This window comes from Thamnophis elegans, chromosome 5 (assembly GCF_009769535.1).
Source record: "Thamnophis elegans isolate rThaEle1 chromosome 5, rThaEle1.pri, whole genome shotgun sequence".
NCBI classification, from domain to species: domain Eukaryota; kingdom Metazoa; phylum Chordata; class Lepidosauria; order Squamata; family Colubridae; genus Thamnophis; species Thamnophis elegans.
The window spans coordinates 15,492,751-15,636,929 of NC_045545.1; the positions used below are offsets into that span (position 1 = coordinate 15,492,751).

At 39.4% G+C, this 144,179-nt stretch overlaps 2 protein-coding genes across 10 annotated transcripts; one reads left to right on the top strand and one right to left on the bottom strand.

Annotated features, from left to right (window-relative positions):
* Positions 1-208: 208 nt before the first annotated feature.
* Positions 209-39,433, bottom strand: LOC116509025 (calcium-activated chloride channel regulator 1-like). Of its 4 annotated transcripts, XM_032217905.1 has the most exons (17): positions 39,329-39,415; positions 28,481-28,662; positions 28,121-28,270; positions 24,425-24,602; positions 22,550-22,690; positions 19,823-19,973; positions 18,484-18,592; positions 16,417-16,585; positions 16,110-16,331; positions 14,335-14,559; positions 13,155-13,332; positions 9,186-9,292; positions 6,715-6,945; positions 5,576-5,843; positions 4,214-4,378; positions 1,317-1,556; positions 209-1,020 (listed from the first exon to the last, which is right to left on the bottom strand). In XM_032217905.1, exons 4-17 carry the CDS (start codon positions 24,575-24,577, stop codon positions 392-394), a joined length of 2,988 nt encoding a protein of 995 aa, XP_032073796.1. In that variant the 5' UTR covers positions 24,578-24,602; positions 28,121-28,270; positions 28,481-28,662; positions 39,329-39,415; the 3' UTR covers positions 209-391. The 4 variants fall into 4 exon arrangements, with proteins under 4 accessions (XP_032073796.1, XP_032073794.1, XP_032073795.1 ...); XM_032217903.1 differs by lacking the exons at positions 28,121-28,270; positions 28,481-28,662; positions 39,329-39,415 and adding exons at positions 25,890-26,110; positions 27,779-27,896; XM_032217904.1 differs by lacking the exons at positions 28,121-28,270; positions 28,481-28,662 and having other exon boundaries at positions 39,329-39,433.
* A 2,026-nt stretch (positions 39,434-41,459) lies between these two features.
* On the top strand, positions 41,460-82,506 carry ODF2L (outer dense fiber of sperm tails 2 like). Of its 6 annotated transcripts, none has more exons than XR_004255478.1 (19): positions 41,460-41,814; positions 47,178-47,342; positions 51,659-51,822; positions 54,722-54,848; positions 55,613-55,744; positions 57,083-57,145; positions 58,624-58,695; positions 61,688-61,804; positions 63,958-64,143; positions 66,883-66,992; positions 68,582-68,717; positions 69,103-69,213; positions 71,229-71,333; positions 71,462-71,620; positions 76,036-76,121; positions 76,861-77,023; positions 78,978-79,103; positions 79,787-79,904; positions 82,320-82,403. XR_004255478.1 is itself a non-coding variant. In XM_032218183.1 (18 exons), the coding sequence occupies exons 1-18, from the start codon at positions 41,728-41,730 to the stop codon at positions 82,446-82,448; spliced, it is 2,238 nt and encodes a 745-aa protein (XP_032074074.1). In that variant the 5' UTR covers positions 41,460-41,727; the 3' UTR covers positions 82,449-82,506. The 6 variants fall into 6 exon arrangements, 4 of the variants coding, with proteins under 4 accessions (XP_032074074.1, XP_032074076.1, XP_032074075.1 ...); XR_004255479.1 differs by lacking the exon at positions 79,787-79,904 and adding an exon at positions 81,181-81,277 and having other exon boundaries at positions 82,320-82,394; XM_032218183.1 differs by lacking the exon at positions 79,787-79,904 and having other exon boundaries at positions 82,320-82,506.
* Positions 82,507-144,179: the final 61,673 nt, after the last annotated feature.

Here is a 144,179-nt window from a genome sequence, read left to right on the forward strand (position 1 = left end):
TAATTCAGATTGGCTTTATGTTAAATTTACACTAAAGGTAAAAGGAGGATAAATGGAGTATTTGCATTGGAAGTTCAACTTTGCTTGATGAAAGCTGGAGAAAAACTATTTCTATATTTATTTATTTATTAAACAAATTTATATATCCACTCAACTCACACATAGATGATTCCGGGTGTCTTGTAAAATTTAAAATATTACCCTATAGCTGTGGATAGTGATTCAATTTCCTTTCAACTTTTAGAATCAACGATACTGCAAAAATCTATATCTATGACTGATAATATTAACTGGTTGTCTAAATACATAAACACAGGTTGTTAAGTTCATGTAACCGTCATAGATTGTATTTATTTGTCCTTCCATTCTATAGTTTTGATCTTATTTCTTCCTACATTACAGTTTGTGGATTTACCTTTTTTTGCTTATGTAAAACACATATAGTTATACATATGCAAGCACAAATGATAATTAGAGCAATACACACTATTATAACAATTAAAGTCACCATATTTATCACACCAGGAGATTCATTATTGGGAACTTCCAAACTAGAATTGCCTTTTGAGGTATAAGGATTGGTTGGTGTAGGCGGAGCAGAGCTAGGAGGATTGGTTGGTTTGGGATGAGCAGAGCTAGGAGGATTGGTTGGTGTGGGATGAGTAGAGCTAGGAGGATTGGTTGGTGTGGGATGAGTAGAGCTAGGAGGATTGGTTGGTGTGGGATGAGTAGAGCTAGGATCGGTGGGTGTGAGAGGAGTAGTGAGCAATGGAGGAAGAAGTACAACTGCTCTTGCTATATTAGACACTTCCCCAACATTGTTGCTGCCATCGCTGGCACGAATGGCAAAGTAAATTGCAGTGCCATTTTCTTTTGTGAAGTTTTCCATCTTATACTGAAATGACTGTTTGATCCCAGTAGCATCTGGTTTCAGATCAGATGTGTTCACGGAAGCAGCATTTTGAAAAGTATCTCTTAATTCGTCAGGATTTTCACTCATTTTTATTTCATATTTTTCAGCTGGAAAAAATAAAAATATTCAAGGACACATTAAGACAAATTCTCCACAATACTTGGGAACTGATATCTTTTAAATCTTTGCAACAAGCACACAGATGGTTCTGGGGTATATTTTAAGGCAAATGCATCTCATTTAAACCGAAATCACCCTATGTGCTAAATTAGATTGTATTCACCCAATTTTATCCCATAAGGAAAATCCTATAAAGATTTAAATTTGGGAGCTAGTAACAAGTAGCATTTTGTTCCTCCTTTAGCATGATTTCTTCTGCCTAACATAGGAAAGAAAATATTACCTGTTCCTATATCATAGTCATTTCCAGGAGCAGTCCATGACAAAAGGAATTCATCCTCATCATTGAGTTCTGCTTCAAGATCAGTAATTCGAGAGGGTGGAAAGACATCTGAAGGATTTCCAGGAGTCACTCCTGACATTACAAAACTACCTCCTGAAGCAATTCTGCTGAATTTTCCAAGGTTTGCTTGGGTATCATTATCACTAGCTTCTGGTCTTGGTGCATTCATTTTTATTTCACCTATTATAAAAGAAAAGAAAATCATTCAGCAAAAACTCCAAATTTTCTCATTATTCTGATGCTTATTTGAGTTGTCTTCAAAGAAGAATGTGAAATCATTTCCATATTGTTGAAAATATAAATAGATATACATAAATAATGTCTATTTACTCATCAGGGACTGTGAAATACATTATTTATTAGAAGTTGAGATATATAGATATAGATATACAGATAGCTATAGTTATTTATTATATTGATTTCTATAGTGAAGATCAGTGTGGGTTTTTAACCCAAGGATAATATTTTTTAAAATAACTTTAATATTAATAAAGATAATTTTATCCAAAAGAAATGTATTGGATATTTTGGAATACTTAAAACAAAATACTGAAAAAAAGTCTTCTTTGATCTTTTCAAATGCAGAAAAGGCCTTTGATAACTGGGCTTTCCTGTTTAACTTTTGGAAGATATGGAGTTTGGCGAGAATTTTGTTAAATGAATAAAATTGATTTATACTTTGCAACAGGCACAAATAATTTTAAGTAGAAAATTAGCAAAACCTTGCGAAATACAGAAAAGGAGAGAGAAGTCAAGGATACCCCTTGTCACATTTTAGCTTTTGAAGTAGTGAATGGAGACATAAAGCAAGATGAAATAATTGCTGGAATGATGATTAAAAGGGAAACATAAATTATGAGTGTTGTCTGATGATATAGTGATAATATTTGAAAATTCTTTCAAAGGAGTAGAAATATTAATGGAAAATTAAAGGATTGTAGTGCATTAGTCGAATTTAAAATTAATAATTAGATAATGAAAATATAAACAAAAACAGGAATCTGGAAGAGCAAAAAGAATGAGAACAATGGATTTAAGACTGACAAAATTGAAATGCTTGGATGTTACTGTGACTAATATAAATTGCATGTTATTTCAGAATAATTACAGTATGTTAAGACAGGAAATTAAATTAAAATGGACATGAAAGATGGGAGAAATTACAAGATAAAAATGAATTTACTGCCTAAAATGATGTTTTTGTTTCAGAGAATACCTATTGAGACAGCTGCTGTACCATTTCAACAATGGCAGAAAAATATATCTAGGTTTGCATGATAAAAGAAAAAGTCCAGGTTTTTATTATTAAACATCTATGCTAGCCACCTTGCCAAGGCTTAAATGTAAGATCATCCAAGCTACAAAGGAAGGAGGAAGCTTGGGATTGCATGAAATTGTACTTGAAGCCCACTCTTTGATTTGGATGACGGAGTGGTTACTGCTAAGAAATAAGATATTCAAACTAGAATGGCATTCTTTGAGCTTTGAATAGCATAGCTTTCTCTGGTGTTATAAAATTAAGGTTAATATAGCTTTTAAAATCAATATATTAGAAATGGAAGCCTGCTCTTGATGTTGGCTAATACTGAGAGTTACAAAATGTTATAATATTAAAAATATGAAAGGAGATCTTAGGAGAACGGAGCCAGAATTTGTAACTACAACAGGATTTATGCTTCTGCGAATAGACAATGTCCAAAAGATGTTAATGAAGGAATGACAGACATGGAACAATATTAGCTGACAAGACAGAGAAAGTGCAAAAGAAACTGGTTGAAGTTTTAAAATTAAAAGGAAAATACAAGTGATAAACCAAGAGAATGACCGAGAAAATATTTTCTTATAAAAGAGATTTGTTAAAGTCTTGAAGAAAAACTGTGCAATGGAATTAAGAAGAATTGAAGACAAATAAAATCTTATGACAATATTTGATTGAATTAAGACTGTTAGAAATAAAAGAAAGGAGTATAGAATAAGTTTATTTCATCACAATGAAATACTTTTTTTGTGTGCAAAATATGGCAACTCTTTGTGCAATTTTTACCAACACCAAGAGTGAAAAATTGATGTTTTATGGATTTGCTTACAAATAAGGTAAAGAATATGAAATGAAGGATTAGCATTTTGTAAAATTATTTAGTGAAGAATTGCTAAATTTATTTATGTTTATTGTGATGAAGTTTGAAATTCATTTCTTTATATATTTCTTTATTACATTCTTTCTTCTCTTTCTTTTTTCTTCTTTCCTGCACTTTTTCTTCTTTCTATTCTTTTTTTTCTCTAAGTTTAGTCTGTATTAGTTTGTATTATTAAGTATCATAATACTTAATAATACTTTATAAGTATTTTACTAATATTATAATACTTTATAAATAATTAATAATTAAGAATAAAATTATATTTTAAAAAAGAATCATGTAAGTCATGATATTCCCTGTAATACTCTACAGAAGTGAAAGTTGGACTTCAAGATAGGAAGAGTATTTGAACTTTCATGTTGGAGAATACTATGGACAAACAAATGGATCAAACATCAACTCAGAGGTTTAAAATGATTACACTCAAATTATCCTACTTCAGACTCATTATGCAATGACCTGGCTTTCTAGAGGAGCCTATAATACTGGGAAAGGTAGAAGTAAAGAGAAGAAGAGGACCAGTACCAAGGTTGATGGACTCAGTTATTGTGGTGATGGAAAAATTGAAAGATCAGGTTAGGTCTTCATGATAGATCATGATTGAGAAAATATATGTGGCTTCTAGGACCCCAAAACAACTTGAAGTTATGTAATTAATAATACAGTTATACTACATTATTGTTTTTTCATAGTTTTTACCATTCTCTATATAGCCTGGGACATATAAAGCATGATTTCTTTGGCGAGTTTGTCGGCTGGTCCCATCTCTCCCTTGGACATGCACCTTTATGCTGTATCTACCATTTTCTTTGAATGATGTGAAGTATCTTGAGTAGATCCCATCGTTCTTGATAATATCTGCACCTTGAAACAAAAATATTAAAAATTAACATCCAGGATAATGTAGAAAAGACACCAAAACTAAGTTGTATCTATCCCTGTTTTCATCAAAGTAAATGTTTAAATCTATGATTGTTTACATTCAGAACCAAAGAATAGCTGTTTATGGTTTGAAGTTTGTCAAAATGACTTCTAATTCTATAATTCTTGGGTGTTAGATTCTATGCAACAATGGTATTGGCATAGTTTTCCTGAGGCAGTTTAGGAATCCATAGTTTATAGATTCCTAAATCTAGGATGATGAGCTAATTTTGAATATTGTTGTAAACCATTCAGAGTTGTTTAAGATGAATGTCCATAAATTTTAGTTAAAAATACTCAGAATATCTTATAAGTGTTCATGGAAAATGGTTGTTGCATAAAGAATGTATCCAATGATCTAATGACTAAAGATTTATCAGACTGTAATTTCTCTAAGCGAGATATCACACAGATGGTATATGCCATGCATGATTTTTTTTGTATGTAACATGTATATATTCACTCATCATGAGAGATATATTCCAAACTTCAAACTAACAGGCATGTATAATTATATTTTTAAGTGTAGATACCTAAGATAATATACAAACACTGAAAAGCAATGTTATGTCAATTGAATTGTAGTAATTGTATGGTAAAAAAACAAACATTATCTTAAGTTTCAGTAGCGTAAATTTTTGTACCTTGGTTTGCCCAAATCTCTGTGCTTTTCTACTGAAATCAATGACTAATGAAGGAGTTCACAAGACTTGGAATACCGTAAGTACCAAAATACTCCTCATTTTCTGGTCTGGTTTTTCTGTGCTGAGTGTTGAGTGAGAAGTATTTCTAATAATTATGTGCTAATCTTTATATCAAACAAAATAATGACAGAATCTCACAATGTTATAAATAGAATTGTTTCATTTTCTCCTTCATTTTCTCTCAGACTTCTGCCTACAGTCCCCCCACCCAAAGAATAAAGCCCCGTGTTGACATTTTTTGCCTTTGTGAAGCCGGATGGGCATGGTCTGTGCAGGCCGTATCCAGCCCACGGGCCACCAGTTTGACAGGCCTGTTAGAGTAACAGTAGTAGGACAATTATCTGAGTCCATGTGAGTAAATTCCTACTTCTGGAATATTACACAGACAGATCACCTGAAAAATATACAATACAAACATTTTTCCAAGTATACTTACCAGAACCTTTGTCCCAAAGCTCTAGTTTCTCGCTTGCAGAATTTGATTCAATTGTGGCTGTAACAATTGCACCAAGCACTGGAAAAAATTCTTGACTGACTTCTGCATAAATAATTATTGGATTGGGAAAAGTATTTGTATCACTGCTTAAGTAGGACTTTACAATTACTGGAGGCTCCGTTAGAGATGCCGCTCGAGACGTTACTGTGATTGATAGCACCTGAGGCACTGAGTGTGTATTATAAAGTGTATAAGTCCAATCACCTGTCTGCAGATAAAGATTTGGAAGTAACATATTATTAAATATTCATTCATCATGGTCTGTGAGATATCAATGCAGTTTTGATTTCTCTGCATACTATATTTCTTAAGAATAAATAGCCATTTATGGGAATTTGTAGGAATTTTAAAGAGTTGGGCAGCAGCAGCCAATTTATGATCATTTGTGAAGTCTCCAATTTTAGTTCTGCGGTTTGCAAATATCATTCCCTGGCATTTCATATGAACTAAGTTCCCATAACTTCATGATTGTGGCTCACATGGAAGAAAACTGTATGTGTGAAAGATTTAATTATGATGCATCTGTTTGCAATTAACAACATCATTAATATCGGTTGACTGTATTATTGAATGATGTCCATAGAAGACCTGACTTTTGCCAGAACACTATACTTAATTAAATGTCATCATGTGGCTACACAAGAGAGTCCATATGCTGACTCCCTTTAAGAAAATCTTCACCAATCCAATGTCTTCCATGTACTGCAATTGCAGTATCTCAAAATTCCAATGAACATAGTTAAATACAATTTCAGTTTTATGCTATAGTGGAAATATGCTGCTAGTCCAGTATGACTTCCCCCACCTGCCAAAATGGAATGAATGGGCAAATTAATGGCACCAGCTAACTGTTGCAGCAAAGAAAAAATTGAAACATCAGGCCACACCTTTTAGAGACTTGGTTATTTCTGTGTCTCATCTAGCCATCCTCAGCAGACAAAGTAATTGTACTAATTTAGCTTATCGCTTGCACCTGTGAAGTAGACCTGTTTGTCTATGGGCTAAAAAAAACAACATTAAAATTATAACTTTAATGATAATACCACTTCCTTGGTTGAAAAAAAGCTGAGATATTTTACCTCGGCAGTCCCATCAATCTTAAGTCGAGCAGTTTTGTGATTGGTGGTGTCAACTGTAAAATTGTTATGATTATATGTTTTCATTTTTGGATCCGTCAGAAGAATTCCAGGTTTAGAATTGGCTTCACTCCATGTAAGTACAAAAAAAGTGTCATTTCCTATAGTGTGATCGATGGATACAATACCATTAAGAAAATTGCCAGCATCAATTTTCTGACTTTTACTTTCAATCTATAGGTAAAAAGAAGAGGAAATTATAAAATAGCAAAAAAAAAAAAATTGTGATTGTAATCAAATGTATTTAGTTTGGGAGTATCTCATCTGAAGTAAACTTCATAGTTAAGAACATGGAGTACAAAGCTATATAAGGTTAAAGAATAAATGCTGATATTGTTTTGTGTTTCTAGTGCAATAACCACTTGACATAGCACTATCTCTACCAGATATTACAATAAATTGTATCTATCTAGATTTCAGTAATCTATCTTTGTGATTTTTATAGGTAATTAAATATTTTTATTACGATAATAAATAATGGTCTAAAGATGGATCTTGACTTACAATACTTGATTTAGTAACTGTTTGAAGTTACAACAGCATTGAAAAAAGTGACCCATGACCATTTTTCACCCTTATAACTGTTGCAGAATCCCCATGGTCATGTGATCAAAATTCAGATGCTCGCAACAAGTTCATATTTATGACGATTGCCGTGTCCCGGGGTGATACACTTAGTTTTTGTGACCTTCTAACAAATATAGTTAATAGGGAAGCAAGATTCACTTGACAAACATGTTACTTGCTTAAACTGCAGTGATACATAACAACTATGGCAAGAAAGGTCATAAAATGAGATACAATTCAATTTACAGCTGTCTTGCTTAGCAACATAAATTTTGAGCTCAATTATGGTCATGTCGAGAACTACCTGTAGAAACATCTGACATACAGTGGTACACAAATACCTGCATTCATATAGATAGAGTGATCAGCATGCCGCAGCTAAGCATACATAAACATGTTTAATCAGATGATCAAGAGTAATAAAAAGTGCAATGCAAAATTAATGGTAATGCAAGCAGTGATAATCAAACAATAACAGTGACAACAGTTGCAGTAAGGTATACAATGAGATATGAGAATGTTAAACAACTTTCTAAATAAATCTATCTAATCAAATGAAATTCAATGGTGAAAAGAGTAAGGTTCTACATTTAGGCAACAAAAACTAAATGCACAGGTACAGTATAGGTGGTACCTTGCTCAACAGTAGAAACTGTGAAAGGGATCTTGGAGTCCTAGTGGACAATCACTTAAATATGAGCCAGCAGTGTGCATCAGCTGCCAAAAAAGCCAACACAGTTCTAGGCTGCATAAACATAGGGATAGAATCAAGATCACATGAAGTGTTAATACCCCTTTATAATGCCTTGGTAAGGCCACACTTGGAATACTGCATTCAGTTTTGGTCACCTTGATGTAGAAAAGATGTGGAGAAGAGCAACAAAGATGATTAGGGGACTGGAGACTAAAACATATGAAGACTGGTTGTAGGAACTGGGTATGTCTAGTTTAATAGAAAGAAGGACTAGGGGAGACATGATAGCAGTGTTCCAATATCTCAGGGGTTGCCACAAAGAAGAGAGAGTCAAACTATTTTCCAAGGAACCTGAGGGTAGAACAAGAAGCAATGGGTGGAAACTAATCAAGGAGAGAAGCAACTTAGAACTGAGGAGAAATTTCCTGACAGTTAGAACAATTAATCAGTGGAACAGCTTGCCTCCAGAAGTTGTGAATGTCCCAACACTGAAAGTCTTTAAGAAGATGTTGGATAGCCATTTGTCTGAATCGGTATAGGGTTTCCTGCCTAGGCAGGGGGTTGCACTAGAAGACTTCCAAGGTCCCTTCCAACTCTGCTATTGTATTGTATTGTAAATGTGGTAATATACTGGGAAATATAAGAAATATATTAACATTTCCAAGAATATACTAAATATCATTGGTTTTATTAGCCTAAAAACTAACAAAATAACCCAAAATCATCCCAGACAAATCCAACAATCAGTAGCCAAACATGGAAAGCAGGAGTTATTTACAGCATACAATATAAAGACTATGAAATCACTTTGAAGAACAGACAGACAGAAGATTGGCAGAATGCATTCATGAATGTTAATTTGCAGTCAGAAGAAATAATAAGATGTCTTTAATTTTACCAGACACAGAGATGTTCAATCACAGTTTCAGCTGTGAATGTGTAAATATTTTAGAAACATGGCACATTTGACAAATTAGCTATCAACAGACTGATAGAAATAGCTTCCATTTGCAAACCATTTAAAATGAATGGTCAAAGGAAGGGCTAAATAGATTTGAGAAAGTATAAACCCTACTAGCTACTGATCATCCAGTGTTGTTGAGAGACAGGTAATATATCCATTTAGAAAAATAAATAAGTAGCTTTCAAATACCTGAATTGACTGTTGATAAATATCTCCATTGTCTGATGAAATTCCACTGAAAACATCTATGAGGCCATTGGCATCCAAACTATCAAAAGCAGCATATTTCAATCCCCCTAAATTAAGATTGAGACAATTGAGATAATCTATGAGATTCACTAAAATATTTGCATTGTGCCTAATGCTGGATCAATATTTACATTAGGGATCAGCAATGCAGGACCAGCAACAATCCAAATGGCATTTACAGATCATCTCATTTTTGTTAAACAAAATTATTTTATTAATAGTTACAGTTAAAAAGATAAAATTAACACAAATTTAAAAAATAAAAAGAAAAGAATGAAAAGAAAAAAATAGTGCAAAAATGAAAAAATAGAAAACAAAAAATACGAGTGTGTGTGTGTGTGTGTTTTCGTAGATTTTCACCAGTGTAGGTATGCTGGTCTTGTATTCGGGTCTTTTCACGGATAAGATTGAGATTGTCTTGGCAACATTTCAGCGAGGTCTCACTCGCCATCTTCAGTATATATATATATATATATACTGAAACAACGCCAGCACTCCACACCCACCCACCAAGATTTATAGAAAGACGGCATCTCCGACCACGCTTTAAGCCCAAATCCCAGCTTGAAGATGGCGAGTGAGAGCTCGCCGAAACGTTGCCAAGACAATCTCAATCTTACATGGGAAAAGACCCAAATACAACAAGACCAGCATATCTACACCCATGAAAATCTACGAATATATATGTTTGTGTGTGTGTGTGTGTACACATATATACATACATACATACCAGTGACGTGCGGTGAGGTTTATGGCTGGTGAGGCAGATGTCACACAAGGGCCCTTCAAAGACTAAACTTTTTTTTTACTGGTGGGGAATTAAAACTCCCCTTTTCCTCAATGGGAAATCATATTCAGACAAAGAAAATTATTAAAAATATCCTTTCCTTTCTGAAGCCCGGCTCTTTCTCTGCACCTATATTGGGAAGGGAGGATAGGGGAAATGCAAGTGGCGAGGCCAGCCTGCCCCCTTCTTGTCTCCCACCCCCCTTCCCAATGGGACAAGAAGGCGGAGGGCTGGTCTTGCAAATGGGGATCAGCGCACTCGCTGCCTCCTCCTCCCCCGGGAGGAGCTCTACAGTGGGACAGATGGACGGAGGGGGAGATCGCCCCTTCCTCCTCCGCGCCTCCAAACCCCATCTTCCCTGGCCTGCACCCCTGCACTGGAAAGGCGAGCAAAACGTGCAACTCGATGCTATGCCGTGCGATGCTATGCCGTGCAATGCAAGCGATGCAATGCAATGCAACGCAACCCGCCCAGGCTCCTTTGGGTTCAGAGATGACCAAATGGGGGGAGCGGGGGATCCCCGGGGCGGAGGCCTCCCGGTGCAACGGTCTTCCGCAGCTCCGGAGCGAACCTTTGCCTTCCCCGCCCAGGATTGCAAGGCTGGAGGCCTTGGCAGCAGCCACCCCCACCTCCAACCGGCCAACCCTCAGCCCGTACTATCAGCGGTGTGAGCGCTGGGTACAAACACTGAATGGCCAGCCTGGAAGGCATGCCAGCACTTTAAAGTGCATGCTGGCTCGGCTGCCATTCAGTGAAACATGTCCTGGTTTGTGGCCGGGCGGCACGCTGGCACTTTAAAGTGCATGCCGCCCAGCCACAAACCAGCACATATTTCGCTCTATGGCGTGCCAAGGTGGCATGGCTTTAAAAAATAAAAAATAAATAAAAAAATAAAAAAAAATGAAAAATGAAAATAGATGTGCCAGCCCGCACACCAGCAGAGGCAAGTAAAAAAAAAAAAAAAAAAAAAAAACACCCCCCCCCCCCACACACAAACAATAAAAACAAATTACAATTACTTACATTACAAATAAATGGAATTTCTCCCCCCTGCCTCCTCCCTCTGACCCATATACCTTCCAGCTGCATCAAAAATGCAAGATTTGGTCTAGCAGGGCCAGGCAGGCTAGGCTAGTTGCTGCTAGAGTCACCACGTGGATGACTCTGCTTAAATGTTTTAAAAAAGCCTCTAAACAAAGTGCCCTCTGCAGGAGGAGGCGGGAGAATCACATGCCTCATTTGCATAAGGAATTTTTCGCTTTTTAACCCTTGGTTAACTCTTAAAAGGCGAAAAATTCCTTATACAAAGGAGGCCCATAGTTCTCTCGCCTCCTCCTACAGTTAGCACTAAGCAGACTGAGAGTCACTGTGACTTGAAGTCTGGCAGCAACTACCTTCACCTTTTTAATTATTTTAAAAATTGTTTCCTTTTCCTCAGGAGACTGTTGAGGCCCCGCCTCCCCTGCCTCCAGTGACTGCACGTCACTGATACATATATACATACATACGTACATACATACATACATACATACATACATCCTTTTTCAGTTCAGTCTCAATCTTGTCAGTTAAAATTTGTTCTTCTTTCATAATATCTTTGAAACAGAGTCTATACATAGGAGCAAACAAAAATATTGTTCAATATGTCCATTAAAAAAAATCATTCTTAATTAATAAGTCAAATTTTCTCCTCTTTTAAGTGTAATAATGGTTCCTTCTAGTATCCAACCGTCAAAATCTCATCCTATCATAGTTTTTTTTTCAAAATAGAATTCAAAACAAAAGCATTTCCCCATGGAAGTTGCTAAGTCCTCGACTTACCACCAGCACAAAGTCCTCAACCTACAACCAGGCACCAGGTCCTCGACTTACGACCTGACAGCCTGGTAACCAGAGGACAGCTCCCATTGGCTAAGATGCACCTGGCTGAAGTGGGACGTTTACAGCTATCTGATTGGTTGTTCTGCTCGACAGCTCTAGTATAAATAGCTGTCAAGCAGAGTGTGGTGCTGAAGTTGTTGAGATATAGTTCTGTTGCTGTTAGAAGTTCATAAACAGGTTCTGTGTTACCTCAGCGTTGCTTCTTTCAATTGTCAGCTAATATTTAGCAGAAGTATTCTTGTCACTAATTTCAAAATCTTACTTCAAAATTATATGGACTCTTAGTCTGTTTGTAACTTTTACTGTTTATTCCAAAAGAAAAAAAAACCTTGAAATTTTAATTAAATCTTCTTACACTGAGGATTGAAGGAAACTCACACAGTGCTATAAAACCTATCAGTCGAAAGGTTCCCAATAGCAGAAAAGCAGTCAACAAGCAATTTCCCCCCAGAAAGTATGTGAACTGAGTGTCCTTTAGAAGGCACCGATCATGGTTTGAGTAAGATGATTATTTCCTTGTCTCCCAGAGCTCTAAATGTGCCAAAGACTACAGTTTTGCAGTCTCCTTGCAAGGAGTAATTGTTTGGAGCACTTTTGGGTGATCTCAAGTCCTTGTCTGGGAAGAAATTATGAAGAGCTGGTTTACTACCTGGCTTTTCATTCTACTGCAGTTTTGGTCAATTTACCATTTCTTCTCTGGAGGTTCAGACTCTCCTTTATTTAAACAAACAAGAATGAATTAGATGATATGGCCAACAAGACTGAAGAATAAGATTACTCAAAATTTGGTGATCTCAGAATATTTGGGATGATATTTTGCATTGATAATTGGGAGGCAAAAGTCTGTTTTCGGACAAGTTTGATTGACCTTGTGCTATACAAATAAATTATTTATTTAAACTTAAGATTATTATGTTTAAGAAGACTTAGGTCCTTATTCCTTTCTTCACTGCTTTCTTCATAATCAAGTGAGACTGTTGTGTTGTATGTGTAGTCAGGACAACATATTTTAGAAATTATCTAAAGCACAAGGGAGAGCAATGAGAATGGGACAAGGAAGTAGAACTAATAAAGTTTGGGTATTGACACTGTGGGTATTATTGTAATATCATTTTAGAATACCTGACAGTAGAATACATGACACACAGTATCATGACTATGAGGATAAGTTCACATTTTCTGAATCACCATTTGTTATTGCATAACTCTGGAAGCCGTTCAAAGTATATAGCTTTCTTTACCTGTCATCTCTGCCAGTTTATCTAACTCTTTTGCAGCACTTGGCCCCAAAGCAATGGTGTGAATTATTGATCCACTACTTTTAACTTCATCAAAGCAAGATCCTATTGTTGAGTCTTCTCCATCTGTCAAGAGCACAATTTCACACCCTTCAGTAGTTCCTTCTCTTAATCTAATCACCTGTATTAAAAAATAAATAAAATAAAATATTAGCAGAACAAGGAATGCAGTACAAAATTCACGGAATGCTCTTTTAAAATTAAGAAGTTGGATAAAATCCATAGAATAATTATATAAATAATTTGTAATAAAAAATACAGCACATTTTCCCAACTGCCATAAAACAGTGCTGCATTCCTTAGGAATCTTTACCTATGTAATAAAAGCAAGACTAGCTACTTCCTGTGTTTCTTATAAAGTCAGAAAGAGAAAGAGGAGAGAGAGAGAGAAGAAAAGAAAGAGAAATGATATTATAAATTTCAGTGGGATAATGTGCTATTAATTCTTTATCTTTCCCTGTTTTTCCTCTGTTTAATTGGCCTTAGAACCAAGACAACATACAATATGTGTAATATTGCTTTAGTTTATTCAAAATCTCTATTCAGATGTGAATCTTTCATTTTTCTTTTTTGCAGTACATCACTGCAATTCCATTTCAGTAGTTGCCAGATCTGCCGTGTAAAATGGACAAAATACATAAGATCTTATAAAGTGTGTCGCATTGATGAGAGTAGCGTTGTGGTGTCATGTTGTAATGTTATGTTTTCTTCTCTGTGAGTGAGTGTTTAATTTGCAACAAATGTAGAAAAGGGTGGTTGTTAAGTTGTATGCTAAAAAATGTATGTTTAAAAAAATGATCAAAATGCCATCAGATCTCCATAAAAGAACAGTGGTAATGAGATTTGTCATTTTAAAAATGTGTCTGTGTGCAGACACAGTAAGCATCTATTAAAGTAGGCATCTATTAAAGTAGGCATCTTTAGACATAAGTAGGCATCTATAAAAGCTGTGGTACCTGTGAATATTGCCGACCCAGCTTTATCAGGCTGAAAAAAAAATTACAATGATGGGATGATATAATTGCTTCATATTTCTCTTAAAAAATCTGCACGAGCTCACTAAACAACATATGTCTAGGGGTAAAAAAAGAAATAAAAGTAATAGGAATATGTTTTCTTTCACCTCAAATCCTTTGCGCGCTCCAGCACAAATATTAGTCCCTCCACTAGCTCTGGTAGGCAAATAATTCACAAGATTTTTTCGTATGTTGTCACTGACGATCTGTTGCAATTGAGTCTGAACGGTGGCAGAGCTATGAAATGTTACAATTCCAGCCCAGGAACCAAGTTCAATAATTTGTAGGAGGAACACTTCTGCAGCTTGCCGGAGACGACCAATGCGGTCATACTGTATAGAAAGAAAAAGGTATGCAAGATGAGGAAGAAGGACAAAGTTGTCAGTTGTCAATACTGCCTGAACAATCATTTCAAATGCCTTTCTTTTGACCAAATCAATTTAAAAGCAGAAATAGTTGGCCTTCATCCAACCCTGATTTCAAAAGTTCCAACAACTTGTTCAAAATCTGTAACTAAACATTTATGCTATTTGGGAGAAACTGCCTTCTCTAGCTTCCCAGTGGTTTTTTCTTTTTCTATTTTAAAATGAATTGGTCAACTGATGATTAGCTGGATGAGAAAGTATGAAACTCTGAAATTAAGTATTGCTTTCCTAGTTTAAGGCAAAGAAGGACTTGGACTTTCTATAGGTAGTCCTCGACTAACAACATTTCCTTCAATGACTGTTCAAAGTTACAACGGCATTGAAAAATGGGACTTATGACCATTTTTCAGAGTTACAACCTTTGCAGCATCCCCTTGATCATGTGATCTTCTTTTGCGACCTTCTAACAAGCAAAGTCAATGGGGAAGCCAGATTACTTAACAGTTGGGTTACTAACTTTTCTCCTGGCAGTGATTCACTTAACAAGAAAGTGGCAAGAAAGGTCGTAAAATGGGACAAAACTCAACAAATGTCTCATTTAGCAACAGAGATTTTGGGCTCAATTTTAATCGTAAGTCAAGGACTTCCTGTACTTCTCTGACCTATATCACAGGGAATTCCCTTTTCAGTCATTGTTGTTTCTAGGGAAGCCTGGCTCTTCACTTTCTTTCCTCAAATAATCTTCTTAAGGTAGTTTCCAGTGTCCACATTGATTCCCGACATCTAAACGTCTTTCTTAAACCATCACTCCAAAAATCTTTATCCAGCAGCAAAAAATGGTGCCAAAAGTTTTAAAAACTTAATGTATTGCTGCCTTAATGATCGAGTGGTCAAACTGTTGATGGCTGACCCAGAGTTACCTTTGAATATGTAGTTGGACAATAGTACAATAAGAAAGAAGAAGAAGAAAATGCAGCGATAGAGTAATCCCAGAGAACTGCATGTGCCAGTTGAAGGAGGCTTTTCAAACAGTGAATGATGTTTGTGAAGATGAACTTTCACTTGGGGAATGACCAATCATTGAAATGTTGCAAAGTTCCATGTTCCATACTGTTTTATGGACAGCAACACATCACAAACCCTTTCCAACTGGACACTAAGTGGATGCTGTGGGGCTTTTAGGGTAGCCAGTTCAGGACAGAAAGAGGGCACGACAAATCAGATGTGTGGATACAGCATGAACATCTTCCCCGCTCTCCAACTGTCTTACAAAACCCTGTATAACATCTTGGATCATATCTATCCTCTTGGATTACTTTCCCTTTTTTCACAACAATTAAGCAACTATAATTTACTACAGTTTCATAAACACTAATGTTTATGAAAAGAAGCGTATATGAATTAGAATTAAATGATATGAATTAAATATCAGTAATTAATTAACAGCTAACCCAGCATTCCTATAAAAAATCATTTTGAAGTTTTTTGTTAAAAGAATTTTCTAACACAACACTTACATCTGCCATACTTCCAGAGACATCAAGCACTAAACAGACAACTCTATCACGTGTTTGCATCAAGGTGAAAATGGGGTCAGGTGGAGGAGTATTTATTATAGATGAGGAGGCGAAGTCAGTGGAATTCATAATTACTTCCCACGTACTTTTGTAGTTGCAGAATTTGTTTTGCAGATTTGGTGCTTCAATATTATGATTGCTTTTATCACAGAACATAGCCACCTAAAAATATAAAAATAAGAATTCATCAGGACAATTCAGGACAAATATAGGATCAACTTAAATGCTTTACATTAGTTGTTCTTACAGAAGGTAAACTTTGCATATACATTATAGACACTGGAGTGCTTTGGGATATATCTGCTACAAATTGACATCCCGGTTCATACATCTGAGTGTCTTCCAGGAATATGCAATCTCTGTGATTTCCTGGTCCAGTTGGAAATATGTAAATACCAGTGACACCAGCTGAACATCTAAATGACATAATAAAAATATACGTAATTTACAAATGAAAAATGATAACATCAATATAAAAAGAGAAATTTTGTTTCAAGTTGAGCTTGACTTCTGATAACTTTTGGGGTACATTCAATTCATTTTATTTGCAAGAATACTCAAGTGGTTTTCGGTTGCTTTGTTCCAGAAAGTTTTTCAATTTCCCAGCTTAGCCTAAAGCTCGAGTGATTCTTGGTCTCCCTTCCAAGTCAGGAGATATTTTGCAAGGTTGAACTTTGAAAAAGAGTATTAACAATACTCTTGAACGTTGATATTGGAGGGACTTCTAGAGACTTCTAGGGAAGAAATGGGGAACTGAAGATGGACTCAAGAAAAATAGAGCTGGCCACCATAGCGGAATAAAGATCTGTGAATAGACTAACTCTGAGAGAGTTCACCCACCAATGGTCTTCCCAAGATGAGGATCCTTGGAGGAGTTCTGGGAGAAGAGGGGTTAGCCATCTTGCTCAAATGACAGTGGACTAAGTTTGCATCCTTCCTTTTCTAATCTCGTTTGGAAATTACTTGTTAACAGCATTTCAGCTATTAGGAAGCTTGGGATTCACTTGTTTTACAGCACCAGGTAAATTTCCTTCAATCCTTAGTGACTGAAAATCTTTAAACTACAAGTTTAAGAACGAAAAAAAAAGGGCTTTTTTTTGAAGAAACAGCAAAACAAATGGACTAAGAGCCCAGATAATTTTGAAATATGTTTTTTGAATTAATTATAAACAAAACTTCCCATGATATGGAAAAAGATGTCACACTGGATATACAAAAGAAACCATTGGCTTGATAGCTTAATAATTGAAAGGGATATACAATTAACAAACCAAGAGAGTGACAATAATTATTATTTGGATAATAATTGTATCCTTGATCAAGAGGCAAGTAGATAGAAAATTTTCTGTGCTCAACCCAGAAAAGACCGAGTGGCTGTTGTGTTTTCCTCCCAAAAATTCGGCCACTAATCCAACACTCAGGCTGGGGGGTCAAATTCTACACCCCTCAGAGAGGGTTCGCAACTTGGGAGTCCTCCTGGATTCACAGCTGTCATTCGACCATCATATAGCGGCTGTGACCAGGGGGGCATTCGCCCAGGTACGCCTGGTGCGCCAGTTGCGACCCTACCTGAACCGGGAGGCCCTCACAACAGTCACTCGGGCCCTCGTGATTTCTAGGCTGGAATACTGCAATGTGCTCTACATGGGGCTGCCCTTGAAGAGCATCCGGCGACTTCAGCTAGTGCAGAACGCAGCCGCGCGAGTGATTGCGGGTGCACCCCGATTCACCCGCATTACACCTATCCTCCGCGAGCTGCGCTGGCTACCTGTCGATCTCCGGATGCGCTTCAAGGTGCTATTGACCACCCATAAAGCCCTACATGGCAGTGGATCTGGATACTTGAGAGACCGCCTTCTGCCAATTACCTCCCTACGGCCTATAAGATCTCATAGGTTAGGCCTCCTCCGCATCCCATCGGCCAGCCAATGTCGGCTGGCAACCACAAGGAGGAGGGCCTTCTCAGTAGCGGCCCCGACCCTTTGGAACGAGCTCCCCGTAGAGATTCGTACCCTCTCCACCGTCCAGGCCTTCCGCACAGCCTTGAAGAACTGGCTCGCCCGTCAGGCCTGGGGATAAGGACCATTACCCCGCCCGAATGTTGTATGCATGTTGCGTATTATTTTTATTATGTGTTGTTGTCTTAGTATTGTATTGTATTGTATTCCCCTCTCCCTGGTTTCTGTGAGCCGCCCTGAGTCCCCTCAGGGAAAAGGGCGGCCTACAAATAAAATCAATTCCAATTCCAATTCCAATGAAGTACTAAAGTCTAGTCACTGTAGCATATTAGGTTAATTTAAGTCTAGGAAGATACCTTGTTGCCTCAACTTTCTTTTCCTTAGTAACGTAAAACGGAGCATCATAATTATATTCATCAAAGACACCCCATCTGAGATGAGCCCACTCATGGACAAAGACCCTACCTGTAAGGAAAAGGTAAAACAACTGAATTGTAACACAATAATTTAAGTTTGCAATAGTCAGTAAAAAGTTGTTGTTATGTCTGTGTGTTTCAATGCTGTTGGAACTGTGGACATGTCATTATTAGTGGGTATTTAATTGTGATCCCACGAAGAAAGTTTTTGGAAGGGAAGCTGAACTTAAGTCTATGTGCAACTCCAAATTCATTAAGTATAGCATAGATGACGCTGCACAAAATTGCAAGTGCCTTTTCTATCCTATTGCTAAACACGCAAGTACCCAGCCATGTTTTGAATCTGGCCATCTGAATAGACCAGAGGTGGTATTCAGCCAATTCTGACCTGTTCTGGAGAACCAGTAGCGGAAATTTTGAGTAGTTCGGAGAACCGGCAAATAGCTGGCCCCACCCCTGCTGCCTCCTAGCCTCCCAGCTGATTTTCTTTGACCTGAGTGACGTTGAGTTGGCCATGCCCACCCTGTCACATGACCACTGAGCCATGTCTACCCAGATGGTCACTAGGGAATTTGAAAACCATCACTGATCAAGACCCTAATGGCATTCTTTCTTATTATAGACCACCTTGTAGGCTGGCATTGAGTTGCAAACTTTCTATAAATATAGAGTTTAGATTCATAACCTCTGTGAATGCCACAGTTGCAGTATCTTAAAATCGTACATTTGGAAGAGTCTTTTTAGGCTATGAACCCATTTGCTCAGCATAGGTAAAGTGTTATTACATTTTTTTTTAATAATTAGTCCAAATCTATCTTTCTATAACTTAAATCTTTTGTTGCCCTGAACAGGAGAACGGAGCTGGAAAGCAGGTTAGTGGGGTGGGGAGGGAATGAGATTTTGCAGTAACCTTCCCCCAGGAGTGGGGAAGGAATGGGGAGTTTGCAGTATCCTTCCCCTGCCATACCCACAAAGCCACGCCCACAAAGTCACACCCACAAAGCCTTGCCCACAGAACTGGTAGTAATTTTTTTTGAATCCCACCACTCAAATAGACCCAGAGTATGATAGTTTCAAGCTGGAGACTGTATTGTTCATTCTAAAATGCAGACTTTGTTAAACTTTTGCCTGAGTTTTGACCCTTTAAAAATAAGCAACCAAGGGAGATTAGACATTTATATTTTCATGAACTTTCTTATTTTGTTGGTTATTGTTCAGTCCCTGCCTATTGAAGGTTTCATTAGTGAGAACGAAAAAAAACCCCAATTAATTATATTACCTCGAGAGCCATAAACATCATGCAAATTATCATTTGTCAGAAATGTTGGTGTGAAATGAATGTATCTTCCTGGTATCCCACAACCTCCAAACTGCAGGGTGTAAGGATCATCTCCAGACTTCAAATGAGGATCAGCTACTATGATGTCGGCCTAAAAATAATAATAGGCATATTTTAAAGATCAATGAATAAAAAGTAGCTAATCGTTTGCTAATACAAAATTATCCCTGGTTGGAAACTGCCTCTTAGAAATTCATTATATATTTTATTTATTTATTGCATTACATTATTCAGTATTCTTTAACCCTGAAATTCCCTATAATGAATATATCCTTTTTGTACTTAATTGACAAGATATTGCACATAGGCATGGAAGCAGTCAAACTTAGCTCTCTCTGAAATTTGAATCACCATAATAATGAAAGGTTTGGCTGTTATTCATATGATTTACTCAGATTAAGTGTGTGTATATAATTCATTTAAATACATAGCAGAGATGTACTAATGGAGGAACTAGTGTCCTCCATAATTCCTTTCAGCCACAATTAGCAGGAGAAATATTTAGGGATGTCAACAGTTATTCTTCAACAATATCAGCAACACCTTTATAATACCAAGTCATTTTGTTAGACTGTAGAAAAGACTCTTCACATTAAAAGAAGAAACTAATTATTGTAAAACAGTAAATTAGTGGAGTATTATTTAGCAGACTTGAAAAAGATGGAGTAAAATTTTCACCTAGATATCATCCCCTCCTGAAAATAATAGGCAAAATCTGTTGCAGCCGAAATGGTTCAGTTAAATCAGATACATTTATGTTAATTTCACCTTAATAATGTCATTGTAGAAGTAAAACAAATTATATTATCTGTGTTGGTTTCTATAATGTTGTCAGTACATAAAGGGTGAAAATTACATCATTGCCTTAATTACATTGTTATATAAGTGATATAGACTCAAAGACTTGGATTTTGCAGATCTCTGGGAATAATGTATATATCTTCCCCCCAATAGTGTGTTAAATTAAGTTTTAGTGTATAAAGGTTAGGAATTATTTGTTCTCACCAATGGGCATAAAGCTCACAAGCAGGCACTTGAAGTTAATAACTTTGCTGTCATTGTTTCCCTGCAAAGATTATAGGACACATCAGGGGTGGGTTCCGGCAGCCATTACTGCCGGTTCGTCAGAGGTGTGCCGCCTGTGCACATGCATGCACAGTACCGCTAAAATTGCTCTGCGCATATGCAAAAGCAAAAAACAAGATGGTGGCTCCTACAGCGCCACCGGGAGAACTGGTTCAGGGGCGTGGCAGACCTGGGTCTCTGCCAGTTCCAGCAACCCAGGCCGCCAAGTTCCGAGCTGGTAGGAACCCATCTCTGGGACACATGTGTCCAAACTTTGGTTTGTCTGGGCCACATTGAGTGAAGAGGAATTGTCTTAGGATGCATATAAAATATAGCTAATATCCTTAAAGTATATAAGTAACGAACCTCCTTTATTTGAAGGGGATGTCTTGTGGAGCTGCATTACTACCTTCCCAGGGCTGGGCATGATTCGGAAAGTGCAGGCTGTGGGTTGGACACAGAGCCTGGCATACAGGAAAGCCTTGAAGGAGAGGGATAAGAGCTTCTGGCAAGGCAACAGTCAGATAAGTGCCACTTGAGCCCAATCCAGGCCAAGAAAATAATTTGAAAAAAATGTATCAGACACACCCTTTCCTAGTTCACATGAAAATAATGTGAGGGTAGCAGAAAGTGCATTCAGACTTGCAAGATTCTGTTACTGTAGGTGTTAGAATAAAACTAGTCAAGACCAGTGGTGGGATTCAGTCAGTTCGCACCTATTCGGGAGAACTAGTTCTTAACTTTCTAAGCAGTTCGGAGAACCGGTTGTTGGAAGAAATCTCATTTTGTTTTTTTCCACTTTTCAGGACTAATCCTGTAAGAAAGGCAGGAAGGAAACATTCTGGTGTTGTTTCTAGCCTAATCTTTATTTCCTTGCTTACAGAAACTGCCTCTCTGGTTAACCCCTTATTACACTGTAACAGCTAAGGCAAAGCACCCATTGACCTGAGCGACGTTGAGTTGGCCATGCCCACCCTGTCATATGACCACTGAGCCATGCCTACCCAGATGGTCACTAGGGAAGAGAACCGATCGTTAAATTATTTGAAACCCACCACTGATCAAGACCAAATGGCATTCTTTCTTATTATAGACCACCTTGTAGGTTGGCATTGAGTTGCAAACTTTCTGTAAATATAGAATTTAGATTCATAACCTCTGTGAATGCCACAGTTGCAGTATCTTAAAATCGTACATTTGGAAGAGTCTTTTTAGGCTATGAACCCATTTGCTCAGCATAGGTAAAGTGTTATTACATTTTTTTTAAATAATTAGTCCAAATCTATCTTTCTATAACTTAAATCTATTATTCTCTCTGGAATAAGAGAGTGAGTGAAAAGCTCTTTACCTTCTAAATCTGTCAACTTTTTAGTATTTGTTTTAATATTAAAACAAAAAAATTTTTTTTGCTGGAGATTAAACATATTCACCTCTTTCAGACTCCCTTAGTAGGATTCTTAAAAGGCAAATGCTCTTCCAAAGCGACTGCAATTGGAGAAGGCAATTGAGTTATAAGGACAAAATCAGAGACCTGTGGTTATATTATATGTAGTTTCTGTCTCTTAAAATATCACATATTTTTGAAGAATATTCTCCACTTACTTTTTCGTAGGATTCTCTTATTACTCTTTCATATTCTGTTTTTTTTTGCCATGTCAATGGAATTATAATTTTTACAGACTTAAAGTAAAATCTTCGTTCCGTAGCATTGATGAGATAATTGGATGCTTCTTTAACCATATTCTAATAGGAACACAAAATACAAATATATTTACTTTGTTGTGGAGCTGTCAATAGTTACTGCCTAGGGTTCTGTACATTGCATTTATTTCATTCTACTTAGAACTCTCATGTGACCTGATATTTATTTTGGGGTTTCACAGGCAGTCTCAAAAAATCTGAAAGATCAGATGATTCTACTTATACCTCGACTTCCCACAATCTGAAAATCACAAATTATGTTCTTGCATTTTTTTTCTGTCCTTTCTTGACATTCAGGAAATAATCTCATCCGCTATATAGTGTAGTATAGTCTTTATTGTCATTGTACAAAATAAATACAACAAATGTGGTTATTGAGAAATTATAAAAAAAAATTAAATGTTTTACCTTTAAATGTCAATAAGTTCCATTAAAAATAAAACCATGAAATAATTATGTATTCCTAAACTGTGAAATCATCTTGCTAAAGCTCACAATCTTAATATATCACTATTCTTCCATCTTTATTTGTATGAATTTTCCTCACTTTTTATCTCTTTCTGATGTAGTGAATTTTAATTCCCACAATCTCAGTGAACAGGTTCATTGGCTATCTATATATGTAAAAATGTCTCTCTGTGTGTGTTTTCCAGCATAACTCTGGAACGCCTCGAGCAATTTCAACCAAACTTGATACACAGATTACTTACTCTCTGGAAACAAATACTGGGGGAGGGGGGTAAGATACCCCTAACACCTCTCAGGGTGTCTGTTCTGTTAAGATACAGCCTGTTGTACCTTAAAATGGCTTCTACTGTACAGCGCTGTGGAATTGCCATGGTAATGGCTTCATAGTACTCCACAGGGGCTCCCTCTGGTAAGGGGGAAAATCCAACATAAGAAATTACGTTTGGCCCAGACATAATCAACAAGGGCATGTATTGCGGACAAGAAGCCACTTCTAAATCAAGATCAGAAAAAAGCATACCAAATGATCATGGATCAGCTAGTGAAACAACAAGGTGGTATCATTTTTCTTGACCCTTCTGGGTGCACAGGGAAAACATTTTTAACTAATGTAATTGTCGCTGAAATCAGGGCTCAGGGAGAAATTGCTCTTGGCATCGCCTCTTCAGGAATTGCAGCGACATTAATGGAAGGAGGTTTGGGATAAATAAATACCTGGACAGCACTGGATTATCAACTAGTATTAATTAAAAATGGTAGGACTTGTAAATTCAAAAACATCAGGCTGGGGAAAGCCAACACTAATATGATACATTGTGCCAGAGATCAAATTATTACAATTATATGAAATGAAGGAGGATTGCTTCATCTCTCCTTCAAAGAGGTAAAGGAGGGTGAGTAGTTAACAATTAGCCTCCTCTGAACGTGGAATGCTTTTAAAATGGAACACAAAGTCCATATGATAAAGGGAGCAGTTTAGGGCTGAGCAATCGAGTTGGTTCAAACGTTTATGAATTTCTTTGGAGTTTCATATGCATGAATGAACACTCAGTCGGCTGACTGTCAGAAAAGGATCTTTTCTTATCAAATTGGTCTTGAATTGCCCAGCCTCTTGACACAGGGAGCTGTCAGCTGTAAAACACACACACACACACACACACACACACACACACACACACACACACACACATATATACTGGAACGTACCTCATTATTTACAAAACACAAATAGATTTTAGCACTATATATCTAACAGAATTCTTAATGTATTACAAAGTTAATATGTTCAGAAATGTCTAATTATCATACCTGTATGTTGGTAATAATTTTGGCATCTTCCGGTATCGTTGGATTAATAGCAATAACAATGTTTTCAAAGCCATTATTGTTGAGGTTGATCATGGTACCCATTACTCCATGTAGTAGCATCATTATCACCAAAATGTCCTGACTGAGTGCCATCTTTGCTGGCACTTCTTTCCTCACCCTGGTTGACGGAAAGGATGGCGCAGAAGTATTGCACACACACATATTTATACATGCAGTCAACTCCTGAATATTTTATTGCGGGACTTTGTTCTGATGAAGTGATTCAGCTTTGGATTATTCTTTGTATTCTCTTAGTTACATATCAACAATTTAATAAGAATTGAAGTTCCTCATTCTGATCCTAATTCATTGTGAACATGCCTAATGAACTTATAGAATATACTTTTGTTCTATAAACATTGCAAACTAAATAAACCTTACATAATATTAATCTTATACGGAAGATGTTTTAAAATGAATTACTTAATTTTTTCCCTGAAGTCAGTATTTGGATAAATCATATGATGTTCTATTATTTACATTTCTATAAAAATTTATTGGGAATGGCTTACTTAAAGTTGTCCTGTGACAATGTAAAGATTATATTAAAAGTGAAAACTGAAAAAAGAGTAGAAGGTTCAGGGGGGAAAGGAAAAAGAGAAATAGAAATAGAAAAGAAAGTAAGAAAATAATAAATAAATATATTAAAAAGTGACTGTCCTCCTCAAAACAATTATAAACCTTTCATTTTCTCTTATATACAAGTGATTTATTGTTGTCATATTGCATCTATTGTCCATAAACCTTTTAGGCTTAATATTTAGTCCAGATCAGAAAAGTGCATTAAGAGTTACAAAGATAACAACATATCTATTTTAACTTTGATCAATTGAACCATCTTTATATTCCTTCCTTTTATGGTTAACAATTTGATCTTTAGACCCTTCAAATAAAGTCCCAGAAAACATTTTTTTTCTGTCCCTTTTCATACAATTCTTCAAACGTTTAACAAGTTTTTTTTGTAAATCCAATTTAGGAAAATTATCCAGGTCACACTCTTGATTTACTATTTGTATATTCCTTTAAATTACTAACACATTGCCCATTTCCTTTGTATCCAACAAAGCATATTTTTACGTATTATTCCTGTAACCTGTTATTTTTAAATTACTTCAAGATCAGTCTCAATCTTGACAGGTAATACTTATTTCTCTTTCATAACACCTTTAAAACATTACTTATAGAAATAGGCACCCTTAAAATTAACTTTCAAGTCCATTGTTCAAAAATATATTTCAATATACCCAATGTTAAAAATATTTTAATTCATTCTGTATTAGTATCATCCAATTAAGTCAAAATTTTAAAAATAGAAGTAAAAAAAAACATTTTCCCATGAGAAGGGTTTTTATAATTAATTCCAAAATCTTAGATCTTAGTAGAAGAATGTGAGTTCAAGTCTTACCTTAGCCATGAAAGCTAGCTGGATAACTTTGGGCAAGTCATTTTGTCTCATGTGCTGCAAGAAATAGGCACATTTTTGCTTTCCTAACTGTTATCGCCTAATCTGTTGTACTGTTGCCTAATCGGTGCTGCTTCCAAGACAAATTTGCCTTTTGTCCTCTATCAATACTCACATCATTTACTTTACACAGCCATATTTCAGCCTTGTTGATTCCATGTGAGCTAGTAAGAAATGTAAATGTGTGTGACTTTTTTATCCTTTACCTGTGTTTTACCTTTAAAAAAAAAATCCTAAATAGGTCATGTGAACACATTTACTGGGTTTCAAAGTTATTGTGTTTCATCTTTGTCCGTTAACATGGCATTTGGTAATGGTGAAAAGGGAGGAGAAAAAACAATATTTGATTAATCCTCCATGGACAGGAATAGTCTATCTGAAACATAGAAAATGTTTCCAGCCCTTGGCATTGAACTCATCAAATTTGCAGGCAACACAAAGCTGGAGGGAATAACACTAACACTTTAGAGGATAGACTCTAGATTTAGGAGGACCTTGACAGGCTCGAACACTGGGCCCTATCCAACAAAATGCAATTCAGTGATGAGAAAACGGGTAAGAAAAAACAAAAGCACAGATATACAATAGGTGGTACATGGCTCAATAGTAGAAATTGTGAGAGAGATCTAGGGGTCCTAGTAGACCACCACTTAAGTATGAGCCAGCAATGTGGTGCAGCTGCCAAAAAGGCCAATGTAGTCCTAGATTGCATGAACAGAGAGATAGTTTCAAGAATAAATGAAGTGATAGTACCGCTTTATACTGCATTGGTGAGACAACAATTAAAATACTGAATCCAATTCTGGTCACTACAATACAAAAAAAAGAGGGAGAGAGCACAACAGAGAAGAGCTACAAAGATGATAAGGGGTCTTAAGGCTAAACCATATAATGAATGATTGAAGGAACTAGGTATGCCTAATCTAACAAAGAGAAGAACTGAAGTTTGAAGTTTTATTTTATTTATATGCCGCCCTATTCCCTATAGGGACTCAGGGCGGCGAACAACTCAAACGGGAAAGGGAACATACAAATACAAAACAGGCATTTAAAATAAATGTCGAGAGGGGAAGGGAGCTCATCAACCCCAGGCCTGCCGACACAGCCAGGTTTTAACAGCTTTTCGGAAGGCCAGGAGAGAGGTGAGGGTCTGAATCTCCGCGGGGAGTTCGTTCCAAAGGGCCGGAGCTGCAACAGAGAAGGCCCTCCCCCGGGCGATCTAATGGGTCTTTGGGAGGTAATTGGCAGCAGGGGTGAGATGATAATTGTCTTCCAGTACTTGGGGAGCTGTCACAGAGAAGAGAGTTAATTTATTTTCCAAATAACCTGAGGGCAGGACAAGAAGTAACAGGTAGAAGAACATTAAAAAGAGATCCAACTAAAACTAAGGGGAAATTTCCTGAAAGTGAGAACTTTATTTTCCAAAGCACCTGAGGGCAGGTGGAAGAACATTAAAAAGAGATCCAACTAGAACTAAGGGGAAATTTCCTGAAAGTGAGAACAATTAATCAGTGGAACGGCTTGCCTCTGGAAGTTGTGGATGCTCCATAACTGGAAGTTTTCAAGAAGAGGTTGGACAGCCATTTATCCAGAATTGTATTAGATCTCCTGCCATGGGAAGGAAGGTGGGCAAAAGACCGCCAAGGTTCTTTACAACCATATTATTCTATATTTTAAGAACAGCTGCCTGCAAATCTGATTTAAGAGATAGTCCTGACCCAAGTTTAACTGTTGGGAGTAACCATCTGATTTCCTATCCTGAAATACTATTCCTGTGTTTTCTTCTTGTGTAGAAAACCTGAGCTTTCTTTTTTAATGGGTTGATGGATTACCTAATAAAGCTTGATTGGGCTCTCTGAACTCCAGACTGAATCTTGACTTCTCTTCCACGTGTCCCGTGCTAAATGAAACTTATCTTCAGAGACTCTAGTTCATGCTACTTTGCTTTTCTGCTTAGCTTAGTTTTGCTTATCTTCATGTGTCTGTTTGACATCTGAAACAATGCCCTGAAGTTACTGAAATAGGAAGCACTCCCATTTGGGACTTTGAAATTTGAGCTGTTATATGTAGTTCTGTGCATGGGTTCTTGCTTGTTTTGAGTACTTTATTACTCAATATTACTTTATTACTAGCATTACTGAACTTGTGATATCATGAAACGACTGTTGACTTACCTGAACGGTCCTTCTGTGTCACTCGGTCAGGGCATGGGCTCCCCATCCGAAAAGACTTGTGTCTGTTGTTACTACCACGTGGTCCGGCTCTTTGAAAAGGCACCCCTTGAGGATCTTTGAAGAAGCCCACCAGCAGAGCGAACGCAGTACCTTGGGAGTCAAACGGACCTTGGTTTGTGAGTGGCTGGTGTGAGCCCTCTGAAAGGGGGTGCAAAAACCACTGGAGAGGGCATGTGTGGAACCTGGACCATGGAACAATGTCTATGCACGAGACCATCTTCCCCAGCAGTTGGGATCCTATCCCAGCAGTTGGGATAGGACCGCGAAGGGAAGAGAATGCTGCAATTGCACTTGACTCACCAGGGTTTGAAGGCTTTAGTGCCTTTCCTGAGCTAGCAATACCATGCACCATTGGGAGTCGATGACGGTCCCAAGATGGAGGAGGAACGTGGTTGGGTGCAAATGGCTCTTCAGAAAATTCAGGATGAAGCCATGGAGCTGCAATGCTTCGATCATGGTCTGCACATCCTGCCTTGCCATATCTGGGGAAGATGATAGGATCAAGATATTGTCTAGGTTACAGTTGACTCTTATCGGGATTGACCGGGAGAGATGCCACTATCACCGCCAACAACTTTGTGAAGGTCCGCGGGGCCGATGAAAGGCCGAATGGGAGGGCACGGTATTGGAAATGGCACCCTGCAAATTGGAATTGCAAGAACCTTCGATGAGATGGGTATATCGGCACATGAAGGTATGCCTACTTGATGTCTACAGAAGTCAGTAGGTCACCTTGTCTGATGCAGGCCAAAATGCTCTTGAGCGACTGCATTTTGGACCTCTGGTATTTCAGGCAAAGATTGAGCCGTTTCAAATCTAGGATGGCCCGCCATCCGCCCAAGCTTTTGGGGACCAAGAAAAGGATAGAATAGAAACCTAGTTTCTCCTGTCCCTGAAGTACCCTTTCTATAGCATGTATAGAAATCAGTTATTCGATTTCGGAATCCATTAGGCACCTCTTTACCTGACACCTTGGTATGGGACACCTGATGAAATGTCTCGGGAGGATAGCGAGAAATTTCAGAGTGAGGCCCATCCTCACTTTCTGAAGGGCCCAAACGTCCGAGGTGGTTTCTGCCCATTGAGGGGCGAACAAAGTGAGACGCCTGCCAATAGGTCCCACCTCGTTTGAGTCACCAGTACCTGTGAAAGGACCGGCCCCACAAAATGGCCACTGGGCTTGCTGTTGCTGACCCTGTTGGAAGCCCCTGTCCCTAGGCCCGGAGCAATCCTGACCTCTGTCCAGAGTCTGAGGGAACGGCCTGGAATAGGGAGGGACATAGGGGGCAGTGGTGTACCTGGAGTCTCCAGCCCGAAAGGACTGACTTCTGTGATATGGTTGTTGCCTCCTGTCATCGAACCTAGCGGTTGTTGGAAGTACCTTGCATTTGTCCCTATTTTCGATCAAAATAGGATCCAACGCTGCTCCAAACAGAAGGTCCCCTTTGAAAGGGGTAGAGGCCAGGTACCATTTGGAACATAAATCAGCTTGCCAATGGCGAAGCCAGAGGAGTCTGTGGGGTGCCACGTTGAAAGCTACCACATGAGACACGAACTTGGTCGCATTGAGCGTAGCATCTGAAGAGAACTCCAGCGCTGCCACCAGCTTATTTACATCCTGGTGTAGGCGTAGGTCTTCGGGAGGAAGCCTAGACTGCAGCTGTTGCAACCAAACTAGTGAAGTTCTGTTAAGGAGCCCAGGCCGCCACCTGGTGTGTTTTGTAGATTACCAGTTCAGCCTTGCTGTCCTCGGCCTTAAGGCCTTCCGAAATCTCAGAAGGAATCAATGCCGGGGACGCCAATGCCGCTACTGGGGGATCCACAGTAGGGAACTGAAGGAGCTCATCCAGTTCAGGCATGGAAGCGTAAAGTTTCCTGTCCCCATTACTAGGAAGGGGAACAGCCGTAGGTTGGGACCACTGTTTCTGAATAATGTCCAGAAATAGTTTCGGGACAGGAATGGCATCCTGCTCCTGTACTTGCTCTGCGAAAAAATGGTCAGTGGAATCAAGTCCCACAGTCATACCATCTTGGTAGATGCCTTAGCCTTGTACAAAAGTGATTTGAATAAGGCGGGCCAAAATAGGCCGGAAAAGGCTGGTGTATCTTGCACTGGTCCATTATCATCCGACAATTCTAGGGCAGCAACGTCCTCCTCCTCCTCACCCAGGATAGAGCCTTCGCTGTAGGCCGAAGGTGGAGGCGAAGAAGGATCAGCCTGAGAGATGGAAGGGTCTCTGGCAAAGAAAGAGGGCGCTGGGCTCAGCACTGCAATTCCGCGTCCACCCTCTAGGAGATGCCTACAGAAATCGTATTATGCAGTTTTGGGGGCAGATCAAATTCGGGCCCATCCCTGGCCCAGAGGCCTGCTGCCGTGGGCATAAATGTGGCCACAGGCTCTGAGGGTGGGGGCATCTGGCACGTGGTCGGCCCCCGATAGATAAATCAGGGATAGACCAGGGCCCCAAATCCATTTCGTCTGCATCCCTCCCAGTGGTGTGGGGGGATCGTGGGACCAGCCCTGGATTCCCGCTGGAGGAATCAAGGGAGAGTGGCGCTCGGCCACTAAGGTAGGAGGTAACTTGGTGGTAGGCCCAGGGGCTACGGCCAAGAACTTGGCTTTCTCCTTGCGCCTGGCAGCACTATCCAAGGCTGCAGAGGGCATACGCGATTTATGCTTAGAGGCCCTAGTGGTGGTCCTACCCACCCTAGTGCTGGGCTCAGCAGCCTCAGAGTGCAGTGGAAGGGAGCTAGGAGATCCATTGCTGCCTCCAGATGATGATTGACCGGCCATAATAATCACGGGGGGGGGGAATGGGAGTGATTTGTAAAGGCTCAAGCACAATTGAAACCAGGGCAAACCTCTGCAAATTGGCGAGCAGACAGTGCTAAGCGATGGCGGCAAACCGACCTCTGTAGCAAGATGACTCACTCTGTCCTGAATTGGAAGTGAAAGCACAAGGCAAACTCCACTCCCTCTTGCTGTTGTTTCGGAGCGAAGCGCCAACGACTGAATTGGGCTGTTTGCAAATTTGCATTCAAAGATGCCACCGTCTTTCCCCACCCGGTGGAGGAGGTGGACGGGACGCCCGTTTCCCAATGGCGCAGTTAATTCATCCCAAACCGCGGCAAGTGTTTTAAGCACTGAGAAATGGTGTTCCCTGGCAAAGGATTGCGTCCGCGCCTGCTGGAGGCAGGACCACGCTGCCGCCTCAGCATAAGCAGAGGAAACAGAATGCAGTAACAGCAGGCTGCCGGGCCCCACGCCGACACGAGAGCCGCGAACTGACTCTCACCACAGCCACTGATCAGGACAGACAGTGGAGAACCGACTCTCTACTGATTTTCCCCGTCAAAGCTCTGGTGCGTAAAAAACTTAGGGGCGACTTTCCTGCGGCCGCTAGAGTCACAAGGAAAGGGCAATCTTATTATCAGGCAACACAAATGCTACAAACCTTAGTCAAACGAATCAAAAGGCAGAAATCCAAGTCAAATGAGCTAATTTGTCTATTATCCTAGAGGAGAGCATTTTTTTACGTCTCTTTAAGGCTGGACTGAGTTAAAAAACTGAACTAGCCCAGTCAGAGGAGGCGTGGTCAACAATTACGTAACTCAGTCTCAGTCTCTAGGTTAATGGACAAAGTTAACCCATGGTTGGATTCCCCAAGCAGTGCACAGGAGAAAGAATAATTTTGGAAAAATTGGGCAACTCGGAAATTACTATGCTGGATTGAAAATATGTTTTCATTTTCTGTCTGTAAACTAGCCCTTTACTGGCCTAATAAAAAATCTAATCATTTTCTGTACGGTTATAATTTAACAATGTGGGTTTTTTCCTATGTTATAAAAATAGGTTTCTATTTTGTTGTTGTGTTTGTGTTTTTTAGTTCTTTGTTGTCTTATTCTCTTTGTATATTAAAACAATAAGAAAATTAAAAATGAGGAAATAACGGGTTACAAATCAAATGAGGGAAGATGGATTGTGATTGTTTTTGAAATATGCAAAACAATTCTGAGCAAGCCCCATTTCTCAATTTGTGCCTCTGGTAAAATTTGTTTTTCTTTTCTTTAGTAGTCACACCCAAACCAAAAATAAACCATGGTATTTTGTCCAGAAATACAATAAGCTTTTAGTATGAAATATCAAATCCGCAATAATATAAGCTTCTTCATAGCATTAACTTCCAAATAATGTGGACTACTACAGAATCTCTCAACTAGCATGGACAAGTAGTTCTCTCAAATTCTGTCTCAGAGGTGGGTTCCTATCGGTTCAACCCGGTTCAGCCGAACCAGTAAAAATCGGGGCTGGCTCTCTGAACCGGTAGAATCAGCAGACTGGCTATGCCCCCGAATCGGTCCCCCGGTCACTGCTTGCTTACCCACCCACATCTGTTGGATGGCAAGCTGACCAGCTGGGCTTTCACAGCGCCACTGCAACCTGGGCAGGGATGCTCCCCTCCCAAAGCCCGTCCAGGTAGCTGGCCTGGAAGCGGTGCCGAAGGTGGGACGGGGAGGAGGCGGATGTTATGAGTTGCCCACTGGACAGCAGGCATAAATAGCTGGCCCAGGATGACTTGGCCTGCCCAGACAGCCTGTCCTGACCTCAAGTACTGCCACCGCTGTTGCCGCCACCACTGGGCCTCCAACCTTGTGCCACGGTACACTTTAGCTATTCTATGGAGCCAGGCAACTTTTACGAGGCAGACGCACGCCCCATGATGACCAGTGCCTTCCACTCGCACCCATAGCAGCAGTGCCTGTCGCTCCCTGCTTCTATGCACCTGCCCTCTGCCTTCGGAGGCAACGGAGACAAGTGCTCCTCTTGGTGGGGCGGCTGTGATCGCCCATTCTGGGCCCAAAGCTTCATGACCCCCCCACCCAGCCAAGTGCATTTGGCCCAGCAGGGTGGTGGTGGTGTCACAAGGCTTTGGGCCAGGAACGGGCAAGCATGAGGAGCACTTGCCTCTTCTAGTCCAACCCCCTGCTTAGGCAGGAAACTCTACACCACTTTAGACAAGTGGTTATCCAATCTCTTCTTAAAAACTTCCACTGTTGGAGCATTCACAACTTCTGGAGGCAAGTTGTTCCACTGATTAACCGTTCTAACTGTCAGGAAATTTCTCCTCAGTTCTAAGTTGCTTCTCTCCTTGATTAGTTTCCACCCATTGCTTCTTGTTCTACCCTCAGGTGCCTTGGAGAATAGTTTGACTCCCTCTTTTTTTGTGGCAGCCCCTGAGATATTGGAACACTGCTATCATGTCTCCCGTAGTCCTTCTTTCTATTAAACTAGACATACCCAGTTCCTGCAGCTGTTCTTCATATGTTTTAGTCTCCAGTCCCCTAATCATCTTTGTTGCTCTTCTCTTCACTCTTTCTAGAGTTTCAACATCTTTTTTTTACATCATAGTGACCAAACTGGATGCAGTATTCCAAGTGTGGCCTTACCCAGACATTATAAAGTGGTATTAAAACTTCATGTGATCTTGATTCAGATCCCTTTGGCCAATATCCTGAATCTCACGTAAGGCGTCTTGTTCAATTATCTAACATTGACTAACTTTTACTAGTGTAAAATTGGGCCAGCCTCAATAATAGTAACTTAGTAAATGCATACAACTCTAAATTTAGGTGTGCCATAAAGGAGGTTCAAGGCAAGAAAGATTTAAAAAAAAAAAAGGTTAATTGCAGGGTATAGGAGATTGAATCTTAGATTTGGGGAAGAGATAAAAAAGCTCTTAGTGTTTATGAAATCTATAGACTCCAGATTAAAGTTTAACTAAGTCAGTGCTAAAGGTTATGTAATGGGACAGGGCAAAGTATGGAGGAAAAAGAAAAAGAATCTTGGTGACAAGGAAGAAAGTTACCTCACAAATGAATATAAAATCCCCTCTTTGGGTGTGGTAGGGAGAGTGAGAAGGAAAGGATGTTTGAAACTATCAGGGCATGATGCTCTGCCTTCTATTGACAGAAAGACTATTCATGAGAAAGAAATGGAAAAGAGAAGGCAAGACGTTTCATCTGAAGAATATCAGAGCAATCCTGTCAAATGAGTCAATGTGGTGCATCATAGGGCCGAGGTGGCGCAGTGGTTAGGGTGCAGTACTGAAGGCCACTACAGCTGACTGTTATCTGCAGTCCAGCGGTTCTAATCTCACCGGCTCAAGGTTGACTCAGCCTTCCATCCTTCCGAGGTGGGTGAAATGAGGACCCAGACTATGGGGGCGATATGCTGACTCTGTAAACCGCTTAGAGAGGGCTGAAAGCCCTATGAAGCGGTATATAAGTCGAACTGCTATTGCTATTGCTATGAAGAACTGGGAGTTTCATTTCTGAGACAAGCTGAGAAGCAATTTGGAAAGCTAAATCGAGAGAACTGAAGATACTACATCGAGCAAGATTGAAGTGGATTGAAGACATGGCTCTAGAAGACAGAAGGGAACAGTCAACCAGAGGAAACATGGTGGAAACAATGACTGCATATTGAGGAGGTGGGGTGGGAGAGTAGGTTTAGTTTAGTTTAGTTTAGTTGAGGTTTAGGCCCAGGGCACCTGCGAGACCACCTACTGCCATCGGTAGCCTCCCATCGTCCAGTGCGATCCCACAGAGTTGGCCTCCTCAGGGTGCCGTTGGCCAGACAGTGTCGGCTAGTGACCCCCAGGGGGAGAGCCTTCTCTGTGGGAGCGCCTTCCCTCTGGAATGAACTGCCCCCGGAGCTTCGTATAATCCCCAACCTCCGATCCTTCCGACGCGCCCTAAAAAGTTGGCTTTTCCAGCAAGCCAGCCTGGCCTGAACAAAACAAAACAAATTATTGGTCATTGTTAATTTTAATTTTTTTTTTAAAAAATGCTATTGTTAATTCTTATTGGGTTTGTTCGGGTTATTCTATTTAATTTTTTTTTAACTTTTGTATTATGTGTTTCTTTTAACGTTGTACGCCGCCCTGAGTCCTTGGGAGAAGGGCGGCATATAAATCTAATAAACCTAAACCTAACCTAAACCTAGTCGGTTCCACCACAAAACTGCAGTAGACTAAAGCGCGCTCGACGAAAGCGCGTATGTGACGTCATCACAGCGCGATGAAAACATTGCGCTGTGAGCGGTAAATTTAAAATTAAAGCGAAAACCTTACCCTAACCCCCCCAAACCTAACCCTAAACCTAACCCTAAGCCTAACCCTTAACCTAACCCTAAACCTAACCCTTAACCTAACGCTAACCCTTAACCTAACCCTAAACCTAACCCTAACGCTTAACGTAACCCTAACCCTAACCCTAACCCTAACCCTAACCCTTACCTTTATGTGAATAGGCTTGCTTTAATTTAATTTTAATTTTAATTTAATTTATTTTTAATTTTATTTGTCGCGCTGCTGATGTCACGTACGTGCTTTAGTCGGGCGCGCTTTAGTCGACCGCGGTTTTGACGGGTCACGACCTAGTCAATAGCTTAGATTATTTCTATACTTGATTTGTATGCCACCTTTATTAGCCGTCTTTCATGCCTGCAGCAGAACTACAGGTAATCCTCAACTTATGACCACAGTTGAGCCAACATCTATGTTACCAAGTGAGAAATTTGTTATGTGAGTTTTGCCCCATTTTACGACTTTTCTTGCCACATTTGTTGAGTGAATCACTGCAGTTGTTAAATTAGTAACATGGTTAAGTTAATCTGATTTGCCCATTAACTTTGCTTGTCAGGTTGGAAAAGGTGATCACATGACCCCAGGACACTGCAATTATCATAAATGTGAGTAGTTGTCAAGCATCCAAATGTAAATCACATGACCATGGAGATGCTCATTTCAGTGCCATTGTAACTTTAAACCGTCACTAAGCGAGCTGTTGTAAGTCCAGGACTACCTGTAGAACTCACTGTTGTGTAGTTTCTAGACCAGCACCTTAACCACTACGCCAGACTGGCTTTCTATGATATGAGTTCATATTATATTTAAGTGCTTGTATTTTATTTATTTACATTTATTAAATAAATATGTAAAATGCCCATTTACCATAGGAACTCTGGGTATTGAATGACTATAAGTTGCTCACAACAATTCTAAGCCATAGACTGAAAATAATTTTGCAAGAATAATTGGAAGGGGTTCAGGTTGGGGAAGGCATATGGTGGTGGGGGGCCAACACAAGCTGGGGGAAGTGTGTGAGAGGGTGGAAATAGCCAGGAAGAGTGTGCAGTGGTTCCTTCTTCCCCCTTCCCCTCTATTCTCTTTCCTTTCCAGGAAGCAATAAGTACTGACTGCGAGAGGAAGGATTGTGAGATAACCCAAAGAAAGCAATATATACCCTTCAGTTCCTCAACACTGTCAAACCATTCACTAAGTCTGCACTACTATTACTATTAATCTTCTCATTGTTCCTATCACCCATCTTCTCCCACTTATTGTCTGTCTGACTATAACTTCGTTGCTTGTATCCTTACGATTTATATTGATTGTTTCCTGGTATGATTTGATTGCTTATTTGCGCACCCTATGACTATCATTGACTGTCGTACCTTATGATCCGTGACAAATGTATCTTTTCTTTTATGTACACCAGTAGTAGTCAATCTGGTTCGTACCGCCCACTAGTGGGCGTTCCAGCTTTCATGGTGGGCGGTAGGGGTTTGCTGTAACTCTGCTTTATAAATGTTATAAAGTAAAGTTACTTCCCTACTTTATAAATCACCATTACTGTGGAACCGGTGGGCGGTTAGAAAATTTTACTACTAACAGAGATACAAAAGTGGGCGGTAGGTATAAAAAGGTTGACTACCCTTGATGTACACTGAGAGAATATGCATCAAAGACAAATTCCTTGTGCTAAGTCCTCACAGTTACGGTGCCTGTCAAAGCCAGCTGGCCCGGAGGATGTGCTGGTTGGCTAAGACGCGCTAGCCTCCAGGCGGGAGATTGCAGCATTCTTATTGGTTGTCCTGTCTGACAGTTACTATATAAAGGGCTTTCAGACGGAGAGGTCTCTGTTGCCCGTTTCTAGAGTTCTCTTACGGGTTAGCTATTCTGTTGTTAAATAAATGGTTGTTGTTTCACAACCTGGGCTGTCTCAGTTCTTACCAGCCTAATTCTCCCTACAGAGCACCTTGTGTGACCAATCACACTTGGCCAATAAAGAATTCTATTCTATTCTATTCTATTCTATTCTATTCTACTTTATTTGATTCTTCATTTTACCACCAGCCTCCAAGTAAAAGCTGGAGGCTGAGAAAAGGAGGGGGGTGGTGACTCTTTAATCCCTTTCCACTCTGCAGCCTATTCTGACCGTTTGCAACTGCTAAGCATTTTCCCCCTCTAAATCAGGGTCTCCAACCCCCGGGCCACGCAATGTGCAACTGGGCCACATGAGTGGCGGGCTGGCGTGCACACACAGGTTTGCACAGCTCAACGTGAAGTCAAGCTATGTGTGCATGCTCGCTGACCCACTGCTTGTGGGAGTCGAACTGTGCGTGTATATATTTGCTGGTCCGCCACTCACAGGAATCGAGTTGTGCGCGCATGTATGTGCGCCGTCCTGCAGTTCACACGGCCTAGTTCCCCTCTCCCTTCCCACCAGCCAGGCCATCAAGCCGCAAAGTTGGGGACCGTTGCTTTAAATCTCTTTAATAAAACTAAGCTATAACTATAAGGAATATTTTTTCTACTTTGGCTTGCCTGACCAATGTGGAGACAAACCTCTTTTTCTCTTTCCCTTTTCTCATCCCTTCCCCCAAGAAATAGGACAAGACTTCTGTTTTGAAAATCATATATGAGTGGCTTGGTCAAATATGTTTTCCTGTCTGTAATTTGTTTGTCGGCAATAAAAGGACAGTCGGGGAATCATTTAATCAGTCCTAACTTTAGTCAGCTGGTTTCTTCAATTCTTGGTTAACTTACTGTTTTATTTATCACATGTGCTAATTAAGAGGAAGAAATTGCAAACCCACAATCCAGCAGAAGCTTGGGTCCCAAATGCCAGTGCAAAGTATATTGAAAGTAATGCTAGCCCCTTTCTGCCTTTCTATTTGTAAACTGCATTATTAGAGATGAATGGAATGCATGGATAAGTATTGCTGCCATGTTTACAGCTTTGATTTTCATAAATGTACTGTATATAGTTTACTTGTATGACAGTTAATGACTGGTAACTATATATTGAAAAGAAAATTTGAGAAAGGAATGCCATGTTTTAAAAAGGAGTCAAAGGAATAATCTAGATCAGGGCTCTCCGCGGGCCAGATATGTCACGCGTTGGCCATACCCACGCCTGATTTAGTGAAGTTATGACATGTCGCATGACACCGCCGTGATGAAGCGAGTTTGACACCCCTGGTCTAGATGACAAAGCAATGGAAAGCTTATACTGTGGATGGTCAGTAATTTAAGAAACGTGATTCCGAAGATCTGAAGCTAGCATATGTTGTGTAGCAAAATCTAAGTGATTTAATGGATGTACCCTTAATAATGCATTTTAAACTATAAACTATGAGACTAGTTCTGTAATGGCGAACCTATGCCATAGGTGGCACGCAGAACCATCTCTGCTGGCACACGAGACATCAGCTCCAGCACACATGCGCGTGCCAGCCAACTGATTTTTGGCCTTCTGGAGGGCTGGGGGAGGCTGTTTTCACCCTACCCAGACCTCAGGAAAGCCTCCAGAGCCTGGGGAGGTGAAAATGGCCTCCCCTGGCGCTTCCAGAGGCCCTCCAGAAGCCAGAAACGGATCATTTCCGAACTTCCAGTAGGCCCGTTGGGCCCGTTTTCGCCCTACACTTTCCTGGAGCTTGGGGAGGGCAAAACGGCATCTCCCAGCCCCTGGAGGAAATACCAAGCTCAGCTTGGAGGCGAGAAGTGCAGCGTGCATGGGGGAGAGTGGGGTGGGTATGTGCGTGCGCGTGCATGCACATGTGGGTGTGTTTGCTTTGTATTATGGTTGCCGGCACACACACACACGATCGCACACCTATGCTTGCATTTTGGCACCCAACAACAAAAAAGTTAGCCATCACTGGATTAGTTGATGCTAAATATGTGCTAATCTTGTTTTCTTTTCTCTTAAAGCCAAATAAAATAAACAAATTTGTAATGAGAGCCAATTTGATCTAAGGAACCAAGCTAGAACCTAGAAGAATGTGAGTTCAAGTCTTACCTTAGCCATGAAAGCTAGCTGGATGACTTTGGGCAAGTCATTTTCTCTCATGTGCCGCAGGAAAAAGGCACATTTTTACTTTCCCAACTGTTATCGCCTAATCTGTTGTACTGTTGCCTAATTTGTGCTGCCTCCAAGACCAATTTGCCTTTTGTCCTCTATCAATAATCACATCATTTACTTTACACAGAAATATTTCAGCATTGTTGATGCCAAGTGACGCAGTAAGAAATAAAATGTAAAGGTGTGTGACTTTTTAAAAATCTTTTACCTGTGTTTTACCTTTAAAAAAAAATCCTAAATGGGTCATGAAAACATGTTTACTGGGTTTCAAGTTTATTGTGTTTCATCTTTGTCCCTTAACATGGCATTTGGTAATGGTGAAAAGGGAAGAGAAAAAACAATATTTGATTAATCCTCCATAGATAGGAATAGTCTATGTCTGGGATGACGAATCTATGGCACGCGTGCCACAGGTGGCACACAGAGCCATTTGTCAGGGCCCGTGAGGCATTGCCCTGTCAGCTTTTAAAGACATTTTTCGCCCTCCCCAGGCTCCAGAGACTTTATAGGAGCCTGGGGAGGGGGAAAAGAGCCTCCCTCCCCCCCCGGTTCTCCGGAGGCTTTAGGAGCTTCCCTGAAGCCCCCGGAATGCAAAAAAACGGCCCTATGGGCAAACCAGACATTCAGGAACGGATTTCAGGTTTGCTCGGAGGGTGGGTTTAAGCCCTCCAGAGGCTTCAGGGACCTTCAGGAGGCTTTCCTGAAGCCTCCGGAGGACTAAAAACCACCCTATGAACAAACCGGATGTGACTTCCGGTTTGCTTGGACGGTCATTTTTTTGCACTTCGGAGGCTTCAGAGAAGTCTCCTGAAGGTCCCTGAAGCCTCTAGGGGGTCTCCCCTGCTTTCGCCCTCCCCAGGCTCCTATAAAGCTCCTGGAGCCTGGGGAAGGCGAAAAAAGCATGGAAAAATGGGGGGGGGCGTGCCTCTCATGCACACTGGGGGGCGCACGTTGCATTATGGGTGCGGCACACCTGCACATGAACCCCCCCTGCGCTCCCCCCCTTATGGCACGCGAACCAAAAAAGGTTCGCCATCGCTGGTCTATCTGAAACATAAAAGAAAATGATTCCAACAGCAATACAAATGACCAAGCTTTCTATTCCACAAAGGGTCCCTATGCATGAGGTTGGGCCATAGCAACAAGTTTATTTATTTGTGTCCTGCCTTTGTTAATTTTGGATATGTTCGCTGCCTTTGTTGATTTTACAAAGGCAGCAAATACATTCAATTTACTCTCCTGCTCCTATTTTCCCCAGGAATTGAATAGGTTAATGAAAAGAAGGACTGGGAGTGATATGATTCCATTATTTAAGGGACTGCCACAAAGAAAAGGGAGTCAGGTTAACCTACTGTAGTCTCCAAAGCACCTGATGCAGAGGTGGTATTCAGCAGGTTCTGACCAGTTCTGGAGAACCGGTAGCAGAAATTTTGAGTAGTCTGGGGAACCAGCTGATCAGGAGGGAATGGGGATTTTGCAATAAACTTCCACTTGAGTGGGGAGGGAATGGAGATTTTACAGTATCCTTCCCCTGCCATGCCCACCAAGCCATGTCCACAGAACCTGTAATAAATTTTTTTTGAATCCCACCAGTGATCTGAAGGCAGGACAAGAACAATGGATGGACATTAATCAAGGAGAGAACCAACCTGGAATTAAGGACAAATTCCTGACAGAACAATTAATCAGTGGAACAACTTACCTCCAAAAATTGTGGGGTGCTCCAACACTGGGTATTTTAAAGAAGAGATTGGACAATCATTTGTCTGAAATGGTATAGACTAGAGTTTCTTGCTTGAGCAGGGGATTGGAGTGGACTAGAAGACCTCCAATGTCCCCTTTCAACTCTGTTAATCTGTTAAATAACACAAATTGTGAACAGGTTGATGAGAATTGTTTCCGATAATGAATGGGAATGGAATCTAGGGCTTAATTTGAGAAGGGCTCCTTCTGTGTTCTATAGAAAGATGTCGGTTCTGTTATTCAAAGCATTTTGACGTGCGTAAAGCATCTCTCCTCCAAGCGGAAAAGAGCGGGAATGACCCGTTTCAAACAATTCAGTCTCCCCTTAGTGAACTATGCTCCGGCGTCACTCGCTCTCCTCCCCTACCTGGAGCAGCTCAAGGAGCCGGAGGGCATCGGGCTTTTACTAATCAGCCACACTAAGGAGTGAGGCGGAAAGTTACCATAACTGGGCTCCTTCAGCCCGAAAAACCTGCTCAATCTCGGCTGGAGACCTGTTTGGGCAGGAAAAAGAGCAGGCGACCCGAAAGGTGCACTTTGATAGATTGGAAAAATGGAGCGGATCGTCTCTGATTTATTAAAGGAATGTATGAATGGGCTTCTTCGTCACCTCCCGCTCTTTCCCCGGGGAAGCGACACTTGCAAGGTTCCCTGGCGGCTGCCCAGCCACGCACTTGACGGTGAGTTAGTATGTTTCAAGCCTTTATTATTTCATTGCCCCTTCATTGCTTACGGGTAACAAAAAAGAGGCTTACAGTTACAAATAGAAGCAGATCGCGGGGCTGTTTTATTTATTTACAGCTGTTATTTCCCGCGCCTAATTTGGGATTAAAATCCACTCCACGCGGGATTTGGTGTGTCCGGATTAGCTTTTCCTGGCGGCAATCCTAGCATGTTTATTGCACTGGACTGAACTGAATCGGGTTTATTTCCGAATAAATGTCCGTACATAAATAAAAGCGTTTGTTTATGACTGAAATTTCAAAAAAAAAACCAACCCAGAATGGTATGTTATTAGCCAAGGATCTTGTCAACCGTTCCAAACTTGATTGCAGAAAATACGACTTCAGCAGCAGAATATTCAATACCTGACTCTGTTGTTACATCTTCAAATCTCCAAAACTTTAACCTTAAACTGTCCACTATTGACCTCATTCCATTCCTAAGAGGTTTGTAAGGGACGTGCATAAGCCTACCGTCCCTGTCCTACTGTCTCCATTTATTCGTACCCATTTCATTCATACTCATGTTTATTCTTATACCTATTATCTTGTAAACTATTGACAGATCAAATAAATAGATTAGCTGCGCTTTACAGCTACTGCAGAAACCGCAGTTACGTTTCACGTTGCTCTCTGATGCAGGCTTCAGCGCCAAGCAGGCTTCTGCGTCGCCAAACTCTCATTTAATACATAAAGCTGATTCGCTTTTGCTTCGTAGAGCCTTACATGCTTTCCGCTGGGATAGAAAATCGAGCCCCGTTTCTTACTGACATTGAGTCCCAGCCGGGGAATAGCATCGGCTTTGCAGGAAGCCACTGCGCATGCAATAACCCTATTGATGTTAGGCTAGCTGCTTGTTTCACTGAGATAATTCCTGAATTTTCAAAATCAAAATGATGTTCTTTCCTCCTCCTCCTCCTCCTCCTCCTACTACTACTACTACTACTACTACTACTACTACTACTACTACCACCACCACCACCACCACCACCACCACCACCATTACATTTTAACGAAAGAAAAGTGGTACACTTTTACGGGGTAGGCAGAAACAGAACCCATTGCTAAGAGAGCGCCCAAGTAAGGGCAAAGCAAGGCGTCAATCACCCCTCCTGAGCATGCCCGGATTTTGAGCCGAGCATGCTCGGACGATTCCCGGCGGCCCTCCTAAGGTTGTTGCCTGGGAGAGAAGGAAGCGGAGCTCGGTTTTCCCGCCCGAGACCGCGGCGGCGGCGGCGGCAATGGAGAGCAATGGGGTAATGTCGCTAACTGGGTCTGGGCCCTGGGGAGAAGGCTGGGTCAAGTTCCAAGGTTGAAGATTCATGATCTGTGATATCTCAGGGTTGATTTGGGGGCTTAGAAAGATCCTGGGGCTCAATCATTCCCCGCATTATATTGCCCCCCCCCCCGGGCTCCGAAACAGCTTGCACTTTTTTCTATATGGTAGCTACATGATTGCTCAGGATTGACGGCGATGAAGGAAGAAGGCTAATTTGCAGTCTGAAAAGCAGAATGCCCCTAAGCATGTCTAGAGTGCTTCTTCCTTTGCCGCTGAACGTGCCTCTGTCTACGAACGGAATCTCTTTATTTCTGCTAATAATGATTGCTTATTAATATAAGGCCCTGTTTAAAAGATGGGATTCAACTAAAGAAAATTTTAGCTGATTCGGTTTTGGGTACCTTAGGAATATTTGTTTGCTTATAACCCGTTGTGAGAAGACTGTGATAGGTTTTTTTTTTTAGTAGCAAGAGCTGTTTTTAGATTATAATTTGAACTGGGGGCCACCGATCTGTAAACTGGGAGTGTAGAAAGGTTTAGATTTCCAATAGATAAAATATTTCGTTGAGTATGTATAGTGTATATTTCCCTAAATACAGATGCTAATTTCAATTTTCCTTGAGGTCAGAAACAGAAAACAAAGCTTTCAAATTACTTTTTTCATATATATATATATATATATATATATATATATATATATATATATATATATATATATATATATATATATATATATATATATATATATATATATATATATATATGAAATGTTATATTTATGCTGATAAATAAATTTGTTTGCCTCTAAACATCTGCCTTAGAGGCAATAGAGCACAGGTTCGATTCCCAGCAAGGGTATGGCTAGCTGATGAGAGCTAAATAGCTTGAAATAGATCTATACTAGTCTCCCTTTATTTATTTATCAGCATAAATATAACAAATGTAACAAAAAGGCAACAGTAAAAAATATTGTGTTTCTGTCTGGATCGTCTCTTGTGATGAGCCGAAGGACAGAGAATGGAAGTGTGACCTTCCTCCCATATTTGGGCATACCAGGGGTTGTGACTTTATATATATATATATATATATATATATATATATATATATATATATATATATATATATATATTTCATATATATATACATACATACACACACACAAACACATATATACAATTTTATATCATTTTTACATCCTTGACTTTATAGCATGTCTTTGAGAAGAATTGCAATGTAAAAATAATAATTCTGAGCCCTACCAATAATTACCAATTACCAAAGGAGTGTGGAAGCTGTGTGGTGCACTTTTCATTAAGATTATTGTCATACTTTAGGATCAATTTCCAAATTCAATATTGGAACTGAAAAAAAAAATACTCAGAATTGCCATAGAATTCAAATATAAGCGGCATGCTTATAATGTAGGATCCAGAAACATCCAGAAGGATGTTGGATTAGGGCAGGCCGAAGACACTTAGCTGCTAAAGTTAAAGGAGAAGATGATGCCATCTTCAATTCATCATCCAGCTTTTGAATCTTGTCATGAAATCAGCAGCGTCTTGAATAACACTACAGCAGTGGTAGTCAACCTGGTCCCTACCGCCCACTAGTGGGCGTTCCAGTTTTCATGGTGGGCGGTATGGGTTTTGTCGGATATTGAAGCACTTTCCTTTTTAAAATTAAATTGATTTCTCTAATTTATAAATCACCATTACTGTGGAACCGGTGGGCGGTTAAAATTTTTTACTCTTACTACTACTCTTAGTAGTAAGTTCTTGCTACTAACAGAGATACAGAAGTTGGTGGTAAGTATAAAAAGGTTGACTACCCCTGCACTACAACATCTATTGCTATATGTGAAGTCTATGGACTAATTCAAATGGCGCTAGCATTTTTCACCTTCTGACATCTATTACCAGTAATCCTTGGTTTACCACTATTTATTTAGCAACCATTCAAAATTTACAGTGGCAGTGAAAAAAGTGACTTAAAACCAGTCCCCGCACTTACAACCATTGCAGCATACCACAGTTGCATGATCAAAGTTCAGGCACTTGGCAACGGGCCATGTATTTATAATAATCGCAATATCCTGGGATGTGATCGCCATTTGTGACCTTCCCAGATCTTCCAATCAGCAAAATCAATGGGAGAAGCCAGATTTGCTTAGTGATTGTGAACTGCCCTTAACAAGTGCTGCACTTATCAACAAAATGATAAGCAAATCACTTCACTTAACAAGTGCAGTGATTTGCTTATCATATTGTAAGTCGTCCAAAGTTGCTATATCAGTGTGATGGGACCATAAAAAATTAATTAATAAATAACCCAGAAGAAAAAGATTGTAAAATAGGTCATGATTCATTTAAAAATCACCTTGCTTAGCTATGGAATTTCTGTCCCTAATTGTGGTCATAAATCAAGGATTTATCTGAGATGCTCATCCCATCGTGACTAGCCATATCTTGTATACCTTCACGCTGTACAACCTTACAACCTTTTTGAAGTGTAAGTTCTTGCTCATCATCTAAATTTTAGGGATATGTAATTGCATCTAGTAGGAAAGAAAACTCTTTGGTGTGAGACAGTTCTCATAATTCTAATCTATGGAATCTACTCTTTGTATCCGCTTTGAAAGGAAAAATACTATCTGCTAAGAAGTTACTTTCTCTAGAGTTATGTTTATGACTACTTTATTTGTTGTTATTCTTTTTTACTTTCCGTTAATTGTAATTTGGTCTTTAATTTTATTTATAAGATAGAATCATGATGTTTATTTATCTTTGTAAATCATTGAAAAACATTTTAAATTGTAGGATATCAATCCAATAAATAAATAAATAAATAAATATAAATAAATAATTTATACAGTAATTCTATACATAATAATCTGAACTAGATACCCTTAATATCACTCTCCATTTATTTTTCTGCATTTTAGTTTTGTAATGATTAATCATCTAATGCAGTTGGTGATGAAGTTAAGGCCTACAGTTTCAAATATAATCTAGAAAAATTGTAAATTAAAGAGTGCTGCTGATTGGGCAGTGGAATTGTGAAAATACTGAAATAGCTTTATCAGACAATACATTAATCGAAATTATAGCACCTGGCTAAAAGAGCAACATACCTTTATAGCCTTAGATTAAGAAAACTAAAGAGGGTTGTTTTTCTCTTCTTAAAACATTGAATCAGCATAGAGTATATTATTTATTTATTTATTTATTTATTTATTTATTTATTTATTTATTTATTTATTTATTTATTTGTAAAATGCGTTTGCCTCCTATCATTGTGGGACTACTCTAAATGGCTTACAATAATAAGAAAAACTGAAAAGGCATGTAAACAGAAGTAAAATAATAGAACAATAAAGTAAACAATGACAATGGCACACAATGAGAATAAATTAACAGCAAATAGCAATTTTAGCATTCATATGTCATTCATGACTAGGCAGAGTTCTTCTTAATATGATTAAGATTGAAATAGATATCTATTTTTTAGAAAGATGATGAAATGTGTCTGTATAACTTGAATGGCCAGGAGAGCGATCTGTTTACAATGTCCAAAGGAAACTCTTCTAGCACTTATGAAGTAAAGCTATTGAAAAATATATGAGTTTTCCTTTCCAAGTGTTCTCTACAACTTTGTACCACAATGTACCACAAACTCACAATGTATTTTTTTCAAATATGATACAATGCAACAGGTTGCTATTTCTCGCTTAAATAATTTTACAATACTTGAACAGTTGATCTTCATGCCATATCACAGCTATCTTGTGAAATGGCCCTTGTTTCAGAAGCATTCTGCTATCCAGCTAGAAAAACACGAGATAAAGGCAACACATGAATTTCAACTTTCTCTGGATCTTTTCCACAATTCCGTAAAATGTGTCAGGATACGTCTAACTTTGATGCATTTTTCAGAGTGTCTGATTTTGCAGGATTTTATTTAAAACTCTACTGTATTGTTATAGTTATATATTATTGTATATTGCTAACAAACAAGAAACTTTATCTTATGTGATTTATTTTAGGAAATGAACTGTATGTCCTATCTTGCTTCTGGGGAAGCAGAAAATTTTTGTTGCATTATTCAGTCATGTGATTCAAGTTTTGTAAAAGATCATCTTGGAACAGAATCATCCAGCCAACTTGGAAAGGATTTATTACATGAATCAGTAGACAAATCAGATATGCATGTAAGTAATGTTATTATTATAGCAATAGTGTAGCAGCAGATTGAGGTTTTGTTTAGCAATCTACTTACGAAAGACCAGGACTCGAGACCACGAAGGTGCGAGAGAAACAGCTTTAATGATGCATCAAGTTCAGCGTTCACACACCAAAATCTGAATTGCCTCGGCTCTGCCCAGGATGCTACTTTTATGTCGTGTTCCACACTGTGCATTCTCAAGGCGTTTCCATACACGAGATAAACATGACATTTCGAAAAGGAGAAGTTCATTTTGAAATTTTACAGAGAAGTACATAGGAAAAATACAAAAAGAGAAGTTCTTATAATGTCTTAAGCTATCGGCCGTTTCACCTCTGTTCTACCTTACACCCATGCCTGGCTTCCTGTGCCCGTCCTTTATTCCTTCGAAATATTTGTAAGACTTATGAGGAAGTTTTAGAAGTCAGAAAGTCAGAAGTTAGAAGTCAAGGCCAGAGCACTAGAATGAAATGTCAAGCTAATATAAATTTATAAGGTCCATCCTATTAAGACCACCTAACCTGCCCAGCCACTGGTGGGTTTACCTGTGCACCCCCTCCTGCCTCAATAGCAATAGCAGTTAGACTTATATTCCGCTTCATAGGGCTTTCAGCCCTCTCTAAGCTGTTTACAGTCAGCACATTGCCCCCACAGTCTGGGTCCTCATTTCACCCACCTCGGAAGGATGGAAGGCTGAGTCAACCTTGAGCAGGTGAGATTTGAACAGCCGAACTGCAGAACTGCAGTCAGCTGAAGTAGCCTGCAGTGCTGCATTTAACCACTGCGCCACCTTGGCTCTTTTGCAGTGTTCACTTGGAAACTAGCTGTTTCAAATAGTATTTCTAGTTGTTACAAATAGTATTTCTTTATATTGGTATTGATTAAAGCTTTTACATAGCTGTTGTTAGATGTATAATTGTATATAATTGTATATTTCGCTGTTCCGGCAGGCCTGGGGCTGTTGATCAATGTCCAGCCCCACTTAGACTGAATGGATGTTGTGTAATTTTAACAATTGTATTTTTTTACTTTTAAATTTTTAAATGCTTTTTTATCTGTCTGTAAGCCGCCCAGAGTCCCAAGGGAGTGGGTGACATGCAAATTTTATTAAATTGAAATTGAAATATTTATCTAGTGATAAATAACTTATCAGTGAGACTTAGAAACTTATCTAAGTTCATACATACACTATATTGCCAAAAGTATTCGTTCACCTGCTTTTACTCCCATATGAACTTACTTTAAGTGACATCCCATATGTCGGTCCACCCCATAATCCATAGGGTTCAATATGACGTCGGTCCACCCTTTGCAGCTATAACAGCTTTAACTCTTCTGGGAAGGCTGTCCACCATGTTTAGGAGTGTGTTTATGGGAATTTTTGACCATTCTTCCAGAAGCGCATTTGTGAGGTCACACACTGATGTTGGACGAGAAGGCCTGGCTCTCAGTCTCCGCTCTAATTCATCCCAAAGGTGTTCTGTCGGGTTGAGGTCAGGACTCTGTGCAGGCCAGTCAAGTTCATCCACATCAGACTCTGCCATCCATGTCTTTATGGACCTAGCTTTGTGCACTGGTGCACAGTCATGTTGGAAGAGGAAGGGGCCAGCTCCAAACTGTTCCCACAAATTTGAGACCATGGAATTATCCAAAATGTCTTAGTATGTTGAAGCACTCAGAGTTCCTTTCACTGGAACTAAGGGGCCAAGCCCTGTCTTGAAAACCAACCCCACACCATAATCCCCCCTCCACCAAACTTTACACTTGGCACAATGCAGTCAGACAAGTACCATTCTCCTGGCAACCGCCAAACCCAGACTCGTCCATCAGATTGCCAGATGGAGAAGCGCGATTCATCACTCCAGAGAACGCATCTCCACTGTTCTAGAGTCCAGTGGTGGCGTGCTTTACACCGCTGCATCTGACACTTTGCATTGCACTTGGTGATGTATGGCTTGGATGCAGCTGCTCGGCCATGGAAACCCATTCCATGAAGCTCTCTGCGCACTGTTCTTGCGCTAATCTGAAGGCCACAAGACGTTTGGAGGTCTGCAGCGATTGACTCTGCAGAAAGTTGGCTCCCTCTTCGCACTACATGCCTCAGCATCCGCTGATCGCGCTCCGTCAGTTTATGTGGCTTACCACTTCATGGCTGAGTTGCTGTCGTTCCCAAACACTTCCACATTCTTATAATACAGCTGACAGTTGACTGTGGAATATTTAGGAGCAAGGAAATTTCACGACTGGATTTGTTGCACAGGTGGCATCCTATCAGAGTTCCACGCTGGAATCACTGAGCCCCTGAGAGTGACCCCTTCTTTCACAAATGTTTGGAAAAGTAATCTGCATGCCTAGGTACTTGATTTTATACAACTGTGGCCATGGAAGTGATTGGAACACCTGATTCTGATTATCTGGATGGGTGAGCGAATACTTTTGGCAATATAGCATATATTCAAGTGTAATGTTGCACTAATTGATGTGATATTATCACCTCTAACCGAGCTAATAATACCAAATTGTTATAATTGAGTGGGATGAACATCATTGGCAATTGCCTAAGCTTAACACATTAATTAAATTTTCGAATGATTCGAGTGATTAAAACCGAATGCATATACAACTAATCAAATGGTTTTACTATATTTAAGAGGACCCGAAGACTATTGTGTGACTATATAGTTTACCCTGCCCCATTGTTTGTCACTTGATTTTTCACAGATATATGTTCACGTATATTTTTAAAAAGACAAGAAAAGCAATTGGAAATATTGTCAGGAGTTAAGATCCCTTCCTTCTAGAAATGGAAAATATGTCATAAGAAAGGAAAAAAGGGAGGAAAGAAAAATAATGTCATAATAAAAAACTCCAAAACTGTCAGCTAATTGTAGGACAATATGGGCAAAAGAAAAACTAAAAAGGTATAATGAAGATTTTTTAAAAGATGTATTTGAAGCAATAAATCAGCTGGTGCCATTGGATTACAAAAAAGTAAAAACAACAAAGAGGATATGGCAATTACAGAAAACTGAATTAATTTACTGTCAAAGATAAGGCCAGACGTATGTAAAGTAATCTGTGGATGATGTTGGGGGGCAAGAAAAAGAAATGCCACCTATAGGATGATCAGACAAGAGGGAGGAGCCCCTAGTCACTTAATGAACAGAAAAAGTAACTTAGAAAGAGCCTGACCTAACTGATCAGACAGCTAAAAGTGGTTCCCCTGAGGTTTGTACCTTCAGGTTTGTAAATTTTGCTAATTTAGTCTTATATTAAAGTAGATTTAGCTCGTCTGGTTGTGTTTCCTATCTGGCTTACCTGGAAGGGCTGAAGATTATTTCTTTTATTAAAAGCCAAGTAGGATATAGAAGATAAGTATTTCCTTCCTTTTATCCTATCAGTACAGAAATTATAGAAAATATACCAGTTTTCTTCTGTTGGTATCTTGAATCTTGATATAATAACAACTGATTGTAGTTATAGCAATTTTACAATTAGCCACCTATTATGACTTGATAAAAGGTTCAGTAAATCTATATGTCTTTAGTGGTTTGCTGTTCTTGGCTAAATATTCTTATTAAATATTGGTCTTGGTTAAACATTATTTCTTAATAATAAGTTGCGTCATGAGGAAGAGAGGGAAGCATCATGTTCTGACCCCCTCCTCCGTCCAGTAACGAATGCTGAGACAAGCTTAACTAGAATATACTTTAATAGCAAGAAACCAACCTCTCGGTGGCTGAAAGCTAAGCAAACAAACAGATAAGGTCCTTGGCAGCAACTCAGACAAACCTTGGCAGCAATCTAGCCTGCCATGTTAGTTACAACAGTTCTCTTTAGTCAATGCGTTGACTTCTGCAAAAAGGGCGTGTGCACAAGCAGTCTTTTTTATAGTCTGGAGAGGAGCCTAATGGCCACCAGCTGAGCGCAATTACCTCCTGTACTTGCGTAACTGTTCCTGATGCCTATTAGCCCTTCGATTCCAGGCATCCAGAAACAACTCACTGCTGGCTTCTGGATCACTCTCCCTTGTCTCCTCCCCACTGGTCCAAGGCTCAGGCGCCAGATGGTGGCCAACCAGTCTCTCTGCGCCCTGCTCTGAGTCAGAACCCTGTCCAGGGTCCTCCAGAGCCGACTCATAGGGCCCCTCGCTGTCTGGTGGCAGCTCCAACAACTCCTGCTGGGCACAACGCATCAGCATCTCAGACTCTCATAATTTTGATGTAAAGTTTGCTTTAGGAAATCGGGTGTGGGGATGGAGGAAGAAAAATAGTGAGGGAAGTAAAATCAATATTTTATAAGCCCGCAGAAAGTGAAGAGGTTGAATCGCTGAAGGAAAACTGGATCTCGTACAACAGATTTATGAATAAACATCGAAGCAGGATGAGAGAACCCTTGCCATCCCTTGAGGATAAACCCCAGGAGAGCACCTTGGAAGAAAGCCTGAACACAAGTGAAACAAAACGGTATGCTTTGAGCTTGGTGTTAAAAGGGGTTTTAGGGCATATCGTATAACTCAGATATTTTTTCTTTAGAATGTATTTGTTTTTTATCATTATTATTATATCTATCACGCCAAGAATATCCTGCCTATATATAGATTGTGGAAAGCTAGATTAAAAGTTGAGACCAAAGCTTTAGAAAACCTTGTAGATAATTTTTTTCTCCAGAGTCGTCTTGAAAACAACAAAGTATACATATAAATACTTTTGGATTTTAAAACAAACTGTTGTTGAATACTTTAGCTCTTAAAACTCAGTTTTACAAAATCTTTTTCATTCCCTTTCTCTTAAAATACCAAAAGAAATGTTGGATAGATTATCATTGACCATGTCATATTTGTGAGAGAAGAGCTTGAAGATTCAGTATCTATTGCAAGCACAATATGTGGTTGGTTAGTTGTAGGTGTACAGATTCAGGATTTCCTTTTTTTAATACCATCGCAATGTACTTTTAAAATCATATTGATCCGTGAGAAAAAAATTCATAAATATGTAAATCTCTGTGTCATTTATTGGTAGCAAACACAATCAATTTACAAATTCCGGTATGAATCTCGTTTGATGACATAAATGACAATTTAGGATTTTCTTTCTTTTGTTTATCCCATTCCTTATTTGAAACACTGAGCTTTACAGAGCTTGAAAATGTGTGTTTTTGTGTGTTTCTTTTCCTAAATAGAAGATTACCATCTACAGATTTAGTTTTCCTAGGCTGACTAAATGTTTAGATGACTCTTAAAAAGAACTTTATGTCCAGAATTTCATTGGATCCTAGTTTATTAAAATTAAATTCATTCAATTTATATGGCTATCTATCTTATATTTGTGATTTGGTGGCTCACAATTAAAAGATACTACCAAAAAACCAAAACATAAAATAGCTGTATAAGTAAGACAAAACATTGAGAGACCGCCTCCTGCCAATTACCTCCCTACGACCTATTAGATCACACAGATTAGGCCTCCTCCGAGTTCCATCCGCCAGTCAGTGTCGACTGGCAACTACGCGGAGGAGAGCCTTTTCAGTAGTAGCTCCGACCCTTTGGAACGATCTCCCCGTGGAGATTCGCACCCTCACCACCGTCCAGACCTTCCGCACAGCCCTCAAGGCCTGGCTATCCCGTCAGGCCTGGGGATAAAGATTCTAATTCGTCCCCACCCGAATGATGAATGAATGTTGTGTTCTATTTTTACTTATGTATTGTCTCATGTCTTGTCTTGTATTCCCCTCCCCACAAATTGTAAGCCGCCCTGAGTCCCCTCAGGGAAAAGGGCGGCCTATAAATAATAAACAAATCAAATCAAATCAGTTGGAACAATTAAAACATAGGCACAATCACTTGGAGAGCACAATTGATTTAAGAACAATGCAGTTGTTTTATGAGCTCCAGATTGCTATTTGATTCCCAGACCAGATGGAATAGCCCAAGGCTGTCAAACCTGCAGGCCGGATGCATCACACGAGGCCATGCCCATGCCCGGATTAGCAAAGGGGGAAAAGGTCACATGATGCCGTGACGATACAAGTTTGACACCCCTGGAATAGCTGTATTTTTAGACCCTTCCAGCGGGCTCTCGGGGCTGGGTGGTAAGGGAATTCTGTTCCATAGGACAGGTGCAGCATTACAAAAGACCCTCCTCCTGGATTCTATCAGGTGACATGATCTAGTGGACAGAATCTGTAATATGCCCCTTCTGATGGACCTGTTGGGATGTGTGAAAGTGACTGCAAAGAAGCATTCCTTCAGATAACCTCAAATAACTATTATTGTAAAACATTAAAAAAACAGCTTGGTGTAGTAGTTAAAATGCCAGGCTAGAAGTCAGGAGCCTGTGAATTTTAGTCCCTGCCTTATGTTGCCTTAGGCATGAAAGCCAGCTCAATGACTTCAGGCCAGCTCCCCTTTTTCAGCCCAACTCACCTCACAGGATTGTTGTTGTAAAAATAGAAAATAAGAGGAGGAAGAAATATTAAGCATGTCTGTCACCTTGAGTTATTTATACAAATATTAAAGGCAGGATACAAATAAATAAACAAATGCTTTTATTTCAAAAAGTACAGGCAGCCTAAGAGGACTGCTCTACTTAGAATATACCACATCATCCTATATGACATCATAGAAAATCACAAAATGAAAGTTTTATTCATGTTATTGAAGCTCACATCCCTATGTCAGTATTAGTGATACTATCTAATCTCATAATAAAAAATCTTCATGAAGAACATTAATTCAGAGAGAATCAAGAACTCCATATTTCTTCCTATTTTCTAGATATCCATCATAGTTGGAAGATTTGTAAAAGATTGCATAGTGAAATTACATAATTAAAATATTTAGTGCTTGGAATTAAAATGCTTGGAATAACTTAAACAGTATCTTTATATTTTTAAATGAAAAGATTATGTGACAGTCCAAAGAATGGATTCAGACATCACCGCAATTTGCTTTTGGCTTTGTGTTTTGTATGAATCCAGTCACAGGTCTTATAAACAGAGATTTATTTCAAGACTGCAAAGTGTTTATACATTCATGGAGTCAAGGAGAGTATCAGGAGAAGAATAAAGTAATGCTCCCCATCCATTTCCTGACCTGCTTCTTCTTATAGTTTGTTCAGTCTTTACTCTGTAATGTGAGCGCTTTTAGCTCTTCCTCAGTGCTTTGCAACATATTTTGCAACATATATATTGCAACATATATATTGCAACATATTAAATTACCATTTAATATGTTGCAATATATTCAATAAACAATGATTAAGCATGTATTACCAATGTTTTAATATATATAAAGGGTTGGACAAACAGTTTTTGTATATATTATAATACAGAATGCATTTCTGTTTGCATTGTTTTTATAATTAGGTCGTGGGAAGATGCTATGAAAGATAAAGTTGCTTTTCAGGAAATGCTTCACGAGGCAGAGTTGGCAGTTAACTCGGCAGAAATGTTTTTGCCATCGTTTAAAGAAAGTCTTGTTAGAATTACAAAAGTAAGTTCAGTTAGTTATCTATAAAGGTAAGGTAAAGGTTCCCTTGCACATGCGTGCTAGTCATTTCCAGCTCTAGGGGGCGGTGCTCATCTCTGTTTTAAAGCGGAAGAGCCAGTGTTGTCCAAAGACATATCCGTGGTCATGTGGCTGGCATGACTAAACGTTGAAGGCACACGCTGTTCCCACCAAAGGTGTTTTCTAATTTTTCTACTTGCGTTTTTCTACTTGCGCTAGGGATTCAAACCGCTGAACTGCCGACCTTCTGATCAACAAGCTCAGCATCTTAGCCACTGAGCCACCGCATCCTCTAGTTATCTATAAACATTGCTAGATCAGGTGAACTGCAGATCATAAGAATTACGAGCAGAATTGTGATCATGGGAATTGATTGTTTTCGCTTTGTCTACTATCCTCTGACTAAATTTAGAAAGGCAACAGATCTTTCAGTGTTCAGTTCAGCACAAGAGACTGCAAAAAAAATATGAAGCTTGGGCTGGGTTTAAAAAAATATTTGGATATATTGAACATTATTGACATTGCTTCAGATTATCAGTTCATATCTGATTTGAAGTTTAATTTTGCTAAAGTTTTTTTAATGCTCCAGTAGTCATATGCATTGTAGCAAGCTGTTCTTCTATTTGAATAATATTACCTGTAAATTATCTGTATTTCAAGATGCCTCATTTTAAAATAATAATGTTAATGATAAAACTGACCTTAAAAACTTAAGAGTTTTTGGAGATTCATTTAACCATTTTTTTTAGGCCTGTTGTATTTCTGCTTCTGATGAAATAACAATTTCTATGCAAGAGAACTTACTGATAAAGGAGCTAGAAGCTATTCAAAAAATGAAGGAATTATTAAGCTGGCTATTAAAGTCAAGCAAGGAAAAAGAAGTAAGAAGCATGTAAATTATTGTGACCAAGTATAGCATGAATTAAAAGGGAAATAAATATTTGTAACTGTTTTGATGTAGGATTTCAAAGGGAAGTTGTGGTAATGGTAATGGTAATGGTAAATTTATTTATAGGCCGCCCTTTTCCCTGGGGGGACTCAGGGCGGCTTACAACAGATAGGGCGGGAAGACACACAATGACATATATAAATAACATATAATTAAAATAAAAGCAACATTCATTCATCATTCGGGTGGGGACAGACTATAATCTTTAACCCCAGGCCTGACGGGATAGCCAGATCTTGAGGGCTGTGCGGAAGGTCTGGAGGGTGGTGAGGGTACGAATCTCCACGGGGAGATCGTTCCAAAGGGTTGGAGCTACTACTGAAAAGTAGTGTGCATTCACAGAAAAATGTAACATAGATGCCAAATTTTCTGTACCTGTCTATTACCTATCAGAGTAATGATGTTTTCAGGTTTAGTAATCTGTCCCTAAAAATATGTTGCTTTACATATCTGAAGAAGCCACTCAATGACAGAGTAATTTAAGAATGGCTTATTAGATCAATTTGTAAATAAGCATTCCATCCATTCCATCCTAGAATGTTGTATAAACATTAAGCAGAAGTATTTACTTTCTCGAAATAAATCTACTTATATTATGCCCCTCACCAAAGGGGAAAGAAATCCTGGGTATTCCTCTTGTAGCAAAATAGCTGTTTGTAGACAAAATAGGTAGTTTACTGTGTCATGCCATTAGATTTTTCTTTTTAAATATTGTGTGCTTCTCCAATCCCTCAAGGGAAAAAAGCAAATGCAGAATTCATAAATAAGTTACCCTTTATTGCCTGAATAAGCAAAAATGAATGCAAAAGAAGTCATTAACAGAAGATAGATTTGTGGTAGTTGTCCCAAAGGTGCTTTTTCAAAAGGCACCTAGACTTTGCTTTTCCTTGAAAAAGCACCCTTGGGACAACCATGATCTGGATGATGGAGACATTTTGGGTAGTTCTGTTTTTATGAGTTATGTAGTTAGCATTTGGTAATGGGAGTAAGTTTTGCTTTGTTCTTTGTTCTCTAAATCATGTATAAATATAGCACATACTTATATATTTAATAGAAATGGGTGATCATTCACTTTCCAGATGTAGCAAACCTGCGTTCTTTGTTACTGGCTATGCTGGAATTGTAACGTTCAGAGCATCTGAAGGATTGCATGTTTCCTACTCTTTTAGGAAGATGAAGAATTTGATACTTCAGGAACTATATCAAACTATTATGTTGTATGTTTTTAAATGACAATGAAGCAATTTGACTCAGTTTCTCTTATTTTTAGATTATCGGTAATGAGACAAAAGATTTGGATCAGACTTTATCAGAAAGTAAAGTCTATGTTGAAGTAAGTTCTTTTTGCAACCTGTTCTGACCCAGCCTTTGCAGAAGCAAGAAACAGACACCTCGCAAAGAAAAACCCCTCTTAATTTACACATTGGGAATTAACACATTCACCAACAGTCATGCGATATATCACAACAGGCAACAGTCCTGCAAGAAGTTAACTGAAACAATAGTCCTTATCAGGTCATTGTGATAAATGCAAGGCTGTGAGCTCCCAGGTGGGAGGCTGCAAATTAAGTCAGTTCGAACAGAGAAATAGACAAATCTCAGTTCTGGCAAGACATTCTTTGTCGCATGAAATGCACAAGGAGCAAAGTTTCCAGAAATGCAAACAGTTATCTGCAACAAACCACTCCCCTTTCCTCCTATTTATTCCCCAGCCAGGGAGGGGCTACTCAGCATCCCCATTTGTTTTGCTTCCCAAGCCAACTCATTGTCCTTAGTTGTTCACCTCTCCTATCTGCTCTGTGCATACATGCATCTGGAATAGGCCCTAGCTGTTCCTCCTCCTCACTCATCTCTGACTCCGAAGGCAGCTGCCTCTCTCCTTCAGAAAGGCCCGACGGGCCTGGCTCTATCTCTGTATCCGATGCTGAGCATCCATCAGAGACTTCCCCAGGCCCCAGGCTCAAATTCTTCCCCAAACTCATTGTCTGAGTCTGGTGTGTCACATCACAACCGGGTTATCCTAGAGACTGCTTGCTTACTTAGGTACCAACGGTATAAGGAAATTGCTGAAGGCAGGTTGAAATATTGGCCTCAGGCTGGGTGCAAAGCCTGAGACCCCAAGGCAATATGCATTTCTGACAAAACCTTGTCATACTTGTTACTAAATTATTATTCAGAGTTATACATGGAGAAAATGATTAAATATGTGAAGAATCATATTGATTATTTTTAATAGTTTTGAAAGTCCTATGCAACAATTCCAGATCTTTTGTTTTTTGACTGCCATTGGTAGAGTTCTCTTGATATCTGTTACGTTTTCAGTAGCAGTCTCTCTCTCTTCCTCCTTCCCTCAGTCTGTCTGTGGGTAGGTGGGTGCATGCATGCAGTGGCCCATGCGTGCTTGTTGGTATGTGCCCATGTTTTTGAGTCAGTTTTGACTATTAGCAACTACCTGGGCAAATAACTGCTGGGGTTTTTTGCAAGGGTTTTGTAGAAGTGGCTTGCCATTGCCTCACTTCTAGGACTGAGAAAGTTTGGCTGGCCCAAGGACACTCAGCTAACTTTATGCCTTATGCGGGCTAGAACTCCTGGTCTCTAGTCTGGTGCCTAAACCACTACACTAAAGTGGTTCATTTTCAGTATTTGGGAGGGGAGGGGGGAATTAAGCACACTTAAGTAATAAATGTTGGCTATTTGATATGCGAATGACCCCTAGACGTTATACCTACTAGTAAGGATATAATTCATCTAAAAATAACAATCTCACAAACTTTTCCTGACAATGAGTCTTTTTTCTCCTTGTGTCTGAAGAGCCTCAGAAATGAAGTGATTCAACAAGAGAAGCATATTTTAGAGCTTTCAGATCAGCTTCAGCAAGAAAAAGTAAGTTATCGTGTTTGTTCAAGGAATATTTTTTTTTAAAAAATGTTTTATTTACATAATAAGAAGCTGTGCCTGGCTATAAGGTTATATGATAATCTCATTGCTTTTGGGATCTTTTGTCTTCAGGGTGTATTTGCTGTTTTAAACTTCAATCCCATATCTGGAAATATACTATACTGAACTGAATTTCCAGCTATATGGGAATGTAAGAATTATATTTGAATATATATACTGCTGTATTTTATCTATCCATTATTTATCTAAAATTTATTACGTAAGAATTTATGCTGATTGAATGTTTGAAGTAATTTTTTTTCTTGTACTCTACATTTTTACTAACATTTCTTGTGATTTTTCATTAAAGTATCAAACAGCCTTTATTTCTCGGCTCCTGCATTTATTTTCATAAATAAATTAGCTGCTTTGAGAATTAATTTGGAAGTAAAAATGGAGTAAAATCATAAAAATAAAAATTCGTAAATTTTTTTTATCATAAATGCTACAATTGCTAACCGATATGACTACTGTCTTGCAAATAAAAGGCTCAAGATGAGGTTTCTTTTCTTTTTAATTACTATTTTTCTTTTCCTGAGCTTCGTACTTTTCCCTGTGCTGAAAGAAAAATTCCAGCAATGCACCATGGAAGATGAGGGTTGAAACCTTTCAACCACAAGTGACTAGGAAAAGTATGAAGCCATTTATTGCTGTAAAAAGTAGGGCATTTAGAGAAGATAAAATAGTAATTTAGAAAAGACTTAACCCTGTTTCCCTATTTTTAGATATGGTGGCAACAAGGTAAAGCTCAACAATACTAAAAAATCATCACAGAAAGAAACACATTTTGAAACTCATCATCCTGTTTCATTCTGAGATATTTTATTATATTTCATTAACCCACAGATTCATTCAGAATATACAGATTGCACATTGTATGTGTTAATGGCTACAAGGGTTTTCTATGTTTTTTGTTGAAAAAGATCTTTCATATGCTCTGTGGAAGAAGGTCTAACTAAATTGTCTGGAAAAACTTCATGTTAAATTAGTAAATCTGATGTTGAATTCAATTATATTAGGAAACCATTTTTAGACTATAGTTTTATACATAAAATTTAGGGGTTTGGTTTTAAATACCCTATATTGCCAAAAGTATTCGCTCACCTGCCTTTATTCGCATATGAACTTACTGTAAGTGACATCCCATTCCTAATCCATAGTGTTCAATATGATGTCGGTCCACCCTTTACAGCTATAACAGCTTTAACTCTTCTGGGAAGGCTGTCCATAAGGTTTAGGAGTGTGTTTATGGGAATTTTTGACCATTCTTCCAGAAGCGCATTTGTGAGGTCACACACCGATGTTGGACGAGAAGGCCTGGCTCTCAGTCTCCGCTTTAATTCAACCCAAAGGTGTTCTGTCGGGTTGAGGTCAGGACTCTGTGCAGGCCAGTCAAGTTCATCCACACCAGACTCTGTCATCCATGTCTTTATGGACCTAGCTTTGTGCACTGGTGCACAGTCATGTTGGAAGAGGAAGGGGCCAGCTCCAAACTGTTCCCACAAAGTTGGGAGCATGGAATTGTCCAAAATGTCTTGGTATGCTGAAGCATTCAGAGTTCCTTTCACTGGAACTCAGAGTTCCTTTCACTGGAACTCAGAGTTCCTTTCACTGGAACTAAGGGGCCAAGCCCAGCTCTTGAAAAACAACCCCACACCATAATCCCCCCCCCTCCACCAAACTTTACACTTGTAACAATGCAGTCAGACAAATACCGTTCTGGCAACTGCCAAACCCAGACTCGTCCATCAGATTGCCAGATGGAGATGCGCAATTCTTTACTCCAGAGAACGCGTCTCCACTGCTCTAGAGTCCAGTGGCGGCGTGCTTTACACCACTGCATCCGACACTTTGCATTGCACTTGGTGATGTATGGCTTGGATGCAGCTGCTCAGCCATGGAAACCCATTCCATGAAGCTCTCTGCACACTGTTCTTGAGCTAATCTGAAGGCCACATGGCGTTTGGAGGTCTGTAGCGATTGACTCTGCAGAAAGTTGGCGACCGCTTCGCACTATGTGCCTCAGCATCCGCTGATCCCGTTCCGTCAGTTTACGTGGTCTACCACTTCGTGGCTGAGTTGCTGTCGTTCCCAAACATTTCCACATTCTTATAATACAGCCGACAGTTGACTGTGGAACATTTAGGAGCAAGGAAATTTCACGACTGGATTTGTTGCACAGGTGGCATCTTATCACAGTTCCACGCTGGAATCACTGAGCCCCTGAGAGTGACCCCTTCTTTCACAAATGTTTGTAAAAGCAGTCTGCATGCCTAGGTACTTGATTTTATACAACTGTGGCCATGGAAGTGATTGGAACACCTGATTCTGATTATCTGGATGGGTGAGCGAATACTTTTGGCAATATAGTGTATATTGATTGGTCATACTGTATAATCTACATATAATTTACAGGATTCTCTTAAAGCATTGTTTATCATCCATAATCACTCACTCTTTAAGAATTCAATTTCTGTTAACCAAATACCTTTAAACACAAATATGCTTGAATTGATACGAACTCTCTCACATTATAAGATATCAATGATGTATTAAAATATATTAATCATATGATATTTTAATTTGTTATATATTTGCCTATATTCAACTGTTTTGTATTTGGTTTTAGTCTGCATTATCTATTTCTATATTTTTAAAAACTATTTTTTGTCTTTTAAAAAGTCTATATTAGTTTGTAAATTAAATTATCTCTGGTTTCAACACTTGCTTCCTTATTCATATCGATCTGTATGCAATATAAGCATTTAAACTGGATTAGTAGAAGGATGGGGAGCACATATACACTGAATTAAAACTTCAGCATATCTCGCAGTGATCATGCCATATGCAGCTGTTATTAATTCAGTACTTAAAAACAAACAATTTGTTTTTTATGCAGCTTTTTGGAATTTATTTGGGCGTTTCTTTTATATTTTAGGCTAAGATACAAAAAACATACCGCCATTCTGAAGCAATACAAACAGTACAAACTCATCTACAGTCTCAGGTAGAAAAAAAAGAAGAAGAAAATAATCAGCTAAGAGCAAAATTTCAGGTTAGTTTTTTATAATTTTTGTTTCCTTAATAAACAGGTGGACATCTCTGAGTTGAGAAAGTAGTTATGTAAACTTTTATGCAAAATACAATTGAATGGGCTGCTTTCTTTAAAAAAAACCTTGCCTATTTGGCAGTCACAAATACATCTGCCAATAGATCTTTTTAATTCCATCAAAGCATGTTTTTCTTGGAGATAGAAAATAGCTAAATGTCATAGCTTGTGAAGGCCAGTAACCCAAGTTCAGATTCCAAACCAGGGATTTAAACAAATTTTCTGGTGAAAAAAATAGTTAGAATCTTTACCATGGCTAAATGGAAAAAATTCTGAAAACTTTATGTCTTTGTAATCTCTGACATATTTCATTTAAAAATTGCATTGAAATTTGAATTTTTTTCTTTGTATTTTTTTAAAAAATAGAAAATAACCCCATTGTTTATTTTTAATTTACATTCTAAAATATTATATTATTAAGTGTAACCACAATTGACAGATGTTGTAAATAATGTGAACATTCTGTCCATAAAGTTGTTTTATGTCAAGATTGTCATATTTTTGTCAAAATTACAGAACTGTGATGGTGACATCTAGTGGTAGCAGGAAATAAAACAGTAATATAGATTGTTACTGACATTTGTCCTTAAACTGGGCAAATGGCATATCCATTTATGCCGAACTAACCTGCTTGTATTTTAACATATGAATTATTCACAATTTCCTTCCATGTATTTCCAAGCAGATGCAAAAACATTTTTTTTTGCATTTTTGGAAGATTATCATACATTGCGTGGGCTACATTTGACTTGGCAGGCTTCAACTTACACAGGCCTGCTCTAACCTGGCTTGGTGGCTACAGAAATGGAAGTGTAGGACTGGAAAGTTTATATTGGAATAGTAGCTTAAAATATTTCCTCTTTAGATTGTCTGATCCAATTAAAGCATTATAAGGCAAACATTTTTGCACTCCTCAGCTTGATTTGTTACTTGATGCTGTTGTATAAAATGATTGTACTTGTACAGTGCCTTTTTAAAGACAGTGTTGTTCTCCTCTGCATGTAGACACTACTTTAATTGAAATATATGACTACTGGTTACCTAGGGGATTCCATACTAGAGAAACTTGTAAAAAGCCTTCTAGACTAGGATGGAGGTAGTTTGAGCCTGAAATAAGCATAAGCATTAGGCCTTGGTTCAGCAGAAATGAAATTTGCAGCCTCTCCCCTCCCCTCCTGTCCCTTTCTTTCCCCTCCTCTGTCATCTTACTAGTGCTGTCTCTTCCTTTGGTCCCCCGCTTCCTTTCCATTGTCACCACAACTGTGCCCGTGTGGCATATTACACTGGACCTACTCACGTTTTTCCAATCTTTTTCTTCCGTTCCCAATTTCATTTCGTAATCTGGATCAAATATCCATTTTTTGCTTCAAACAGTTTTCAGTACTTTTGTGCTTCCTTTATGTTCCACAAAAAAACATAAACCAGACTGATTTGATCTGATCAGAATGACTTCCTTTTAGTACTGGATTCAAAAGCCTGTTATCCTTGTTTATAGGGTTATCAATAAATTAAAGATTAGGGTATAGATCCATTTAACAATACTTGGAAGTAATCCCTTTGAATGCAAAAAAGAGTTTATTTCTGAGTAGATGTGCATAGGATTTACACTACTAATAAAATGGCATGACTTTTGATTGTGTAATAAATAATATTTTTCCAGAGAGCAGTAGCAGAATATTTCCCTCCCTTTCTCAGGCTTTCTGTTTATCCTTGAATATAGAGTTGATGTATGCTTGAGTCAGGTAGCCTCCATTAGTGTTCATATTTTCAGTACTTATTATGTCAGCTAGATATTCAAAATACTTTATCACACTGGTACATTTTAAATAGCCTTGATCCAGTAATGGAACTTATTCACATTTAGCCACTCTCAGCCCAACTCATCTCACAGGGTTCTTGTAGGAAAAATAGAAGGAAAGAGTGTTAGATATGCTCATCATCTTGAGTTATTTATAAAGATAATAAAGGTAGGATATTTTTTTAAAAATATAAAGACAAATATCTTTAGGGTCTCGTTAAGGTAGATTATATGTCAATTCTAGTCATCATTCACATTAATTTTCCTGTACTCAGAACACATTTAAAAATTTCTGTTGCAGACAATGGAGAAGAATATTGCTGAATGGAAGAGACAGGTTGGTGAATATAAGCAGAAAATTTTGGCTGAAAAGAAAAGGAAAGTGGAACGGAAGAACGCCCTGAAAAGAGCAGCTGTTGTTCAGAAACAAAGAGCTGAACAGATGAAAATAGTTGTCGAAAACTTATTTTCAAAAGTGAAAGAGAAGGTTAGTAACTGTAGAAGCCGAGGTGAGCGGATAGAAGAGTGATAGGTAGGCTGCCGATAGCTCCATAGTCGCTACTTTATGAGACCGCCCTCAACACGCCTTCAGAATTCCAGACATGCCTGCTGGTTTAAAAATGTTGCCGACACCTTCCTGAAAGGAAACTAATCATTGGCTAGTGATTTAATAGATAGAAATTCCAAGAGCCAAGGTGGCGCAGTGGTTAAATGCAGCACTGCAGGCTACTGCTAGATCAGCAGGTCAGCGGTTCAAATCTCACCGGCTCAGGGTTGACTCAGCCTTCCATCCTTCCGAGGTGGGTAAAATGAGGACCCAGATTGTTGGGGGCAATATGCTGACTCTCTGTAAACCGCTTAGAGATGCCTGAAAGGCCTATGAAGCGGTATATAAGTCTACTGCTATTGCTATTGCTACAAATTCATCTTCATATACGCACGTGCATGTTTACATTATTTTATGATGAAATACATATAAGGGTACTGGGATGACTTACAGGTAATCTTTGACTTTTGACTGCAACTGAGCCCAAAATTTCTGTTAAGCAAAACATTTGTTAAGAGAGTTCTGCCCCATTTTACGACCTTTCTTGTCACAGTTGTTAAGTGAACCTACCTCTGCAGCTGATAAGTTAGTAACCCGGTTGTTAAGTGAGTCTGGCTTCCCCATTGACTTTGATTGTGAGAAGGTCGCAAAAGGTTATCACATGACCTTGGGACACCGCAATAGTCATCATATGAACCAGCAGCCAAGCATCTGAATTAGAGATGCTGCAAATGTAACTATGAAAAATTGTCATAAGTCACTTTTTTCAGTGCCATTGTAACTTTGGACAGTCACTAAACAAACTGTTGTAAGTCAAGGACTATCTACTTATATCATGCACATACGTTGTTGGGAAATGTCTGGAAAAATTAACTGTTTTTATTCAAAGAAATCCATAAATGCATTCAGGTAATATTCAGCTAAATGATTAGAAAAAAATAGATTGGGTCTAATTTTGAGTAAGGTGTTGGACTATGGGCATTACATGCCACAATGCTGCTTGGTCCACAGGATTGCCTTCTCATGTATGCTATGTTTGGCTTCCCTACTTTATAAGATTTGCACATTTCGAAAAAGATTGGAAAATTTTCATATTTTGTAGGCAAATTAATTTTGTCGGGCTTCCATGGGAGGCAAAAAGAAAACGGCTGCTGCTTTAATGAGCTATGTAATTAAAACATCTTTAATGCAACTCATATATTAATTCAGTGGTGGGTTCCTACCGGTTCAGACCGGCTCAGCTGAACCGGTAGTGGTTTGGCAGCCTGGGTCGCTGGAACCGGCAGCGACCCAGGCCTGCCATCCCCCCAAACAGGTTCTCTGGACGGCACCATAGGTGCAACCATCTTGTTTTTTGCTTCTGCGCTTGCGCAGAGCAATTTTTATTGCAATGTGCGCGCAGCACGCATCAAGTGTGCAGCATGCCCACGAGCAAACCGGCAGTAGTGGCTGCCGGAACCCCTGTATTAATTGCACCTTTTTCAGGCACTGAAAGAAGGCTTGTTTAATGAATAGCAAAAAGGTGTTATAGCGGTACAAGATTCAAAGTACTTGTGTTTGTTTCTTTCATCTACGGCTTGGAAAAGTTGCTTTGTTTTTGATTTAGCTGACCTAGTTGAATGTTGTGCAGCGGTTATAAAGCCATCCAGTTGAATGCTGTGGCACAGACAAAAGGAGAATATTTGTAGTTCAGCGTTGAAATGAGGGGTCCTTGGTGCTCTCTGAACTTGGTTGTTTTACCAAACTAGGCAACATCATCAGTGCTAGATAAATATTGTAGCTGTAGTGTGTGTGTGTGTGTGTTTGTGTTTGTGTGTTTAACAATAAGCTTTCCTTAACTAGAACAGGTGTGTTTGTGAGTGTTTGTTGTAAGCAGTATTCTACTGCAGACTTGTAAATAAGCATACAAAGATTTCTAGCCTGGAAGATAAGGATCTAGGAGCTTTGTCCTACTAGCAATCCCTGGATTTCTGCCCTTTGCTCAGAGCGGAGGATTTTTCCAATAATCTTCTCAATTTGATTCTAAACAAGGAGAATGAGGGGAATCAATCATTGTTTCTCGTTCAGCATATTTGTTCCTCTAAACAGAACTTTCAGTTACCTGTGGCAACTGGTGAAGTGCAGTTCTACTGCAAAATGCTTTCCAGGTTCCAGTCGTTTTTTTTTAAAAAAGCGTATAATTCCAATAAGGATCTCATTGGGTTTGTTGATAGCAATCTCATTAGCATTTGCCAATCAGGCATTCCAGGCAGTTAAAACAGAAATGTTTCTGAGCAACCGTCTCTTATTCTTGCCTATAAACCTTTGGTGGATAATGAAGAAGAATTTACCAGGGATAACAATTAAAGGTTGTGGTCATTTCTTTGTCTTTTCTTAAAAAATGTTTCTGAACAAAACATTAATATTGTTCATTGAGGAAAAACATTCCTAGTGTTTTGGAAAATTCCACTGTGATATTGTTAGGTTATTTTACAGTTTACACTTTGAAGTGTTTTACAGGCATGGTTTTTTTTGTTTTTACTTTTTAAGTGATGTATTTATGGTGAGGTTTCAAATGTTACTCTGTGTTCTACTGCCATACCTTCAAAAACTGCTTTGAAGAAAAAATTCTCCTGAGCTTATGGAATTTGAAAGTGGGGTCCTTGTAAATACAAAGTCTAAATTTTGTATTATCTCCAGGAAATCCAGTTGTCGGAGGCATTTTCGGCTTCTAATATCTGGAAAAGTCATCACAAGATCATAATAGAGGAAAAAATCAAGTTAGAGGTCCAGGTTGAAACTTTAAAAAAGTAAGTAAATGCCTGTGGCTAAATAATTCTCTTTTTTAAAGGATACAACATAGCCTGTTTTCATTTGTCATGTAATGTATGTCATGTTTATAATTTCCATTCTCCTAGGATATTTTACTTGGACGTTTGATTGGAATCAACAAAATAAAAAGAACTAAATAAATAACAAGCTCCAACTTGACAATAGAGAAGTTTTTGGATTTCAGTCATTTTCCTGTGGCTTCAGTGGTTTTTAGAAATAAAACAGACTTACTGTGGGTCATTGAGTTGTGGTCATTTTTCCTAAGCAGTGAACTAGTTTGGAAAATATCTATGTTAAGTCTTTTTAGTGGGGCAACAATTACACTGCCTATCCATTATATTTTTTTAAAGACACAGAAGAAGATACAAAAGCATTATCATTAGTTAGTTCCTACCCTGCTTCTGTTATGGTAGATTTGTACCTACTGTGGTTCATTTGCAAGAAATTCATTTGGGATATAAATACTCACTTGGTCACCATTGGTGACTGTGGGTGAATAAACAGTCCTTTAGAGGAAGAATAGGTTGAATGTCTCTTCTGTTAGATGACTTGGTTTCCATAGTGGCTGTTGAAAGAAGGGGTTTCTCTTTGACCATGGCCAATGTTGAAAGAAGGCTGGTGAAGAGAGGCAGAATAATTTTCTTCTTCTCAAAGAAGCTGCTTCTTTGCAGCATTTTTTCTATAGCCAGTATAATAGGGTGTTTGCCACACCATTCCATCATTAGACTGCTTCACAGAAAGTAACTTACATGCATTTCAATGCCGGTAGTAGAGAAGAGCATTTCCACTTCATTGTAATTGCAGAGAGGAAAGTTAATTCTTCTGTTAGGGATTAGATATTTTCCCATCAATCTGCAAACACTGATGAAGTCAGCTGTGGGTCAAACCTTATTAAACTTGTTAGTATAAAAGATATTGCCGGGCACCTTTTTTCTTCCACCATAGTCAAACAAGGTTCTGCTCTAATGTCTATAACAGGGGTGTCAAACTCACGTCGTCACGGAGGCGTCACGTGACGTATGGGGACGTTTTCCCCCTTCGCTAAACTGGGTGTGGCCAACACGTGACGCATCCGGCTCATGGGGCGGGAGTTTGACAGCCCTGGTCTATAACAAGGAGCATTTGAGTTTCTGGGGTCTATAAAAATTTCCAGCTGTTGCAGTAACAGGACTGTGCCATGTATAGAACTTATTGAGTGTGATAAACGGTGAAATATATCATAATTAATCTGATTAGTTACTAGGAATAGCATAGATAAAATCATACACCTCTTTTCTAGTGCAGTTGTATAATGTAGTGTTTTGGAGCCATACAAACTGGGTGTCACTGCAGTTTTTATTAAGGTGACTGCTGGAAAAATACAGCACAACATACCACAAAGTAGAGGGACATAAGACGTTGCTATTCTTGAATAAATCTTAAATTCCCAATCAATCAATTTAATTAAGTCTTTCTTTTTCATGTCATCCGTTAGAATAAGTAAATTTTATTTATTGAAACACAGTTTTCTATATTAATTGCTAAAGACATATTAATGGCTAAAGATGTTGTATTTTAAACTTGAAAGGCAGACCACAGACCTTGTAATGGATCTAAACAGAATAGAAGAGGATGAAAGAAAGTCAACAAACAAGATTATCCAAAAGATTAATTTTGTTGCTTCTGAAAATAAAAAGATTTCTACAGAAAATTCAAGGCTAAAGGCAAGTTATCGAAAGTTTTATCTATAGTAAAGCGTTACTCAGTCTAACTTCCTCAATGAAATTCCAAAAGTTCTTTCCCTAAATAATTTTAGAAGACTGTCTTGATTTGCTGAAAATACACTAATGGAAATTTTCCTGCCTAATCCTTCTGTGAAAGTCTTCATTTTGGATGGAAAGCTTTCAAAGTTCATTCTAGTTTTCAAAATGTATATTAACAAAGATTTTCAGTTTAATAGGAGACTTATTCAGAAGTAAATACAAGATTCAGCTTATAATATTGAATGTTATGTATCCTACATTTAAGAATCCCAAATGTTTTTTTACTACATTTTTCACAATTACATTTTTCACGACTAGTGCTTATACAAGTTGTGTTCAATTGTAGGCATCCCTAGACGATTTGGAAGCAGATTTTATTACTGCAGAAGCGGAACTTAAAAATTTACATGAACAAGTGCATCAACAAGAAGAACTGGTTGAACAGTATAAAATTGAGGTAAGTTTGCCATGAACATAATTTGGATGATACAGCATTTCCTCATTATACATCATATGAATTGAAGGTATGCATTTCCTATTATTCTAGCAATCCTACCGCAGTTTAGAGCAGAATTATTCAGGTCATAAACCTCTTCATAAATTTCAGATTGTTCAACAATCTCAAAACATGTATTTTTGAAAATTTAATAAATACTATTTTCACAAATAGTGCTATGAAAAATAATAATAATAATAACAACAACTTTTGGGAATCAATAATGACCACTTTAAGGAATTCTGGTTTAGAGCCTTACATTTATTGGAGCTATGCATAACATAAAAAACACACTTCATTTTAAAATCAAAACAAAGCAATCTCATGCACATTATCCCATCAAAATCTTCAAAGTTAGCTGCATTGCAACAGGAAAAAAATGAAAATGGCACGTGCTGTATTTCATATATAGGAAGTGATAAGAACACAATATGAAGTTATTGTTTTCTCTTTTTTTAACACCAGCTGAGCAAAATAAATGGGTTTTACATAGGCACATTGCTTTCTTTCATAATTTTCATTTCTTCTATAGAATCTATGTTTGAAAAATACATTTGGAGATTCATTGCTCTCAAGTTTCTGTCCCAGTTTTGCAAAATCCTCTGAAATGTCTAGTGTCATGCCTTTGTCATATTGTAAATTGCACTTTTCTCTTTCTTGTCTGGAACATTAGTCCCCTCTAGTGTTCCATTTTTGTAATCACAAAGTCTAGGTTTCTATGTTTTTTTTTAATTTTCAAATTTCAGCCAGTTATAACATTCCTAATAGATTAAAAAATTATATTCCCACACAGATATTATTTTGTTTACTCAGCTTTTCAAATTTTTTAGCAAAAGTCTTAATATTCTAATTTCGTCTGTTACCTCAATTCATTTAAAAGTTTCTTCAGTTAAATTCTTACTTAGCTTTTTGCATTTATTTTTAAAATCTTTAAACTGTAAGTTAATTTTTCTTTTGTTCTGGGATGAAGATTTACTTACCAGGTAGTTTTTTAAACTTCTTGTATGGGAAAGCTCTTTTAGGTTTAAAATAATTGTAAATCCAAAGGCTTTAAAAAGTGAGATTAGATGATCCCAGTGTCTTTAAAGTCTCCATCACTGTTAAGAGCTTTTGATGGCTTCTCTCGTCTCTTGGTGCCTAAGAACAGCCATCCAGAGCACAAGTGGACAATCTTTGTGTCTAGAAAGTTCAGTTGAACTGTTCTTATTTTTCTTTGCTGCGTTGTCATCTCCACTACTTTGGAAAAGTTTATTTCACTGTTCCTCCCCTGGAAGTCCATCAATTTTTAGAAATAGCTTGCCAATTCCTTCTTATGATTGAGAAAAGTGACCAGCCCAATGTCATCCAGCTGGTTTTGTGGCTATGGCAGGGCTAGAACTCACAGCCTCCTGTATTCTAGTCTGATTCCTTAACCATTACACCAAATAGGCTTTTAGCAACAAAGGAAGGGGATGCTAAATAATGATACTCTTTGGGTGTCAAGTATGCTATGTTCACCATTAAGTGACATGATCCTAAACGTGGCATGACAAAACCGCGCTAGTCAAAATCGTGATGATAAAATTGCGGCGCTAAAGCCGCGACGTCATCACCGCCGTGACAACAGCGCGGCAACAGAAGGGCGCTTTAAAACGGCGCCGCGGCAGAAAGCCAACTTCAATTAAGGTAAGGGTTAGGATTAGGTTTAGGGGTTTGTTTTAGGGTTAGGTTTAGCGTTAGGGTTAGGTTTAGGGTACTGAGTGCTTGGGAATGCGCGATTTTGCCCTACGCGATTATGTCATTGCGGTAGGGTCGCATTTTTCCTTAGCGCTTAGAACGGCGCGAATTAGTCTTCGCGCTTATGTCTCCGTGGATAAGGGCTTCGCGGATTTGTGGTGGAACCAATCCTAAATCTAGTCCAAATAATATTGCTGCATGTATGCTTTAATATATGTATATAAATGACAATAATATAAATAAATAAAATATTGTCCTAGGTGGCAAAATTAGAAGTGGAAGCTGAAGAACTGAGAACAAGATATGAAAAGATCATGCATGACAGCAGAACTATAACAGAAGGCAGAGATGTAGAAAGGGATGCGGTAGGTGGTTCCAATCTATAGTAAATTCTTTGTGTTCCATTCTTTGGTTTATGGTTTGATTGCAGGAAAGTAAACAAAGTGACTGAACTCTTATGTTTTTTCCCTCCACTCCTGATGCCATTATGCAGATGAAGAGCCAAACGGAGGCTCGCCAGAAGGAGGTAGAATATGCCCGTGGCTTACAGAAAGCAGCTGAAGAGAAACTGCAGAAGTATCAGGAAAGCCTACTCTCCTGCCAAAAGAGCTGCGTAGAAAAATCCAAAACCCTTAGGGAGCTGCAGGCTCAGGTGCTTCGAGAATAAAACTTTCCTGCTTGATATTTAAACCAGCACCGAAAAATATTTTTTAAAAAAACTGGCAACTTGGCTCTCATCCTGAACATTGGCTATCATCAACTTTTTAAAAAAAATGGGTGTGGTTTTTTTTAAAGCTAACTCCAATTTTTCAAGGAATTATACGTCCCAAATTGTTCTTTTCTGTTGTTTTTAAGTAGGTGTTATATCAGATTCATTTCAAAGTGGGAATTTGGAAATAAAATGGCCCCAATACTTTGGGACCAGTATTATTCAAAAATTAGTTGCTCCCAGATAGGAAGGGTAGTTGGGACGCAAATGAGTGTCTTTTCAGTAGTAACAATTGAACAAATACTTTGCATTCCGCTGGGAATTTTAAAAATGTTATATGCAGGTAGTCCTAAACTTAGTGCCATTTGGAACTGGAATTTTCTCTTGATAAATGATGAGGGGTTAAAGATTGGAGAGGAATGGGAGTATGGATTGGAAAGGGTTGGGTCTTGGAGGATATATGGGGATGTGGCACCGGTCAAGAGGGTACACAGGTGTGAGGGAGGCACGGGGTTACGTAAAAAAAATTAATTGCTATCTATTTTAAGAACTCTTTGGATGGGCCTGAAAGTAGCAAATAACAAAGCTGATATAATAAAATGGAAGAATAATGTGATTGTTTATTATTTTATTATTATCCCACCTTTATAAAGGTGGCAGAGATATCTAATACTTCTTTCCCCTCCTATTTCTCCCCAACAACAACCCTGCGAAGAGAGTTATGCTGAGAGTTTTCCATGCAAGCAATCCTTCCATCCACATACCTTATTCAGGAGCAATACTTTTTAACAGCTGTCTGAAAATGTTCTGACATACAGTGATTACAAAATTTCAATTTTGCTGAAATTATCTTTATCTCTCTTATTGAAGCTGTTTCAATAAGAAGTCACTATCCAAACAAGCGTGCTTCCAAATACATGGTTGCATGCTGCATAGCAATACACACAACTTTTGAAATTCAAAGGCAGGGTTTTTGTTTTGTTTTGTTTATCTAATATGTTTGTAAGTCCCTTTCCAGCAAATGAAGATGGACTCAGCTGAACACTTGTTGAAATAATAGAAAACAAGTCCATTCTCCTGTGCGCTGCTTGGAGAGTCCAAGCATGGGTTAAATTCAGTCTATTCGCCCAAGGACTGAGTTAATTTTCTTAGCCTCTCCTCCTCTCCTCGTTGAGGACCAGTTCAAATACTCAGTCCAGCCCAGTTCGGATGCGTTTTTGGGGAGTTCCTCAGTTTTTGGGTGAATAGGCCGGGAACTCTCCTAGTTAGATAGAGATTTTCTTATTTTTGTCATTCATCATAGTCAGGAGAAAAATTACTCTTTAAAACGAGGTTGCTATTAAACTGCTGAGAGGAAATTCCTGGCTCTCCATTTGCTAACCGAGCCGAGGTTCATTGGGGCGCTTGTCCGGCGGCAAGCGTGGGGGCGGCAGGAGGCTTTCTCCCGCCTCCCAGCTGTCATTTAACTGTTTATCTCCGGAGATCTTGGCAGAGGCTCTGGATTGCATCTGGTAGCTCCCTTATCACCCGAAGAAGCACGGCAGCCACTTTGAAGCTGTTTCGGCGCGCTTTGGAGCTCCAGCCATTGCAGCTACCACACTTTCACTTTCACTCTCAGCAAGCAGATAGCCGCGGGGGAGTTTTTTAGCCTTACTTCGGGGCGCTGGCAAGGCTTCCTCCCCCAAGAAGACCTACAGCAAGCGGCATGGCAGAGCTTTGGCCCTCGGGTCATATTCCCGTCCAAAGGACATTTCTGTGTGGCACGCAGCTTCTATCGACTTGCGCCTATGCCAGGCCTACTGCTTTTGCAGCCTTGAAGACTACAGATGAAGACATCATGGCTGAAAGAAGCAAGAGGGCGCTAGAGGACAATCCAGAACCATCATTGAAACGCAGTAGGCCAGATCCACCTGAGGTGGAAAAAGGGATCAAGGGCACTAAAGGGAAGGGGACCCCTAACTCCAGAGGTGACAAAGCCATATGCAAGGCTGAGGCCCGCAGGCATAGGGCTCTAGAAAAGACCTTTGAAAGGACCAGAAGATACTCCACTTCATCTGGACAGCCATCTAGGGATCCTAGTCCTTTGCCCCAGCTTCAAGAAGTTTTTCTCAATGTGAGGGCGGACTGGCTGAGCTGGACGACCATCAACAACATGGAATGGCGTCTTCATCCAACCACCTTCCACCACATCACACTCAGGTATCACACTCAGGTTCGGGCTTCCAGTGATCGATCTGTTCTCCAGTCTGGCCAACTCTCAACTCTCGAGGTTCTTCTCAAGATATGCCACAACGCAAGTGGAGGGGACCGATGTTCTGCGCTGCCGTTGACTGAAAGGCCTCGTGTACGCCTTCCCACCACTGCCGCTCATTCCAGAGGTGATCCAGAGGATTCTGGCAGAAGGACAGAGATTCTTCTCATTGCACCTCATTGGCCCAGGAGATCCTGGTATGCAGACCTTGTCAGTCTTTCCACTCGCAGGCCATGGAGGATACCTCAGGAGATGCTTTCCCTCAGCCAGGGGGCTATAGTACATCCAGATCCCAGTTGGCCGTCTGGTCCTTGAGGGGGAACTCCTGAGGAAAGACAACCTGTCTGACAAAGTCATTCGTACCATACAGGCATCGCGCCGTCCTTCAACGACTCACATTTATGAAGTCACCTGGGCAGCCTTCGATTCCTGGTCCCACGACATCGTCGCAGCTTCAGCTACAGTACCACAGCTGCTTGAATTTTTGCAGGAGGGGTTGGACAAGGGTTTGGCACCCAACACTCTTCGCCGTCAAGTTGCTGCCCTGTCCACCATCTTAACTAGACATTCTTCAGTGTCCTTGGGGCAGATTCTCAGGTGAAAAGCTTCCTAAAAGGTGCTTCCAACTTACATCCGCCTACTGTTCATAAGTTTCCCACATGGGACCGTCTCCTTATTCTCAGAACTCTCACACAAACTCCATTTGAGCCGATCCGGTCCATTGGTCTTCGGCACCTGACCTTGAAAACTGTTTTCCTCATAACCATTACATCAGCCAGGAGGGTGTCGGAGCTGGCAGCTCTCTCGGTTCGTGAAGACTTGTGTACATTTCATGCTGACCGTATCATTCTCCGGTTAGATCCGGCCTTTCTGCCGAAAGTGAACTCTCTGTTTCACAGGACTCAAGAAGTAATGCTCCCTAACTTCTGCCTTCATCCTCAGCATCCCAAAGAGCACACTTGGCACAAGCTAGATGTTCGGCGGACCTACAACAGGGCAAAGCTGTACCACCTAGGGTAATGGCACACTCTACAAGGAGTGCTGCCACCACGGCCGCATGGGCGACGCAGGTTCCCGTGGAGGAAATATGTCGGGCAGCCACATGGACTTCTCCAACCTTATTCATTAAACACTATCGCATTGACTCCTACACCGCAGCCGAGGCCGCCTTTGGGAGGAGGGTGTTACAACAAGTTGTAGCGACTCCACGCACCTTGGATGTTTCTGTTTCCCTCCCTGGGACTGCATAGCTTGGGTATGTCCCATGCTTAGATTCTCCAAGCAGCGCACAGGAGAATGACGGCTTACCTGAACGGTTGTTCTCTGGGCGCTGCAGAAGAGTCCAACCCCGCCCTGGGGTTTACTCCCTCTCTTCAGGATCGCTTCAGCGGTGTGGAGCAAAGACACTTGAACATAACTGGAAGACACATTGTGCACGCGTCGTTACAGACCAACATCTTCGTTTTTGAACTGGTCCTCAATGAGGAGAGGAGGCGTGGCTAAGAAAATTAACTCAGTCCTTGGGCGAATAGACTGAATTTAACCTATGCTTGGACTCTCCCGCAGCACCCAGAGAACAACCGTTCAGGTAAGCCAATGGTCATTTCCTGTTAAGCTTAATTCAGAAGGTGAGAAGAACCAGAACAGGATCTAAAGAATTGATCCTGATGTCCATACCTTCTTGTGTGTAGGGCAGATGGGAAAGCAATTCTTGAAAACAGCTGTGGGTACATAATGGTTAAAATGCAGGATTGCAGGCTAATTCTGCTGACTGCCAGCATTCAAATCTGACTGGCTCGTTGACTCACCTTTCCATGCTTCTGTGGTCGGTAAAATGAGGACCCAGATTGTTGGGAATAATATGCTGACTCTGTAAACTGTTCAGAGGGGATTGTTAAGCACTGTGAAATGGTATATAAGTCTAAGTGCTATCGCAATTTTCCCTGAACTGGATCTTCCACAATCTTGGATTTTTGTATATTACTCTTGCAAAATACAATCCGACTAGTTAGTATTTACAGTGGGTTTATCCACCAATATTGCAGCTAGTTTCACAGCAGTCCATTCCTATATATCTTTGCTAACATTTCTCCCCTTTTTTAAACAGATAAATCATAGTGATGAATTTTTGAAACAGCTTTCCTTGGAGGAGGAAAATTACAACATTCAGCTAAAATATGAGGAAGTTAAAAGGTAAGTGTGATACTTGCTTTTCTTCATTTCATTTCATTTATTATATTTATATGCCGCCCTTTTCCCTCGAAGGGGACTCAGGGCGGCTAACAAATCAAAATCAGGGAAGGGGGGGGTACAGACAAAAAATAAAAAATAAACGATACATAACAATACATAATTTAAAAACACACAACAGTCATACCATTCAAGACGGGGGCAACAGCTCTTTAGCCCCAGGCCTGTCGGAACAGCCAGGTTTTAACGGCTTTGCGGAAGGCCTGGAGGGTGGTGAGGATTCGAATCTCCACGGGGAGTTCGTTCCAAAGGGTCGGAGCAACCACAGAGAAGGCTCTCCTCCGGGTAGTTGCCAGTCGACACTGGCCGGCGGATGGAATTCGGAGGAGGCCTAATCTGTGGGATCTAATCGGTCTAGCGGAGGTGATTGGCAGCAGGCGGTCTCTCAAGTACCCGGGTCCAATACCATGAAGGGCTTTATAAGTGACGACTAGCGCCTTGAAGCGTATCCGAAGACCAATAGGCAGCCAGTGCAGCTCGCGGAGGATAGGTGTTACGTGGGTGAACCGAGGTGCACCCACGATCGCTCGCGCGGCTGCATTCTGGACAAGCTGAAGTCTCCGAATGCTCTTCAAGGGCTGCCCCATGTAGAGCACGTTGCAGTAGTCCAGTCAAAGCTACTTATTCCTACTTATTTCTCTGTGTGGTATTCTTACGCTTGTATATATATTTGACTTAAAAGAAAGCTAGAAGAAATTGAATTGCAAAACACAGAACTGGAAAATCAGTTGGTGACTCAAGAAGATAGCCTTCAGAAAACCGAACTGCAGTTTAAACAGAAACTTACAGAATATGATGCTTTAGCAAGACAGCTAGAAGCTGCTTTGGAAGATGGAAGGAAACAGGTAAAATTAATATTGATGGTGAATGTTTTGTTAATGAAATTAAGAATAATACGTTTCAGATAATTACAGATAGTTATACAGATAGTTCTCGACTTATGAATACAATTTAGCCCAAAATTTCTGTTGCTAAGTCAGACACTTGTTAAGTGAGTTTTGTCCCATTTTATATCCTTTCTTTGCCCAGTTGTCAAGTGAATCATTGCAGGTGTTAAGTTAGTCATATGGTTGTTAAGTGAATCTGGCTTCTCCCTTGACTTTTTTTGTGGGAAGGTCACAAAAGGGAATCACGTGACCCTGGGATGCTGCAACCATCATAAATATGAGTCAGTTGCCAAGCATCTGAATTTTTATCACCATGGGGATACTGCAGCGGTCGTAAGGTGAAAAATGGTCAGAAGTCACTTTTTCCAGTGCCATTGTAACTTTGAATGGTTACTAGATGAACTGTTGTAAGCCGAGGATACACACACACAATGATTACGATTAAAGGAGAATTATATATAATCACAGAACAATTGTTATATTACAAAAGAATTTCCTTTTCAATTTCCTTTTTCCCTTCCTGTGCAAAAGTTCTAGATCAAAACCCATCCTAATTGTTCCTCTAAACTAATTGCACATCGTAATATAAGTATCTTTTGAATTTCCTGCTATTGTGAAATTTGGTTTTTAAAAAGGGCAAAATATATATATTTAGCAATGTGCCTTTTATGAAAGGAAAATGCATTCAGGAATGTGTAAAGACACATTCAATTTTAAATTCTTAACATTGTAGTGAAATGTAAAGGTGGAGTATAAAAGATGCATAAAAAAGAATTACGCTTGAAATAAATTGCTCAGTTTATCTGAAACCTAGTGGTTCTTATTCCCATTGGCCTTTAGACAACTAAAATGAATGCCAGTATGCCTAATCTTTAGTACGTCTAAGGCATGCCTCTGTCTGGGTATCTATCCTTGAAATAATTTCCATCTTAGAGAAAATCCTTTGATTCCCTTTTTATTTGATCTCTACGCATGTTCTTATATAATGTATTAGACAGTTTATTCAGGTGTAAAAGACCAGGTTCCACCTGAAGGCTGAATTAAACTGATTTATTACTTAACGGTTTAGAATCTTCTCAACTAACAGTTAGCATCTGCTTGGATTTAGATAAGGGTCCACAGAATTCAATGGGTGTTGGATTTAATCTGTTCGTGTCTATGTAGGGATTTTAGGCTTATCTCTCTTTTAACTCCACCCCCAGGTTTTGTAGCTCCTACAGAAACATACTGAAAATCTGCTTAAATTCAAATTAATCCATGAAAAAAGGAAAGCATGGAGAAAAATAAATTTTAAATCCTCATTTTGAAAAAAAAATCATCCTGATAAACAAATATAAAAATGTTAACCAGAGAGACTTAAGATAAAATTACTAATTATCTTTTAAAAACACCAAATTGCAGCAAATTGATTTTGCTGGAATAGCCACAAAGGGAGCTTTTCTTTCTCTGATAATATAACTAACAGCAAGGATTGAACCAAAATTCTTTTCTGGATCATAACCTTCCTCTCTAGGAAAAAATGTTCAATTAGTTTCTCTAAGTGGACAAAGGTTCAGTCAATATTTGGTTTCAAAGATAGATACAGCTTTTAACAAAAGTAAAATTTGATATTTTAGTCTGAGCCAAGAAGTCGGCAGTCAAAATTATAAAAATAGTATCATTTCTATTTGAGTGATTATTGAAAACGGTAGTAGTCTTTTGGGAAATATTCATATTAAACTTGAAGGTTAATGTAAACAAATCATAAATATATCATTTCAATCTATTTTTTAAATACATTTTTCTGTTAAAAAATATAGATTTCTATAACAGACAAGCATGTTGGTGACCACTCACGGAAACAAAATAGTTTACTGTTGAAGTTGAAAAATTATGTAATTCAAGTGAACCTTAAGATGTTTAATTCTTACAGTTAGCAGAGGAACTAGGAAAGATTAATTCTAAGGAGCGATCTTTTCAGTTGAAAATATTGGATCTAGAAAATGAATTAAGACAGAAGAAAAAAGAAAAGAAAGAGCTATCCAAAAGACTGGACAGTGTAAGTAGACTTTTTTTTCATATCCAAAAGCTAGATGTGTGTACTGCAATAACATTTCATCTAGCTTAAGACTGATAATTCTTTTTATTATTTCAGTATTACTTTAATTTGCCTTAAACTTTTAAAACTCATTAGATTTCCATAAGAATTTAAAAAGATCAAACACATTGTATCTAGTAAATCAGGTATAGTTTATTTTTAAATAACCTAATTAGATATGGTTTTCTATTTCACATAAATTTTCCAATTTATTCTATGGTGCTGTCAATCAATATCTACAACTGTATGAATTTGTAGAACACTTAATCTTCACTTCCTACTGTTTGCTATCTATTCTTTTCTTTCCAAAGCCTAGACTTTTTATTCTTAACAATATTGGGCAATTACAAAAAGTCTTTTCTGTGCATGTTCTCTATCTACTGAATTATATGCCCTTACTTCTAAGAATCCATTGGGAATTATCTACATTTTTTTTTCTGGCTGTGATCATTATAAAGGGTGGGAAGCAAAATTTTGAAAAGGAAGTGCCTGAAAGGAAAGGATTAAATATCCCCTCCTCACACATGGGCCGGTTGGAATGCATTTCGTAATTTGGAGCAAATAAGAACAGGGACTTACAAACAATGTACTTAATTCACCATGTAATATTACAATGTGTTTCTTCCTTGCATGGATCTTGCCAGGATATTGAATTAAACCAAGGGCATTTGGGATCAGATCCCTAACAAATCATAAATCTCATTAAGACAGATGGAGAGAAATTCAAACAAACCTAACTGCAATCCTAAAATACACTTCTTAGTGAGTATAGTCATATATTTTTATTTGATTCATTTGTTTATCAAAATTTAGAAACTGTCCATCTCCCTCACAGAGAGCCACTGAGCAAATATGTAGAAATAAAATGTATAACAAGTAAAATATTAAAATGTAAAAACTGTATATAAGAGCCGAGCTGGCGCAGTGGTTAGAGTGCAGTACTGCAGGCTACTTCAGCGGACTGCTAGCTGCAGTTCAGCAGTTCAGATCTCACTGGCTCAAGGTTGACTCAGCCTTCCATCCTTCCAAAATGAGGACCCAGATTGTTGGAGGCAATATGTTAACACTGTAAACCGCTTAGAGAGGGCTGTAAAAGCACTCTGAAGCTGTATATAAGTCTAAATGCCAAGCGCTCATCTTGAAAACAAATGAAGTGACAAAATTGGTCTGCATTTTGACCAATTCAAATATGAAGTGGTATATAAGTCTATTGCTATAAGCGGCAAAGTTATTTAAATTTAATATTAAAAATTAATTAATAGGCGGGAGCAGGATCTTCCGGGTACTAATCAGCCCCAAGGCCAAATGCTCCTTTGTGAGCACCAAACAAGACAGCAGAGCCAGGTTTTTAGACTTTTCCAAAAGTCCAAGAAAGTGGGGAGCCTGTGGTGCCTCTGGGGAGAGAATGTTTCAAAGGGCGGGGGCAATTGCACAGAATATTCTCTTCCAGGATTCTGCCAGTTAAGACTGATGGGGTCTGGAACATACCATCTCTCCCTCAGCAGGTTAATGCAGTAGGGTGAAGACCATGCTATCCCCATGTAAGGCTTTATAAAAATCAATGCCAATAAAACCAATACCTTGAATTGGACCCAGTAGTAAGCCGGTACCCAGTGTAACTCACACAACAGAGGTGTAACGTGCCCCATCCTTGGGGCATACAAGATTCTTTACGTGGCCACGTTCGGATCTGAATATTTTTCAGGGTTAGTCCCATGTAGACCACATTGCAATAGTCGAAATGGGAAAAGACCGAGCAGAGAGCCTCCTTAACCAGGAAAGGCCTAAACTGACACACAACATGAAGTTGTACTTGTCAAAATGATTTAATAATCTTAAAGCTGAATCTTCCAAGGTAAACATTGTTAAAAGTACAGCTTGGAGATCTTGCAGCTAAGTGTGAAGCATGCATAGAATGCTCATGTTGCTTTTTATTGATGTGAAAATTTAGTACAGAGATGTAAAATGGTATCTAAATCTGCACTCATCTCACTGGGCTCACAAACGAATTCCCAGAGTTCCATCTTTTTTCATTTAGGAAGGAGAGACCGGATAGCTACGACAGATGAAAATCTTGCTCGACCCTAGTTGGAGATGGCAATGATTGAATCTGGGCCTTATACATATAAGAATAGGTGCTTTTCTGTTGAGTCACCCTCTTTCCTTTTGATAAATGTACCAAGTTTCATGTTCTTGCAGGGTGTTTGTGGAATATTACTTGCATCAAGTAATCAAGTAACTTTTTTCACCACAAAGCTTTAATTTATTTGAATTAACCATTCCAACCACGGCATCAGAACACTTGGCAGATACAGATCATATCTGTCTTAAAATTCTTGCTTCAATAGAATATTTCTTTCCTTTCTTGTGTCAGGGCCATTAAGTTATATTTTAAGCATTTTCTGTTCTTGTTTTAGGCTGACAGTTAAAAATAACTTATTAATTTATTGTTATAAACATGGAATTAATTTTAATTCATGCACCAGCAGCGTGTCATAGAGTTAATATAGAACACGTCCTTTGTTTTATCTTTTTTCACACAAACAGGAGCATATATACATATGCACATGCATATACAATGCACATATACTGAAAATACATTACGGAAAATAGATTGTTATATCAGATTTTTCCACTTCAAGTATTTATGGAAATAATAGTGAATAGTGTATACCTATAAACAAAACTCAGGCCTCTTAATATGTATATATGTTATAGGTTTACATTATAGAGCAATGATTTTTAGAACAATTTATCAATTTATCAGGCTTGCCTCCAGAGGTTGTGGGTGCTCCAAAACTGGAAGTTTTTAAAAAGAGAGTGAACAACAATTTGTCTAAAAAGGTATAGAGTCTCCTGCTTGAGCAGGGAGTTCGACTAGAAGACCTCTAAGATCCTTTCCAACTCTGTTATTCATTACTATATGTTTTAAAAACCTTTCCGTAAGACAATCATTTGTGTAATCACTTTTAACTAGAAGTGGTTACTACAGCCAGCACTCATAAATTGCAGCAATATTTACTGACCAGATGAGAAAATAGCTGGCCTCCCTACTTGTATATTTAAAAAAAAAACATTAATTTCAATTACTTGAAAACTTCCTTCTTCAAGCACTTGGTGCTGAAAATAGCAATGTGTAAATTTGTTAGTAATGTTTATTTATCTTTTTTTTTTCAGCGAGATAAACATCATGAAGTCTCTTTAAAGGAACTAGAACACAGTCTTCAAAGATCAGAAAACCAAAACCAAAGTATCCAAAACTATGTGAAGTTTTTGAAAGCTTCTTATGTAACTATGTTTGGCTAAATTTCCTTGTCCGCCCCCGCCCCCCCCCAAACTAAAACACATTTTGAAACAGATTTTTGTCTGTGTTTATAGCATGGAACTCATTGTGTTTAGGTTTCCTTCTACTGTGTTCCCCAAAATTCATATATTTGTTAATTTTTAGCAAAGTATCCAACATCTGCTGAAAAAATCTTTACCAAGCATGATTGTTCCAGAAAATTCTTGAGAGTGAAGAAATGCAGAAGAGGAACAGCTATACTAACTCTGATATAGAAATCTATGTTGAAGTGATGGAAGTAGCAAGAACATTGGAGGAAAATAATCTCTTAATACTGGAGTAACCCAACAAGTATCCTGTTGTTATTTTTTAAAACCTAACATTAATAAACTCAAAGTCATAATTACTGAAAATACCAATGAGGAAAAAAATGGAAGAGCGCAGAAGCAGCTGTGACTATAGTAGGAATTTGATTGACATCTGAAAACCAAAGATGGCACATATAAAAGATAGGGAAAGGAATACTTCATGAACAAAAATATATAAGATAGCCTGGAAGTAAACAGCTGGTGACAAGAAAGCCAAAATTTAGACAAACCTAGTTTTGGCAAGAGATGCTAAGAACAAAGATGGATCCTTAGGTATTTTAAAAATTAAAAGAATCAGTTTATCTGCTGCACATTAAAGATGTCAAAAGGAACAAAGCAAAACCAGAATTATACAATTTTATTTTGGCTCAGCCTTTGAGAAGATTATGTGTTTTTCACCAGGCAATTGTGAAAAGTAGAATGCAGAGGCAGCATTGAAGCGTGAGATTATTCAAAATGATCAGGAAATATCTATTCACATTCCAAAAGGAAGGGAAAGGGGTTTGTAAGAAATTAAATTCTTAGTACATTTTCAATATCTGTGAATATTCTAAAACAGATTATGAAGAGTTTATTCTGTAAACACTTAATGGAGTCATTAATAGAATTCTGAATTGATTTGTCAATATTTAGTCTTGCCTTGATCAGGTTATTTCACAGCAGATTCTAAGAATCATATAGTGTGATAGGGTTTTATGTCAGCAAACTTTCAGGAAGCATCTTATGATACATTACCAAATTACTTGTTTACAGGCTGAAGGAATAGCTAATATCTGGCTTGAAAATAACATTCAAATACTGCTTATCAAGTTGGGGTGAGATTCACATGGAATATCACAGATTCAATCCTGAATCCTATGTTTATCAATGTTTTTACTAATGGTCAGGATGAAGAGGTGGCAGGAATGTTTATCAGATCATCAGATGACCTAAAAATGGCTATGATCTTTATTAATATTTATTTTATGTAGTGAGTATCCAATCCAAATGATTCTATGAGGCTTTAAAAACAAGAAGAATAAAAGTAAACATCTCTACCCACATCAACATCAAACAGCACCAGTTCGATTGGAGCAACACAAAAATCATCGGCCACGCTACCACTCGTCACGCTCGTGAGTTCATTAAAGCCTAACACTCCACAAGCAATTCCATCAACGGACACATTGACCTACAACCAGCCTACAAACCCCTCAGAATCCAAATCAACTGCACAGCCAACCAGAGACAGCACCGACGTTCAACACACACACACACCAGCAGCTCACTGACCCCAATGACCCTGACCTGATGTCATCCCCTTATCACAAGACCCATCACAAATTTCTTACTGATGACTCCCACCTGACCTATCACAAGACCCTCACTTGACATACCTACACCTGAAGCCCTTATAAACAAAAGAACACTGACATCCCCTAAAGTCTGCTCAAGATGTTACCTAGCCTGATAACAAAACGTTCTGAAATCATTCCACAAGCTCAAAGAACAAAGTGTCACCCTCATTCTACATCCCATATTTGCCACTGTTGCAAGAGATACATTGATGTCCAAAAGGGGAAAAAAACAAAACATTTTTTTAAAAAAACATTCCACCCTAGAAGACATAAACTTTAGAACAATTTTGCTAGATAAAAGAAATGGGTCAAAAGCTCTGAAATTTAAGAGAGACAAATGGATAGTTGTTCACTTAGAAACAGTAATCCAATGTAGAAGTAAAAAAAAGTGGAAAGATACCTGTCTGGCTAATAGTTAATATGAAAAAAATAATGGAATACAGTAATTGTTTACTGCAGTGTGAAATGGCTACAAAGAAAGCAAATGCAATTTTAGGCTGCATCAACCGAAGCATCATTTCCAAATTACAGGAAGTAATAAATTTGCTTCGCATTGTTAAGTCTCCCGGGTAATAAATCCAATTTTGGGCACCATACTTTAAAGAAGGATGAGGATAATCAGGGATGAGAAACCTAAAAACAGATTGAAAGATCTGGTACGTTTAGCCCAGAGGTGGGTTCCTACCAGTTCGCACCTATTCGGTAGAACCGGTTCATCAAATCTACCGAACCGGTTAGAAGAGGTTCCACCAGTGGACCCGGAAAGCAGCCACACCTACAGAAGAGGTTCCAAATTTTTTTGAAACCCACCACTGGTCCTTGGATATGATTATTCTACACTATCATGCTCATATGTATAAAACTCAGTGCCTCTGTGAAAGGTAAGGATGACTACTGCGTTTGTGGTGCAATCAGAACATTGCGTGTGTTGAAGTTGTTTTAACGCAAACCAAAGATGCTTTTTAAAAAACAAGTTTACATCATATTCTTATGCATGCCAGTGCTGTGTGTGGGGTAATTTAAGGTGGTTCTGACAAGTGTCATCGGCATCTTCATATCTGGTCAAATGGGCGGCAAGCCACTCCCATCCAGTCACATGGGCGGCAAGCCACTCCCACAAAGGAGGCCACACCCACAGAGTAGGTTCGAACAATTTGTGAAACCCAACACTGGTTTAGCCTTAAGAAAAATAAACTGAGGAAGAAAAATGGCATTTTACAGATATGTGAGAAAATTACAAGGAAAAAGACTGAATATGGCGCTCTCATTTAAAAATGGAGGACACAAAATGCATTTAAGTTTCAGGAAAACACATTGTAATTCATCTTTTTTAACTTCCTAAAGACCAAACCAGAGGAACCAATTATCCACTATTAGAGGTGCTTTAATTTGGATTTCTGCCCTTAGCGTGTGGTTAGTTCATAACCCAAGTGCCCCATTCTGACCAATTAGAATTTTTTGGGGTACCCTAGGAATGCAGATGATAGAGAAACAAAGTAATCCAGACAGGAAAGAAATTCTGGCATGACTATCATTATTAAATATCTTTAAAATCCCCCCTATATATCCTCCCATATTTGGGCATACCAGGGGTTGTGACACAAAATACCTATTTCCCTGGCTCAGCTGATAAAAGAGGAGAACCTATGGCTTAGTGGCTAACACAACTGCCTAATATGTAATACAGCACAGGTTCAAATCCCAGTAAGGGTATGGCTAGCTGATGAGAGCTAAATAGCTTGAAATAGATCTATACTAGTCTCCCTTTATTTATTTATCAGCAAAAATACAACACACACACACACATATATCCTATATATATCCTGCTTTGGCAATGGAGTTAATTTAGGAGGTGATATCCACCTAAATATTTTATCTGGGATGGCCTTTTGTCCTTTGCTCATAATAATATTTTCAGAGATGGTGATGGTAACATAAAAAGTACATTTCCCCTGATCCAGGATTGCTGTTGGCTGTTGCCTGCACTAGTAAAATGCTCTCTGCTTGAATTTTGCTACTCTAGATTCTAATCTCTCTGATTTTATGTAAACGTTTGCGCTGAACCCCAGATTCTTGGGATTTGAAAAGTGGACTTCCACCCTATTGTCCTTAGTCCATATAGTCTTTGAAGACCTAAAAGATTCTGGATTGGGAGAAGGGAAGGAATAATGCATTATCGATTGATTTCCCCCTGTGCTTGAGAGTTTCAAGGGGAGGAATTCTCCTGCTCTCATATGCTTTTGATTTGTTAAGTGTCTGGGAAAGGAGAATTTACGGCAGAAGCCGAAGTCTCTCAAGGCAACTTGAGGCTCCGACCTGCTTTAATCTGCTCTGCCAAATAGACTATTACCAGTGTTTCAGAACCAAGACAAAACTTTTATTTCTATTCCTGGTCATGGCATGAAGGTGCTATAAATCCTTTTGCTAAGATTGATTTGAGCCTGATAGTAGGATCTTAATAGTTTCTTTCCATAACATACTTGAGGAATTTCTTAAAAGATATTCTAACTTTACCTCAGATTTCTTGCATCGAGAGGATGAGTTTAAGGCGTCCAGATTCTTCAATAATTACTTCTTCTAATTGCTTACGGGCTGCCTGGTTTAGTGATCAAAATTATGGTACTAAAAGCTTTGGAACCAGTCCTCACACTTACGACCTTTGCAGCATCTCTCTGCTCTTAATTTCACTTGCTTATTTACTCCTTCCAATGTGTCCTCAAAGAGAAAGAACCCCAGTCCAGCTGAAGACTGGAGCAAGAAGCTATTGAAAACTAGAATAAAATTGAAGGCAACTGAGTTGCCATCATGTGGTTTTTATTTAGTGCCCCAATTGCAATAGCTAAACAAGGACTATCTAGTAAATTCCAGAACATTGCTTGGAACCCCAACTTTGTATATTCAGTCAGGCTATAAAGAGGAATTGCTCTTTTATGGCCTGCTTTGCAATGTAGTTTGAAAACCTTCCAAAAACCACTTGTGGAAAATAGTCTGCTACAGTCTTAATTGAAGTGCATTTTTAGGTGCATACATGATCACTGTAATGATACATGAGTTTTTGGGTCTGGTTTAAAGTGCTGTTTTTCATTGTCAAAGAACTATTTTGGAGGGGATGCCAAGATCTAAGAAACAGTTTCTTCCCTCAGGCAACAATTGCTGTTGCATGAAGCGAGAAAGGGTAACCTGTAGCTTCCCCAGGAAGCCTCAGATATGATGCACCTGCCCTGGAGCCCCTGGGTGCATTCCCTTAGCAAAGCACCTTCCAGGTTTAGACTGAGGCTTCTGGATAAGCTGAGCAGGAAAGAAAATTAAAAGCTATCAATTGTATAGGAGCAATGCTTGAATAACAAGCCAATTTTTAAGGCTGGCTTGATTATCCAAAATTTATTGCTCTAAATCATCCTGGCTTGTTTCCTTGTGTTACTTCTTGATTTATTCTCCAGTCCGCATTATTGTCCAGTCCCAGGTCTCCTGAACTGGTCCATACTGATGTCTGTTGCTAAATCCCGGGACTGTCATCTTTTCTTGTCAAATAAAATGTTTTCCTACAAACTACTAGAGTGCTGATTACACATAACTTTATTCTGTGCGGTAATTGTCAGTGTATAAGGCAGGAGTCCTCAAACTTTTTAAACGGGGGGCCAATTCATGTTACCTCAGACTGTTGGGGGGGGGGCGGACCAGCTGGGTGAACGTGGTTAGGTGGTCGTGTGGCTGGGTGGGTGTGGCCAATTTAACAATCCATTGAACAATGTACACAAACTAATTTGTTTTGCTCCTGCCGGTGTTTTATTTGCTTTTGTTTGCATGTTGCTCTTTTGGTTGTTTTTTCTTTTTACTAGATCATTTTTTCAGTTGTTTAGGAGTAGTCCACTTAAGGAAACTCAGTTTTGCAGCAATTCTTCTCAGCCCCATGGAGCTTGAGAAATCTCTCTCCCCACTCCCCGCTCTCCCTCCCTCTCTCTCTACCTTCTGGAGGCGGGGAGGTGAAAAGGGGGCCATTTTTACCAGTTTTTTTACACCCACCCACCTCAAGAAGCATACTACAGGCCAAAAACAGGTAAAAACGGCTCACTTTTTGGCCTCCTGAGGCCTCTGTGCACCCCTTTTTTCACTTCCCCTGCCTCCAGAATGTCTGCAGGCCAAAATTGTAGGCCTTACATTTCCAGCCCAGGGAGCTTGTGAAGGTAAGTCCTGCACTCAGCTGAAGGGTGGGCGGGGCAATGTGGATGGGGCAGACTCGTGGTCCTGTGCGGGCCGGATTAATGGTTTTGGCGGGCTGCATGTGCCCTGCGGGCTGTAGTTTGAGGACGCATGGTGTAAGGGTTTGTGAGTTGGAATAGACATGGTAACAGGTCAACCAACCTGTTTGGTGACCCAGATGGCTTGGAGCCTCGGCGTGGCTTAGGTTCACCGATGGATCTGTATATATATGAGTGCTGTGTGATTCTATAGCTTCTCTGATTATCGATTCTATACTGATGGAGTCTTGAGTTCTGGTTCTGGCTTCTTCTGCATGGGTATTGTAAATAAAGAAGTTTCTTATATAAATGAATCCTGCTGAATTATTTACTTGTGTGCTGCTTGGATTGCTGCAAACTCTTTAACAATAGTAAAAAAAAAAAACTGCCAAAGCCATTTAATCTCCATAGACATTTAAATAAACTGCAGTAACAATATAGTCTCTTTTGAGCTGAGATCAACTGGTGGCCACAGGGACAATCTGTCATTTTCTGGGCCACACCACAAAAGGTTTTATTGTTCTTTTCTTCTGGTGGTTTCCCCGTCTAACTTCCAATCAACTCTGCTTAACTCCTAAATCAACTGGTTGGTTAGGCGCTGCTTCCTAGTTTGGTAACTGCATTTGTACAGAACACTGGATTACAAACCATGGCTTATGAGCCACAGTGGCTAAGTTTGTACAACTTGATTCTAATCTACAGACAACCATAATGGCTGAGCATATCGTGTTCTCCCTAATGTCTTTCCTACACCAGTAGAGCTATTAAAATGATCTTATGGAAACACACAGTACATTTAAAAGAAGAAAAAGCTACACACAGTCCTTCATGGCTCATCTGCACCATCTAATTTGTAGAGTAGTTTTTAGACACCCAGCAACTACCTGCCCAACTTGAAGTCTTTCCCACCAAAGCATTTGTCATGCCAATTCCTCTTTTTAATTATCATTGCGGCCACAGGATTATTCCTGGTGGAGGCCCTTCCTTGCAAACATGCCAGATGCTTATCCACATACCAATTTACCAGCTCCACCTCCCAAGAAAGCCATTGTGAATTACAAACTACAAAAAATAAACCATGTATTTTTAGCAGCCTTAATTTTACAGGCAGGGTTTAGAGAGAAAATATGCTTCGGCAGAAGCAAAATAGTAGGTTGGTAGTTTTGTTATTCTGAGAAGGCAAAATGTTAATTTACAGTGTTGGGGTATGTAAAAAAAAATATAGGGAATATTTTGAAATCGCAAGTGCTTTCTACATTGTAGAATAAAGCCATCTCAGTAAAGTTTAGTCCTGAAAGATCACTTGTGGAGAAGTGCTATTTATTCAGTGGTGGAATATTTATTTTGCATTGTTTCAATACTCAGCAATTAAAACCTTCTATGTAGGCCAACATTTCTAAATCTTGGTATCTTCTAGACATGAAAGAGTTCAATTCCCTGAACACTCAACCATGGGCTTGCTGGCTAGAAGACCTTGGGAGCAGAAATCCACACATCCAGAAGGAAGGCCAAATGTAGACAAACTAAGATCTGGTTTATTATTATGAGCTGTGGAGGCACAGTGGTTAGAATGCAGTATTGCAGGCTAACTCTGCCCACTGCCAGGGGTTTGATCCTTACAGGCTCAAGGTTGATTTAACCATCCTTCCAAGTTCTGTAAAATGAGGGCCCAGATTGTTGGGGGCAATTTATTTATTTATTTATTTGTCTTATATGCCGCCCACTCCCGGAGGACTCCGGGCGGCTCACAATAAACAAGGGAAGGGGAAATAAATAGACAAAGACAACACTTTAAAAAAACACAACATTCACAGTTTCCGTGGGGCTGGATGTTTCACAGCCCCCCCGGCCTGCTGGAGCAGCCAGGACTTGGTGGCTTTGCGGAAGGTCGGGAGGGTAGTAAGGGTCCGGATCTCCACGGGGAGGTCATTCCAGAGGGCTGGAGCTGCATCACAGAAGGCTCTCTAAAGTGCTGACTTTAAACTGCTTAGGGATGTAAAGCACTGTGAAGCGGTATGCAAGTCTTAAGTGTTGTTGCTATTATGCACTTTGTGACTTTCTGACAACTGAAGGACAGAAATATAGTTCTGAATTTTTCAACTATATGAGTTTGCATTTAGCATTAGTAGATGTTCTGCTTTTTTTTTCTATTTTAAATGTTTATTATAAATTTTGGAGAGGGAACATTTAACACAGATGTAAATCTTAAACAATAAACATAATAAGTACATCTGAATAAGTTTAAACTATTGCTTAAGCAGTTGTTGATGGTAAAATTGACCGAAGTAGACTATACATGGAATCAATAAAATTCTATAGAAAAATCAGCATCCTTGATATTTGGTGGAAAATTGCCACATTTTAGCAGCAGAGAGGGGGTTTTTAACAACATGTTCTTGGAGTTACAATTATGGTGCCAGCTCCCTTTTCAGTTATCTTGCAACACATTCATACTTGGGAGCACTTCCTCACATCCCAATAGGCCAGTCCCAAAAAACACACGGACATTGGGTGGGTGGTGGTTGTATATCAAAAAAACTCAAGAGGGTGGTTATAGATGCCTATCTCAGATTCAAAAGCAAGACCCCATTGCTTATGCATAATTTACTTGGTTTCATGAGGTTCTTTTTCTTTCACAAATCAATGCAGGCTGTTCAGAATGAAACATACGCCCTTTCTTCTTTCTGCTTTGTATTTATCAATTAGGGCACTGTAAATATATCAATTTAGGGCACTAAATATGTTGGGATACTGTAATTCATATACTGTACATTAGGAATTATCATTTACTTATTTGGAATTCACCAGGGTGAGGAAGTTTAGCCCCTCTTGCGAACAGGCATTGCTTCACACCTGATACTTTGCACATTAGGCAACTACAAATTGATGTGAACTCTGTACTTTGCTACTTGTTGAACATTCCTAAACATCCTCCTAAATCTAGTCCAACTAGACAAGGTTTTCTGCAGATCTTATATATCACTTTTGCTTCCTTCACTTTATGACAGATTGCTGGTCCATAAATGCATATTAGAATATGCAAACCATCTGGTACTGAGAAAAATGTAGGCCTTAAGGATGCTAAAGGATGGGAATAGAAAAAAAAGGATTATTATCCCTAAAAAAAATTGTCCTGGATAAATGCTTACAAAGAAAAATAAACATTGAACGCAATATTGTTGCCTAGGGTAGTAGTTGGGGTTTGATGGAGATGAAAGATCTCTGTAATGCATGTGTTTAATAGCCTGAAATATACTAGGTGAAGAATGGATCCTGGTGGTAAGTAAGTAGAACTCAACGTGTCCGAATTGAAGATCAAGAAGGATCAAACAGATTAAGAGACTTATTTTGTTTTAATAGAAAGCAGTTGTTTGCTCTCCAATGCTTTGGATCCTCGGTTTATCAGCCTCAGAAGAATGGAAGGCTGAGTTAACTTTGAGCCTGGCTCAAACACCAGACTGTGGGCAGGGTTTGCCTGCAATACTGCACTTTAACCACTGTGCCACTAGATATCCTGGGTCCGTGAATCCATGACTTCAATTTTTGATAAGAGGCCAATGAATTGAATTTCTGGTAAAGGGTTGGTCCCTATCTGGATCTGATTACTCTTAAAATTGGATCAGACAGATCAAAGTTTAGATGTTGGAAGGACTATAGTAAATGCAAATACACCACCTTTGGAGAAACATGCATGATCTGACAATAGAACGTTGTAGCTCAGAATTGAATTGTGGGGTTGGTTGTTTTCTTGCAGACATTTCATTACCCAACAGTAATGAACAGTATTTCAAAAACAGTAGTGAGAAGGTTCACTACTACTGTTTTTGAAATACAGAATCCTTTTCATTAAGCATTCTGCTGAATAGGGATTACGCAGAGGAAAATATGACAAACTTAAATTGGTAAAGAAAATGTATGCATTGCTGAAATGTATAATGGTACAAAAAAACAAGATCAAGGTTATTAAATAACATGAATAAGTGGGACCACCAGAAAGTTATTTAGTGGCTTTTATCCCAATAAAAAAGATTCCCACAGTATCATGAATAATATGACACTTATTGTAGTCAGTGCTCTCATAAACTAGAATAAATTTCCTGAGTTTTCTACTGTATGTTTCTAGGCATGTTAGTTTGTGGAAACACAAGGATTTGGTTTGGGGATCCAGCAGTCTGGAACAAATAAATTTTGCTTAACATGTCTTGAACTGGAGATGATTAATCATCCTTTGAACTAGATTGTTCCCTTACCCATATGCTGCTTATAATTAATTTACACATAGCTATTCACATTTTTGTTTTTAATACAAATCGTGGGGTGCTCAGCAAAAAAAAAATCCGGAACACTTCAGAACATGGAGAATGGGAAATACTATGTATAGGCATTACATTATAAGGGATATGTTATGGGAATAATTATTTTTATATTTTATTTTTGTCACAGGAAAAGCTTTTATTAATGGAAACCCAAAAACTCTTTTTAAAATTGCAAATATTTATTTTTAATCTGCACACACACACCCCATTTTGATAACCTCTGAAGGCACACACTTTACAATTGCAGTTATAATTCTCCTAGTATGAAGCAGTACTTAAGTGTTAATATAGTGAGCCCTGCCATCCTAATCTTAAACCTGTTATCTTCTATAGACATCAAACCTTGTGGGTCTGATCCCAGGAACTTTGCCAAGCCATACATATTCAGTATTCCTGTGGCTCCACAGAACTTGTTGATTCTGGAAACCAACTCTCTGTAATTTTCTCCAAAGTCTTCTGCACTTATGTAAGTTGGCAAACTCATTTGAGGTTATATCTCTGAGTGCTTCCAAGATTGTCCCCTTTGGTCTGCTCTGTTGCATAGCTAGCCTAGTTCTCCAAATACTAGCTTCTTTTCCACCAAATACTGTAGTAAACGTTTTTCCCTTGCTAGGCAAGGCAATCATATTTCTGAAGTTCTCATAAGAAGAATTAAAAGAAAATCAATTGTTTATTGGGTATTTTCCTTTCACAATAAAACATCTGTGAAGTTCAAAGCAAATTGGTGGCAGATAAGAGTCAACAGAATTTGAGGTGGGCTGGACTTAGTTCTCTTGTGGGCGCGAAGGAACTAGAGACTGATTACTCATTTGACTCCTTAGGCACAGCCTGATTATCTCTTATACCATAATTGTCCTTATATTTGATGGTTCATAAAGAATAAATGTAATTGTTATGTTGTTAGAAGAAATTATTCAGATAGATAATACATTGAAAGAGAAGGAGATTAGCTTTTTTCTCTGTATTGGATCCCCAAAATATATACATACAGCACAAGTAAACTTCAACTTACAACAGTTTGTTTAATGACCATTTGAAGTTTCAACATCAGTGAAAAAAGTGACTTATGACTGTTTTTCACACAACTGTTACAGCATCCCCATGGTCATGTGATCAAAATGCAGATGCTTGGCAACCAACTCATATTTATGTTGGTTGCAGTGTCCTAGGGTCATGTGATCCTCTTTTGTGACCTTCTGACCAGCGAAGTCAATGGGGAAGCCAGATTCACTTAACAACCATGTTACTAACTGAACAACTACAGTGACTTACTTAACTGACAAGAAAGGTCGTAACATGGGACAAAACTCATTTAACAAGTGTGTCACTTAATAATAGACAATTTTGGACACAGTTGTGGTCATAAGATGAGGGTTACCTGTATGTACATGGGTGCACTTCAAGGTGCTTGCTTTGGTGAATAAATTTCTATATGTTCTGGCACTTTAAAGTTCTTGCTTCTTTAAGAGTCACATGATGAGTCCATTCCTTGCTGCTGTGTGGAGAGGGAGTGAGGGTTTAGGAGACTGGCTGGGAAATGGAGTGTTGCAAACAGTGGTGGGTTTCAAAAATTGTTTGAACCTACTCTGTGGGTGTGGCCTCCTTTGTGGGAGTGGCTTGCCGCCCATGTGACCAGATATGAAGATGCCGATGACACTTGTCAGAACCACCTTAAATTACCTCTCACACAGCACTGGCTTGCATAAGAATATGATGTAAACTTGTTTTTTAAAAGGCATCTTTGGTTTGCGTTAAAATAACTTCAACACACACAATGTTCTGATTGCACCACAAACGCAGTAGTCATCCTTACCTTTCACAGAGGCACTGAGTTTTATAAATATCAGCATGATAGTGTAGAATAATCATATCCAAGGACCAATGGTGGGTTTCAAAAATTTTTGGAACCTCTTCTGTAGGTGTGGCCTGCTTTCCGGGTCCACTGGTGGAACCTCTTCTAACCGATTCGGTAGATTTGACAAACCAGTTCTACCGAATAGGTGTGAACTGGTAGGAACCCACCTCTGGTTGCAAATAAAGATCATGTGACCCCAGCAGCAGCCAATAACACTTAAGCAGCCACAACTTCTTTCCTTCGGGAATTGTAGATCCTGGATTTTGGACACATTCTGTATGTTAGACCAGGGGTCTATCCTTGGGCCACAGCCAGACCTTGAGCCATTTGGAACTGGGCCACAGAAGTGGCTGGCAATTACACAGGTGCTCCATTTGTTCGAGTAGCAGTGCGCATGCCCGCTGCTTGCACAAATGGAGCTCCATGCGCACCTTGTGCATAGCCATCCCTTCTCCTCCCCCCACTGGCCCTTGAAGCCGGAAAAATCGGGGACCTCTGCGATAGTCCATCTGAAGTACCTTGGTTTAAAAATTGTTGCCCTATGACGCACCATTCTGCCCAGTTAAAGAGTATAACAATGAGCGCTAATAGTATTTAGATCACAGGTATTACTTCTTTCCTAGCAGAATTTTGTTTGTAGCCTTCACAGTTTCATTGGAACATCTGTAGTAGCACACAGCACTTTTGCAGGCATCTCACATACTGCCATATACTGCCAGATTCAATGGATTGAGCACATGGTGACCAGATGGAAAAGTTCTGTTCTCAGAATTGCAGTGATTACATCCTAAGCAAATCTCTCACTGGATTCACATTTGTGACAGTGCATTCAAAACTTTTTGAATCTCACACCTGCTCTTGGGTGACTACCAAACATGACCATACTTTTGAAATTAGGAACATCAGCTTTTCATATGAATCCCTTTAAGCAGAACATACTGCTGACAGTTGTGTTATTCTCTAGTCAATGTAACACAAAAGCTGCTATATTTTGTTTCTGAGTAACTGAGAGCTTTAGTTGTAGATCATCAAAGAAAGAAGGAATGTTTCATCATGATCGGATCATATCAGGTATTGACCATATCAAAGCAAATTTAGCATAATTTGTTTACTTATATAATTAAGATTTTCTCCCTAACATTCATCTGAGATCTGCCTCCCTATAACATATTTTCATCAAGTAGTCATGGGGTAGTTTGTCAAATATTTTTCTGACAGTGACAGCATATCCACAGCATCCTGATACTCTGAAGTAAGTTATCTAATTAAAAAGTGAAATAATGTATGTTTAGTTTGATCAAAATGTGATTTTCAGAAATAGTTTCCCATCACCTTCTTCCTAGGGCTGAGAATGACTGTCTCAAGGTTAAACAGTTGGCATCAGCCCTAAGGTAGGATTCGAACTCCAGCTTGGTGCTTTAAACCACTTCATGCAATGGGCTCTATCTCTCCATAAGTACAAACATATAAATTTAAAAATTGGGAACTTTTTTACTAAATGTACATACAATTCTTAAATAAATGGCTTCTGTTGTTCCCTCTGTCATTCATTACTATGTTATGAAGGCACCAAGTTAAGGAACAATTTACACTTTTACCATTGCACAAACTCACGCTGCTTAACACTTCTTAAAAATTAACCAGCAATTTAATTAAATTCCAACTAAAACAACCCATCCCCCATCAATACAACTTCCTGTTAGACAAGAACAGCAAATATGGTTTTATTTACTGAATCTACTTCTTTTGGTGGTGTGTTCTAGATGTCCAGATGTTTTCCAGCAAGAAGTCTGAGCTTAGCACCGAGTATATATATTTAAAAGAGTTCCAGCAAAATATAGCAGTGAAAGTCTAGCTATGTGATATCTCTCCAAACAGCCTCCTCATTCAACAAAAAGGGTTTTTTTATTTGTAGTAGTCTCATTTTAGAAAGCCATTTCAAAAGCTCATCTCAATATTTGTATTTTAACAATTGAAAACGACAGCTTTGATTCTTTAAATCTAATGTAAAGTTACCAAATGTTTTGGGATGGTAGGCACATCTGGAATTTTCAAAATGTTTAGAAATGTTTTGGGCGTCTTGCCAAATGACTGATGTCAGGGCTTCCAAATTCAGAAATTAGCTCTGAAGCAGCACATGGGAGCTCTTGGGGATACAGAGCCTGCTGCATTTTACTTTTATATTTCTTCTTTATTAGAAGGTGAACATAAGAACCATCTTGATGAATGAGTGAATAACCTTAGCCTAAGACTGAACATTCATCTCTGTAAAGATCTTAATTTTACCAATTCAACGATGTTTTAAAGTATTTCTCTTTGGAGTAGAAAACTAAATTCTGGGCAAGTTTTGATAGAAATATTGTATTCAGGGTTATCAGTAAATAGTAGAAAAATAATAATATTTAATTTCATACTAAGCATCAAATCCTACTTTTCATGAGTTTTCAACTTCTTTCAGTCAAAAAAAAAACACCCAATGAAGTGGTTTGGGATCTCATCCTAGTGAGAACTTCGTGTCAAAGAAATAATTTCCATCTTCCCTTAATTTTGTTTTCCAAACTTTTCAGTCTTTGTCTTGAAAAGCAGAGAATAAAAAGGATAAATTAACAGTTAGTAAGTTTTACTGACAGAAAAAAAAAACAGCCATATACAGCTTACTTCAAAGCACTGAGCTATCAGATACACTGTGTTTAAAACCAAGAATGACATCTTCATCTACCTTTTAAGCAAGATACATTCAAATATATATTATATGCATAATACTCTGTAGGAAGTGAAAATGATCATTCTAACTTTACACTCTTATTACAGAAATGATCAAAGGTTTTGAGTTAAGAAAATACACATCCTTTTCAAAGTTACAGCTACCTATGTACTTTTCTTGCTAATTAATGTTTACAGAATGGGGACTGATTGGCTTTTCATTAACTTTCTACTGTAACTATTGGAAAGTTATATTTTCCATCTTCCAGGCTTTGGGCATTCAAGAGCTCTGGGTGGATCTTCCATGAATGTAAAAGGCAAGCCTGAAGTTCATAAAATCATTGAATTTTAGATTAGAAAGTCCTACAAGATCTCCAGCCTTAAATTCCTAGGTTGGTCCTTAAGCTTAAGCTACACATTTGCATAAAAATTCAAACAACAAAATGCATACAAATGAAAACAATACAATTAAACTTTGGAAAAGACAGATGTACTGCAATATTGTTATATTGCTACAATACAGTTCTTCACATCTCAGATGTGCAGGAATCTACATTCCCAGATGAGGGATGAGGGATTCCTGTGTAGTAGAACTCATTTAGGAAATATAGCTCAAATGAATGAGGTCTAAAAAGAAAATTTCAGAATAAATGAAATAATTCACTTCAATAGATGTGGGCTCCAATTCTAGACTTGATTTGCTGAAATAAATGGGGCATGTAGTTCTGAATAGACCATCTAGTCAGTTAGAACTAGATGTGACAATGGTGAATTTATTACACTACCATTTTCTTAAAATGTACACCTCTTTGTCCAAGACTGAGTTTAAAGATACCTGGTTCTTCCAATTTTCAGCCAGAGAGCCAAAAAGAGCCATAATCAGGTCAGCTCATCATTTGATTAGCCTTTCTATGAATTATTAATACTTTTTTTCTTTCTTAGGACAAAACGTTAAAGCATATATAAAACAAAATAAAAACAATCTTAACAATTTTAAAAAATAGAAGTGAACAATGGTACATTCTAAAATGTGATGGGTAGAGAAAGAGGAAAGGTGAATTTGCACTTTTTGAGAGGCGGTACATATATTGCTTTAGAAACGAAGCAGAAACAGGTTTCATTCCATCAAGAAAAAACTACATCTGTTTGTAACTACACTGTAGCACTTAGCACTAGCATTTAGACTTATATACTGCTCCATAGTGCTCTACAGCAGTCTCTCCGCAGTTTACCATGTCAGCATGTTGTCCCCAACAATCCGGGTCCTTATTTTACTGACCTCGAGTCAACCTCGAGACCTGTCAGGATCAAGCTCCAGGCTGTAGGCAGAGTTAGCCTGTAATACTGCATTCTAACCATTGCATTACCAGGGCTCTTGTATATTGTATATCCCTATGCAGTCTTCGCTAACTGTAAATTATTTACTAATGCTCTATGAACGATCAGAAGGTTGGCAGTTCAGTGGTTCGAATCCTTAGAGACGCTTAATGGGATGAGCTCCTGTTACTTGTTCCAGCTTCTGCCAACCTAGCAGTTCGAAAGCACGTAAAAAATGCAAGTAGAAAAATAGGAACCATTTTGGTGGGAAGGTAATAGTGCTCCGTGTGCCATCAGCATTTAGTCAAGCTGGTCATATTACTAAAGAGGCATCTTTGGACAGAGATGAGCACCGCCCCTGGAGCCGGAAACGACTAACACACATGTGCAGGGCAGCCTTTACCTTTACCTTATGCTGACAATCTCAAAAGAGCTACCAGAGATTGCAGCTGCAATAACTCTGGTCACAAAGTTAAGAATGAAATGAAATGAATGGAACTTTACATCAACTTTATTTACTCCCACTCCCATGAAGGAGGCCACACCCACAGGGTAGGTTCGAACAATTTTTGAAACCCACCACTGACCAGATCTAAGTACCCCATGGACCGGATTTGGCCCCAGGGCCTTGAGTTTGACACCCCTGCACTAGAAGAACCAATCTTATATCCCACATCCTAAAAATGTAGAAAAATGGTTGGTATACTGTGCTTATCACCAAGTTGGAGACCCTTCTACATATGAAGGGTTGATGCCTTTTTGATATGAAATGCTGGTAAAAGGTGTTGGTGCTAATTTTAGATCATTGGAAGCAACTTGTTGTGGCCCACTGGTGGGCAGCGGAGCTGGCAGCAGAGTTGGGCAGTGAGGAGGTTGGGGAGGAATGTGGGCCAGTCCTGGGAGTTGAATAAAGCTCAGATGAGGGCTCTGCATTAGAGGCAGAGAGGGAGGTAGACAGCAGTGAGGCAGAGGTACAGCTGGAGCCTGTTCCCAGTGTGCGCATGCACGTAAGACAAGAACAACTAAGAAAGCAGGGTTGACTTGGGAGTAAAGCCATACCTTGGAGGTGGTTAGCCCCTTCCATAGGAAACAAAAGAGGAGCGAATGAGCCCTTTGCAGGAAACCATTCATTCCTTCGGTCATTTCAAGAGTGGAAAGTTCTGTTTGTGACTATAAGAGACTCTGTGCCAAGTGTTGCCTTGCCCTGTGTTTGGAAACTAATTATCTGGCAGCTCTCCAAGTGAGATAAGGTTCGTGTTGATAAATATTCCTCTGAAAGACTGTTTGCCAAGCCTTGCTGACTGTGTATGGAAGGAATTCACTGTTGTGTAAATAAAAGAGCTTTTGCCAGGACCAAGACTCTGCTTCATGCTTTTTAAGGAAGCCTAGGTCAGAACACAACTTCAAGCAGTTACTCCAGTTTTGCTATGGAAGTGAACTACATCAATAGTTATTGCTAGGATAGATCATAAATTAAAATCCTATGATCGAAACAAAAGCTTAGAGAAATACCAAATGCATGGCCAATTCTTGGTTTACATAAGCTGACCTTCTACAGGTTGAACATCTGTTTCAATAGGCAGACTTGGTTTTCTTTTTAACAGCATTTCACATAATTAAAAGGGCATATAAACAGAAATAACATCTGGATCACTCAAAACATGATTTTTCTATTCTGAAGAAACGGATCTGTGAATCCATTGACGTGGTAAGAAATAAAAGTTTTCCTTTGGTGTCCCCCCCACTTTTCCACAGTGGTAGCCCCAACAAAGGGGTTCAATAATTGTATCCATCCTCCTTGGAGCAAAAGCAAAAAAGCATCTGGAAACTCCTGGTCGAAGTGAAATGTCATGTTTCCCCCGTTCTGTTAAACCGCTTAAGTAAATCCAGTCCTTCACATCTGAATTTAGTATTTATTTAGATCATAACGGAGCGAGGGAGAGGGTTATAAATTTCATAAATAAATCTGGCATAGAGGTAGGATATTTATGTAAAAGCATGCAGGCATTCACACATTTCCTACTTTGTATATTTTCAAAGTAGTTTTTGAAACAGGTCTAAAATTAAGATACTAGGCATATATATATATATATATTCTTCTAATGTGAGACCTATAAATGTCAGCAAAAGGTAATATATTTTTTTCTCTTCATTAGGAATCCATCAGTGGTGGGTTTCAAAAATTGTTCGAACCTACTCTGTGGGTGTGGCCTCCTTTGTGGGAGTGGCTTGCCACCCCATGTGACCGGATGGGAGTCGCTTGCCGCCCATGTGACCGGTTATGAAGATGCCAACGACACTTGTCAGAACCACCTTAAATTACCTCACACACAGCACTGGCATGCATAAGAATATGATGTAAACTTGTTTTTTAAAAGGCATCTTTGGTTTGCGATAAAACAACTTCAACACATGCAATGTTCTGATTGCACCACAAACGCAGTAGTCATCCTTACCTTTCACAGAGGCACTGAGTTTTCTAAATATCAGCATGATAGTGTAGAATAATCATATCCAAGGACCAGTGGTGGGTTTCAAAAAATTTTGGAACCTCTTCTGTAGGTGTGGCCTGCTTTCCGGGTCCACTGGTGGAACCTCTTCTAACCGGTTCGGTAGATTTGACGAACCTGTTCTACCGAATAGGTGCGAACTGGTAGGAACCCACCTCTGATCCCCATGGTCACGTGATCAAGATTCAGGTGCTTGGCAACTGACTCCTATTTATGATGGTTGCAGTGTCCCGGGGTCACATGATCACCTTTTGCAACCTTATGAAAAGCAAAGTTAATGGGGCAGCCAAATCCATTTAACAAACATGTGGTGAGTCCCTTAACAACTGTGGCAAGAAATGGAGCAAAATTCACTTAACAACTACTGTATTTTTCGGAGTGTAGGATACACCTCCCCCCCCAAAAAGAAGGTGAAAATCTGGGTGTGTCTTATACACTGAACACAGCATTTTTAGCCTCCTGAAACCCCGCCCCTTTGCAAAAATGGCTGTGCATTACCTTTAGGAGGCTTCCAGAGTGCTCTGCAGGATGGGGAGGGCAAAAAGGAGCAAAAAATGGACCATTTTTGCCCCCGCCCCAGCCCCCAGGAACACTCTATAAGCCTCCTAAATACTATGCATGCCATTTTTTTTGACAAAAAGGTCACATTTTTGCAAAAAATAAGCCATTTTTTGCTCATTGGGGGGGCAACCCCCAAGAGTACTCTAGAAGCCTCCTAAAGGCTATGCATGGCCCTTTTTCTTTGACAAAAAATGGGCCGTTTGTGGGAGGTCTGCAGAGTGCAAAAACTTTTTAAAAAATTTCCTCTTCAAAATCTTGGTGCGTCTTATACTCCGGTGCCTCTTATACTCCGAAAAATATGATATCTCGCTTAGCAATAGACATGTGGGGCTCAATTATAGTCATAAATCGATTACTACATGTAATCTACTGTTCTAAGTAGAGATGAGAAAGAATGACTGGCTAAGCATGACTGATTGCGCCACTACGGCCCCTCCGGGTCAGTGGATCCCGGAGAGCTCCCTGGTTCACCGAGGAACTCCGGGAGAAGAAACGCCGGAGGAGATGCCTAGAGCACCAGTGGAGGTCCGATAGGTCCGAGGCGAACCGAGCACTCTTGACTACCTGCACCAAGGACTATGTCCGAGCATTAAGAACCGCAAAAAGATCATATATTTCTGCCTTGGTTGCGTCCGCCGAGTCGCGCCCAGCCGCCCTGTTTAGGATAACCCGCTCCCTCCTCAATAGGAGGGATGCGGGAGACCCCTTGCAGGGTAGGGCTGAGGATTATGCTCAATTCTTGGCGGACAAAGTAGCTCGGTTTCGATCGGACTTGGACTCCACCGCAGTAGGTCCAGCTGAGTCACAGGAGGATCATTTGTCACATCAGCTCTGGGTTGAGTTCCAGGAAGTTGCCTCTGGGGATGTGGACAAGGCCATTCGAGCTGTAAGTGCCTCCACTTGTATTTTGGACCCGTGTCCCTCCTGGCTGGTGGCTAACAGCAGGGAGGTGACACATGGCTGGATCCAGGCGGTTGTCACCGCCTCCCTTCGGGAGGGGCACTTCCCCGCCGTACTTAAAACGGCGGTGGTGAGACCCCTCCTGAAGAAACCATCGTTAGATCCAGCCATCTTAAACAACTTTCGTCCTGTCTCCAACCTTCCCTTTATCGGGAAGGTTGTCGAGAAGGTGGTGGCCTTTCAGCTTCAACGGGCCTTGGAGGAAGCTAGCTATCTTGACCCCTTCCAGTCCGGCTTCAGACCTGGTTACAGCACAGAAACCGCTTTGGTCGCATTGACCGATGATCTCTGGAGGGCCAGAGATGGAGGCTATGCGTCCATCCTGGTTCTCCTTGACCTCTCAGCGGCTTTCGATACCATCGACCATGGTATCCTTCTGCGACGACTGCGGGAGGTGGGAGTGGGAGGCACTGTTCTGCGGTGGTTCTCCTCCTACCTCTCGGACAGGTCGCAGTCGGTGTTGGTCGGGGGGCAGAGATCGTCCCTGAGGCCCCTAACATGTGGGGTACCTCAGGGTTCGGTCCTATCCCCCCTACTATTTAACATATACATGAAACCGCTGGGCGAGATCATTCGGAGGCACGGGATAAAATACCATCAATATGCGGACGATACGCAATTGTATCTGTCCGCCCCGTGCCAACTCAATGAAGCGGTGGACGTGATGAACCAGGGTTTGGAGGCCGTTAAGAACTGGATGAGTGCTAACAAACTGGTACTCAACCCGGATAAGACCGAGTGGCTGTTGTGCTTCCCCCCCAATAATTTGGCTAATACACCAACGCTTAGGCTGGGGGGTCAAATTTTATACCCCTCAGATAGGGTCCGCAACTTAGGAGTCCTCCTGGATCCACAGCTGACTTTTGATCACCAGCTGTCGGCTGTGACCAGGGGGGCATTTGCCCAGGTTCGCCTGGTCCGCCAGTTGCGGCCCTACCTAGACCGGGGGGCTCTCACAACAGTCACTCGAGCCCTTGTGATCTCTAGACTGGAATACTGCAATGGGCTCTACATGGGGTTGCCCTTGAGGTGCATCCGGCGACTACAGCTAGTCCAAAATGCAGCCGCGCGAGTGATAGTGGGCGCACCGCGGTTCGCCCACGTTACACCTGTCCTCCGCGAGCTGCACTGGCTACCTGTTGGTCTCCGGGTGCGCTTCAGGATACTGATGACCATCTTTAAAGCACTCCATGGTAGTGGATCTGGGTACTTGAGAGACCGCCTTCTGCCGATTACCTCCCTAAATCGACCAATTAGATCGCACAGACTGGGCCTCCTCCGAATCCCATCTGCCAGTCAATGTCGACTGGCGACCACACGGAGGAGAGCCTTTTCTGTTGCTGCCCCGACCCTGTGGAACGAGCTCCCCATGGAGATCCGTACCCTCACCACTATCCAGACCTTCCGCGCAGCCCTCAAGATCTGGCTCTCCCAGCAGGCCTGGGGATAGGTTTCCAATTACCCGCCCGAGTGTTTGATTGCTGAATGAAAGTTGTGTTTTATTATTTTTTCTTTGTGCACATATTGTTTTGTTTCTGACCTTGCACCCCCCTCCCCTGTGGTTGTAAGCCGCCCTGAGTCCCCTCAGGGAAAAGGGCGGCATATAAATCCCAATAAACCTAAACCTAAACCTAAGCAATCTGTTTTTCAAAACTCAGGCAGCTTTTAGTGGGAAAGCTAGGGCTGGAGTAGAGGTCTTTTCCAAACCTTCCACTCCCCCTCATTAATTTAAATGAGGATAAAATAATTCACAATATCTCCAGGCTGTTTGTGGAAGAACCGAGAAACTTGAAATCTATTGAAAGGACATCTGCTGCTTGGCAATGCAGGACTTACAGTTAATAGAAGTCTCACAGATTGTGGATCATGATAGGCAGCTATTTTAGGCTGGTAGATACATTTCAAAACTGAGAATGTGTTGACTGGTTTATATAGTCCTTTGAGAAAATGTCTCCTTGGTTCAGGTTTGGATCTTTCACTATAAAGTTTCCACCCACACAACGGGTGGGATTGGGAAATAATGTTCGTAGTAATATTGATTAGTATTCAACTAGAGGGGATAATATTCAGGGGTGGGATTCTACCGTTCAGACTGGTTTGGGCGAACCTGTAGTTCCAAATATCAGCTGGGAGCGAACCGGTTCACTCCCACAAGCAAGTGGGCCCCCGTCCGCCTGCCCCTGTGCTTTATCTACCTTTATCTTCTTAGCTGAGTCGCGTGTCAGAGTGGATTGCTGTGCTTCAGCTTCCTTCTCAAGCAGCAATCCGAAAGTTAAGTATTCTCTTAACTGTGCATGCACCCTCAGCGCACATCCTGGTGCATGTGTGAGCAAAGCGAGTGCGAGTATGCTCAATGCACGCTCAGCAAACCGGTTGTTAAACAAGTAGGATCCCAGCCAATAATATGTATGTATATGTATTGCTGATAAAGGAAGAGATCCTGTGGCTTAGTGGCTAATATAACTGCCTGATATGTAATACAGCCCAGATTCGATTCCCAGTAAGGGTATGGCTAGCTGATGAGAGCTAAATAGCTTGAAATAGATCTATACTAGTCTCCCTTTATTTATTTATCAGCACAAATGCAACACACACACACACACACACACACACACACACACATTAACTTAACAAGTGCAGTGATTCATTTAACAACTCTGGCCAGAAAGGTTGTAAATGGGACAAAGTCACTTAACTGAGTGAGCAACAGAAATTTGGGTTCAGCTGTGGTCATAAGTCAAGGACTACCTGTAACCTTTGGTCATTGTTCTTTATCAGAAGCTAGTTGATGCATCCTGCAGAAAGGGTAGCTGCTTATGGAAGAAGCCTGGATGGTAGTTTCAAGATATAGTTTTCTTGCTTTGGCATATAGATTCTATGAAGCCTGGATGGTAGATTCAAGATATAGTTCTCTTGCTTTGGCATATAGATTCTATAAAACTGCAGGCATTGCACAGGAAGGAACCACATATAGAGATACTGTTGCGGAGGCTATATTTTCAGAAAATCAAGTAGTGGAACTTGGCAATTAAATGTATTTTCAACAGCTGACTCAACAATGTTTTATTTTACTTAGTCTATTTTAAGGTTAACTTTCTTGCTGTGTCTTCAAGATAAAAACATAGTCAAAGACTATATTTGGCTATCTTTGTACAGTGTAACTGACCCCATTCAATGCTCTCCTACAAAAAAACCAACTTGTGTGCTAACAGCGCAGGATCACAGATGCCCCAATCCTTGACGGCCTCCTCCTCACCCCGGTTGTTGCAAAGCTATCCTTTCCTACCATTTTCCCCCCTTTCAATCAAGACAAAATTTAACTATCTGGAATGGTCGGATTAGGTTGGCCCCAGCCTATTTTTCCCATCCTGCCCCTGCAGCTTCAGGAAAATGGTTTAAAATGTGAAGTGGTGGAAAAATGGAATTCTTAATACAGCCTGGTTTTTGTTATTAAATTTCTTGTCTGTGTTCAGACAAGGTGGCTAACCAGGAAAAGTTTCTTTAGTCCCACGGAAGGTCAAACAAGACTAAGTATTTGCCTTTTAGGGTTAGGGTTAGGGCAAAACTCTGACTGAATAATAATCAAGAGTAGATTAATTTGTTCTCCATTCTGTTTACAACATTTGTTGATGAAAATCGTGGCACGACAAAACCGCGCTTGACTAAGCCGCGCCCGATTAAACCGCGTCGCTGACGTCATCAACAGGGCGACAATAGCGAGCGCAGAGAAAGAAGGGCGCTTTAAATAGCGGTTTGAAAGCAAGCCGATTCAACTTAAGGTAAGGGTTAGGTTTAGGGTTAGGTTTAGGGTTAGGTTTAGGGTTAGGTTTAGGGTTAGGTTTAGGGTTAGGGTTAGGGTTAGGTTTAGGTTTAGGGTTAGGTTAAGGGTTAGGGTTAGGGTTAGGGTTAGGGTTAGGATTAGGGTTAGGATTAGGGTTAGGGTTAGGTTAAGGGTTAGATTTAGGGTTAGGTTAAGGGTTAGGTTTAGGGTTAGGTTTAAGATTAGGTTTAGAGGGGTTAGGTTTAGGTTTAGGGGTTAATTTTAGGTTTAGCGTTTACAGCGTGCTTCTGTCTCCGCGCTGTTGTCGCACTGTTGATGACGTCAGCTATGCGGTTTCGTCGAGCGCGGTTTAGTTGAACGCGGTTTTGTGGTGGAACCGATGAAAATTAGGGCAGTAACAGTAGATCAGATTTAGTTAGAGAACATATACAACAAATATATCCATGCTTACTTATTTTTATGCACTGGTCCCCCTATCCTTCCATTATTTCTGAATTCCCTCTCAAAATATCCATAATGCATAAGTAGGGTCTGTGTTATCTTGTACACCTGAAAGCCAGAGTAAATCAGATATAGCAGTAGACTTATATACCGCTTCATAGGGCTTTCAGCCCTCTCTAAGCGGTTTACAGAGAGTCAGCATATTGCCCCCAACAATCTGGATCCTCATTTTACCCACCTCGGAAGGATGGAAGGCTGAGTCAACCCTGAGCCAGTGAGATTTGAACTGCTGAACTGCTGATCTAGCAGTAGCCTGCAGTGCTGCATTTAACCACTGCGCCACCTCGGATATATGGGAAATAGCAAATAGAAGAAAGAGGAAAGTACCAAAATAAATTTAGATCACACTCCTTTAGGTGATAGTAGTTTTATGAAATCCTGGATGAACAATTTCCATTCTAATTTACTGTTAAAGTCCAGATGCAAGTAAAGAAAAGGAACATATGTAAAATATTTTCACTTTAACTGAATGGAAGAAGTGCTTAATTCAATATTACAATCCCACAAGGGATTTATGCATGTACTCTCCATTTCAATCATAAATAGATTCAGTTCATTGAAAAGGCCATCAGTCCTGGCCACTGGAAATACTGGATCTGCAATAGACCAAGTCTGTCATATCCATTAAAGCATCATCTTTGGGGGATTTTGCTTAACTATTATTTATTCTTCAGCACTGACTGCAACCAGTGATTGCCTCCACTACTAAAAATGTTTCCTGCCTTTTTCTTTTTAGAGAATATGTCTCTATCAAAATAATGCTTGTGAATGAAGTCTTGAAATAATGACAGCTCTTCCTCATTTCACACCTTCCTAGTTGTTGATATCCAGCCAAATGTATTGCAGTGACAGTAAATAATTTGGAAGAAAGGACAAAAGGAGTGGGAGGACGATTACAAAGCAGCTGTTGCCATTTTATTTACAACTGTTCCTAAGGATGGCAAAATTTTACTCTTCATTTTAAGAAAAAAATGCTGCTGATTAGGAAACAAAACCATTGAATGTATAGGCAGGAAAGGACTTCTTGAAAAAAATCTAACCTTTCATCTTTTTGATTTTATCAAGAACAACTAAATTGTTTGCTAAACGGAGGAAACTCTTTTACTTCTGATTAGAAGATGACCTAACTTGGGTGTCACTCCTGAGTATCAAAAGGAGAGCATTGGCAATTACTTATAGAGTTTGGGAGTCAACTTCTATTTAGTTATCCTCTAGTGCCTATGGATATAAAGAAGAGAGCTGAGTATATACTTGAGGATCATAGCTTGAGTTTTCAAAGTGGAAGCTCAAATTCTGTTAATAACTTCTTTTTTTCTGACTGGAAAAATTAATACGATTATACATTTAAAATCTCCCCACACACTGGCCTGGCTATTCAACAATAGTTTCAAAGTATGTTCTCAGAAAGCCAGGGTTCCTTGAAACTATATCAAGTGTTTCTCAAAAGGAAACAAGCATAGTTGCCAAGTCTTGTTTAAGACGGTTTTTATTTTAACCAAAAAATGCTTTGATTCAGCAGCATCCAAAGGAACTCATCACTTTTACCAGATCCAATTTCATGAACCATCTGGGTAGGATTGAAGGCCTGGTTAGTAAAGAGTGGACTCCCTACTTCTTGGCCACACAACACCCCACCCCACATCTGGCTCAGTATTAGGTTTTAACAAATGGCTAACCCTGTTGGTCTAGCCCAGTGGTTCCCAAACTTGGCAACTTTAAGACTTGTGGACTTCAACTCCCAGAATTCTCTAGCCAGCTCTGCTGGCTGGAGAATTCTAGAAGTTGAAGTCCACAAGTCTTAAAGTTGCCAAGTTTGGGAACCACTGGTAGCCATCTCTCAAAACTTGTCTCTTCTTAGGTCTACACAAAGAAGAAAGATTGGTGGATCCCCCACTCCTGGTTTAATGTTTGCTGGAAGAAGAAAATAAGTCAGGATAGTCCATTAATTCTTTAATTTATCCTGTGTTAAAGCAATAAAGGTCCGGTCTCGTTCCTATGACAGAATAAAGGCTCAGTTCAAATTATGCCAGGATACTTTGGCTCGAAGTCCGGAAGACTGTACTTTAAGGTGGCCGGCCACCTGGCTGTGCCCTTTGTTTTCTGTGTGTTTTATTCTGGATGGTAATAAATGTTTTCCTCCAAGAGAGCTGGCTAGCAATTACTTTTTTTTAAAAAAAGAATGAAAGAAAATAGAAGCTTTCTTATTTCTTTTATTTCAGTGGATGAGCCACATAATTTTCCATTTCCCTTTAGAAGAAAAAGCTGGAAAATAAATCAGAAAGATAAACCCATTCATTCTAACAGCAGAGCAATAAGGATGGAAAACTAATTTTCTGAGCATACCAAAGCCATTGTGGGAAGTTATATTATTGAACATTCCAGTGGACAATTGTTTTGTATGTTTACTGAACTCACTGTTCAGTTTCAATTACACAATAGTAATTCCAACGTTGCTATAATTGAGCATGTTTTGTGTTGGAGCATCTGGCAAGAGCATGTTTTGGGTTGGAGCATCTGGCAATCCACTGTTACAAACATAGGAAGCCAGTTAGATCCATGTTCCAGGAATATATAAGAAACTTCCAGAATGAGAATGTTAGAGTTTACTGGGAACCTGTTCACTGTCTCAGAACTAAGGTATTAGAAACAATTATTCAGTATGTAGATGAACAAAGTAGGATGGTTCCAGCAAAAGTCACCACATGATGAGATGGGTGGCAAACAAATAAAATAAAAATAAAAATAAACAAACATTGTTCTCTTGGCTACCTTTCCCCAAGTGATATCTTTATAATGAAATTGAGGATAACCTTGGGGGACAAAAGGATGGGATACTCTACAGAAACAAGAGAGGAAGGAGATACGAATGGATTAACAGCCAGAGGAAAAAACCTAGGAACAACCCAACCTAATCAATCAGAGCCGAGGTGGCACAGTGGTTAGGGTGCAGTACTGCAGGCCACTTCAGCTGACTGTTATCTGCAGTTCAGCGGTTCTAATCTCACCGGCTCAAGGTTGACTCAGCCTTCCATCCTTCCGAAGTGGGTGAAATGAGGACCCAGACTGTGGGGGCGATATGCTGACTCTGTAAACTGCTTAGAGAGGGCTGAAAGCCCTATGAAGCGGTATATAAGTCTAACTGCTATTGCTAATCAGGTCGGTTAAAAGTAGCTGTGGGAAGTTTCCACCTTCAGACTTGAAATATTTTGTTAATGAGCCTTAAATTAGTAGAATTAGCTCATCTAGTTGTGATTCCTCTCTGGTTCCTCTGGGAAGGCTGACAGTCATCCAGAATTCCCCACTAATCTTGCTAGTTTTGGAATCTGGGGGTTGTAACTATAACACACTTGGAAGGCAATACATGTTATTAATTCACCCCATCCTTTTCCAACCAATTTCATCTTCCCAGCTAACCGTATCCTGAGGGAGAAAAAAAAGTCTCTAATGGAAAATGAATATCTTTTCTATGAGAATTGGTCGTGAAGATAAAATTTGTTTGTCAAATTCCAGTTAGAAGCTTTTCCCAATATTTTTAACATTACTGCTTCTTCTTCTTTGGATATTATCATAATTAAGACTAGTAAGGAAAAAGAATTTATTGGCACCAATGTCATGTCATAAAACAACTTATTTATTTCTGGCTATTACATATATAGCCTCTTTTGAATGTCCAGTAAATGCTGGAAATTGAAATGTACAAAACTTACAAATTCTTCAAATTTTGTCATAAAATATATATGTGGTTCCAATCAGTTTTTTTCTAAACCAAATATTGTGAAAAGAGATTATTCTATTTTTTCCAGCTGTTTTGACAATTCAATTGTTGCAGCTCCTAATTATTTCTTGAGAAGTTATAGGGAAACATTTGCCAGTTTATTTTATAATCTATGTATCTCATTAATTAAGCCCCAATATTTGCAAAATTTCCTGATTCTGATTGAGTTCTCACTTGATATTTCCGCACCTATTTTTTCAACTACTATAATGTTCTAGAAGTTGGTGCCTCTGAAACCCAAAGTTACATAAAATAATTACATAGTCATTCTGGAAGCACTTTGTCAACATTATGATCATACCAATACTTTAGGGAATCAAACCCATTCTTTAAATTCCTATGTGCAATTTTTGCTACATAATCATATCTTGTTTTATAATCTGTCTGGGCAATTTTGCCGCATCTGCTTATTAGGTGATCAACAGTCTTTGTTTTTCTGTTTGCCTAATGTACATTTGCTGTTGTTTCCTGTTTCTTGAATTTTTGTTTTCATAGTATTTCTTGCTATAATTTGTTCTTGCTCTACAATTAGTAATCCTTCCATTTCCTTCTTGATGGTCCAGTCTGAAGCCATTGCCAAGATTTGTTATTGCAGAACACATCTTCTGTTTTTTCACATATTGACAGTGCAGAGTTTATTTCTCCAATATGTGTGTGTGTGTGTCTGTGTGCGCTTGTGCTGGCTGTTCAGTTTTGTATGCTGCCTTTGATTCAAACTGTGTTCCTTGCAAACATTTCTAAGCCTCCCTCTGTTTGCTTTTTTGTATTAAGACCTCTATTTTCATCACTTTCTGGTATATTCCAACAAACTACAACCATCGCGTTTTCTTTGGCTGTTGCAAGCCTCATTGGGGGTGTGGTACATGATGTGTTGCAATATATTTGGGAATTTTGAAACTCTAAAGCATATAGTTTAAATTGTGTCTAGCCAAAAATATCTGTTGTGTACAGTGTTCAAGGAGCCACCTCTGCATTAATGGATTTAATTTTGTAAGTGTTATTCATACTAGATTTTAAAATATTTCTAAATTGTTTTACATATTTGGAGCGGGTTTTCTTTGTCAATTCAGCGTGCAAAAGATTATTTACTCTGCTCTATAGTCAATGTTTTGATTTTAGCACCATTCCATAACTTGATTCACTTCCATCTGAATATAATTTTTTGTCCTTTTTAATTTCAGTGCTGTATACATATCTAATCCAAATTCTATTTTGATTTCATTAAAATTTGAATTTTTTTTAAAAATGATTGTATTTCTCTTATGATTTTATACATAGTTTCAAATGGAGATGCGTTATATATTATTTCTGGGTCTACAATTTTTCCAAGATATGCATATATTTTTTCTTTTGTAGTTGTTTAAAAATGATCAACTGGCTTTGGTTTATTTTGCACTTTTTTTTCAGTTTCTTCCCCTCTTGACTTTAAATGTATTTTTTGCACCATTTTCCTGTTAAATTTGAAAACCAGGCTACATAAATCCTGTACTACATAAAATATTTGGATGTTGGACGGGCAACTGAGTACATTATTTTTCTCCGGGTACAATAGATCCCCTATGGTGTTTTCAACATTTCAAGGTTGGCAATGTTGTTTAAACATCTGGGTCAGTTTTAAACTGTTCCATATGGTTTGTTGTTCCATGAAAACTGGTAAAATGAAAGTGTCCTTATTCTTAACTAAACAATCTGCTCATTCTGCCAAGTTAATGTAGTAAGTCTGAATTAATTTTGGTATGTTGTAGAGAATTATTTCTTGACCTTGGCAACTTTAAGATGTGCGAATCTCAATGCTGGCAGAAGAATTCTGGGAGTTGAAGTCCAGACATCTTAATGTTATTATTAAGTTGAGAAACTTAGAGTCCATCAATTACCCTCTGTTGTTATATAGTTCCCTTATATAATTATAGTGGCAGGTTTATAAATAAAAGATTGGTTATATTTAGAGGTCACTTTTGTTCTTCAAAATCTTTCCAGAAGTATCCATTCACAGAAGTTTTAAAAAAGGAATGACTCACTGCAGCCAAACATGGCCCTGATTTATGCTCCATTGGTCAATGCCAAATATTAACTCTGAAACCTACAGTATGTCAAGATTATGAACCTTAAAACAGGTAAAAAAAAGAGTGACTCGTTACACACAGACTGAATTTTTCTTACATCAAAATAAATGCAGACTGCCCAAAATAAACAGCATTTCTAAGTATTACATTTGGCCGACGACTCTAGTTTCAGCAGTGAGCTAATAATCTTTCAAAAAGTACTTGGGCTAATAAACAACAAAAAAAAGGTGCAAAGGATTTACAATCTACTTCTTCTCTATTTAGACACTTTATTTGGACTTCAATGCATTTGACATTGGTGCTTTCCCTAGATTCCCCAAAACAGTTTTTTATGCAACAAACGTATTTTCATATCTAGAGATTGAGATTTGCCTTTATTAATTTTAGGAAGGAACACCTGGTGTTTCAGGAATAGTACAAGTTTACTAAGTTCTCTGTTTCAGGGCAATCCAAAGGATCTTCCCTTCTGTTTTCCAACCAATGTGCTAAAGAGAGAAATTGTGTGTAAAAGGCACAAAAATACTTTCGCCAGGCAGTCTAGGAAAGGAGTTTAGCCTGACTTGTAACAATCGATGATGAATCTTTGTATTTCCTAAGGCAGGGGTCCCCAATCCCTGGCCCATGACCTGGTATCATGATGTGGTCCATTGGGAACCGGGCTGTGCAAGCAATGGGCGAGCATGTGAGAGTGCGAAGCTCCATTGTACAAGTAGTGTAGGGGTGGGTTCCGGCAGGTGCTACTTCGCTTGTGTGTGAGCTACACGTCATGCGCAGTGCAATTAAAATTGTTCTTCATATGTACAGAACTGAAAAACAAGATGGGGGCACCTATGGTGCCACCCAGAGAACTGGTTCAGGGGCGTGACAGGCCTGGGTCACTGCTGGTTCCAGTGACCCAGGCCGCCAAACCATTACCGGTTTGGGCAAACTGATCCGAACTGGTAGGAACCCACCACTGAAGTAGCGGGTTCACTGCATGTGCAAAACCATCACCTCTCTCCCCCGCTGCCACTACTGATCCATGGGGCTGGAAAGGTTGGGAGACTGCTGCCCTAAGGAACCCTTTTGAAAAGGGATCCTGCTAGGAAGTTCTTTGGTTTATAAGAACAGTGCATTTCAACGTTTGCTGAAACTTTTGTTCCACACCTTCTTTCAATTTCCACATTCCAAATCTTTCAAGGAAAATGATACCTTGATGGTTTGATAACTATCACCACCATCCTCTCAACCCATACACATAATTTTTTTCAGTGGTAAAAAAGAAGATGGCCATAGATGATCTTCCTTTTCTTTTAAGGTAAAACAAATCTTGGAAAAGATTTAAAGAGCTATTACGTAGAAAGTCATGACCTATTACTGGGTTTTAAATAATGGTTTTAAGTTACAGATTGTGATTGAATGCTAAGAGACGCTCCTAGGGGTAAGACAATGATCCTGTTGTTAAGGGTTATTGAGAACTTTCCTTTACTAAATGTGTTCAGGCCAGTGGTGAGTTTCAAATTTTTTTAGAATCTCTTCTGTAGGTGTGGCTTGCTTTGTGGGAATGGCTTGCCGGCCTTGTGACCGGGTGGGAGTGGCTTGCCAGCCATGTGATAGGGTGGGCATGGCCAACTTGTAAAAAGGGTGAAACTCACTTAACAATGGTCTTGCTTAGCAACCAAAATGTTGGCTCAGAAACTCTAGCATTTGAAGCACACAAGTCTTAAAGCTGTCAAGTTACACCCCTAACCCTTTAGAAAAAAAAAAACCCAGGGGTGTTCAAACTTGACAGCTTTAAGACTTGTGGACTTCAACTCCCAGAATTCCTCCTCTCGCTCTTCATCTTGATGATGTGCGGACGGGTGGGGGGGAGGGAGCTGGAACCAGTTCTAAACAGCACTGTAGATTTGTGGAACCTCTTCTGTAGAAGAGGTTAGAACAGGCAGGAACCGACCCTTGGTTCAGGCAGAAGTTAGACTCCCATCTATTATAAATGCTTTAATTTGGATTCCTACGATGAGCAAGGGATTAGATTAAATGGCCCTTTCCAACTTTAAAATTCTAAATATTCTATTTCCTTTTTTTAATGAACTCATAAAAATTTTAAAGTATCTTGCCCAAAGTTCCCTTCCCTAAATTCTGATGCCAGTATAGATTACATTGTCAATTGCTAAGAACTTTTGCATCAATTTAGGAAAGGAAGACAAGAGACACCTTATTTTCTCTTTTACAATTTATTTGAATAGCATGAATGATCATCCCTTGTAAAAAAAACAACACCTATTATCTTGAACTTGACTCAACCTTACATAGGTCAGTAGGGATGGATTCCAATACTTTCCATGCAGTGATTGGTTGCATGTGCCTCCTGCACATACGCCCAGCCTCAAAAACATGCCTAAATAGTATGGCATAAAGCCGGAGCGAGTGGGCAGGCGGGTGGGCCCATGCCCCCCCCCCGCAATTTCCGCTACCAGTTCGGATGAACTAGTCCAAACTGTCTAAATAACAGCTCTGATTCAAACCCCAATAAAACCCCATCCTTATATTTTTGTATATTATTAGCCTTACTTAATGGCATCATGCCTGATTTATCCCACTTTATGTAGAGGACCAAGACATTATTCCAAACTCAAGCAGTAATGAAATGAAATTAGGAATAAAGGCTTCTAATTATCTAGAAAACATGATATCGTTGACATAGCAGATTTTATGGTATCTTCTCCATCTCCTAATCGCATTAATGTTTCAAAACTTCTAATTATATATGTCCAAGTTACTAAAGCCAAATTATAAGGCGGAAAAGAGGAACTCCTTAGATTAGAATATACTCTGAGAGAAGTGTAACCAAGGAAAGGGTGTAACAATAATAAACAGCCATAACTTAAGTGGAATAAATCATACCAATCCAAAATATAAAATTAGGGGGAAACTTAAAGAAAGTCAAAATCCACTTCAAAACCTCCCAAGAAACTATATCAAAGGCTTTCTAAGCATCCAAAGAAATTATAGCTGCTGGGCATCATCTATTTTGAGTTAAAACAGGAACATCAATGAAAAATCTAATATTATCAAAAGCTTGATCATAAATCCAGCCTGAGTAGTTATACAATAGTTGAAAGAACACCCTGTAATCTATAAACAGAGTAAAAGCCTAACCTTCGCTTTTATCAAAGAAGTAGGTTTTGAATTAGAACATGTATACTTGCCTAGTTTAAGATTAACTGATGCACATTTAAAACTGAAAAAACAGGGATTTATTTTAAAAAAGCTTCACCATCACTTCCCCACCCACACACACACAAAAAATGAAATAATAATCCAATATATTTTATATATCAAAGCTATCAGGGCCAAGTTCATAGATTTAATTGTAGTGACATTTTTTGAAGCAAAAGAAGTAAACTAAATAACCTAATCCTATGATAAGTTTTAGTTAGTTACCAGTAGTTAGTTTACTTTATTGATTATATTAAAATGAGGAGTTCCAAATAAAAATTATTACTGAAATCTGATAAAAACAATTTAAAATTGAATTGGAATAAAATACAATTAAAATGAAATTGGAATAAAATACAATTTAAAATGAAATTGGAATATAATACAATAATTTAATATATGGTTAAATAAAAAATGATAAAATTATATTTCATTGCAACCGCTACAATCTTCCCCAATCAGTCCTACATATGTCAATCTCAACCGAACCATTTTGCTCAAATTCTGTGCTGTATTAAATGTTGTTTTCAAATTCTGGCCACACATAAGGTTGTTCTCACAAGTGTGGTAAATTCACTTTTTAGAGGAGAGATGAAAAAATATCTGTCATCTTTAGTAGACTTTCTAAAGTTGTGATTAATTAATCCAGAATATGTTAACATTTTCCTATTGTAGTCTGAATAATTACTCAATATTAGATTGCTTAAGTTAAGTTTAGAAACCAATAACTTACCAGCCTTCTCCCGAAAGATTTGCATGCGGTATAAGCACTTGGGCACAACACAGAAAAATTTTCTGTTCAGTAAAAAAAATCATTAACTATAATATACTATATGAAAATTACTAACTATAGCCAGTGGTAGGTTTCAAAAATTGTTTGAATCTACTCTGTGGGTGTGGCCTCCTTTGTGGGAGTGGCTTGCTGCCCATGTGACTGGATGGGAGTGGCTTGCCGCCCATGTGACTGGATATGAAGATGCCGATGACACTTATCAGAACCACCTTAAATTACCTCACACACAGCACTGGCATGCATAAGAATATGATGTAAACTTGTTTTTTTTAAAGGCATCTTTGGTTTGCGTTAAAACAACTTCAACACACGCAATGTTCTGATTGCACCACAAACGCAGTAGTCATCCTTACCTTTCACAGAGGCACTGAGTTTTATAAATATGAGCATGATAGTGTAGAATAATCATATCCAAGGACCAGTGGTGGGTTTCAAAAAATTTTGGAACCTCTTCTGTCGGTGTGGCCTGCTTTCCGGGTCCACTGGTGGAACCTCTTCTAACTGGTTCGGTAGATTTGACGAATCGGTTCTACTGAATAGGTGCAAACTGGTAGGAACCCACCGCTTTGGATCCATATTGGACATATATTTATTTCATGATGTTGGTTTTAACCTTATATTTCTAGGGTAACAAAAATATACTGTACATTAATTTATTCACTTTTCCCCTATCATCAGATTAGTTCATTTTACTAAAAATGAATGGCCCAGATGAAGGCATGCTGATGTGGAAAATTACTAAATATATCTTTAAAAATCTAGTTTAAGGAATACTGCCTGCTTGCTTTTAATTGTTTAATTGTTTTTGTGCATCAAAGCACAGGACAAGTTATTACAAGTGCAAATGCCTATAGGAAAATAAAGTGCTCGTTTAAATCACTTATATTTAAGTTCAAATAAGATGGAGAATGAAAGAGAGGGACAACGAATGCTAAAAAATATCACATAAAGTGGTATGATAAATGTGAAAATACATACAAAAAAGGGAAAACAAAAGCATCTGACTCCAAGAGAGGTAGAAAGAACTATGAGCAAAACAAATTAATAAATGTTACATGCTAACCTTTGAAAAAAAATACAGGCAATCCTCAATTTACAACAGCAGTTGTAAATTAATTATTAAGTGGTATGGTTGTTAAGTGAGACATTATGTAATCATGATTTGCATCTTCCCCTGCTGGCTTCCCCACTGACTGCTTGTCAGAAAAAAAATAGATTCAGAAAAAAGCTGAAAAAGTAAGCAAAGTTTTAACCTGATTTGAGAATCGGACCATGCATATGCAATGCAAATTTAGTTACACCAAGTCCCTTGTTGCTGCTTTAAGACACTTCTGCAGTAAATCTCTAAGTAACATTGCAAACATAGAATGCTTTTCTTACTAGGATTGAAAAGAAGTGCAATTATGCATATCAATTCTGCAATAAAAATAAATGATTTTTTTTTTAAAAAAAAAATGACAATGGCAAAGTTTTTGCCATTTAGTCCTGAAGTACCACAAGATTTGGGGCATACTTTGTTCAGTTTTTTAAAAAAAAAGATTTAATTTTTTAATCTAGTTTTGAGAACTACTAATCACTTCCTAAAAGAGACATACATGCTTTGTCCTTGCTTATTACTTAATTCTGGTTTCTATTATAGTAGTTCTCAAAAGCTTGTAATCTAATGTGGTCTTTGCAAAGGAGAAATAGGGGGACTTAATCTACAACAGCTATGAGGCGAAACTTTCTATGGTATGTCAGCTGGGTCATTGGTTAAAGTCACAGGCGTTGGTAAAGTGACAACTCTGGAATTGTGAGATAATCTTAAAGGAAGGTTACTAATACATAGGGAATAGAATAAAAGCAGGAGACTGGCCTTTATACGACCAATGCTCCACTTAGCTATTAAAACATTCGGTAGCAATGTTTCTAATATGCTTCAAGAGCTGCTTGCTTACCGAGAACTTCCAGATGAGTTCATAAATAACACATACCACCCACAACATACAAATGGTTCATTGTTGCAGCTTGCTTTGAAATATCAGTCCAAGGACATCAGCATTCCTACAACTTGCTGTGTACAAATGAGCAAGACTAAAAACAAAGGATTTGGAGCCAAACAGGAACCCACTCAAATCAACAGAGAAATAAAAACTGAGAGGCTTAATACTGATTCTGTGCTAGGCATACACCGTGGCACAAATAGAATGACCAGTTCTAATCTCGGCATGTCCATTTTGACAGAGGATCAAGAAGCTGCAGTCAGATTCATGGCCGTATCGGTTTAAGGAGTACTAACCTAAACTTGTGGTTCTCAAATATATTTATTTATTAAAATAATTTTAAACTCCATCCATTTAAACAAAATTTCTCTGGGCAGTTAACAAAATTTCTCTGGGCATGGTGGCCTAGTGAAGAAGATGCTTGCCTCCCAACTCAGAAGGTTGAGAGTTCAATCCTAGTAGCAGCAAACATTTCCCTCCAAGGGTACCAAGAAAAAATATCTGTTATGAACTCCACATTGCTGTCAGGAAGGGCATCCGGCCAGTAAATGCTCAGCTCCATCCAGTCGCCCCAACTCAACCTGAATAAAGACTACAGGGTTGTAAAAACAGAGATTTGGGGCAGTTAACATGTGATTTCCTTTGGTGGTCTTCTGAGAAGCAAAGTCAATGGGGAAGTCAGATTCATTTAATAACCATACTATTAACTCAACAAATATCAAAAAAATCTGAGCCCTTTCATAACAGACTATTAAACTTTTTTTTCTAAGAAGAGTGTTTGCAAGCAATTATTATACAGCATTTATCATTTTTGTTAAATTTTAAGACCTACCTAATAAGCCACTATATAAGCCACTATATTTCTATCCACTATGTGTGGAAACATCTTCTTTGTATATCCTATAAGCAGATGAAACGAGGCATTTCCAGTCAAGCCTTCTTAGATATTCAACTATATCTCATCTTTCAACCAGAAGTACTTTCAACCAGAATTCTGAGGCCATATTTAGCTTTTCTCATAAATGTACCATATGGAATCTATTTTAGCAATGGCTATATTCTGCTTGAATATATGCAACTTTTCCCCCCTTTCAATTATGGCATTTTCTTTGCATAGTAAATGTTGGGAGATGCAAAAGCTTTTCTATTTCTGGGTACTTCTTTGATAAGTCTTTCATCTTACACAGGGAGAGTGGTGAGCAGATGTAGCTATGAAAGACATGGTAACAGCCCAAGTCTATATGCATCTTTTCAAAAGTTAAGTTCTAACAGGTTTAATTGGCTTGATCCAGGTTAATTAAGCAGAGAAATCCTAGAACTAGGAATCAGTAGAAATTAATTTTGACAAGTACTAAGTCAGTGCATCAAGAAAAGGCAAAACTCCACATCACTTACAACCCTCATTTTTCAGCCACTCAGGACCAAGTTTTGTCTATAGAGCAGACCCATGGGCCCACAGGGTGTTTAGATCTGGACCACTGAGCCCCCTGGAAACAGTGAAGGACCGGCCCACGGCATCTCTGCCAGTGAAAACAGAGCTCGGGAGGGCCACATGCTGTCTTCCCTAGCTCCGTTTTTGCGGGCAGATGATTGCAGGTGGCCTTCATAGCCAGAAATGGAGCTCAGAAGCCCATTTACACTGGTAGACCGCTCAAGCCACCACAGACATCCCCAACACAAGGGATGTCAAGCTGATCGTGCCCACCCAGCCCCTGAGGTCAAACACAACCCCTGATGTGGCCCTTAGTGAAATCGAGTTTGACACACCTGTGTACTGCAATAAATTCAATCCCTTTTATTTCTTCAAAACATATCAGAGTTTATCATTTAGGGGAAGATTCCACAGGGATACATTTTATCAATTCAAATTTTTGAAGGGCTCCGTTTGGGGAACTGAGAAGGCAACCCCTTATTTTCTACTGTCCTAGAAAACAGGACCACATAATATGTCTTTAAGGTATCGGATGCCAATTTACAGCCTGGATTTCAGGTGAAACGTCTTCACAATAAGATGAGGGTTAAGGATTCCTTATTGACCAATGTGACATCGAATGTGAGTTCTCTTTCTCAAGAGATAAAAACAATCTTCCTAGAACTCTTTTGCATGCTGTTGAGTCTTACTCCTTTGCTTACACTTCTTTAATAGCATTGAGAATGCATCCCATCTTTTAAGAGTTTGATTTATTTTACTTTATACAGGAGAATTTTTCTAGCAGCTGTTCCAAGCTAAAGCACTCTAAATTCTGTATGTGACTTTTAGATTTTTCTTTCTTACCAGACACCAGTTTTAAATTAATTATCCAGAAGAACTGTTAGAAATAATTTTGTCAGGAATACAGTGTCAAGGATCAGTTTCCTATGCAGCTGATTTGTTCAGTCTTGATATTTCTTAAAGCCTCAGTTCTTAAAGGCTGCTTTACTACTGGTAATGCAAATAATATTATTTTTGGGGTGCCTAGGAAATCCTAGTTTCAAGATAGGGTTAATAACATTTTTATGGCTCTGTCCTGTACCTTAGCATCTTCACATGTGCAAGTTAATTTGTTTTCATTCCATAATTATCCATGAACTTGACATTTATCTTTTAATAGCATAACAATAGTTAATAAAACATCCAGGTTATATACAAGATTCCAAAATTCCTCTATTTTCAATATCAGTATGCTACAATGGAAAATGTAGCTATAGCTAGAGCAATGGGGTACCTCAACTGTGCTTTAAGTGGTGAATGCTAATAGCCCACATAATCATAGAACCAGTTCCACATAAAGCAGCTATAGATAGTGTGTTAGATAATTTAAAATTCTCAGAACTATATAGAGGAGGAAAGAAAGCAGTGAAAAGGATTTTTAGGCTGTGTTGCAAGTGTCCTCATTGTCAGTCTTCTTCCAAAACTCTGTTTTCCCTATGAGCAGATCCTACAAATTGTCTTTGTTTATCAACTGCCTTGTTCACAGTTATGACAGTGATGAAAAAGTCAGCTGTGACCAATCCTCTCATTTATGACTTTCACAGGTCTGTAAAGCAAAAGAAAGCTGAAGTAAGATCCTATGGACAGTCACGACTTCACTTAGCAAACACTTTGCTTAATAATCAAGTTGCTGTCTTATTTGTGTTAGCTAAATGAGGACCAGCTGAACTTCCTCTTTCTTAACAAGGGGAGGGCACAACATTTGATCTCTATCTAAAGTCTTCCCCTGTTACAACTGTTTTTGCACCTGGAAAAAAGAAAGCCACAGATGAAAAAGTACTTCAATGCCCACTTTCAATAACTGAACAGGTCTAGAGAAATGCTAGTTAGATTCTAAGCCATTTTGAGTTTAGAAAGTAAAAAGAGAGAATCAAGAACCTTGGAAGTGGAGGAGGAAGTAATTCTCATCAATGATAACCATCTACTATGAAGCTTTGTACCCTTAACTGGACTGAAAGTTAATTTGCTGAGCTCTGATATTGTAGAGACACTTGCTGGCCCATAACCAACTTGGTAAAATATGGAAAACTCATTAAGTGTTTCAAAATGTGGACAGCATTTCCTCTATTGTGAGGTCAATGAATGGTCAAACACGCATTTATGACTACGCTTCTCTGAAATGCATAATACAGCAATTTGCTTTCAGGATTTATTCTTCTTGCCTTACAAACAAATGGATGTTTCTTAGAACATTTAAGTCATTTAAAAATAATACATACAGCCAGCCATGAAATCTGTTTGTGCTTTTGAAGCAACTGATTTTTATATTGATAGGCTTAGAAATGTAACCATAGAAAATACATTAATAGGTTCAAAATGTCACTTTCCTAAGATGTTCCAATATTAAGTGTAAATTGGTTGGCTTCTGAAAATACCTTTTCTTTGTCACATTGTTTAGCAAGAGGAGAAATCCAGCAAACTAGCTACAGTAGTTTTTATTTCAACTGCAAGTCTCTCCAGATGTGTTGGACTATAACTTCCATCATCCCAGACCCTCCAGTGTGGTACCTCCTTGGGGAAGGCTGACACCTAATAACTATTATATAACCTGATCAAGAATTATATTAAGGTCATAATTCCCAGTCCAGCAAATGAAAACAACAAACTAATTTCGTATAGTTGCAAGCCCCAAATATTGCAATAATTTCACTACTCTATAGGTTTGGATTTTTTTGTTTGTTTATTATAATTTATTCCCAGTCATTGTTCGCTTGTATATATGCTTTTTGTTTTCTCTCTCTTATTGTAAATTTCTCAGAAAAGGAATCTGCCATTTAGCTTGTTTTGCTCTGTCAAGAGTAATGTAGAGTAATATAAATAAAGCAAAAATGGCCATGACAATTATATTGCCACTTAAATTGGTACAAGATTCCTTCGCCCAGTGAGGTTATTCATGCGTACAGTGTGAAGATAAGATATTTTATCCATTCTTCTCTTGCAACAGCTAACTGTATTGCCTCCTTACAGTTTGGCAAAGCCATCCAAATCTCTTGTTTAGGGGCTTGAGGAATGGAAAGAGGATTGTTTGTTCAGTTCTCAATTCCCCCTCAGTTGGATCAAAGAATCTTCTATCAGTGGAGGGAAGCTGTTGGATAGAAGCCATTGAAATAGAGCTGGGCATTTGTTCTTTGGAATCTGGATAGAGTTTATGTCTTGTCCTTCCATACAGATGTGGAGAAGGATGCCAGCGCAAACAGATAATGAAAACCAATTGTAGGTAGCAGGAAATTCAAACCAGGCATCTCCTCACTCCAGATATTTTGGCTATATTGTCCATTATTCTCCAGATAGCATGGTGTACACACTACACAATGGTTCATGTACTGCATAAAGTTATATACACTATATTGCCAAAAGTATTCACTCATCCATCCAAATAATCAGAATCAGGTGTTCCAATCACTTCCATGGCCACAGGTGTATAAAATCAAGTACCTAGGCATGCAGACTGTTTTTACAAACATTTGTGAAAGAATGAGTCACTTTCAGGAGCTCAGTGAATTCCAGCGTGGAACTGTGATAGGATGCCACCTGTGCAACAAATCCAGTTGTGAAATTTCCTCACTCCTAAATATTCCACATTCAACTGTCAGCTGTATTATAAGAATGTGGAAGTGTTTGGGAACACGAAGCCACGAAGTGGTAGGCCACGTAAACTCGTCCAACATCAGTGTGTAACCTCACAAATGCACTTCTGGAAGAATGGTCAAAAATCCCCATAAACACACTCCTGAACCTTTTGGACAGCCTTCCCAGAAGAGCTGAAGCTGTTATAGCTGCAAAGGGTGGACCAACATCATATTGAACCCTCTGGATTAGGAATGGGATGTCACTTACAGTAAGTTCATATCAGTGGTGGGTTTCAAAAAATTTTGGAACCTCTTCTGTAGGTGTGGCCTGCTTTCCGGGTTCACTGGTGGAACCTCTTCTAACTGATTTGTCGAACCGGTTCTACCGAATAGGTGCGAACTGGTAGGAACCCACCTCTGGTTCATATGCGAGTAAAGGCAGGAGAGCAAATACTTTTGGCAATATAGTATAGCTTCGTGTAAATCCAGTGACTCAGGGGTGGGTTTCTCGCCCCGTTCCAACCGGTTCGGTTGGAACAGGGCCGGTGGTGTCCTCGTGCACGCGCGCAGCGCACGCATGCGTACTAGCGCTTGTGCAATGCTCCAGCTGCTCCTGGAGGATCGCGCAGGCGCTGTATGCATTCTGCGCATGCGTGGAAGCGCAGAACTCGTCAAAACTGGGTAAGAAACGCGGGCGGGTGGGTGGATCCTTCAGCGTTCCCGAAAGTTACTTACTTCCGGGTTCGCCGACCAACCAGTTCGCGGGGATCGCCGCAAACCGCCTGAAACCCACCCCTGCAGTCTCTGGAAGATGTTAATGAATTTTCATACGAATATGATGAACAATGCCTACTTAAAGCCAATTAAGTTGGTTGACTCCTACATTCGTTTATTTATTTATATGCCATCAGTTTTCAAATGGATCCAAGAAGTAGGTGGTTTGTAATTTGGCACGATGTGTGTGAACATAGCCATTGCAATGATATGAGATGCAAACCATAGCTTAGTGAAATATTTGAATTCAGCTAGTGCAAATAGTGAACACCATATGCATTCTGATCAAAGAAGGATTTCTTTTAAATCAGGTATGGTTTTCAACATTTATATCAAACAATCATTTGGGTATATGGACCATGCCCAAACTTCATATATTTTGCCATTGCTCAGATTTCCCAAGTGGATTCATTTGTATACACTGTCGGATATGACAAAATTTATTTGGCTTTCGTTTAGCATAGCAGTTAGCAATAGCAGTTAGACTTATATACCGCTTCATAGGGCTTTCAGCCCTCTCTAAGCGTTTTTCAGAGTCAGCATATCGCCCCCACAGTCTGGGTCCTCATTTCACCCACCTCGGAAGGATGGAAGGCTGAGTCAACCTTGAGCTGGTGAGATTAGAACCGCTGAACTGCAGATAACAGTCAGCTGAAGTGGCCTGCAGTACTGCACCCTAACCACTGCACCACCTCGGCTCTAAGCATGTCATGTAAACCCCAATACTGGGGCTTATAAAACACATTTTATGGCTTACTATGTCTGCAAATATAGCTAACTGGTTTATTCAACAAAACCTGATTTTAAAATAATACATTCTATTACCCACACTGTGATCGAGCATAATAAGAAGTACTGTAAACTATAAGCACGGATAAAGCTAATTTTCAGGGGAATTCATTATTCCTGCTCTCATTGAGCATCGTGAGCAGCTATCCCCAAACCTTAGATTTCTGAAGAACACAAGTTTTGGACCACGTCAGCACTGTTTCCATCATTCTCTGTAAACAAAATGTTTCCTTTGAGCTGCTTAAAGAAAAAATGGGACATTCATTGCCTCAGTGAATTTTAATTTTTTTTAGACTTTTCCTCCAGTATCTTTGTTTACCTAGAAACCTGATCAAGTTTTCTTTCTTCCCAACCCTTGTCTGTTGGATTTGAACTTAGTATAATGTGTTGCATTGAAAAGCGGCTCTCCTGTAATAATTAAATAAGTTTGGGGACATGTTTTACTGATTGGATAAGCCTTCATTCTTTCTCGACCAATACTTATCAGCTTGTCATCTGATTAATATCCTGTGATTGACTTTCCCTTCTTTTGCTTTGCAATTTGTAAAGCGTTCACCTAGTTGCTTAAAGATTTCTGCTAAAGTCCAGTGCTATCCATTAAGTAAAATCTGTTTCCTGTTTATGCATAAAATTCCTTCGTGGAATTTTGCATTAAGATAGATATATCAAACATGGCCTGAAAAAAAAATACAAATGGCCATTACCTAGCAGCCGAAAATATAGAATACTTTATCTGCTGTCATCTAATTGCCCTTTGGATTTTGGTGAGCCAGTTTTGTAAACTTTCAATTAAACTTTCCCTGAGATTATCATGGAATTTTATAAATGTTCATTTCTAGTGTATTTTAAGAACAGCACATTATGTTAACATTGTGGTAAAGTGTAACACTTCCTTGTCACTCTGAGATGCTGAAACCTTGTGGTTAAAACTACCCAAAAAGCCTTTAATTCCATCTCACAGTTAACTTATCCATTTTGCCAATACTTTCCAATTTATCTTCCTTCATTTTCTATAGTTGCTTCTCTGCCAGAACTTCAAAACTGCATAGTTATTTTGTGGCTTAGCCTTTTACTTTGCACGATATGCCTCTTCAATCTTCTACATTACTGTACCTCTGTATTTGGGGTTTCAAGATGCTATCATGTCAAAAGTGGGAGGACCATATAAATCATCTGACAGCTGGCCGATAGACCACCATACCAGAGCTTAATAGGAACTGGGACTTTTTGTTTAATTGCATACACATAGGCACAAGTATTTAGCTGATCCTTAAATTGAAACCAAACCCTGCTTAACCCATAAATTTAATACAGACACACCCACCCACTAACTAGCTGATCTCTAAATAATAACCATACTCAAGCAAGGCTTGGGTGGTACTGCTGGTAAAGAGGAGAAAGATGCCATTATGGCCGTCAGTGTCAAGTAGTATAATAGAGTGAGACTGTTTCTGCTCTTTCATTGATTCTTAATGGAATCCTATATTTGTCTGGAGTAATTTTCCTTACCAGTTGTTTTCCAGAAGAATTGGGATTCCAAACAGTACTGGCTAAGGATTCTGGAAAGTTGTGATCCAAAAAACCACTTCAAATTGAGCCAAATTCTGAGAAGTTACCTAAGAAAAATAAAGCTGTCACCCTCCCAACTTAACCAGACAGGAAACATAACAGCATGAGCTAATTCTACTTTGGAATTAACAGACAACATTAACAGAATCTTGAAAGTCTGAAAGTATAAATCTCCTATCATCTCTTTTTACTGGTTGATTAGATGGGGTGTATTATTTCTAAGTGTCTTACTCTGAAGTTGTGGGCTCCTCTCCCTTTTATTGAACCATTCCCTCAGCATCATCTCTCCTTACACTTTCTCATTCTTCCAAGGTAGAGGTGGGATTCAAATTTTTTTTACTACTGGTTCTGTGGATGTGGCTGGGTGAGCATGGCAGGGGAAGGATACTGTAAAATCTCCATTCCCTCCTGATCAGCTGGAACTCAGGAGGCAGAGAATAGATGGGGCTGGGCCAGTCAGAGGTGGTATTTACCAGTTCTCCGCACTACTCAAATTTTCCACTATTGATTCTCCAGAACTGGTCAGAACCTGCTGAATACCACCTCTGTTCCAAGGTCATTCTCACATTTCATTAGAAAAGTAAAGCTTGAATTATTTGCTTTACAGGTGAATGATACCAAACTGTTCTGACCCCGCTTCTTCGTCCAGGAACAAAAGCCGAAACAAACGTAAATGAGAATGTTTTTTAATCAGTCCAGACTCTTGTTGGCTGAAAGCCACATAAACAAAGAGATAAGCACTCTGGCAGCAAGTCCTACAAACCTTGGTAGGATTGCAATCAAACTCTGGCAGCAATCCAGCCTGCCAAGTTTGTTTCTCGTTAGTCCCTAACATTGACTTCTGCAGAAGGGCGTGGAACAAGCAGCCTCTTTTATAATCAGGAGAGGATCTTAATGAGCATCAGCTGAGCGTAATTACCTCCTGTAATTACGTAGTTGTTCTTGACGCCGAGTAGCCCTTCGACGGTGTGCATCCCGAAAACAACTCACAGGTGGTTTCTGGATCACTCACTCTTGTCTCCTCCCCACTAATCCAAGGCTCAGGTGCCACCTGGTGGCCAACCACTCTCTCTGCGCCCTGCTCGGAGTCTGAACCCTGTCCAGGGTCCTCCACCTCCTCCAGGGCGGACTCATAAGACCCCTCGCTGTCAGAGTCTGGTGGCAGCTCCAACGGCTCCTGCCGGGCCACAACACCAAACCATCTGCAGTTTGCAAAAAAGGAAACTGATGGATCTGATGAAAACACCAATAGTGTACATACTGTATATCTTCCAGTGGAACATTTTAAAACAAGCCTTTGGGGTTTAAAAAGAATAGGAGTACAGCAATAGCAATAGCACTTAGACTTACATACTGCAACATAGTGCTTTACAGCACTCTCTGGGCACTTTACAATAAAGGAATATTGCCCCTAAGAAGCTTGGTCCTTATTTTACTGACCTTGGAAGGATGAAAGGCCTTCATTTAGCAATTGTTTGAAGTTAGAATGGCGCTGAAAAAGTTACTGATGTCCAGTCCTTACACTTATGACTGTTGCAGCATCCCCAGAGTCATGTGATCAAAATTTGGGGGCTTGGTAACCAGCATGTAATTACAATGCTTGCAGTGTTTATGTGATCACCATTTGCAACTTTCCCAACTGGCTTCCAAAAAGTCAATGGAGAAACTGGATTTAGCAATAGCAATAGCAATAACAATAGCAGTTAGACTTATATACCGCTTCATAGGGCTTTCAGCCCTCTCTAAGCGGTTTACAGAGTCAGCATATCGCCCCCAACAACAATCCGGGTCCTCATTTTACCCACCTCAGAAGGATGGAAGGCTGAGTCAACCTTGAGCTGGTGAGATTTGAACAGCCGAACTGCCGAACTGCAGTCAGCTGAAGTAGCCTGAAGTGCTGCATTTAACCACTGCGCCACCTCGGCCTCAGATTTGCTTAACAATGGCATTGATTCATTTAACAACTATGGCAAAAAGGTCCTGACACTTGATACAATTCATTTAACAACCACCTTGCTTAGTAACAGCAATTCTGGCCATACGTTGAGGACTACCTGCATGCTCACTGATATTTGCAACTTTCCATAACATATAAAAGCTTTGTTCATTATAAATTGTTTAAGAAATCCTTAGCAAAATTAGCAAATTTCCTAATCTTGTTTTTTGTTGCATTTATGCCATTAAATGGGATTTCAATTTTTGATGGGGGACTTTTAAGGAGCTGCTTTTGTCCATCTTGCTGAATTTTCCCAAATGAAGAAACATTTGGCTTAAAGACTTTTCTCTAGAGATTGTGCTGCTTTAGTTGCCCCAAAGGATAAAAAAAAAACAACCATTGGAAGGTATCCAAAGAAGCAGGGAAAGCTATTAATGGTTACATAGAAATAATTCAGCTTCTTCTATTATGATAGGACAGCAACAGATGTTAGAGGATTCTATTCATTGTTGAAGTCTCTACTATTAAAGTTTGCTTTTGCAAATTTTGCAAAACCATCTCCACATATAATTGTGCCAGATTTTTTAAAATAGCCTATAGAGGGAATGAGAAATATTGAAATGAAATACTACTCAGCAAACAGACTGGAAATGTTGTGACTAGTCCCCAGCTAGCTAGCTAATTAGCTCTGCAGCATTTGGAGAGATGAGAGGTAAGAGAAAAGTCACAAAAACTTTCCAATGACATTTAAAATATTCCGTACCACAAATATATTCCAGATACTGCTGGCGTCTTAATTTAGCAATTCCTCATTCTATACAGTATTTCTAGCAGTTCTTTTAACTGATTGTACGATTGTAGTCCCAATTAGGTGCTGAGGAGTTTCTATGTTTCTACCTTTCTATGTTGATAGATTGGATTGGTCTAGAACCCTGTAACTAAATAAATACATTGCTAAAATGCAGATTCTCTCTTTCCAATAGATTTTTCTCATTCTTTATCTGTTGGAAGATTTTTGAAGATTTTCTCAAATTAATATTATGGTATAATTACAGGTAGTCTTTGATTTACAATAACAGTTTGTTTAGTGACCATTTGAAATTATGAAAGGTGGCTTATAACCGTTTCTCACACTTACTACCATTGCAGTATCCCCATGGTATCAGGCCTGCAATTATATTCCTTTTAGAATTTTGGCCTGCCACACTTTCTCATTTCATTATGCTGTTTCAATAGTATAGTTGATGGGAGAGTGGAATAGACAGGAGTAGGATTGTGGAATGTGTTGTTGTCATTCTTTTCTAGAAGACCAAGGTCATCTTTTGTCTCCGCACTTTTACACCTGACCGGAAGCAGCTGGGTGCAGATGCCAGCATGGAAGGAGACGATTGGACCATGTGATGGATTTGTGGGTGTGGGGACAAGATCATGAACTTTTAACTGGGTGGGATTCTGATGTCATTTCCAGAATTGGGATTACATAGATGTGCTAAGATGTCTGATTTATTAAATTGGAACTTTAAGGATCGTTTTGCCTTGGACTCTGATTTAATTCTACATGATACTTGGAACGCTGACACATGGTCAGTGGTGGGATTCAGCCAGTTCGCATCTATTCAGAAGAACCGGTGGTTAACTTTCTAAGCAGTTCGGAGAACTGGTTGTTAGAAGAAATCTCATTTTGTTTTTTTCCACTTTAAAAGGCTAATCCTGTAAGGAAGGCAGGAAGGAAACATTCTGGTGTTGTTTCTAGCCTAATCTTTATTCCCCTGCTTACAGAAACTGCCTCTCCGGTTAACCCTTATTCCATTGCAACAGCTAAGGTGAAGTGCCCATCAATGTGAGTGATGTTGAGTTGGCCATGCCCACCCAGTCACATGACCACTGAGCCATGCCTACCCAGCTAGTCATTAGGGCAGAGAACTGATTGTTAAATTATTTGAATCCCACCACTGTCCATGATCATGTGATCAAAATTCAGACACTTGGCAACTGACTCATATTTGTGATGGTTGCAGGGTCCCAGAGTCATGTGATCACCTTCTGACAAGCAAACTCAATGAGGAAACCAGAGTCACATAACAATCGTGTTACTAACTTAACAACTGCAGTAATTCACTTAACCACTGTGGCAAGAAAGGTTGCAAATGAGGCAAAACTCACTTTACAAGTATTTCACTTAGCAACATAAATTTTGGGCTGAATTGTGGTCATAAGTCAGGAACTACTTGTATTTGAATTTCTATATTTCAGGCTTACATTATGGATTCTATGTTGCAGCTGTAAATGTAGAAACATAGATTTCAAGGGTGTACATTATGAAGAGTTTTATTTTACTTCAGAACAAGAATCCCGTCTCTCTTGAGACACAAATGGGTCTGTCTTCCTCCCTTAGCAGAACCACGAACACTTTAAAAAATGTAGCCCTGTTTTTAGTAACTTGTCATCTCATCTGAAAGAACCACTGGCACATGAAGCAGACTCATTTTAACTGTAATTAATATTAACCATTGTTTAAAGTTAATGCATAACACTAAACTGTGACTAATTAACATTGGAAGTGAAAACTTTTGAACTCTTTGCAGCTGCAGAATAATTGGAGAGGGAAGTACACAAACTGTTAGAGGAGTCAGGAGTCCATCATCCACGCAGGCCAAGGGAAGTCTCCAATGAGCCAATTAAAGTGTATTAATACAGCTGCCATGGCAATAATACAAGGTATGTTGTGATACTGATTACATGGAATGCTGGAGATAGAAGCTTTGGCCATGAAAGTGATATAACCCAAAAGAGCTTGGGAGATCCTTAGAGGTTTTTCACTGGCTGAAGGGAGAAGAATGAAGTAGAGGCTGGAGAATCTCCTATAATTTCCAATTGAAAGTTCACTGATGGATAGTTTTCTTTTGTACCGGTGGGGACTACTTAACCAAACCAGCCTTCACCTGCAGTTAAAGCTTTACAAAACCCTCCAAAGTTGTACCACAAAACTGTTCTGACTGTATATATCACTCCTCAACTACTTCAGTCCTCTTATTTCCATAAAGCAATAAGTTGATTTTGGGATCCCCCTCTAATTGTTGTCAGCTGCCAAAAAAGACATGGTGTAAATCTTTCCAATTCTTGGATTTCCTCAATCCATGTTAGATAGACCAGTAATATTTTCTTTAACCAGAGCAATTAAATGTAAAATTTGGCTGTCTTTTTAAGAACTTAAATAAACAATTCCATGCATCGCTTTCCAGAAACTGTAATACATGGCCTACCACTGTATTTTGTGGGGTACAGAGGAAATACATTTTTGAAGTAGTTTCAGATTTTTCATGGAGTATCTGCCAAGCATGTGGACTCCAACAGAAAACAACCCTTTCTATTTGTCTCTCTAAACGTCCAATTTTTAGGAAATGTCTTTTGAAATTATGAAGTATATCACTCCTCATCTTGTAGTGATAAAAAATTAAGACATTTTAATAGCATGTTTATGGTATATTCTGATTATAATTTCCTATTGGAGTTTCTTTTCCCAGTGAGAATATGTTGTATGAGCTGTCATTGCAAATAACTTGAGAGAAATAATGAAGTTATATTCCATAAGGATAAAGATATATAGAGAAAATAATTTGATTACTTAGTCACCACAAAATCTAACTGTGAGAGGAAGCTAAGAAAGTGACAGACAGAACTGTGAAAGGTATTTGACTCTTTATGTTATTGAGTTCTTAGAATGTTTTTCATGATTATGTGTATCATTATGTATTCAATTATTGTTTTTTGGCTTTACAATTGCTTCTTGTCCTTCCATTCCCCTCATTTGATACTCACAATTTTGGCATGACCCAATTTTGTTGATGTTTCTTTTATTCACATTCTAGATTTTTCTTTAAGTTCATGTTTCTGACCTGAATAGTTAAGACTTTCTATATGTGGAAAATTACTATCTCTATCTCTCTATCTCTCTCTCTCTCTCTCTCTCTCTCTATCTCTATCTCTATCTCTATCTCTATCTATCTATCTATCTATCTATCTATCTATCTATCTATCTATCTATCTATCTATCTATCTATCTATCTATCTATCTATCTGTATGAGTTTAAAAGCCTGCAAGTCCAGAAGCCCATAAAGATGTTTCAATAACCTGTATGGAGGTTATTGAAAAATGCACCAAATAAGTGCTTTCTTTGGAGATAACAAGCTGAATATAGAAGTAATTTAAGACACTTTCACATCAACACTGCTTTCACTCCAATCTCCAAAGCTGTTTGAAACTGTCGTGTGATTTTCTACATTGCAGCCTGGTCTGAAATAATGGGAAACTGCAAATATTTTCAAAAGCCAACAATTAGAGAATGGAGGGGGGGGGATGCAATTCCCTAGGTCCTGGATAAACCAAAATTCCCTTTCCCCCCACTTCAGAGAAGGATGGGAGAAAAGAATTGAATCGCTACTAATACATCTGCCAGGTGCTTTGATGGAAAGCAAGGTATGATGACCAAGGGGGGGGGGGGGAGAAGGGAACAACGGAGCTGCCTTGCCATTGTCACATTATGTCAAAAAGGAACTGAAGATGAAGTATTGCCAGTGTTACATTCAAGTTTTTTAAACCATAAATAGACGCTGCTGTAGTGACTGGATTAGGAACAATAAATTCTAAGCAATAAAGGCAGGCTCCAGAAATCTACTTTAAAATGCAGGCAGGGTTGACATGAGTTGGTTGACACTTTGCAGATGATTGCAAGTCTTACTGGGCATGTTCCGTAACTGGGCAAGTGTTTTATCCTTCTTTGGGCTGGTTCAAAGCATAATGCTCCTGTTTTAGTTCTTTTGAATGACTGTCTGGAAATAGGCATTTCCCAGGGAAGGCCTAAGAGGGAGGGGAGAGAGTAACTATTACCCTGAAGTCAAGAATCATAAGTCAAAAGTTTCTGCCCCTGGGGAACCGGGATGCCTACAATTGCTTACTATTCCAAAGTCAAGTGCCAACTTTTCTGTGGTTTCAACTATGCTTTGGCGAGATGGACATGACTTATAACAGCTCTTGAACACGGGCAACATCATAGGAAAAGAAATGTACGGAGTTGGTTGTAAACTGGTACTTAATCCCAGAGGTGGCGCAGTGGTTAAATGCAGCACTGCAGGCTACTTCAGCTGACTGCAGTTCTGCAGTTCGGCTGTTCAAATCTCACCAGCACAGGGTTGACTCAGCCTTCCATCCTTCTGAGGTGGGTAAAATGAGGACCCGGATTTTTGTTGGGGGCAATATGCTGACTCTGTAAACCGCTTAGAGAGGGCTGAAAGCCCTATGAAGCGGTATATAAGTCTAACTGCTATTGCTATTGCTATTGCTTTCCCTGCCTATATGTGACCTTAAAAAACACTCAGTGCTCTTCTGCTGCTAACAATTAGTAGGCTTATACTGCAAAACACCTGACAGCCACATGTATTCTAACCCCAACAGAGAAAGATCTGATTGCCAATATAATAAATAATATTTGGGATATGCTTACCATGTGGATTTCCTTGATGTAATTAATACTCTCCCCAGTGATGATGAAAACTGGCATAAGTAAGGAAGCTCTTGAAGATGAAGCAAATTCCAAGTGCCACATAGACTTTACAGTATATACATTATATATATACATTACATTAGATAGCCCTTATGTGAGAAATACTGATGGAGGGCCCTGGGCATATATACGCTATGAATGAGTCTTGATCAGAGGTGGTTCTGACCAGTTCTGGAGAACCGATAGCGGAAATTTTGAGTAGTTTGGAGAACCAGTAAATACCACCTTTGACTGGCCCCACCCCCATCTATTCTCTGCCTCCCTAGTCCCAGCTGATCGGGAGGAAATGGGAATTTTGCAGTAACCTTCCCCTGGAGTGGGGTGGGAATGGAGTTTTTACAGTATCCTTCCCCTGACACGCCCACCAAGCCATGCCCACAGAACCAGTAGTAAAAAAATTTGAATCCCACCACTGGTGATATACTGTTCACCTTTAAAGTAGTCTAGAACAATAACAGTATTAATTTTAATAAGTCAAAATAGGTAATAATTAAACCTCATTTCTATGATCAGGCTACATTTCCTATTTTTTAAAAATGGATTTTTAAAGTCAACCGGTCATCTTAACTTCTGATAAGCCTATCTTTTAGCCTATCTATCTGTTATTGCATTCTTTTCTAGGTAAGGCTGCTTAACATTCCCTTTGCTGTTAATTAACAATTTTACTATAATACTATTAAGTATTTATTGATTTAATGACATAATGTATTATTATAACATTGCAGAATACATACTGAATTTGATTTTGGTATTCTCTATCCAGTTATGAACAGTTCTCTTTCTGTTTATTGAAAAGAGGTATTTGGTATAAACATTGCATTTTCTTGGCAGACTATTAGTCTGCTTTCTTCTTTGTTTCATTCATCAAGGCCAAATTTTTCCATTATTCCAAAAGCTATTTTTACCTCCAGCTTTTCTATTCCAGTCTACTATAATTAATAAAATGTTTTCTTTGCTATTGTGTTGATATGCTGTTGAAGTGACTATAGAAGTTTTTAACTTCTGCTCCCTTTGCCTCTGTGGTTATATCCTAATATTGCGTCGTTGCAATATTGTCTTACATTTAGTCTGAATAGAGATTATTCAATCATTTTGATTTGTATATGAGCACCAGTATGGATACATCTCTATGTCTGACCAGTCCATTTCTTCTTTGATCTTCCTATCGGCAACAAAAGATCAGCAGCTTCTTTGAAGTAAACTACTGCAGTTGTTCTCAGTTTGCTGATTTTCAGATTGTTCATATTAAGACTTGACATTTCTGATCTGACAAGATTGACTTTGTGATTCTAGCATGCTAATGGCATACATATCCTTACAGTATCAAATTGTAATTTCCCTCTGGCCACATCAGTAGCTAGATGTTCTTTCAGCTTTAATCCCACCACATCACAAGCACCAGTGCTGCTTCTACTTGCCTTCTGCTTTTCCCCAGTAGCTTTTTGGATCCTTTCCAACCTAAGAGCTCATCTTCCAGAATCATGCTGACATTGTCCTGGCTGTGTATGTCCATTTGGTTATGTTGGCCAGAATACAGGAATGGCTTGTCATTTCTTTTTCCAGTATTTAAATATGAATCTTCATTGCTGATCTGCCATTTTATGGCTGTTCACAGCTTATGTTCCTGATTTTTCTATTGCTGTTCTATCAAAACTTCAGTGAACTTCAGTGAGTGAATTGGTGTTTTTAGTGATGGCTGCTAAGATGGATAACATGTTATAAACCTCTGAAGAAATCAAGTCTCTATTGTCTGACTAATAATAATGTTTAATCTTTAGATAGTCAGCAGGTTACTCCAAACTTAAAAATAAACTTCAAATCTGTCCTTCATTTCCCCACCTTTGCTAATTTGGTCAATTTTAAAATCTTTTTTTTTTTTGACAGTCAGAATCCCCTTTTCTTTCCAATACTTAGCAAATACAATCCTCACAGGAGTCACCAAGCCATAATGTAAAGAAATAATGTCCCAAACTGTTTTTCAGTTGATTTGTCCATAATACCTAGAAGAAAAGCTTCAGGTTTCATTAATATTTGTATTTTAAATATTTTCTGCATTGTCAATATAATATTTATCCAATATGATTTATCATACTCCCAAGACCATCACGTGTGATAGAATGAACCTGGATTTGGGTTGCATTTCCAGCACTTGTTAGAAATAACTTTATACATTTTCGCCAGTGTATCTGGAGTCAAATACAGTGGTACATAATCCTATAAACATTTTCTTTCAAACTGTAATTCAAAGTGAATTTAAACCATTGGTTCATACATTCTCCCATAGGATTATATTGTTACCAAAACTTTTTGCCCATTTCACCGTACAATCTTTAATAAATTCATCTTCCAGATTCATCTTATGTAACATTTTATAAATTTCAGCAATTAGGTAGTCATGTGAACATCAATTTATTCATTATTTATTCTATTTATATAGCTGCCCATCTCAAACATGTTATTCTTGTGGCAAACAATCCAAAAATTATTTTAAAACCAATTACAATCACAATAAAAACAGAAAAATACGTATAACATCTGAAGATTATTGTAATGCAGCTTAACATAACCAGGTTAACAGGCCTCTTTCACATACTGTACTTAGCACCTGAGGTCTGAGCATATAACCAGTACATATACCTTGCCTGTTACACTGCACATGGGCCCTGGCTTGTATGATTTAACATTTTCTTGTGCGTGTTTTAGGAGACAACTTGGGAGAAATCTCTGAGACAGACTTATAGTGTTTCATTCAGGACAAAAACATTGGAAAATCAGTTGAAAACAGCAAAAAGGAAGAACGGAATGAAGAGTATAGTATTTCTTTTGGCAAAAACTTGCTTCCAAATTACATCTGTTCTTCAAACATTTTCCAGAAGTACTATAGCTAGATTTTTACTTAATTGTATTCAGTATAAACCCCTCATTCCCTCATCTTTTAAACTATTACCTATATTTTAGTGCCAAGGCTTGGCTGCTGTTGTACCCACTAGGAATTTCAGTTGCTGTTGCCAATTATGTAGATTCATACTAAATAGAGAACCTATATTTCTAAGCCTTGTCTCTAAGAATAGTACTGCTGATCAGCTTAGATAGCTTATAAATAAGATCTACATTGATGGATTTGTGGTACTCTAAAAGCAATGTGGGAATAAATGTAACAATAAATCATAGATATACCATACAATCAGGATCACCTGCAAAAAGCAAGGAGGGGCAAGTGGCATGGTGCACATCATCTCACCACAAAAATGACACAAATTACAGATTGTGCATCATCACATCATGACACAATTGACTTAATGTAACTTATATTTTATCTTTTGTGCAATGACGTTTGGATGCACGAGACATCACTGTGATTGCTACAATCTGGCTGGGATTGCTGTGTGCAAGGAAGAGTAACCTTTAAAATGGCCTCAGTTGAAACCTGATTAGTCACTAAATTGGACAAGTTCTTGAGGGTACTTTGGCAAGGTACCCTAGATCAGTGTTTCTCAACCTTGGCAACTTGAAGATGTCCGGACTTCAACTCCCAGAATTCCCCAGCCAGCATTCGCTGGCTGGGGGATTCTGGGAGTTGAAGTCCAGACATCTTCAAGTTGCTAAGGTTGAGAAACACTGCCCTAGATACACTCACAGGAGAGGGTTACTACGGTATCAACTGTTTGGTTCCCAAAATCCCATCATCACTAGAACATTTAAACCTGAATAAAAGGTTTTAGAGAAGTTGATAGAAACACATATTCTTATATTTATCTTAGATTTCAGTGGCTTGAGATCCTATTGATATTGATACTTTTCCGAATGCCTGATGGACCACCAAGGCATTGCAATGGTTTTGATTCTCTTTCTTGGATCATGTCAAGAACTATACTATTCTAATTTTTCTTCTACTAAACATTTAAGAAAAGAAAGAGGGGAAAAAAAGAAAAAAGGAAGGAAACAAAAAAAGGGATATAAGAAAAGAAAAGAGAGAAAGAAAACCAGAGAAAAATGACATTTGCAAGCATAATTGAATGATTAGTTTGTGTTTTAAAATTTGTTTTTATTATTTTCATAAATAACTCAAGTTTCTATGTTGATATACAAGTTTTCTTTAATATGTATGGCATTTTGAGTATGTAGCATTTCAGTGGCATCACATACAACATTATGATCAAAACAAATCTCAGTGAAAACATTACTGAACAGATATGGAAAACAGGGATATGTTTGACAAAACAATATCTTATACTGATAACATAAGAGAACTTTAGTATTAGCCACTCATTGTCAACTGATGTCAGAAGTTGCACTCTTAACACAACAGTAGAAACAGAATCTATCGGTAATGCATTTTTACAGATTATTATCGTTGTAATAATGAGCTTTTACATGGTCTAAGACAGGGGTGGGTTGCTAATCTCGTTCCGACCGGTTTGGTTGGAACGCGGCCGCCGGCATCCTCGTGCACGCGCGCAGTTCACGCATGCGCCTTAGTGCCTGCGCGATGCTCCAGCTGCTCGCGGAGACTCACGCAGGCGCTGTATGTGCCATCCAGCTGCTTGCAGAGAATCGCGCAGGCGCTGTATGTGCCATGCAACTGCGTGGAAGCGCAGAAGCCTTCAAAGACCGGTAAGGAGCGCGGGCGGGCAGGTGGGCCCTTCGCCGTTCCTGGAAGTTACTTACTTCCGGGTTCGCCAACCAACCGGTTCGCGGGGACCGCCGCGAACCAGTTGAAATCCACCCCTGGTCTAAGAACAGACAAACACACTCATACATGCATATTGCCACATATAGCCTGTGTTAAAGTGTGAGGGGGAATTGAGTTTTTAAGGCCTGAGTTTCTCCTACCCTCCTTTTGGGACAGAATGCCTGCATCCCATTCTCAGTCTGGACCACCGGTAACCCCTGCACTCTGTTTATGCAACCGTCTTTGTCCTCTCCCAGTCTTTTTGTTTCCTGCTGTGTCATCTCCTCAGACTGGTTTACTTAAGATGCCCACAAAAATAAATTGATACTAAAATAACATTTTATGTACTTAATTGAAATTCACTCATCTGATATAAGTGTTCTCTGGCACTTTAACAATACCTCAGACTGTTGTGGCCCAGCAGGAGCCGTTGGAGCTGCCACCAGACTCCGACAGCAAGGGGCCCTATGAGTCGGCTTTGGAGGATGTGGAGGACCCTGCACAGGGTTCTGACTCCAAGCAGGGCGCAGAGAGGCTGGTTGACCACCAGGTGGCGCCTGAGCCTTGGACCAGTAGGGAGGAGACAAGAGAGTGTGATCTGGAGGGCAGCAGTGGGGAGGAGCCAAGGGAGTTGTATTTGTATTTGTATTTGTATTTATTAATACTTATAGGCCGCCCTTTTCCCTGAGGGGACTCAGGGCAGCTTACATAAAATGAGGGGAGGGGGTATACAAACAATAGACACACACAATACATAGAAGTAAAATAATAAGCAACATTCATTCATCATTCGGGTGGGGGCAATTATCTTTGTCCCCAGGCCTGATGGGCTAGCCAGGTCTTGAGGGCTGTGCGGAAGGCCTGGACGGTGGTGAGGGTACGAATCTCCACGGGGAGATCGTTCCAAAGGGTCGGAGCTACTACTGAAAAGGCTCTCCTCCGTGTAGTTGTTCCTAGATGCCCAGCACCGGAGAGCTAATAGGCGTAAAGAACAGTTGAGCAGTTACAAGAGGTAATTGCACTCAGTTGGTGGTAATTAGGCTCCTCTCCAGACTATAAAAGGAATGCTTGTGCACACGCCCCTTTTGCAGAAGTCAACACATTGACTAAAAGTTTGGAGAACTTTTGTGGATAGCTTGGCAGGCTGGATTGCTGCCAAGGCTTATCTGTGCTGGTTTGCTGCCAAGGACCTGTCTGTTTTTTTAATAAATTCCTTAGAAGTATCTTTGGCTCGACGTGCTTTTGTCTGGGACGAGGGGGGTCAGAACATCAGACTATGTCCGCCCAGATTCTGCATTGCTAACATTGGTCACAGTAAAAGGCAAACTCGTCTGTTTATTTATGATAGTTGAAGCAGATGGGAAGCTAGACTACTGGCTTTCATATCTTTACAATTTTGGGAGGAGCGAGGTTGGTATCGTTTTCTTGGAATATTCACTAATAATCAGAAAAACACTTTCAATAACTTTAAAATGAAGGCCACAACCCTGATTGGTTACAAGTACCACTTCCTACAACACTTGTGCCCAATATTATAGAAACGCACTTCAATAAGATAAAATAGACTGTTTTGGAAGATTTTTAAGCCACAGAAGTTGGCATTAATATGGTCCTTTATTTCAACAAGGCCTACCTTTGGCACAATGAAATATTTTTGCTAAGCAGTTTTATGCTGTGTGACTTTGTTAAAACTTCATAGTTATTGGTCCCAATAATTTTGTACTAAAGTTGACTAAAATACTTGTAGCTTGTAATGTGATGTGCCAACCAATAATGTGATATGCCAGTGGATTATGACAATTGCACCAGGTGGCAGGGAAGTATCAGGGGGCAGTCCTCCACAACAGTCCATTTCTCTGGGAAAATTGGTTGCCTAACCCATATGCTGTGAAGATGTTCCTGTACACTAGTCGTTACTTTTAAAGCCCTACATGGTTTAGGATCTGGCTACCTGAGAGACCGCCTCCTGCCATTTACCTCCCAAAGACCGATAAGATCACACAGATTGGGCCTCCTCCGGGTGCCATCGGCCGGTCAATGTCGGCTGGCGACCCCCCGGGGGAGGGCCTTCTCTGTTGTTGCCCCGGCCCTATGGAATGATCTCCCCGTAGAGATCCGGACCCTCACTATTCTTCCGGCCTTCCGTAAAGCTACTAAGACTTGGCTGTTCCGGCAGGCCTGGGGCTGTTGATTAGCATCCAGCCCCATTTTAAGTAGTATGTATGTTGCGTAATTTTAAACTATTGTATTTCTATTTTAATTTTTCTATATTCCCTTGTTTTGTCTGTGAGCCGCCCAGAGTCCCTAGGGAGTGGGCGGCATACAAATGCCAATAAACTTCCAAACTTCCAAACACAACGTCAGCTCCTTGGTTGTGTTGTTCAGCGTATGCCACTGCTGCCCGCATCTTGCACCCTACCGTTATGTATTGGGCTGCCTCTAAGGCCTCTCTGCATCATCTGCATCTTGGGTCCTGTCCAGTGTGGTAGATCCCTACTTCTATCGTTTTGGTATAATGCTTGTTCTTGTGCTGTTATGATCAGTGCTTCAGTGCTGTCTCTTAGTCCAACCCTTTCCAGCCTCTGGTAGAATTTCCCAATGTCTGCCACCTGAGCTAACTGCTGATGGTTCATCCCATGCAGGGTCTTGTCTTGTCATGTCACTTCCTCTGCTTGATCTTCCTCCCATGTCTGCTCCCGCCTCCAGCATTGTCTCATCAACTCATCTTTGGGTGCCATCTTACGGATGTACTCCTAGATGCTCTAGATCAGTGTTTCTCAAGCTTGGCAACTTGAAGATGTCCGGACTTCAACTCCCAGAATTCCCCAGCCAGCATTCGCTGGCTGGGGAATTCTGGGAGTTGAAGTCCGGACATCTTCAAGTCGCCAAGCTTGAGAAACACTGCTCTAGATTTGGGGCAGTGGCTATGACACTCATCAGATCCCACCCACCTTCTCTCTGGTTGATGTCTTTGGATGTTGGAGTCGAGGTGGAAACCTCCATACGTTATGAGGAGTTTCACCTATATTGATTTAGTTGAATGTCCTTTTCCATTGTTCCTTGAAAGAATCCCATCCAAGTCATCCCAACAGCAAAATTAAAATGAAAAAAAATCTGTTTTTATGTCTGTAAGCTATTTCTTAATTATTTAAATATGTTTTAAGATAATCAGATGTTCATTTAATAGCAATCAGCTACCTTTTCCTGGAACCCTGCCAGGCTTAGTTGGTGTTGATTTAAAAGATTAAGCAGAAGAATACTGATGAGTATTTTTGGATGGAAGACCATGACAAAATATCGTCTAAGACTGTTTCTCAACCTTGGCAACTTGAAGATGTCCGGACTTCAACTCCCAGAATTCCCCAGCCAGCATTCGCGAATGCTGGCTGGGGAATTCTGGGAGTTGAAGTCCGGACATCTTCAAGTTGCCAAGGTTGAGAAACACTGGTCTAAGAGCTATAGGCTCAATTGGGAAATAAAAACAATTTTTTTTTTGAGAAAAAGACAATGGCAAGCCACTTCTTGCCGAGGTGGCGCAGTGGTTAAATGCAGCACTGCAGGCTACTTCAGCTGACTGCAGTTCTGCAGTTCAGCGGTTCAAATCTCACTGGCTCAGGGTTGACTCAGCCTTCCATCCTTCCGAGGTGGGTAAAATGAGGACCCGGATTGTTGTTGGGGGCAATATGCTGACTCTGTAAACCGCTTAGAGAGGGCTGAAAGCCCTATGAAGCGGTATATAAGTCTAACTGCTATTGCTATTCTGTATTGTTGCTAACAGCACAGAAGACATCACTGTCTACCAAATTACCAGGAATCAAATGTGATGTGAAGCAGATTTTATTAATTTATTTAAAATAATCCTGTTTGATGAACATTTTGAAAAAGGCTTGGGCATTAGCTCTGTTTGGCCTTCAGGGTCTAATAACTTTAATAAACATTGTATGCGTTTTATTGGAACCACTTTGCTTTGGGGGGGGGGAAACCACATTGGTAGCCAGGATTATTACACGACTTTTAAGGAATTGTGCAAATTGCGATTTTCAAAGGTTCTTAGCCACCCTGACCAAATGTTGTGACTTTTTTTTTTAACAAGCAGCAGCGGCATTCATAATAATAGCGCCCATTTCGTGTTTTGTTTGGGGTTTTTTTTTTAGGTCCAATGAGAGGGCCGCCAACGATTGCAATGGCGCTTTCCTCACGGCCACCGAACAGCGACCGGACTTCGCGCGGGACAAAACCGAACGCGGCGGCGGCGGCGGCCTCAACTCCCCCCCCCCCCTTAGCGGCCGCGGCGAGCGCGCCAAACCTCGGCCGGCCCCGCGCCACCCCACGTGCCTTCTCGCGCTTTGTCTTTTCCGCTCGGCGGCGGCGGGGAAGAGAAGCGCGCGGGACTGGAGGCAGCGCGAGCTCCTTTCGAGATGGGTTTGATGATGTAATCGCAAGTCAGTGAGCGATGAAATTCAACACCCGAGCCGCGGTGGGGAGGATTTGCTTTGCTTTTGGGGTTGGCTGCTCGCTCCGCTCCAAAGCCAGAAGCTCTCGCCTTTCAGCGCCGAATCCCTGCGCTTATTGCCACTCAGGACGCTGCAAAGAGCAATCTGAAATCTCCTCGCCGCACCGCCACCACCACTACCGCCACCCTCCCCCGCCTCACCTCGCCCCCTTGCTAAGCCTTTAGTCTTCTGGAGGTGCTGCCTCTTCCCCAGTTCCGACGGCTCTTCCTTTGCTGCTGCCTTCCATCGCCAAGGTCTCCTCGCTGACGGATCTCCCCAAGTCCAATTGCAAGCAAGTCGAGCGCAGCAACTTTTGTAAACGAATAAACAAACAAAGGCAATCTTCTCCAAACCACAAAGGCACACGCAGACACACACACACAGGACGTTCTTTTCCGAGCCACGCGTGAACTTCCCTCTCCCGTGGAGTGTAAGCTATGTGGAAGAAACGCTAAAAAAGGGAAGCGGGCGCTGGGCAAAAACCAAAAAGAAGCGACTCCCAGGTTCCGGAGGTCGTTTTCATGGACAGTACTTGAACCCTAAGAGGTCCGGGAGAGTTGGCTTCTGATTTCGGTTAGAACTTCGCTGCTCGGACAAATGCAGACAAATGCATTTAGGAGCTCAAAGGACAAGGAGTGGAAGCATCTCTCCCACGGCACAAA

Coding starts and splice junctions, on each gene's coding strand:
- LOC116509025 (XM_032217904.1), bottom strand. CDS start 24,577: ATGGCACTCAGTCAGGACATTTTGGTGATAATGATGCTACTACATGGA. Junction 6,946..9,185: donor TTTATCAACAGTCAATTCAG/GTATTTGAAAGC, acceptor TTTTACCTATAG/ATTGAAAGTAAAAGTCAGAA. Junction 4,379..5,575: donor GCTTTGGGACAAAGGTTCTG/GTAAGTATACTT, acceptor TTTTGTTTCAAG/GTGCAGATATTATCAAGAAC.
- ODF2L (XM_032218183.1), top strand. CDS start 41,728: ATGGGCTTCTTCGTCACCTCCCGCTCTTTCCCCGGGGAAGCGACACTT. Junction 71,621..76,035: donor TTAGGGAGCTGCAGGCTCAG/GTGCTTCGAGAA, acceptor TTTTTTAAACAG/ATAAATCATAGTGATGAATT. Junction 79,104..82,319: donor TATCCAAAAGACTGGACAGT/GTAAGTAGACTT, acceptor TTTTTTTTTCAG/CGAGATAAACATCATGAAGT.